The sequence below is a fragment of the Eschrichtius robustus genome, chromosome 9 (assembly GCF_028021215.1).
Source record: "Eschrichtius robustus isolate mEscRob2 chromosome 9, mEscRob2.pri, whole genome shotgun sequence".
Classification (NCBI taxonomy): Eukaryota; Metazoa; Chordata; class Mammalia; order Artiodactyla; family Eschrichtiidae; genus Eschrichtius; species Eschrichtius robustus.
This window is the reverse complement of record NC_090832.1, coordinates 72,572,125-72,705,290: the sequence shown is the minus strand read 5'-3', so window position 1 is coordinate 72,705,290 and position 133,166 is coordinate 72,572,125. Positions and strand designations below refer to the sequence as shown.

General features: G+C 38.0%; 1 protein-coding gene and 1 long non-coding RNA gene across 5 annotated transcripts; one reads left to right on the top strand and one right to left on the bottom strand.

Annotated features, from left to right (window-relative positions):
- Window positions 1-11,812: 11,812 nt before the first annotated feature.
- Window positions 11,813-104,126, bottom strand: CEP162 (centrosomal protein 162). Of its 4 annotated transcripts, none has more exons than XM_068551528.1 (27): window positions 104,090-104,126; window positions 102,926-103,041; window positions 92,249-92,360; window positions 89,708-89,854; window positions 89,189-89,372; window positions 87,131-87,198; window positions 81,812-81,927; window positions 80,153-80,183; window positions 77,459-77,575; window positions 69,261-69,452; window positions 68,579-68,660; window positions 64,002-64,284; window positions 62,370-62,631; window positions 55,013-55,146; window positions 54,518-54,745; window positions 53,827-53,967; window positions 51,532-51,644; window positions 49,511-49,616; window positions 44,553-44,679; window positions 43,177-43,340; window positions 41,996-42,100; window positions 40,626-40,838; window positions 38,845-39,494; window positions 35,596-35,737; window positions 33,591-33,689; window positions 28,547-28,681; window positions 11,813-13,370 (listed from the first exon to the last, which is right to left on the bottom strand). In XM_068551528.1, exons 2-27 carry the CDS (start codon window positions 102,980-102,982, stop codon window positions 13,161-13,163), a joined length of 4,218 nt encoding a protein of 1,405 aa, XP_068407629.1. In that variant the 5' UTR covers window positions 102,983-103,041; window positions 104,090-104,126; the 3' UTR covers window positions 11,813-13,160. The 4 variants fall into 4 exon arrangements, with proteins under 4 accessions (XP_068407629.1, XP_068407631.1, XP_068407630.1 ...); XM_068551530.1 differs by having other exon boundaries at window positions 69,261-69,368; XM_068551529.1 differs by having other exon boundaries at window positions 77,459-77,542.
- Window positions 103,853-113,790, top strand: LOC137769578 (uncharacterized). The gene is made up of 2 exons (XR_011075006.1): window positions 103,853-104,070; window positions 113,552-113,790. It is a non-coding gene; the product is annotated as an uncharacterized lncRNA (long non-coding RNA).
- Window positions 113,791-133,166: the final 19,376 nt, after the last annotated feature.

Genomic DNA, 133,166 nt, shown 5'->3' with positions numbered 1-133,166 from the left:
TGGGGAAAAATTCTCCATCTGTGGACCAGAAAACTAGAAACAAGTTATCTGTTCCTAAAATGCAATGGTGGGACAAGCATAGAATACCAGTTCTAGACATTCCTGTTCAAAAAGAGAGAAACTGGAAAGGAGAAAGGAGTCACCAGTTCCAAGCAATTTCAGAATTCAACTGGGCAAATTCCATTAGGTTGCAAGGCCCGTAAATAATCTTCTGTGGCCCATGGCTGCCCTCTGGGCCGGCAGCTCTACCCTTGAAACCTTCCTTTTTCTTGAAGGGTAGAATGTATTTGTAACTGAGTAGTTTATCAACCTGTTCCCTGAATGTAAAATTTGGGGGAGTCTGCCAGCCTTCTCTCCTCTTGTTCTCTCTCTGTCCCCAAGTTGGCAGTGTTTCTGCTGGTATAACATTCTCAAGAATATTGTGAGTCTCCTCAATATGTCACATGTGCTCATTCCATCAGACAAGAGGCATAAATTGCATCACAGAGTCATTCTTTCTTGAGGCAGGAGCATGACTTTTGGTAAACCAAGCCAGTCAGGGTAAGGCAGCTTCTACTTTGACCAAAGGGCAATTGTCTAGAGAAGGAGGCACTAGTGGGCCAGCATCCCCAGCAGCTGGGAATAACACACTGGATAGTAAAATCTGGGTGGGACACCACCAGCACCCTTATAAACAATAACAGGTGGCATTTATTGGGCACTAAGCCACCTCTGTGTTAAGTTAATTTTTTGTAAACTTACAGTGAGAACTCTCAACACAGAAGCTTAAAGGGTCCTTTTAAATAGGAGTTAAGTCAGGATACTTCTCTGCTCAAAATCCTGCAATGGCTTCTCATTTCACTCAGTGAAGAAGCTGGAGGAGTCCTTGCAATGACCTCAAAGCTTTCCTCCCCCCCACCCCCTCGGCTGATCTCATCTCCTGTCCCCCCCGCCACCCGGCTCACTCTGCTCCAGACACACTGGCCTCCCTGCTGTCCCGTGAAGACAGCAGACATGTACCCATAGGGCTGTTGCCCTGGCCAGTCTCTCTGTCTGGAACACTCTTGCCCTAGATATTCACATGGCTCCTCCCTCACTTATTTCAAGTCTTTCCTCAAATGCCTTTTGTTGTGGGTCATATTGTGTCTCCTCCACCCCCGCCCCCCAAATTCATATGCTGAAGTCCCAACCCCCAATACTTCAGAATGTGATCTTATTGGGAAATAGGATTGTTGCAGATGTAACTGGTTAAGATGAGGTCATTAGGGTGGGCCCTAATCCAATATGACTTGTATCCTTATGAAAAGGGGAAATGTGGGCACAGAGACATGCATAGAAGGGAGATGATGGGAAGATGTAGAGAGAAGATGGCCATCTACAAGCCAAGGAGAGAGACCTGGAACAGATTCTCCCTCCCAGCGTCGATTCCAGTCCTCAGAAGGAACCAACACTGCTGACACCTTGATTGCAGACTTGCAGCCTCCAGAACTGTGAGACAATAAATTTCTGTTGTTTAAAGCACTCAGTTTGTGGTTCTTTGTTACAGAAGCCCTAGCAGCAAATACCCCCTTCTCGATGTTCTTGATGAGGCCAACTCTGGCCATCTCATTGTAAATTGGGGACTGCATTTCCCTTATCTCTGCCCCAGCACCCCCATCTCCCGGACCATATTCTATTGCTCTTTCTCTACAGCGCTTATCACCTATCATACTATACAGTTCACATGACTATTATGTCTGTTGTTTATTTTCTGCTCCTCCTACTAGAATATAAATTCTGCAAGGACAGGGATCTTTATTTTGTTCACTGATAGGTCCCAAGCGGCTTGACCAGTGCCTGGGACACAGTCAGTAGTCAATAAAGATTGGCTTGATGGAGGGAGAGACTGTTTCTTATATTTACAGGTCAGAGAACTAAGGCTCTGGGAAATTCAGTATTTTGCTCGGGCACAGAACCAGTAAATGGCCGATCAAGCTGGGTGTCAAGTAAATAGTGAATGTGGGGAAGGCTTGAATGATTCCCTTTCTGTTGGTTAATATTTCTCTGGTATATCTTTTTTTTCTATCTCTAACTTTTGACCTCTCTCTGTTATTCTTTTAAACTTTCGATCTGTTTTAAGTTTTAATTTTGCTTTGTTTCAGATTAACAAATGAAATTTATGAATCTAAATTTTAATTTGTGAGTTTATTTCATCTAAATATACTGTGATTACCAATGATGTTTTATTTCTAGCATTTTATTTTGTGATTTCTATTTACTTTGCTTTTCTCCTTTCCTGCTTTATACCTTGCAGTTGTGGTTAAGAGCATGGGGTCTGGAGATAGCCTGTCTGGGCTTGGTTCCATCACTTGCTAACTGTGCAGTCTTCACTAGGATACCTAATCTCTTTGAGACTCACTTCCTTCATATATAAAAAGGGATACTATCCACCTCAAAGCTTGTGAGCCTTAAGTGATAAAATATATAAAGAACTTTTAGAATAGTGACTGGCCTATTCTGAAGGCTTCATTTTGGCTCCTTTATTTTTATTCTCTTTTTAAACAATTATTTTAGAGATTGCCCTTGAATTGTAATGAACTTACTAGATATTGCAAGTTAAAATGTTGTTTAACCCACCCTTTGAATTGTTTTATTATTAGTGTATTTTATTTTTTTTTTTAATTTAATTTTTATTTTATGTTGGAGTAGAGTTGATTTACAGTGTTGTGTTACTTTCAGGAATACAGCAAAGTGATTCAGTTATGCATATACATATATCCATTCTTTTTCAGATTCTTTCCCCATATAGGTTATTACAGAATATACAAACAGCTCATGCAGCTCAATATCAAAAAAACAAATGACCCAATCAAAAAATTGGCAGAAGACCTAAATAGACATTTCTCCAAAGAAGATATACAGATGGCCAAAAAGCACATGAAAAGATTCTCAACAACACTAATGATTAGGGAAATGCAAATCAAAGCTACAATGAGGTATCAGCTCACACCAGTCAGAATGGCCATCATCAAAAAGTCTACAAACAATAAATGCTGGAGAGGGTGTGGACAAAAAGGAACTCTCCTACACTGTTGGTGGGAATGTAAATTGGTGCAGCCACTATGGAGGTTCCTTAAAAAACTAAAAATAGAATTACCATATGATCCAGCAATCCAACTCCTGGACATATATCCAGAAAAAAACATAATTCGAAAATATACATGCACCCCAATGTTCACTGCAGCACTATTTACAATAGCCAAGACATGGAAGCAACCTAAATGTCCATCAACAGAGGAATGGGTAAAGAAGTTGTGGTACATATATACAATGGAATGCTACTCTGCCATAAAAAAGAATGAAATAATGCCTTCTGCAGCAACATAGATGGACCTAGAGATTATCGTACTAAGTGAAGTAAGTCAGACAGAGAATGACAAATATCATATGATATTGCTTATATGTTGAATCTAAAAAAAATGATAAAAAAGAACTTATTTACAAAACAGACTCACAGACTTAGAAAACAAACTTATGGTTACCAAAGGGGAAAGGTGGGGTGAGGGATAAATTAGGAGTTTGGGATTATCATATGCACACTACTAGATATATAATAGATAAGCCACAAGGACCTACTGTGTAGTACGGGGAACTCTACTCAATATTCTGCAATAACCATTGAATTTTATGTATATTTTATTTACATAAGTTGTTTCTTTTAAAAAATTGACTTTTTTTTCATGATGTCCTGATTTTTCATGTTTTCTGTGATTTATTTTATTTTTTTAATGACTCATTTATTTTATGCTCTCTTTTAGATTGTTTCAGAATTTTAGGCTCCGGAATACTAATCATTCTGGTTTTTGGGGTAAGCTACTTCTTCCTCATGGCCAATTATTTACTTCTATTTTTTGTCTTGTGTGTGTGTGTGTATGTGCCTGTATGCACGTGTACTGTAGTGTGAGCTCTCCAGCAAGCATTATTTTTTCCTATGATTGTCCCATACATTCTGCTTTATAAAAGTTTCCCTAGAGAACAATTTTGTATTGCTTATCCCTTAGGATAAGTAAGTAATTTGATCAATCTGGAATTGTTATGTTTTTTGCTTGGGAATTCCTGAATCATAAATAGAGTATACATTTGGATTCCATATCCACATGAAACATGGGCTTGGAGTTTAGATTTTTTTATGGGAGACTTTTTTTCCTAGAGATCCTGGAAACACCAGTTTCTTCATCCCTTTCCTGTGTGTGTGTGTGTGTGTGTGTGTGTAGTTCATTCTGTCTCCCTTTCAATGAAGGGGCAGCTCATCCAATAACTTTTATGAGGGAGGTTTCTATAAAGGAAGTCTCTACATCTGGTATGAACCTTTTTTTTCTAAATAGACATTATAGCCCTGTTCACTGCAGATTAAAACCCCTCCCCTCCAGAGTGTTGTGGCATCAGCTTACAGTCTTACCATTCTGGCTTTAAGTGTCCTCTTTATATGTCACCTGGGAACTACTCTCTCCTTCATAGTTAGCTCTGTATTATTTTTGTTGTTGTTGTATTTTATCCAGCGTTACTAAAAGTTTTACTTAAAAGAGATCCAAATCAGCTCAATTCACCATGTTTTCCAGAACTGAAAGCTTCAGTTCTAGAGTATCAGTTTGATTTTTCTTAAAAATAGATGCCAGTGTATTTCTCTGGTGAACATCTTTATACTGTCATCTATTTTCCCATAATTTCCTCTATTTTCTTTAATATATTAAAGGTAATTATTTTATAGTCTTTATTTTTAACTCTTTACATCATGTGTGGGTTTGCATCTATTGTCTAATGTTTCTTATTCTCATATTATCAATCATGTAGTCTTGACACTTTTCATGTCTAGAAATTTTTATTACTTGGCAGACATTGTGAGTGAAAAATCCATTGATGCTACATATGTTGTCTTCCATGAGAGAAATTCCCCTGCCCCTTCCTGTTAGGCAGACAGAATGAGGGGCTATCATCTCACTCCAGTCAGGCATTGTTGAGGTGGGTCAGGACTGAATTGCTTTTTCTTAAAATAGCTTTGGGGTATACTTGGCAAAATAATTTTTAACGCTTTTAAAGTATACAATTTAATACATTTGACATAAGTGTTTCTCCAAGAAACCATCACCACAATCAAGACAATGAACACACCCATCACCCACAAGTTTTCTCCTGCCCTTTTGTAATCCCTCCCTCCCCATCTCTTCCCCTGGAAACCATTGATCTGCTTTCTGTCACTGTATATTGGTTTGCATTTTTCAAGATACTTGTATGAATGGATTCATGCAGTATCTATTCTATTTTGTCTGACTTCCTTCATTCAGCATAATTATTTTGAGATTCATCCATGTTGTTGTGTGTATTAATAGTTTATTATTATTATTTTTTTGCTGAGTAGTGTTTAGTGCTGAGTTATTGCTGAGTAGTTCATTGTGAGTAGTGTTTAGATAAACCCTAATTTGTTCATCCATTTACTTGTTGATGGATATTTGGGTTATTTACAATCTTGGCTACTATAAATAAAACTGCAGTGACTATTTAGTTACAATTCTTTGTATGGACGTATGCTTTTATTTTCTAAAGCACCTAGAAGAGGAATGTCTGGGTCGTATGGTAGATAGGTGTTTACCTTTTTAAAGAAACTGCTTAACAGTTTTCTAAAATGAGTGTATTACTGTAAATTCCTCACAGTGTATATGAATTCTTATTGCTCTACTTCCTTGCCAACGCTATGTAAGGTCAGTCTTTTTAATTTTATTCATTCTAGTATGTGTGTAGTAGTATCTCATTGTGGTTTTCGATTGCATTTCACTAATGACTAATGGCATTAAGCATCTTTTCGTATGGATATCCAGATATCCATCTGGATATCTTTGTGAGGTGTGTTTTCAAATCTGGCTCATTGTCATATTGGGGAGTTTGCTTTATTATTGAGTTTTGAGAGTCCTTTATTCTGGATATAAATTCTTTATCAGATATACGATTTGCAAATAGTTTCTATCTATGGCTTGTCTTTTCATTTGCTTAACAATGTTTTTGAAGAGTTTTGAAGACCGTCTTCATTTTGATAAAGTTCAGTATATCAATTTCTCTTTTAAATGGATCATACTTTTGGTATTATAGCAAAGAAATATTTGCCAAACCCAAGTCATAAAGGTTTAATCCGATGCTTTTCTTTCCCTAGAAGTTTTACAGTTTTAGATTTTCTATTTAGATCTATAATCCATTTTGAGTTAGTTTTTGTGTATGCTGTGAGGTATGGAGCAAAGTTCATTTTTTTTTTTGCATATGGATATCTAATTCTTCAAGCACTATTTGTTGAAAAGATCCTTTCTCCACTGATTTGTCTTTGCACCGTTATTGAAAATCACTTGTCCGTATATGTGTTGGTTTAGTTCTGGACATTCTATTCTGTTCCATTATTTTATTTGCCAATTTTACACCAATACCATACTTCTTGATTACTGTAGCTTCAAAAAGTCTTAAAATCAGATAGTGTAAGTCCTCCAACTTCATTTTTCTTATTCAAAGTGGTTCTGGGTACTTGGGATCCTTTGCATTTTTATATGAATTTCAGAATCAGTTTTTAAATTCACTTCCTTACATCCTGTTCTACCAAAATTCCACCCATTTCTTTGGCCATCTCTTTTCCAAAAAAGGCTCTCCAGATCCCAGGTGAAAGGAATTTCTCTTTCTTCTGTGCTCCATTCACACTTCATAATACTTTTATTGCATTTATTCGTATTTGGCTAGATGTACTTTTCTGATCTTTCCTGCCATATAGCAAACCTTTCAAGATCGGGAATCTTGACTTTGTTCCCTTTGTCTGCTGAAAAAACTAGTTTTATACGTTGCAGGTGTGAGCCCTGCATTAACAGATGTCTGCAGAAGACATCTAGCTCATTTCCTGCATATTGTCAAGGTATCCAACAGATTTAGAATTGCTTATTCTATTGTTTATCTCCAAGATGGCTCTTTCTTTATCATTTCTGTTACTACTACTGCACTTTCAAAGAAAAATGGGATAATTATTTTTCAAATATCAAAACATAGTATAATTGACTTGTGGTGCTAACCACATGCAGCTGTGTCTCAACAATCTACTTATTGTTCACATACTCCCTCACTCATTGAACTTTTGCGAAAATGTCTATCCTTAAAGATATCAATGGTATCTTTGGCTGCCAGGGCAGCAGTACCTCAACTCAGACCTACTGTATTTCTAATGGTTCCCTCCAACCCTACTCTAGCCCTCCACCGGGGGAACTGCAGTTATGCCCTCTAAAAGCTTATTATTTCTCAGGAAGAGCTTCTGTATGAAGTATAATCATGTCCTTCTTATGGGGACATTCATCCCGGAGATCCGGCAGCAGGGGAAAATGTTTAGCCTGCTTTTTGTAGAGCCTAAACTGTTCCATATTTATTAGGAACAAGTACAATGAGGAAATTGTTTTATTAGCACCTAACAAATTAGCTGCATGACTGTATGATTGCGGAAATCAGCTTTCCCATCACGCTCAGGCCTTATGTTGATGTGACACTCACCTTGGGTAATGTTTTCTCCTGTGAGCAATGTAAGGTTCAAGACACTTAAGAATGGCTTTTTGTTTTCTTCCTTAGTCTTTCCACATTCGTTACATCTGGTGAGATCATATGACTCCTGTTTATATGCAGCCCAGCACTAATCGTTTTTAAAGGATCCCATGTTTAAAAGGCTAGCAGACAGTTAGTTGGAAGATAGAAATCCTCTTCAGAGTTTTGTCCTAAAGTAAAATCTTGGTTAGTGGCTAAAGAAAATTCACATTAAAATCTTAAATACAGTGATATAAAAATTTTTTAAAATGCTGAACTATTAGTTGATTCCATTAAACACTATAGCAGTTAAACCTGTTTCTGTGGCAGCCTTAAAATAATTCCCTCTTTATCAGAGTCCTTGAGAGGCCCCTGCAATCATTGTCAATATCATCATCGTCATCATTATGGAACTGATTCCTCTAGGAGATTCTAGGAAAATAAAGAGATGGGTAGGGGATGTATGTGTGTGATTGTGTGCATATATAATGAGAACAGTGATAAGACATTAGATGCAGGATACAATTTCCATTTAGAGAAGATTTGATCATGAAATCCTGATATGGATGTGAACAAAGGAAGTGGTGGGAGTGAGATGGCCAGTGGAAAGGAGGAGGAAGTGAGCAGAGGTGGGAGTATAGATGGCTCGGTTAGAAGATCAGCACATTGATGTGAATGAGGGGAGTGTGGTGGGCAAAATAATGCCCCTCCCTCCTCCACAAGGTGGCCAGCTGTGAAAATGTTCCTGTACATGGCAAAAGGGACTACAGATATTTTAGGACAAAAATCTAAGAGGATTTATACCTTCTAATAAATTGTCTATTAGCCTTTTAAACATGTGATTCTTTAAAAAAGATCAGTCCTCGGCTGCAAATAAACAGAAGTCATATAATCTCACCAGGTGTAACGAATGTGGAAAGACTAAGGGAGAAAAACAAAAAAGCCATTCTTAAGTGTCTCGACCCTTACATTGCTCACAAGAGGAAACATTACCCGAGGTGAGCGTCACATCAACATAATACCTGAGTGTGATGGGAAAAGGGGATCCTGAGAGGAGGCCATGGGAAGAGTAGCCTGGATTATCCAGGTGGGCCCAAGCTAATCACGTGGCTCCTTAAAAGAGAACACTTCCCAGCTGCTTTTAGAGTCAGAAGGGGATGTAGCCGCAGAAGAACGTTCAGAGAGATGCAAGCTTGCTGGCGGTTAAGACGAAGTGGAGGGCAAAAGCCAAGGGATGTGGGTGGGCTCTGGAAACTGGAAACGGCAAGGAAACGTCCTCTCCTAGAGCCTCCAGAAGGAACGCACCCTGCTTTTAGCCCGGTGAGAACTGTGTTGGACCTCTGACCTCCAGAACTGTAAGGTGATAAATCTGTGCTGGTTTAAGCCGTTAAATTTGTGGAAATGTGTTACAGTAGTACAAATAGTAGTAACATAGGGAGGATTTGTGTACGAGATTAGAAGTCTGATGGAGAGGGAGGCCGGGGTAAGGATTCGGACATTTACACCTAAAACACAACAGAGTGAAGTGGGAATGGGAAATGCTCAAGCAGAGCTGGCAGTGCTGTTTGGCAGACTATTTGGAGTGAGGAGAACACTGGAGCAGAGGAATCAATTAAACCTCTACCAGAAAAATAAGGAGTAAAATGGTGACAGGGCTTCAGTGGTGGTGGATATGGGAATGGAAAAGGACATTGATATAAGCATTATTCTGAAGAAATTGGCTACAGGTTTGATGACTCCATGTCGGGAATAGTTACTCAATGTATGGACTGAATGTTTGTGTCCCCTCAAAATTCATCTGTTGAAACCTATTCCCCAGTGTGATGGTATTAAGAGGCGGGGCCTCTGGGAGGTAATTAGGTTTAAATGCGGTCATGAGAGTAGAGCCTTCCCGAACGGGATTAGTGCCCTTATAAAGTCGCAAGAGATCTTGCTTCTCTCTTCTCTCTGCCATGTGAGAATACAATGAGGAAACAGCCAGGAAGCAAACCCTCACCCAGATACCTTGATCTCAGACTTCTCAGCTTCCAGAATTCGTTGTCTAAGCCACCCAATCTATGGTAATTTGTTACAGCATCCCAGATTGACGAAAATGGTCAGGAATGCCTTAGAGTTTGGAACTCACTGGAGAATGCTGCAGCTCAGGGGAGTGGGCAGCTGGTTTCCAACATGAAGACTTTTATGAGAACAGTGGGTAATTCTGGCAGGAATTAGGAATAGGGGCTGGCCTCAGGAGAAACGAAAGGTAGGGATCAGACCCAATGTTACCCTGCTGGTAGTGGTGGCGGTACCATGAGTATGAGAGTAGATGTGACCTCTGGGGATTGGAGGGAGCAGAGGGTTGTATGTAGATGGAGGTCAAAGCACGAGAGAAGGTGATAAATTTATTAAGCCCCTGCTCTGTATGAGGGACTAGGCTGCTATGAAGGCTCTGACCCCACGCCAGGGGAGTGAGCACCTGCCTGATCTCATTAGGGTTCCTTGCACGTGGCCTTGATAATGAGCAAAACAGGTAAGACATGGGCATGCAAATATCTTTGATCACTGACACTGCCTGGAGCTGGTGGGAGAAAAAACCAAGATGCTTCATTCCACTCAGGCTTCTCCGATGAGCAGGCTCAACTTAACCCTTTTGTCAACAGTCCTTCTCTAATGACTTCACTTTGGCCTGCCTCACAAATCCTTCCCCCAGGTACCTTCTAGACCCTTCTCCAAGGAGTTACACAGACCATGTACAATTCTATGATCTGTTCTCTGCATCAGGACTTTCTCATTGTAATATCAATAACCCTAAGGTGGGGACCATTGGCAGGCAACCAGGATGAGTTCAAGAGCAGGGCAAGCTTACTGAGACTAGCTCCACTGGGCCAGACTCCTGCCGTGTTCCTGCCTCTTCGCTTTTGTGCTCCAAGGATGCACACCTGGTACAATTATCGCACCCGCCCCTCCCCGCCCCGTTTTTTGTCCCCTTTTCCATAAAGTCTCGTCTCTTGTTACTGAATTTACTAACAACCCATTTTATTCTCCTAGTGGAACTTGGTGCCTCTCCCCCTTTCCTCTGAGATTAGTACTGCCCTTCAAACTGATTTCTTACAACAATCCTAGAGAGTAGGTGTTGGTGGGAAAAATTTTCCCCCATTTGCACTATTTAAGTAGTGGTGATGGAAGCTTTCAGCAAACCTGGAGAGAAAACTGGACTTACTTTGGTTTAGAGGGGAGAAAATAGGTTAACTTGGGCTAGGAACTAATCCCTTACCAAGCTAGACAGGTGCTGAGAAGGAATACATGTGCTTTTCATTAAAGACTCCTCGATAGAAACTGAAAAAGGCTATAATTAACAGGTTCAAATAGTAAAGTAGAATTATCCGTAACTGGGATTAGAAAACTTTCAAACTTCACTCTTCCAACCATTGCTAAGGGGCTCCTCAAAGTAGGCCATTGAATAGTTATGTAACTACAAAGTGTCCAATTCCAAGTAAGTTTACCTGTTATATAACATGCCTGCAGATGTTAGACCTACCCAATTAGAGCCCTTAGGAAGTATGAGTGGGAAAGAGGAATAGATGTTTCCATCTTCTTGGCATTTAGTCACAAATTTAGGATTTTTCTAATACGGAACGGGACCCTAATACTAAAGCCTGGATTTCTGAGGGTTGATGGGTAGATACTAGTTATGGAACGCTGTGGGCTCACAAGAGATCCAATCAGAAATCTCTCTGCACAAAAGCAGCGGTGACAGCAGTAACCAGGTATCTTGACCAGTTCCTGAAGGGAAGGCCTGTGGATGCAGGTGTCCTACGACATTGTGAGGGAGATGGAAGTGGCAGAAGAGGACTGATCATTCCTGGAGTTTGAATCTTCACAAAAGCCTTCCTTTTCAAGATGGCCTAAATGTGTCCACCTTCTGTGTTCTCATCCTAGACCCTCCGTGCAATAACTAAGGGATGGGGTATGATCCCCGAGGTTTCTAGTTGTAACTAATAGTTCTGCTAGTATGTATGGACCTTTACTCTGTAAGTAAAATTGAAGCTGTGCCATGTGCACAGCTTATTCTAAAACAGAATATGGAGTCCTCATCAAAATAGGATGTACTTTCTCTGTAAGTGATAATCTGTTTAATGTGTGTACTTCTTGTGTTTCAGAATCAGCTATGTTTGTGCTTAGAATGAATGGCCCATGGATAGTCAAAAAGACAAACGGGGGCGGGGTGTCGTTATAAATTAGCAGGTTTGCAGATAAAAAAATAGACAAAAGCACACTCAAATAATAACCAAAATAGTTTATATTATAACTTAAAATTCTTTCACATAAAAAAGAACAAACTATAATTAATGCTTTCTACCCTCTTAGGAAAAGGACATTAAAAATTCTGGACATTAATTGCATTCCTTTAATTTCCATGTTTCACATTTGCTACCTATAATTTCACTAAGATTTATTTCAACTGTCCTTTATAAAGCATTTCACTTTGTAATGATTATTTTAGAACTGCACTTGCTGGCATGTAGTTATTGAGCACTTGGAATGTGCTGGTCCAAACTGAGATGTGCTATAAATGGAAAACTTGCCAGATTTTGGGGACTTAGTATGAAAAAAAGAATGTAAGAACCCAATTTTTATATTGTTATTTTAGATATATTACATAAATTACCAAAATTAACTTCATTTGTTTCTTTTTATCTTTTTAAGTGTGGCTACTAGAAAATTTAAAATTACATGTGGCTCACACAATCCTTCTACTGGACAGCACTGGGCCAGAACATTTGAAAACAAAGTAGCTACAGCTTTAACTTACCAGTTATCTTGTATGCCCACTATCTGCTTTTGGAAATGAAATTGTAAAATAAAAGAATAATCTGGCTACCTTTATGCATGCTTTTAATTTTTTTCTAGTGAACATATATTTACTTTTTAAATGAAGTGAAAATGCTATATTCTGTTTATAACCTTAAAGTTACAAAAAAGGGACTGACATTTAAGACATGTAGCATGAAAGATTAAAACAGTGAATAAATCAAATTCCCCTATTACTTGTGAAATATATTCTGCACTTTTATATCAGGTGCAAAATGAGGCACCTAGAGGTAGGAGTGGAAATCTGGGAGAACACGAGAGTTCACTCCCTGTCTACTTGTACAGAAGTTACAACTCTCATCAAAGTGATCACGGAAGCGCCACTACTCTGGTGACTGTCCGAGCCTCTGTGCTCACATTCCTCCCTGTGTGTCTGTGGGAAAAAGGAGCTGTCCTTCTGGCCAGGAATTAAGAATACACACTTAGTCAATGATGGCAAAGTATTTGCAGCTTAGTTTTCTTTGCATATCTAGCGTGTAAGTGAGACCTTTTGCAATAAATCTCACTAGTTCTAATCACCTGACAAAAAGGGACTTGTCCATAAATTATTTAAAATGTGACTGGTTAATGATTTTCAGTAAAATACAGCATTAATGCTGCTCTTTTTTTTTCTAATTGGTAAAGGGTGATTTATTTTGAAATGTTGCTTTTGTGTCCTGGCAACATACTGTAACACTTTTTTCAAAAGCCTCCTGACAGAGATCCCATCCACCGTCCATCTTCAGGCCTTTCTGTGAGGTCACGTGACATGTGAGTTTCTAGTAATACTCTGGTGCGTTCACTTCTTCTGCCAAAGCAACTGGCATGACCACCCCCTGCCGGTGCAGCTCCCGGAGAACATCCAAAATCGAGTCTAACTCCGTGCGGAACTTGTCCAGCTCACGATTCTTCAGCTGTGCAAGTCTTTTCCATTTCTCAATTTCTTTGTTTTGCTCGGTTTCTACTACTTGGTGTGTCTGCTGTATTATCTGCAAATTAAAAAATGCCGCATTACTTTAGAGTTCATAGTGTGGGTGAAGAACCTCTAATAGCCTCAAAGAGCTCAAGTGGGACAATGCTGACGATGGTAAACCTGTGACCTATATATCAGAGGGGAGGGAGGCAGAGGGAGGGGAGAGTTACCTAACGGGCCCCGCTGGGTAAATAAACAGGCTTGCAAGTGAAGAGTAAGTGGGAATTTTAATATCTAATTCTGATAGGGAGTTATGGAGTTTAAAGTCTTTTTCTTTGAAGCCATGGTGGGGGGAGGGGGGAAAGGGTACCATTTAAAGCATCTAATACCTTGGAATGAATCCAAACATCCCCAAAATGCTGTTTCTGTTTTTTGTTAAGAATTTTTTTTTTAATTTAATTTAATTTTTGGCTGCATTGGGTCTTCGTTGCTGCACGCGGGCTTGGTCTAGTTGCGGCATGTGGGCTCAGTAGTTGTGGCTTGCGGGCTCGAGAGCACAAGCTCAGTAGTTGTGGCGCACGGGCTTAGTTGCTCCATGGCATGTGGGGTCTTCCTGGACCAGGGCTCGAACCCACGTCCCCTGAATTGGCAGGTGGATTCTTAACCACTGCACCACCAGGGAAGTCCCTATAATGCTGTTCCTAAGAGCAGTACTTGGGATGCAATCAAGACAGTTTTAATGCAACACATGTCATTAATGAACCATACATTGTAGCAGCAGGAATTATATAAGATAAAAGCACATACATCTATCATGTGCCAGGCTTGGCTTTAAGCATTTTACATATGTTAACATTTAATCTTGCCAACACACTAGGACATATCCTACATATTCACCCCCATTTAACAGCTAGGGAAAGAGAGGCACAAATAAACAAAAAATTAATCTGCCCTAGATTCACACAGAACCCGTTGCAGGCAGAGTCACAATTCACACCCAGGCAGGGTGGCCCCAGAGTCCCTGCTCTTAACTGCCACACTAGACTGCCTTGCTTATGTGGGTCAATTTTTTTCAACTGTGAAATGAGTGTACCTTGTCCAGTAACTTATAATACTGTTCTTATAATTTCAAAATACCTCATCATAAGGGAATCAGTCACAGGCACTTCAAACCACAGAAAGCTAGACATACAAAAACTAGTTAGGGCAACAAAGCCAATAATGTTGCCAAACGTTACACCCGCTGAACCTCTGCAGTAAAATTTTTATTTATAATTCTGCCTGGCTACAGAGTAACTTCGTAATTCTAAAATAAAAGAATTTCAGAAATACTGTATAAACACGTGCTTGAGTTAAGCGGAATACAAAATGCTGTATGAATTTTCAATTCTAAGTTTTAAACATTATATTTTGAAAATTTTGGATGTCTATTATGTACTGAAATTTGGCATTTAACCATAACTAACATAACATTGTATAAGTTTAAAGTATACAGTGTAGTGATGTGACACACGTAAAGACTGTGAAATGACTACCACAGTAAGTATAGTTAACATCTGTCACCTCACGTAAGTTTCAAAATCTTGTACTGGAAGTTTTAACCTTCTGACCACCTTCCCCCAATTCCCCCGCACCCTGCCTCTGGCAACTGCCAATCTGATCTTTGTTTCAGTGTGTTTGGGGTTGTTTAGAGTACACATGTAAGATTACATAGAATCTGTATTTCTCTGTCTGACTTAGCATAAAGGCCCTCAAGGTCCATCCATGTTGTTGCAAGTGGCAGGGTTTCTTTTTTTTTTTTTTTATGGCTGAATACCATTCCATTGTATGTATATATATCACATTTTCTTTACCCATTCACCCACTGATGGACACTTAACATTATTTCCATGTCTTGGCTGATGTAAATAATGCTTCAATGAGCACTGGCTGCACCAATTTACAGTCTCACCAACAGTGCACATGGGTTCCTTTTTCTCCACATCCTCATCAATACTTGTTACTTTTGTGTTTTTGATAATAGCCATTCTTTTTGATATAGCTCACTGTGGGTTTGACTTGAATTTCCCTAATGATTAGTGATATTGAACACCTTTTGATGTAGCTGTTGGCCATTTTTTAATATCTTCTTTGTAATAATGTCTATTCAGGTCCTTTACCCATTTTTAAATTTTTTTTTTTTTTTTTTTTTTTTTTTTTGCTCTTGAGTTGTGTGAGTCCCTTGAATATTTTGGATATTAGCTCCTTATCAGATGTGTGGTTTCCAAATATTTTCTCCCACTTCATAGGTTGCCTTTTCATCATGTTGATTATTTCTTTGGTTGTGCAGGTTTTCTTAGTTTGATGTAGTCCCATTTGTTTATTGTTTATTTCACTGCTTGTGTTTCAGGTGTCATATCCAAAAAGGATCTATGCCAAGACATGTCAGGGAATGTTCCCCCTATATTTTATTCTAGGAATTTTATGGTTTCTGGTCTTACATTTAAGTCTCTAATCCATTTAGAATTAATTTTTGTGTGTGGTGTAAGGTAAGGGTCTAGTTTCAGTCTTTTGCATGTGAATATCAAATTTTCCCACAACCATTTAAAGAAGAAACTGTCTTTTGTCCAAAGAGTATTCTTGGCTCCCTTATCAAATATGTACACATGGATTTATTTCCGGGTTCTTGATTTGATTCCATTGGTCTGTGTGTCTATTTTTAATGCCAGGACCATACTGTTTTGATTACTACAGCTATGTATTTGTATAATATAGTTTGAAATTAGGAAATGAGATGCTGCCAGCTTTGTTCTTCTTTCTTAGGATTGCTTTGGCTATTTGTGGTCTTTTGTGGTTCCATACAAATTTCAGATTGTTTTTTCTATTACTGTAAAAAATGCCATTGGAATCTTGACAGGGATTGTTGTGAATCTGTAGATGGCTTTGGACATTTTAACAGTATCAATTCTTCTAATCCATGAACGTTGAATACCTTTCTATTTGTGTCTTCTTCAATTTCTTTTATCAATGTCTTATAGTTATCAGTGTACAGATCTTTTATCTCCTTAGATAAATTTATTTCCAAGATTTTATTGTTTTTGATATTACTGTAAATAGAATTGTTTTATTTTTCGGATAATTTGTTGTTAGTATATAGAAACATTACTGATTTTTGTATACTGGTTTTGGTATCCTGCAGATTTACTGAATTTGTTGACCAGCGGTTTTTAGGCAGAGTCTTTAGGATTTTCTATATATAAAATAATGTCATTCACAGAGACAATTTTATTTCACCCTTTCCAATTCTGATGCCTTTATTTTTCTTGACTGATTCCTCTGGCTAAGGCTTCTAGTACTATGCTGAATAAAAGTGGTGAGAGTGAGCATTCTTTTCTTGTTCCTGATCTTAGCACAAAAGCTTCCAGCCTCTCACCACTGAGTATGATGTGAGCTGTGGTCTTGTTATCTATGGCCTTTATTATGTTGAGGTACATTCATTTTATACCTAATTTGTTAAGACTTTTTTTTTTTTTTATCATGAATGAGTGTTTAAATATTGTCATATGTTCTTTCTACACTGATTGAGATGATCATATGATTTTTATCTTTCATTCAGTTAATGTGGTGTATCACATTTATTGATTTGCATATGCTAAACCATCCTTACATCCCAGGAATGAATCTCACTTGATCATGGTGTATGATCCTTTTAATGTGCTGTTGAATTTGGCTTGCTAATTATTTTTTTAAAACAAGGAATATATGCCTTTTTGGAAATAATTATGTCCAGATACGGTCATCTTCTATACATTGACAGTGGTAATATTGGTAGTATAAGTATGCCTTGGTGTAGGTGGGTCATGAAGGCTTCCCCTCATATTCATTATAATAGAACTCAGCTGAGAGCAGCTTCCAAATAGAAAGGAAAAACACAGGTTTAAAAGGTCCCTTTCACAAGTGCTACAAGCATTAAATTTGTTCTGTAATTTCAATTCTGAAAAAAACCCACAAAACCAAAAAACATTACCCTGTAGCTTCTTACAAGCATCTGTACTGTTAATCTATGAAATAAGTCTCCACTAGAAGATGCAAAGGTTTCACTATATGTGCTGCTACAGCAGCCTTTTGACTTCACTGTTCCTTTTTTATTTTTTTAACTTTATTGGAGTATAGCTGATTTACAATGTTGTGTTAGTTTCAGGTGTACAGCAAAGTGATTCATTTATATATTTATATATTCTTTTTTTTTTTTCAGATTCTTTTCCCATATAGGTTATTACAGAATATTGAGTAGAGTTCCCTGTGCTATACAGTAGGTCCTTGTTGTTATCTATTTTATATATAGTAGTGTGTATATGTTAATCCCAAACTCCTAATTTATCCCTCCTCAACACATTTCCCCTTTGGTAACCATAAGTTTGTTTTTTGAAATCTGTGAGTCTGCTTCTGTTTTGTAAGTTCATTTGTATCATTTTTTTTAAAAAATTAGATTCCACATGAGTGATATATGATATTTGTCTTTGCGTGACTCATTTCACTTAGTCTGATAATCTCTAGGTCCATCCATGTTGCTACAAATGGTATTATTTTGTTCTTTTTTATGGCTAAGTAATATTCCACTACATATATATATGTACCATGACTTCTTTATCCATTCCACTGTCAATGGAGATTAAGGTTGCTTCCATGTCTTGGCTATTGTAAATAGTGCTGCTATGAACGCTGGGCTGCATGTATCTTTTCGAATTACAGTTTCCTCTGGATATATGCCCAGCAGTGGGATTGCTGGGTCATATGATAACTCTATTTTTAGTTTTTTAAGGAACCTCCATACTGTTCTCCAGAGTGATTGTACCAATTTACATTCCCACCAACAGTGTAGGAGGGTCCTGTCCCCTTTTCTTCACATCCTCTCCAGCATTTATTGTTCATAGACTTTTTGATGATGGCCTTTCTGACTGGTGTGAGGTGATACCTCATTGTAGTTTTGATTGGCATTTCTCATGTTGAGCATCTTTTCATGTGCTTTTTGGCCATCTGTATGTCTTCTTTGTCTATTTACATCTTCTGTCCATTTTTTTTTTATTGGGTTGTTGGTGTTTTTTTTGATAGAGCTGCATAACCTGTTTGTATATTTTGGAGATTAATCCCTTGCCGGTCACTTCGTTTGCAAATATTTTCTCCCATTCTGTGGGTTGTCTTTTTGTTTTGTTTATGGTTTCCTTGGCTGTGCAAAAGCTTTTAAGTTTAATTAGGTCCTTTTTTTTTACGTTTGTTTTTATTTCCATTATTCTAGGAGACAGATTCAAAAAGGCATTGCTGCAATTCATGTCACAGAGAGTTCTGCCTATGTTTTCCTCTAAGAGGTTTATAGTATCTGGTCTTACATTTAGGTCTTTAATTCATTTTGAGTTTACTTTTGTATATGGTGTTAGAGAATGTTCTAATTTCATTCTTTTGCATGTAGCTGTCCGGTTTTCCCAGCACCGCTTATTGAAGAAACTTTCTTTTCTCCATTGTATATTCTTGCCTCCATTGTCATAGATTAATTGACCACATGTGTGTGGGTTTATTTCTGGGCTTTCCATCCTGTTCCATTGATCTATGTCTGTTTTTGTGCCAATACCACATTGTTTTGATGACTGTAGCTTTGTTGTATAGTCGGAAGTCAGGGAGCATGATTCCTCTACTAGCTCTGTTCTTCTTTCTCAAGATTGTTTTGGCTATTTGAGGCCTTTTGTGTTTCCGTACAAATTTTAAAAGTTTTCTTTCTAGTTCTGTGAAAAACGCATTTTGATAATGCGTTTATTTGACAGGGATTGCAATGAATCTGTAGATTACCTTGGGTAGTACAGTTATTTTGACAGTATTGATTCTTCCAATCCAAGAACATGGTATATCTTTCCAGCTGGTTGTATCATCTTCAATTTCTTTCATCAGCATCTTATAGTTTTCAGAGTACAGGTCTTTTGTCTCCTTAGGTAGGTTTCTTCCTATGTATTTTATTCTTTTTGATGTGATGGTAAATTTGATTGTTTCCTTAATTTCTCTTTCTGATCTTTCATTGTTAGTGTATAGGAATGCAAGAGATTTCTGTGTATTAATTTTGTATCCTGCAACTTTACCAAATTCATTGATTAGTTCTAGTAGTTTTCTGGTAGCATCTTTAGGATTTTGTCTGTATAGTATCATGTCATCTGCAAACAGTGACAGTTTTACTTCTTCTTTTCCAATTTGTATTCCTTTTATTTCTTTTTCTTCTCTGATTGCCATGGCTAGGACTTCCAAAACTATTTGAATAACAGTGGTGAGAGTGGACATCCTCATCTTGTTCCTGATCTTAGAGGGAATGCTTTCAGATTTTCACTATTGAGAATGATATTAGCTGTGGCCTTCATTATGCTGAGGTAAGTTCCCTCTATGCCCATTTTCTGGAGAGTTCTTATCATAAATGGGTGCTGAATTTTGTCAAAACCTTTTTCTGCATCTATTGAGATAATCATATGGTTTTTATTCTTCACTTTGTTAATGTGGTGTATCACACTGATTGATTTGAGGATATTGAAGAATACCTGCATCCCTGGGATAAATCCCACTTGATCATGGTGTATGATCCTTTTAATGCATTGTGGGATTCAGTTTGCTAGTATTTTGTTGAGGATTTTTGCATCTATGTTCATCAGTGATATTGGACCTGTAATTTTCTTTTTTTGTGGTATCAGGGTGATGGTGGCCTCAAAGAATGAGCTTGGGAGTGTTCCTTCCTCTGTACGTTTTTGGAAGTTTCAGAAGGCTGGGTGTTAACTCTTCTCCAAATGTTTAATAGAATTCGCCTGTGAAGCCATCTGGTCCTGGACTTTTGTTTGTTGGAAGTTTTTTGTGTTTTTGGTTTTTTGCTATGGAAGAGTTCTGAAGAGAAAATTAAACCTTTAAGGTACAATAAAATGGATAATTTGGCCCATTAATATACCATTAATATTGACAGGAAGGAATCAGTATTCTAAAAATACACAGAACTCTTACAAATCAGAAAGAAAAAGACCCAAGAGAAAAATGTCGAAGGACACAAATCAGCAAGTTAGAGAAAAAAATGAACTGTCCACAAATGTGACAATTTTCTACTTCACTATTAATCAAAGAACTGCAAATTGAAATAGGACAATATTTTCATCTATCAGATTAACAAATTTTAAGGAAAGATAATACCACTTAATATAAGCAAAAGGATATGAGAAATAATCCTATACATTATATTGGTTTTTAAAGGACAAAATGGCATACACAGCAAACATCTTAAAAATGTATTGACTCTTTATCCCAGCAATTCAACTTCTAGGAATTGATCCTAAGGGGAAGGTCACACAACTGTGTAAAGATTTAAGTGAAAGTGTGTGATCAAAGCATGGTTTACAACTATAATTTTTTTTAATGAATGAGAATAATACATTCCAAAAAGAAATTAGATAAATTATGTACATCCATACAATGTGCAATCATTTAAAACCAAAGTCTAGTTTTTCTTTTCTTTTTTTAAAAAATTTTTATTTTGTATTGGAGTATAGTTGATTAACAATGTTGTGTTAGTTTCAGGTATACAGCAAAGTGATTCAGTTATACATATACATGAATCTATTCTTTTTCAAATTCTTTTCCCATTTAGGTTATTACAGAATATCGAGCAGAGTTCCCTGTGCTATACAGTTGGTCCTTGTTGGTTATCCATTTTAGACATAGCAGTGTGTACATGTCAATTCCAAACTCCCAATTTTTGAAAGTTTTTAAATCACTGTTTCAGTACTTGTGATTGGTCTGTTCATATTTTCTATTTTTTCTGGTTCAGTCTTGGAAGCTTGTGCCTTTCTAAGAATTTGTCCATTTCTTCTAGGTTGTCCATTTTATTGGCATACAGTTGTTTGCAGTAGTCTCTTATGATCCTTCGTATTTCTGTGGTATCCACTGTAACTTCTCCTTTTCATTTCTTATTTTATTGATTTTATTCATTTGAGCCCTCTCCCTTTTTTTCTTGATGAGTCTGGCTAAAGGTTTATCAATTTTGTTTACCTTTTCAAAGAACCAGCTTTTAGTTTCGTTGATCTTTTCTATTGTTCTCTTCATCTCTATTTCATTTATTTCTGTTCTGATCTTTACGATTTCTTTCCTTTGGGATTTGTTCTTCTCTAGTTGCTTTAGGGATAAGGTTAGGTTGTATATTTGACATTTTTCTTGTTTCCTGAGGTAAGACTGTATTGCTATAAACTTCCCTCTTAGAACTGCTTTTGTTGCATCCCATAGGTTTTGGATCATTGTGCTTTCGTTTTCATTTGTCTCTATTTTTTGGTTTTCTCTTTGACTTCTTCAGTGATCCACTGGTTGTTTAGTAACATATTGTTTAGCCTCCACATGTCTGTTGTTTTTCACAATTTTTCCCTGTAATTGATTTCTAATCTCATAGCATTGTGGTTGGAAAAGATGCTTGGTATGACTTCAGTTTTCTTAAATTTACCAAGGCTTGATTTATGACCCAAGATGTGATCTATCCTGGAGAATGTTCCACGTGCACTTGAGAAGAAAGTATATTCTGCTGCTTACTGATGGAATGTTAATAATGTAAATATCAATTAAGTCCTTCTGGTCTAATGTGTCATTTAAGGCCTGTGTTTCCGTATTGATAGTCTGTCTGGATGATTTGTCCATTGATGAAAAGTGAGGTGTTAAAGTCCCCCACTATTATTGTGTTATTGTCGATTTCCCTTTTTATGGTTGTTAGCCTTATATGTTGAGGTGCTCCTATGTTGGGTGCATATATATTTACAATTGTTATATCTTCTTCTTGGATTGATCCCTGGATCATTATGTAGTGTCCTTTTTGTCTCTGCTAAGTCTTTATTTTAAAGTCTATTCTGTCTCATATAAGTATTGCTACTTCAGCTTTCTTTTGATGTCCATGTGCATGGAATACTTTTTCCATCCCCTCACTTTCAGTCTGTATGAGTCCCTACATCTGAAGTGGGTCTTCTGTAGACAGCATATATATGGGTCTTGATTTTGTATCCATTCAGCCAGTCTATGTCTTTTGGTTGGAGCATTTAATCCATTTATATTTAAGGTAATTATTAATATGTATATTCTTATTACCATTTTGTTAATTGTTTTGGATTTGTTTTTGTAGGCCTTTTTTCTTCCCTTCCTCTTTTGTTCTCTTCTCTTGTGATTTGATGACTATCTTTAGTGTTGTCTTTGGATTGCTTTTCCTTTTTGTGTGTGTATCTACTGTAGACTTTTGGTTTGCAGTTACTATGAGGTTTTGATATAGCAGTCTACATATATACAAGACTGTGTTAAGTTGCTGGTCTCTTAATTGCAAATACATTTCTAATATCCTGAATTTGTACTCTCCTCTTCTCACAACTGCTGGTTCTGATATCATATTTGTGTGTGGATGATTTCCTACCTTTACTTATATTTGCCTTTACTGGTGAGCTTTCCCATTTGTAATTTTCTTGTTTCTGGTCGGGGCCTTTTCTTTTCTGCCTAGATAAGTTCCTTTAGTATTTGTTGTAAAGCTGGTTTGGTGGTGCTGAATTCTCTTAGCTTTTGCTTGTCTGTAAAGCTTTTGATTTCTCCGCTGACTCTAAATGAGAGCCCTACTGGGTAGAGTATTCTTGGTTGTAGGTTTCTCCCTTTCATCACTTTAAATATATGGTGCCACTCCCTTGTGGCCTGCAGAGTTTCTGCTGAAAAAATCAGCTGATAACCTTATGGGAGTTCCCCTGTATGTCATTTGTTGCTTTTCCCTTGTTGCTTTTAATACTTTTTCTTTGTCTTTAATTTTTGTCAGTTTGATTAATATGTGTCTTGGTGTGTTCCTCCTCGGGTTTATCCTGCACGGGACTCTACTGTACTTCCTGGACTTGAGTGTTTCCTTTCTCATGTTAGGGAAGTTTTTGGCTATAATCTCTTCGAATATTTTCTCAGGCCCTTTCTCTCTCTCCTCCTTCTGAGACCCCTATAATGCAAATGTTGGTGTGTTTAATGTTGTGCCAGAGGTCTCTGACACTATCCCCATTTCTTTTCATTCTTCTTTCTTTATTCTGTTCCACAGCAGTGATTTCCACCATCCTGTCTTCCAGCTCACTTATTTGTTCTTCTCCCTCATTTATTCTGCTATTGATTCCTACTAGTGTATTTTTCATTTCACTTATTGTACTGTTCATCTCTGTTTGTTCTTTAAATCTTCTAGCTCTTTGTTAAACATTTCTTGTATCTTCTCGGTCTGTGCCACCATTCTTTTTCTGAGATCTTGGATCATGTTTACTATCATTACTCTGAATTCTTTTTCAGGTAGATTGCCTATCTCCACTTCACTTAGTTGTTCTTGTGAGTTAACTTGTTCCTTTGTCTGGAACATATTTCTCTGTCATCTCATTTTGTGTAACTTTGTGTTTATGGTCTCCTTTCCGCAGGTTGCAGGATCGTAGTTCTTCTTGCTTTGGGTGTCTGCCCCTGGTGGGTGAGGCTGGTCCAGGGGCTTGTGCAGGCTTCCTGGTGGGAGGGACTGGTGACTGCCTACTTGTGGGTGGAGCTCAATCTTGTCCCTCTGGTGGGCAGGGCCACGTCAAGTTGTTCGTTTAGAGGTGGCTGTGAGCTCAGTATGGCTTTAGGCAGCCTGTCTGCTGATGGGTGGGGCTAAGCTCCTATCTGCTGTTTTTTTGGCCTGAGGTATTTCAGCACTGGAGCCTGCAGGCTGTTGGGTGTTGGCTAGGGCCAGGAATTGGTGCCAAAATGGCAACCCCCGGGATAGCTCATGCTGATCAGTGTTCCTGGGGCCTCTGCCACCAGTGTCCTTGCCCCCCAATGAGCCACAGCCAACCCCCGCCTCCCCAGGAGACCCTACAAGACCCGCAAGTAGGTCTAGCCCAGGATCCTATGGAGTTACTGCTTTGTGCTGGGAAAACTTGTGTGCACCCTCCAAGAGTGGAGTCTGTTTCCCCCAGTCCTGTGGAGCTCCTGCAGTCACGTCCCGCTGGCCTTCAAAGCCAAATGCTCTGGGGGTTCCTCCTCCCAATGCCAGACCCTCAGGCTTGGGAGACTGACGTGGGGCTCAGAACTCTCACTCCTGTGGGAGAACCTCTGTGATAATAATGATCTTCCAGTTTGTGGGTTATCCACTTGGTATGTATGGGATTTTATTATGTCATGAAAGTGCCCCTCCTACTGTCTCATTGTGGCTTCTTCTTTGTCTTTGAATGTAAAAACATCTTTATGATAAGTTCCAGTCTTTTTTGTTGATGGTTGTTCAGCAGTTAGTTACGATTTTGGTGTTTTCGTGAGAGGAAGTGAGCTCAAGTCCTTCTACTCTGCCATCTTCTCCAGAATTGAGGGGCTGTCTTTAGATTGGATGCTTGCTGCCTCTTTCCTCAGTGCATGCTGGCCATTATCCCCTTGATATGGGGTGCGCATGCACGGCCCCCCTTGTGTGCTTCTTGGACAGTGGGGGCAGCACTTGGTGCCTGCTCAGGGGTCTCCTGGGGCAGCTGCAGCCCATGCACTCCTGGGACAGTGGGTAGCACTTGGTGCCTGCTCAGGGGTCTCCTAGGGGTGGCTGCAGCCTGTGCACTCCCAGGACGGGGGGAAGTGCTTGGTGCCTGCTTGCAGGTCTCTTTTTTTTTTTTTTTTGAGAATTGTTGCATCTATATTCATCAGGGAAATTGGTCTATTGTTTTATTTTCTTGTAGTGTCCTTATCTGGCTTTGTTATCAGGGTAATGCTGGCCTGTAAAATAAGTTTGAGAGTATTCCTTCCTCTTCTACTTTTTGGAAGTTTGAGAAGGACTGACATTAATTCTTTAAAAATTTGATAGAATTTACCAGTGAAGCCATCTGTTCCCGGAATTTTCTTTGTTGGGAGAATTTTGACTACTGATTCAATCTCCTTACTAGCATGCTCTTTTCAGGATTTTCTATTTCTTAATGATTCAGTCTTGATAGACTGTATGTTTCTAGCAATTTATCAATTTCCTCTAAGTTGTTCAGTTTGTCGGCATTTAATTTTTATAGTAGTTTCCTATGATCTGTTGTACTTCTGTGGTATTATTTGTAATGTCCCCTCTTTCATTTATAATTTTGAGTTCTCTCCCTTTTTCTTTCCTCAGTCTAGCTAAAGGTTTGTCCATTTTGTTTATCTTTTAAAACAACCAACTCTTTGTTTTGTTAATCTTTTCTATTTGTTCTTTATTTCTGCTCTAATCTTTACTTCCTTCCTTCTTTTAACTTTGGGCTTAGTTTGTTCTTTTTCTAGTCCCTTGAGGTATAAAGTTGTTAGGTTTTAAAATTTGATACTTTTTTTCTTGAAACATGCATTTATCACTATAACCTTCCCTCTTAGAAATGCTTTTGCTGCACTGCATTAGTTCTGGTATGTTGTGTTTCACGTTTCATTTATCTCAAGATACTATTTTTTTTTCCTTTCAATTTCTTCTCTGGTCCATTGTTTATTTAGGAATGTGTTGTTTAGTTTCTATGTATATGTCACATTTCCAGTTTTCCTCCTGTTGATATTTAGTTTCACATCATTTAGGTCAGAAAAGTTACTTGCTATGATTTCAGTCTTCTTAAGTTTACCAAGACTTGTTTTGTGGCCTAACATGTGATCTATCCTAGAAAATGTTCTGTGTGCTTGATAAGAATGTATATTCTGCTGTTGTTGGAGGGGGGGAGGTATTGTATATATCTGTTAGATCCATTTTTTCTATAGTATCACTCAAACCCTGCTGTTTCCTTATTGATTTTCTGGATGAAATAGCCATTGTTGAGAGTGGGATATTAAAGTCCCCAACTATTACTGTATTGCTGTTTGTTTCTCCTTTTAGTTCTGTTAGTGTGTGTTTTATATATTTAGGTGCTCTGATGTAGGATGCATAAATATTTACATGTTATATCTTACTGATGGATTGAGCCCTCTATCATTATATAATTACCTTCACTGTCTCTTTTAGTGATTTTTAGCTTAAACTCTATTTTATCTGATATAACTACAGCTACTCCTGCTTTCTTTTGGTTACCATTTGCTTGAAATATCTTTTTCCGTCTCTTCATTCTCAGTCTACGTGTGTTTTTAAAGCTAAAGTGTGTCTCTTGTAGGTAGCATATTGTTTGGATCTTGTTTTTCATCCATTCAGCAATTCTACTGTTTTGAATGAAAAATTTAATCCATTTAAATTAAACAGAATTATTGATAGATAAGAATTTACTATTGTTATTTTGTTGTTTTCTGACTGTCTTGTAGATCCTTGCTTCTTACATTTCCAGTCTCCTTTTGTGAATTAATGATTTGTTGTGGTATGCTTTGACTCCTTTAGCATAATCTCTTGGATAACTATTACAGGATTTTTTCCTTTGTGATTAACGTGAGGCCTACATAAAATGTGATATATTTATAACATCCTATTTTAAGTTGATAAAAACTTCAATAGCATACTAAACTTGACACTTTTACTGCTTCCCACCTCAATTTTAGGTTACTGATGTTACAATTTACATATTTTAGTACTGTGTGTGCAATAACTAATGTAGTTATGGTTATTTTTAATACGTTTGTTTTTTCAACTTTTATACTAGAATTGTAAGAGAATTATTCACCACCATTACAATATTATAGAATCTGACTTTGACTATATATTTAGCATTACCAGTGAGTTTTTCAACTACATTCATATATTTTTATGATGTTAATTAGCATCTTTTTATTTCCACTTGATGAATTCCCTTTAGGAGTCTTGTAAGGCAGGTCTAGTGGTGATGAACTCCCTGAGCTTTTTTTTCAAGTTTTTTGACGCTTTTTAATTTGTTTCTGAAGGAGAGCTTTGCCAGCTATAGTATTCTTGATTGACAGTCTTTTCTTTCAGTATTTTGAATACATCAATCCATTGTCTCCTCACCTGCAAACTCTCCACTGAGAAATCTACATATCCTCTTATGGGGGTTCCCTTGTATGTGACACATTGCTTTTCTGTTGCTGTTTTAAAAATTCTCTTTGTCTTTGGCTTGTTTCTTGATGTAGGCATTTACTGCAATGATCTTCCCTCTCAGGACTGATTTGCTGCATCCTGTAAATTTTGGTCTGCTATGTTTCCATTTTCAATTGTCTCAAGGTATTTTTTAATTTATCCTTTGATTTCTTCTTTAACCTGTGGGTTGTTTAGCAGCATGTGATTTAACTCCACATATTTGTGAATTTTCTAGTTTTCTTCTTGTAACTGATTCTCAGTTTCATTCCACTGTGGTCAGGGAAGATGCTTGATGATATGATTTTAATCTCCTCTTAAAATTTATTAAGACTTGTTTTGTGGCCTAATATATGATCTATCCTGGAGAATTTTACACGTGTGCTTGAGAAGAGTGTGTGCTCGAAAATGTATTTTGTTCCTTTTGGATAGAATATACTATATATGTTAAGTCCATCTCGCCTAACATATTGTTTAAGTCTTAAGGGTGGAGCCCTAGTTAGATTGGATTAGTGTCCTCATAAGAAGAGACATCAGAGAGCTCTTTCCCTTTCTACTCCCCCTTCTCCACCCCACAGAGCAGACATGGAGAAAAAAGTTCATCTGCAAGTCAGAAAGAGCTCTCACCAGAAACTGAACCAGCTGGAAACCTTGATTGTAAACTTTTAGCCTCCAGATCTGTGAGAAGATTTCTGTTTTTTAATCCACTCAGTTTATGATATTTTGTTGTGGCAGTCCAAGCAGACTAATACACTGTTCAAGCAAAGCTAAATATCAAGACCAAGGCTAGTGCCTAAAAACACATCAAGCCCTTCTGCCCATTTTAATTTCTGTTAATTTATCTGTTTGTAGGTACATGTAGTAATCCCAATGTTACTGGTGCTAGGCAAATAATATTTTAAGTGATCGCATTTTAATATAAGCCTGTTTCTTACTAACATTTATTGAAATGACTTAAGTAATGGAACATGGTTCCCAAGAGCCCTGTTCCCAAGGTAAAATGCCTAACTTTCAGGCATTCATCAACAATAAAGAACAGAATACAAAAGTTGTTACTCTATTTCTATAGATATAAGGCAAACCAATCTTCAGGTATTTAAGAATTAAAGTCTTATTTCCTCTTAAAAGCTATACATTTATTTTTAATAAAATCAATATACAATGGGAATACTTTAAGAAGTAATTTTTTAGGGATGACAAAACGATAGCAAACAGGAGGTACTTAAATGTGAAGAACTGTACAAATATGTAAAAGTGATTTACTACTTCACCTGCTGAAGCTCCTGCTCTCTTTGCTCATGTCTCATTTCCATCTGTTTAATTTTCTTTTCTAAGACCATGAAATGTTTCATCTCTGGTGTATGGTTTTCTTTTGCTTCTCTCAATTCTTCTAAGAGTTTTGTAATCTAAAATTGATATGAAATAAATGGGAAATTATGATAACAAGGAAATAATTCATTTTTAACAGGCAGTCATAAGAAGTAAGAACAGTCACTGCATATTCTTTGTATAAAATTTCTCTAGATAGATAAGAGGCTTCTTGTTAACATCAAAGGTATCTGGAGTTGTTAAAATAATAGCTTTCATCCCCTAGGTCCAGAAAGTAAAGGCTCATCCTTGTTCTGAAGTGACCTCACATTCCAAAAGGTTCCAGATGATTGGACCACTTTCTCCCTCCCAGGTATGCCAGGCTGGTTGTAGTGCTGAAAATGAAGTTGGGCACTTTCTTTGATGTATTCAGCCTTGTTACAAAGTATTTGTTAATAGTGTGATTACTTTTGGGATTAAATAATACATTTAAAGCACCCAGTACACAGAAAGAGTTCAATAAATATGGATCCTTTTTTGTCAACTCCCTATAATTCTATTTGTAATTCTCTTCTGGTTCTTATCACTTTGTAACTTATAATAATTCATTCCACAGGTGAATGTATGCATATAAAACAGAGATAAGGCAGTACTGAACTCTTTCTGTGCCAGCTGTCTCTTAGGTACTGAGGATGCAGAGATGAGAGACACAGTCCCTGTCCTCATGGAGATGACAGTCTAGTGCAGTACCTCCTTTTTTGTATCATGACCCAGAGAAAATGGTAAAATTTTTATGGCACCAGGGAGTGAAATGGAGGTGACATGAGGGATCTTTATATTGGACTTCATGAAACAATTAACTGCATTTTATTTATACCATAAAATTATGATAACTTTGCCAACTGTTAACATCAAAAGGCAAAATAATTAACAAGCAAATGAAAATGGATAAAATTAACAATTCAATCATGCTTTACATGGAAACACCCAAGTACTTAATAACACTAATATAAAAAAAAAAAAGAACCCATATACTCTTCTGAAGTTAGTTTAAAAAATGTGAAAATACCATCAAATTAAATCAGAGGCAAATCCAAATATTTTAAGTGTGGGACATCCTTGATATCATCAGTGACCAAAGAAATAAGCAGGCCTTAATTAGGATGATTTGCAGAAAGGTTGGGGAGATGCCATACATACCATGCTGTGGTGATGGATGCTGGGCAACAAAATCTTGTATGTCAAAACAATGATTGATTGATTGCTAAAAATTGTAAAACAAAACAAAAAAAACCAAACAAAACCAAAACCCCCCCGAAACAAAACAAAAAATGATACTGAACTAAAAGTTGTCAGAGGCATTGTCATATATGTAATGATCAAATATCACTTCATCTTCTATAAACTTTTTAATAATTGAAAAATGACTTTGAGTTTGTTATTAGACAACCTTTCCAGCCATCATCATCTTGTGACCACAGGTAACCCATTCCAGGTCCACCGGCTGGGAAGTTCTGGTCTAGTGGAAGGCACACTTGAGAGAATGAGAATTCTAACATGATGTGCTGCCATGGAGAGATGCCCAAGAAGCAGTGAGGTGGTAAGTGAGGGAGTCCTGAACCTGAAGGAGACCTGCGCCGCAGGATTCTCAACCTGATGCAGCTGTGGCTGAACTGAGTCTTAAAAGACAAGCAGTAGTGAGTTACGGCAGTATCATGTGCTAGGCGCTAGGCTAAGTACTTAACAGATGTTGTCTCAGTTGATCTGATTTATCAAAAGTTACATTTGTTTATTGTCTGATTCCCCAAATAAAACGTAAGCTCCATGAGAGCAGGGATTTTTGTCTAACTTTGTTCTCCTCAGTATTCCTAGCACCTAGAGCCATGCACAGCAGAGAGTAGGTGTTTAACAATTATCCATGAATAAATCAACAGAGTCACCTTTCAAAGGTTAAACATTCATTTGTAAACTACATAAATTCAGAAATTTGGTTCTAGACAAAGAATAGAGATAACTTCCCTTCATTTGTACATACTTAAAAGCACTCTTAAGAGTATAAATTAAGGTTGAATCTTTACTTTTAAAAAATTCTTATATTTTAGTGAATTTCCATTGGAGGCAACTGGATCCACAAGCAAAGATGTATGATCAGAAATGCTTCCTGCTACTTGAATACTATAGAAAAATACTGGTAACAACCTGAATGTCCAATGATAGGGGATGGGTAGAAAAGTAACTGATGGGACTTCCCTGGTGGTGCAGTGGTTAAGAATCCACCTGCCAATGTAGGGGACACGGGTTTGAGCCCTGGTCTGGGAAGATCCCACATGCCGCGGAGCAACTAAGCCCACAAACCACACCTACTGAGCCTGCATGCCTAGAACCCGTGCTCCGCAACAAGAGAAGCCACCACAATGAGAAGCCCGTACACTGCAATGAAGAGTAGCCCCCCCCTCACTGGAACTAGAGAGAGCCTGCACGCAGCAACAAAGAAAGACCCAACACAGCCAAAAATAAATAAATAAATAGAAAAAAAAAAATAAGTAACTGAGAGCCTTGGACCTGGAGCCAGAGGCCCTGAGTCCTAATGCTTGCATTTCTATATTCTGCTTGGTGACCTCAGGTAAGTTATTTCATTTTTCTTAGCATCATTTTCTTCATCTATAAAATGGGAATAGTAGTACCTACTCTTTTGGGTTATTGTGAGAACCACATAGAACACTTCAGTGCCTAGTATATAGTAAACACTTAATAAACAGTAACTATTATTAATACTATTTTGATTCCTCTATTATAAAATGTAGGTTCAAGTAAACATTTAGAGTCATACAGTGATCATAAGCCACACTTGGCACTCTGGATACAGGCTAGGCAACAGCTTCACCTGGGTAGGGAACCAAACCAGGAATCCTGTCCAACTGTACTCAGCTAGTGGCATCCCTCTTCCTCCAACTTCAGAACTCAGGCAGTGGCCCTGCCCAAAAACAAACCCTGAAAGCAAGCCCAAGGATGTGACCAGCAGACACATCCAGAAACCCAAACTGAGCTGACTGGTGAAAAACTGTCTCTGCCATAGCAAACCTGCAAAGTCTGGAAGAGGATACCAATTACTCGAATGCACAGATAACCAATGCAGGAATCAAGGATCAAAAAAAATCAGGTTAAGTATGACACCATCAAAGAAAACTAAAAATCTCTAATAACTAACTTCAGCTATGTTGAAAAACTTGAAATCACTCAGTGTTCTTGCAGCTCTATAAAATTACTTTAAAAACAAGCAGTCAGGGACTTCCCTGGCGGCGCAGTGGCTGAGAATCCGCCTGCCAGTGCAGGGGACAAGGGTTCAATCCCTGGTCCAGGAAGATCCCACATGCCATGGAGCAACTACCCCCGTGCACCACAACTACTGAGCCTGTGCTCTAGAGCCCGCGAGCCACAACTACTGAGCCTGTGCTCTAGAGCCCGCGTGCCATAACTGCTGAAGCCCGTGTGCCTAGACCCTGTGCTCCGCAACAACAGAAGCCACCGCAATGAGACGCCTGAGCACCACAAGGAAGAGTAGCCCCTGCTTGCCACAACTAGAGAAAGCCCGCATGCAGCAAGGAAGACCTAATGCAGCCAAAAATAAAAATAAATAAATAAATTTAAAAAAAAAGCAGTCATAAGACAGAATTCACCAGTTTATTAGTATGCTTTCACCTGAGGCCATGGTGGAGTAAGCGACAGGGATTTCTTAAACAACCAGAAAAAAACAGACAACATACGAAACAACTATTTTCCAAAACTGGCTAATAGCACTGCAGGGCTGTAATTCATGAGAGAAAGAAAACAAACAAGATGAGCTCTATAACTGCCTAGTCTGTTGTCCAGAGGCGGTTTCGAAGCCAGTGGAAACAGTAGCCTGAACGATTCTTGGAGCTCATACAGGCTGGGAATGGTTTATATTCCCACTGGCCTGAGACAGAATGCCTCATAACACACAGGGCACCAGAGAGGGAATAAATTAGCCCTGGTAAAACAGCTATAATAAATATGGTTCATATCAAAAGGCAGACTGTCATTAGCTTTATTCAAGAGATGGAGTGCTTTACTTAGTTTTCCAGTAAATAGGCTTGAAAATCATGTGTTATAGCTTTTCTGTTTTCAAAATATTTAGCTATTCTCAAACTAAGAACACTGTAACTTGACCAAAATCGACCTTGCTCTTTATCTTGCAAACATGAACACATACTTCCTTTTACTGTTTCCCTAAAAATTTTACTTGAGGTCTATGAGGTTCTGTATGTTTACTGCTTATACAACAAAGTTTATGTACCTCTTAAACACTGAAAAGAATGCACAGTGCTGAACCTTATAGCCTTTCAACTCCTAGAACAAGATTTTTAAAACAGATAGTTGCATAATTGTGGAGTATTTTTACATTAATCTTTCCATAATGCAATTAGTTGTATGTTTTGCTTTTATCATGTGATTTAATAAGTCCTTGAATAACAAAAAAATGATGTATATGCTTCAAACAGAATACACAGCTTATCTGGTTTTTCATACTTCCTAGAATCAAAAGAATCTCAGAGTAATAAAAATGGTGAGTTTCTAGAAAGATCTATTTCCAATAATGGTTTTCTTCTTAGTGATCCAGCATCACTGTCATGATTTCTTTACCTATTTCTTAACCAAATTAAATAGTCTTAGTACTTAATGCAGAAATGGCCTTAACCATCCAATTTTACCTCCTAAAAACTCAAAACAGCCAAACCAAACTCGCCCCGTTTCCCTACTGCCCAGAAAATCTCAATGACAAATACAAACATATAAATAACTTAATCAACTAACATTTGAGCTTCATCTGGGGAAAGCTGGCTTTTATTAATATTTTCTTGATATGATAGATATTTCTGGGTTATCTCTATTTGTACATTTAAATTTAAAAAATTATACAGACATATGAATATGATTGAAATGGCTAAGAAAAGCTTATGTTAGCAGAATATTTTAGTTGTTTCTTACCTCTTTCTGTAGGATTTCTTCTCGAACGTGAGAAACTACAAGAGACTCTTGTTTACCCTGCAGCTCGATAACTTGATTTTGGAAATGTTTTATAAGTACCTAGGAAATTATGTTAGAAGTACTGAGTTAATAAAGTTTTTCCTTGAACATTATTTGAAAAATATAAGAAAGTGAGCTAATGACTTGTTTGCATCAAAAAATAAAAAGGATCCTAATATTTTATAATTGCCAAAATCTAACATAATTGCCACAGAAATAAAGTTCATTGAATGAATTAAACTCACTGAATAAATTCATCATTTTGTTTCTTTCAAAGTTTAATATATAACACCACACACATAAATTAATAACTATGTAACTACTTGGCTTCTTTATCTCTAGTACTTTTCTTTTGAAGATCTGAAAAATACCACTTAAAATCAACTTCTATAAAGTTTAAACATTTTGAAGAAAGTGGCCAACATTATCTTTATACTTTGTAATTAAGATAGCTTTTATTAAAGAGCTATTGACTAAAATAATAAAACCTAACATCTGTGAAAAGTCTCATTTTTAGACAAAGAACCTGAAGTACGTAAGTAAATACTTCCAAGAAGCTGCAAAAACAGAAAAATTCATGTTTCTTTTCTCTAATGATTTACTTTTACTGTTTCTACAATTGGACTATGCTGACTTCATTTAACTCCCAATTTAAAATATTACACTTAGAACTCTGGGAAAATAACATATTGATACTTATGGCACCATGGCCTAATGACCCTACTTTCCCCATCCCTCCCAGACCTCTCCTTATCATATAATCACTTGATATAATGTTTGCTGCCCACTGACACCCCACTCCTTTGAGGGGAAGAAAGCTAGAGAAGCTCTCTGCAAGGCTGTATAATGGTTACTTCTGAAAAGCTCTTTTAATCTTTTTCAGTGAAGTATTAAAACAGTCAAAGTTCTTTATTTCTGAGCTATCTGAAATTAAATTACAGACCTCATTACATCTCACCCTTAGATACACCAAATATTTCAACACGCATTTTCTCACAAAACCACAATAACATTTTTACACCTAAGAAAATTTGCAGTAATTTCATAATATCTCCTGTCTTGTCCATACTCAAACTTCCCCAACTGACGGACTTGTTTTTAATTAAAATCCTATTAAATAATTATGGGTGGGAGAGGTGATCATGAGATAATTATTTCTTGAAGCTTTTCCCCCTCAGTTTGGTATTAAAACCTACAGAAAGATGAAGAGCACAATGAACATTCATATATTCTTCAACTTGAATTACCCACTGCTAACATTTTGCCATATTTGCTTGCTCTTCTTTTTTTCTTGGATACACCATTTGAAAGTAAGTTGCAAATTCTATTTTAATGCTGTGTTTTCAACTTGCAAAAACCACAGAAGATGGGCCACACAGTAGATATTCATAAATATTCCAAGTTGACAAACATACTATCCAAGAAGGAAGACACACTTGAGGAAACGCAGATGAGCTGTCACCGTGCCCTGTCATAATTCTCAGAAGACTATGCTTCATAATGGCTATAGTTGTGTACATGTCTCTGTTCATTATTTTATCCCCAGCGCCTGAATGACCACAAAACATTATTTAATGAACAACAGGTAATGGGGAAAGAAGAGTGACTTGTCAGTTGGGGCTTGGGGTGGAAGGAGGTGGTTCAGCGTTCAGGTTTAAGTACTAAGGTCCCAATCACATTGGACGTATCCCTCAACCATCTATTACAACCTACTTGGAGATATATTTGAGAAATATGGGGACAAAATTGCAAAAACATTTACTTAAAAGGTATAACTGTAAAGTAGAATAGTTAAACACATATACGGTAAGAGTGTTGTCTTCTATTAAAAAAAAGAAAGTGACAATAATTTCCCATTCCTATCACCAACTTCAAGAAGTGAAGTTAAAATATTTCCAGATACTTTGTCAACAGTCTTGAAAAAAAAAAAATTGCATTACACTCAAAGTTTATTAAAGTCACCTACCTCTTGAGTTGCTATTTTACGATTTAGTTCGGCTACTTTGGAAGCAGAATTTTCGACTGCGTTTTGGCAAAGGAGTTTCTCTACTTCCCTCTCATGAGATGCTTTGAGGGATGTGATGTGTGCTGCAGTTTCTTCCTTGAACCTTTAGAGCAAATGAAAGAACACCACACATAAAAGTGGCTCTTCAACCTCTAATTCAGAGTCAGCACAAAAATAGTGTAAGAAGCCTGGAAATTAAAGAAGCAAAGGGAGAGAAGGCACCAATATCTACTGTACTGTGCTTGGTGCTTTATACATTACTGCCTATGAGTTCTTACAACCACTCCATGAGCTTGCTCTTATTTACTCAATTTTATAAAGGCAAACTTGAGTGTAGGAAAGAGTGATGTATCTAGGGTCCCAGATCAGTTAAGTTGCAGAGCTGGAGTTTGAGCCCAGCAGAGCGGGACACTCCCCAGCCTGGGGCACTTTCTGAGAGAAACAAAGGTTCTAAATGTTCTGTTTGGATTTAAGGCAAAGAGCTTGTCATTTTATCTTTTAAGATAAACTCAGATTTCTTGCCCCAATTATTTAGACTCTCCAATGCTTTGTTTCTAGGCAACACTCACCAGTTTTTGGTCCATGCATATGACTCCAGGGCTGGCTGCTGGTTGCAAGAATAAAATGATCTTTAGGGTAATTCTTAGGACATAGGGTAGTCTGAACCTGAGACTACTCGTTTGTCTCTATGACAAAATTTATGCATTCAGTGGCAGTTCAGTAAATGGTAAAGTTATACTGAAAAGCTGATACATTTCTTATAAACATTTCCCCTTACTGGAAAAATTATTTAAAAATGACAATTTTACTGAAAGCAGATATTTAGTAAATCACTGTTGATACTTATTAATATGGCAATTCCCAAACTACAAACATATCAGTTGCTTACTTGACTACGTTTCTTCATGGAAACAGTGTGATTAGGACCCTCGGAAAAGCATAAAAATCTAAAGCACCCACGATATAACTGAACTATAGTAAAAAGCAGCCTAAACCTGGGCCTAGGAAACATTACTTTTCACTTCTCAGGCCCAGAGCTGGCTGAAAAACAGATTAACAATACTAAAAAATTATAAATTATATATAGGAAAATTTATAGGAGAACCTGAATTTTAAATTATTTCTAGGAAAGAATATGATTCTTTCCAAATAGTTTCATTACTACTATCATATTCAGGACTAAAGAAACAAGGTTTCAATTTGGAAGCGGTATGACTGCCATGATGACTCAATTAGATGTGGCTGCCACTCACTCACTCAGCATTTGTTAGGTGCTTCCTATCCTCATTCTCCCGTAGAAGCCCTGCACTCTCCCAGGTCCTACCTCTTCCTTCACTCAGGCACTCATTACATATTCTGATGCTTCTAACTGTGGGTTCCTTAAGTCAGTCAAATGTACTGAAATCCTAATCTCTGAAGGGCACAACGTTACATATTCTCAATATATGTTATATAACTTCACAATTAAAATGTTGCTTCACAAACATTAAACTACACATGTTCTGCACACCCCAAACCTTATTTTAAACCTCATAATCAAACCAATTATTGCCTACAGGTTGCAAAAGAAGTATAATCATACATCAGTTCTCAAGGAGCTATAAGGTGGTGTATAATTAGTGCTTTCTCGGTACATAAGTTATACAGGAGTTGGAGATGGGAGCGAGAAATTTCTAAGAAGTTCTAGGTAATATTTTTCCTAGAAAATGAAACATGAGTGAGCAAAAGGCAGGAAAGAAATTTGGCAAGTAACACTACTCTGATGGCGCAGGATTAGAATGGTGATGGGACTTGAGATGCCAGGTAGAGAAATTCAGTCTTGATACTTCAGGAAGTTGGGAGTCACTGGAGAACACAGTGACTCAGATACAGGAGTACCTAAAGAATATTAACGGTTTTTAAGCAAGGTGACTGGGGGAGACAGAAACTGAAATTAGGGAGAGTGGGGTGGGAAAACTGTCTAGTAAACCAAGTAGACCACACTATAAAAAGGAAGAAAGCAAAATAAATACTTATAAGGAAGCACCCCATAGACTGTCAACCCAAGGAATAAAGGTGGTAAAGCTGGGCCTGGCAACTGAAAATATGGTCATAGACAGAGATGGGGAAGTTGGGAGGTGGAGCTAGTTTATGGGTAAAAAAAAGAGAGAAAATCTCCGATACTACTGATTCCAAGAGGAACAATCCAACACATTTTTAGATTTAACATCTGAGCTCAGGGAAGAGAACAAGCCTTGAAAAGTAAATCTAGGAGTCGTGGGGTTCATAGAAGCCATAGAGAACAGATGAGTTTAGCAAGGGAGGAAAAGCAGAGGACAGAAAGCCAAAACCTGAACTTTGGTAGAAAGTCAAATTTTTGAGGAGGGAGAAGGAAAAGGAGTCAGGAGTCTGTCAAAAGGAGCAGAAAAGGAGCTTTAGTCAGAGTGCCAAGTCATGGAGGTTAAGGAGGAAACCCTTTCAGAAAAGGCAGTGTAGTCAACAATGTCACAGAAAATGAGGATGGAGAAAACGCCACTGACTGAGAAAGGCTATTCTTGAGAGACCAGGTTCAAAAGAGTGTGAGGATTAGAGAGCCATGCTTAGAGGAAGTCAGGGGGAAATAAAAGGAGAGGCTACATGTGGAAAACTGGTACTGAAAGGCAGAGGACCAGAACTTGGTTTGATCGGGTGAAAAAGATCTGAGCATGTAAGGAGGCTCAGAGGAAAGAGACAGGAGATGGTACTCGGAGATTCTGAGAAGGAAACGGATGAGTATAGAAGTTCTTCAAGGCACGAACAGATGTAATCACAAGATTAATTTGAAGAGTTATTTTGGAAGAGGACCTTTTCCTCTTAGAATGTCAACTAGTTTTACTAAGAGCTGTTTTCTGATAGCTGTCTGCCTACAGCAACCATAAATGATGATATTCATTTGCAGGAAGGCCCAGTGGGTCAGCTTATTAACACCATTTGGATACGTGCAGAAAGGTAAGACTGCTCGGCCCAAGAACTGGGTTGACATGAAGATTCAAGTTCATTAGAATCTGAGCTTCCAATAGGCAGAAGATCCAACTCTGAAACACATCTGTGCTTAGCAATGTAGTACAGGTTCTTAAAATTTGGTAATGAATTTAGTTCAGGGTCAAACTAATTATCCAGGGGAAACACATCTATGATTTTAAAATTTTTATCTTTTTATGTCTCCATATACTGACAAAGTCACATTTTTACCTTTTCATGGAGTTTTCAAATTGGTTCACTGCTACTTCAGATTTCATCTTCAGCTCATTCCTCTCCACAGTTAATCTCTCCAGTTCATTTTTCAATCTGCTGTTTTCTTGTACAACCTCTGAAATATCGGAATCAGTAAAAGTATGTGGTTGGTAAAGCTTGCCCTCCAGGGTTCCAGAGGAGTTAGCATTTCTTTTACCCGGGTGCAGAACATCTTTCTTCACCCTTCTGGCAGTCATTTCCTCCCTAGCCTTAGAGTGCTGATTAGAGAGCATCTTTCTCCTCTCCTTCTGAAGCCTCTCCACAGTTTTTGAAAGGTCCTGTATCTCTCTCCCCTTTGCGGCTAGCTCCTCGTTGAGTCTGACCAGCTTAGCTTTAGAATGAGCCTGTTCCACCTGGAATTCTATAGACTGGAAATCTTTATCATCCTTTTCATTTTTCTTGAGCTCCAATTCAGCATTCTGATGTTTAAGAACATCTACTTCAGCTTCAAGATTTCTTACAGTGATTTGATGGGCTTCCTTAAGGTCATCCAGGTCCTTCTCTAGTGCTTTAACTCTGGAGGAGCTGTCATGTTGGCTCTGGGATGCCTCCTTCAACTTGCAGGCAAGCAGCTGCTCCTGCTCATCCAGTCTCTGCTCATACTGAATCTGTAGAAAAGAATCCACGTAACGACAAACCACTGCTAAACGTTTCATTAGTTACCGAAGCCCTGCACTCTCCCAGGTCCTGCCTTTTCCTTCATTCAGGGACTCCCCATACATTCTGATGCCTCCAAGCCCATGTTCCTTGAGTCAGTCAAATGTGTTGAAGTCCTGTCTTTGAAGGGCATACCATTATATATTCTCAATGTATGTTATGTAATTTCCTAATTATATGTTGCTTCATAACATTACAAGTTTTTGTACACCAAAACTTATTTTAACCTCACAAGCAAACCTATTATTGTGTACCCTTCTCTATGCAAACTGACACACTATACTCCCTGAGGATAAACAGGGAAAGCAGTTGGGGTTACTGATATCTGTAAGAAATAGCACATTTTCAACCTTCTAACATCAATTTAGAAATCTCATAGGCGTAATAAGTCAGCTTAGAATCTGCATACTGGAGCTTTATTATTATTAACAAAATAACCTAATAGTCTACTCTGTGGAGGGAGGCATGATAGAGCTTTGTTCATTCAATCACTGAACATATTTATTGTGCTACAACTGCATGCCAGGCACTGTGCCAGATCCTAGAGATAAACTCAGTTCCTGCCTTCAAACAGTTCACAGCCCGGTGAGGAGAGTGACATGGCAAATTTCAACGTCCTATGATAACTGCGATAATGGGCCTATGAACACGGCGCAGAGGGGCACCCGGGTGTGTCTGGAGGCCTGAGGGAAGGAGTGAAGATGGCACAGAGGGAGCACATTCAAGTTCAGCTTTGAGGGATGTGTGTACATTTGGGGATAAGTGGAAGCAGGGGTATTTTGGAAGTAGGAAGAGCACATGCGAAGGTAACTGAAATGCTTGGTGTGCACTGGGAATCAGAAATGAAAGGAGGAAGTGGCTGGAAGTGAGCAGGGGCAGGAGAGGGGGGTGGGATAGGGACTGGAAAAAGGAAAAAGTTAGGTACATTTAGAGAAATTAAAAGGGGTGGGGGGGGGGGTTGGAATTCATTCCTCTATTTGGTCTCTGCCCTCCAAAGACATACTCTTCGGTCTCATTCTAAGAAGCCCCCAGCCCCCATGGTACACCTCTGAGCCCCATCTCCATGGTTACCCGGCATTTACCTTCATTTTCTGAAACTGCTGTTCCATGGTCCGAAGGCTTTTCTTTGCTTCTTCATCTTTGCCCTCCAGATCAGCTTCTAGTTTTTTTATCCTTTTTTCCATAAACTCCACTGTATTTCTATCCACTGTATCACCAGCTGCTGAGGCAGCCAATATTAAAGCAGGCAAAGAATTGGGATATCGTCTCTTTAGAATTCCTTCCATTTCCTTAACCTATTAGAATATTTTTGTATGCATGTTAAGGTCACAAATATATTAAAATTAAGCAGCTTAATGTAAAAATTTAGATTATGCTCTATCAGTCTAGATTTCAAAGAGATGTTCATATCACATCTCAAGACTGAATCAAATGCACAGCGACCTAGACTATAGTTATTTCAGAATATTTCTCGCTCTTCAAACCAATTCAGTCCTGTTCCTTTCCTGGCCACTAAACCAAACTACCAAGTCATACCTTTTAATATAACAGGTCCTGTAAAGTAACAAAGTTAATTTTTTGCTTAGTTTTCCTTCTTCTCATAAAACTGGGATAATATTCAGCCCAGTGATGACCTCACAGTTTCAGGTTTGTGATGGAATAACAGCTGTAGTCTAAGGGTCATGACTTGACTACAGAATCATGTTCTCTATGAACAGGACTGGAAATTCTAATTTTGTTTTAATATTTAGTTATGAATACAAATACTACATTATAGAAGACTTTAAAAACATAAGGTGCAATTAATATTCCAGCCTACAAACTAACTATTTCAATGAAAAAAAAATCTTTATCCTAGTAAGTGTTACTATATGGGTTTTGAAAAAAGTCTTCCAGCCACAATGACCATGAAATGAGTATTTCTAAGCCTAAACAGTGAGCCAGAGCTCAAAATTATGGCCAGCTCTCTGGGAGGGGATGTTCGGTTTCCAGGGTGTTCTGCAGGACTTCCCTAGCGCTACTAACATGTTCCCAGCTGGAGGGTCTCCTTCCCTGCCCTCCTCTCTCACCTATCCTTCCTCAGGAGAAGGGATCCTAGCTCTACACCCCGAGTGGCAAAGTTCTGTTTCCTTCTTCCTGGATGTCAAATAGAGCTGGGATGCAAATAACCTTTCATCAATAGGTCTACCACCTAATGAGACACATTACTCTTAAAAATTCTTTATGCAGAAAGCCACAGAGTACATAAAATGATGTTGTTTACTGTGTTTTTATTGTTACTTTAAATACTGTATTCAAAGTTTAAAGTAGAGGCAGTTCTATATTAAAATGAATGAATAAAACCCAAAATTTCCAGGTTGACTACATCTTGTAGGAACTCCTGAAACAAAAGAGAAAACAAAAATGCTCTGTATATAAAATATCTTAATGAAAATTTACCCTGAACACGTACTTGTCGCTCTAGATCCTGAATTTTTTTGGCATCAGTTGCTTTTTCTTTTAAACGTATCTTCTGCTGGATGGATGGATTTCCAGATTCAGCTTTCAGTTTCTCAACCTATCAATAAGGAAAGACCATGTTAAGAAGCATATTTAAAACACAGCAGAGAAACACCAAGAGGGAAGCATAACAGCAGTTCATTAATTCACTTATTAGATCCCAGATGGGGCACTGTGCTGGAGATACAGAGAGCAATCAAGACAAGCCAGGTCCTTGCTTTCATGGTGCTTATGTCCTAATGGAAGGAGACAGTTGAAAAGCTAATAAACAAAATCATTAAGTAAATTAAATAACTTCAGAGAGTGACAAGTACTATGAAGAAAATAAAGTCAAGGAATGAGAAGAAAGAGTCAGAGGAAGCGAGACTGGTAGCTACATTAGATTAAGAGGTCAGGAAGATCTTTCTGGGGAGTAGAAATCAGAGCTGAGACTTGAACAAGGAGTGAGACCCAGGAAGAAGCTAGGTCAGAGCACACTCTAGGCCAAAGCAACAAGTGGAACGAGCTTGGCATGTTCAAGAACCAGAGGGAGGCCCGTGTGGTTGGGAGGAGAGTGACCGGGGAGCGCAGTACGGATGGGGCTGGAGAGACAGGCAGGGTTCAGACCACATGGGGACCTCACAGGCTGTGCTAAGGAGCTTGGATTTACAGTTGCCCCTTGGTAACCGTGGGGCACCGGTTCCCAGACCCCTGCAGATACTAAGATCCGGGCATGCCGAAGCCCCAGGGATGCTCAAGTCCCTTGTATAAAATGGTGTAGTATTTGCCTGTAACTCCCATATACTTTAAATCATCTCTAGATTACTTATAATACCTAAAGCAATGTAAATGCTATGAAAATAGCTGCCAGTGAACAGCAAATTCAAGTTCTGCTTTTTGAAACTGTTTTTCTTCCAAATATTTTCAATCCACAGTTGGTTGAATCTGCTGGATAGGGAACTTGTGGATACAGACGGCTGACTGTATTCTCAGGCTAATCTAAAATAGACTACACAAATAAACACAAACCAAAGTCAAACAGGCCATTTTAATGAACAGACTTTCGAGTATATTGATTTGATGACACAAAGCTATGAAGGAGTGTTGAAGATAATAGGGTTAATCTATAGAAATACATTCTGAAATGATCATTACCTCAAGTTTCAGCTTCTCAATTTCTTCATTTGCTTCTTTAAGTCGAACTGCATCTTTATCCAGAAGTTCCTGATTTTCGGCGTACCACTGTAATCTTTTTTGCAGGCGACTTATTTCTTGTTTATGTGTTTCTTCTAAAATTTTTATTTCATATAATTTTTCACCTATAAGATAAAGTAATACAATAACTCCATTGTAACTTTTCAAAATATGGAAATAAACTACATTGAAAGATTTTAAATGAAAACCAATGTCTCCCTAATGAAAGCATTAAGAAAAAAATAAGAGGCCAAAAACAACTGATGTATGCAAGCCTGTGTCTAGTTTAGTGTATTAGTAAAGGAGGATGAAGACTGTTCAGAGTCCAAATCCTCAAACTTGTAGCAAAGTTGGCATATAGAAATTTTTGATAAATCACTTGTTTTCCCACTGACTTTCATTATAGAAGTAAAGTCTTTTCTATGAAAATAAATGTTGGATTCAGGAGATAATAAAAATGAAGAATTCCTATAATTATATTATTATTATATTAAAAAGTAACAATGGCAAACATTAGAGAGTGCTTCCCATGTAAGATTTTATTTAATACAACAAACATATGATGGGAACTATTGTTGTTATTCTATTTTACAGATGAGGAAAGTAAATTTCTTACAAACAGTAAGTGGATTTTACTATACACATCTTACACTGAAGATCATAATATCACAGAGGAAAGATCCTTACTTTGGCAAACAAGGGGTTCTCTGACCAACCTTTCTAGCCCTGTGTTCTGCCATCCTAAGCCGCAATCCACAGGTGTATCCAAAAACACGCTCAGGAAACACTCTTGAGCGGCCCCCTCCATTCGTTTACTCCTGAATCTCTCCATCTGTCAGGACCCTCAAATGCCATTCCTCTCTGAAACCCTTATTAGCACCCTCATGTTTATTTCTAATTTTTTTAATATTAAACTTTATCTTACTCTCCTTCTGCATTCCCGGGTGGGGTATACCATACCCATCCTTGTGTTTCTACAAACATAGTTTCTACAAACATTTGTTCACTTGGTAAATACTTGAGAGCTTATGTTTCAGACCCAGGGATAAAAAGGGAGCCCATGCCCTGTAAAGTCACAGTTTAGCTGGGATGACTGTAAACAACTAAGCTTACAATGCCATGAATTCAAAACAATCCGTGACTTTCTTTGGTCTCGCAATTATTGCTGCTAAAACCAATCAAATGCACATACCTATTCACTAATTTTTTAAAGTTTCTAAAATTACAATACACTTCAAGGAATAGCATTTTAATTATACTATCCAATTGCTGTTACTTAACTCAAGATTAGAACAGTTAGGAGTATAAAGGTAAACCGTTTCAGCTCAGACTTTTACCTGTGGCATAAGCAATCTGGTCTTTGGCTTGGTCTCTCTCTTTCTTTACTTTTTCCAAGTCTACTTCAAGAGCCTGTTTGTCCTGCTTCAGTCTTTTGATGTCTTCCAATAAACTGTTTTTTTCTTTCTTGATATTCATAAAAATACAAAAGCAAATTACGTCCAACCACAATAAATTGTGGTATAGAGTCTCTTTCACCCACGTCATCATAAACACTGCTAATTATTTTTCTAAATTTTAGCTTGATCTTATCACCATTCCCCTCCAAACGATCACGAGCTCCCCAGAGCCTACTAGAATCAGTTCTAATCACCTAACTCAGCACAGCTTCCAAGCCCTTCCACTCTGCCGTTCTCACTTCTCCTGGCTTACTGCAATACCCTCCTAACCAGTCTGCCTCTTCCACTCTCAGCACCTACAGTCTTTTCTCCTCACAGTAGCCAGAGGAACTGTCTTCAAGAGTCAGTTAATGTCAGTCTTCTGTCTGAAGCTCTCTGGTGGCTCCCACCCTTCTTGGGGGAAGCCCAGAGTCCTTACCATGACCTTCAGTGTCACAGAACCCAGTCGTGCCCGCTCCTCTGACGTATCGCCTGCAAATTTCCCCCTCGCGCTCCACGCCAGCTGCAGAGCCCTTGTGGCTGTTCTTTGAACCCGCCCAGCACATTCCAACCCCACAGTGTTTTTGCACTTACTGTCTCCTCTGCCCTCACATAGCCAAGTGGTTTATTCCTTCACTTTATCAGGATTTCTGTTCAAACGAGGCCCCAGGAAGGCCTTCCCTGATCACTCTAAAACGGCAACCCTCATCCTGGCCCCCAGGTGTGCTGCTTTTTCTTCTTCTCACACACTCATCACCGCCTGACATAGACATTTACTTGAAAGCAGAACTTTACTTTGCTCATCCCTATATCACAAACGCAAAAAACTGCTTGGCACATTTAAAAAAAGTTAAATTCTCAATGTGCTCACAGGCCGTACTCTCAACTGCCCTCATTCCTCGCCTTGCCAAAGTCATGCTTATCCTTCAAAGCATAGTTCAAATGAGGCTATCCCTGATAATCCCTGCCCCAGCATTACCACAAACTTGCAGTGTACCTCTAGCATAGCATTTACTATTTTGTTTCATACGACACTTATTTGCGTACAAGCCTTTTCTCTTTATTAGGCTGAAAGCTCTTTGGGGACCAAGACTGATTTTACTACTTGTTTACTTTATGGCACCAAGCACATGGCAGGTACTCAATAACTGTATACTGAACGGAACTCATAACTGCTGAATAAACTCCTGGGGCACAGTTGGTATATTTTATTTTCAAAATAAAAATTCTTAGAAACTTTCTATCACACTACCTTAGAATCTAAAATCCAGTCTTATGAAGAAAATAAATCCATTCATAAGGGCTTGAATAATCGTGGTTCCAGCTGTATCATTTCATTGTTTCATCTTCTGTGTGATCTTCTGCGGATGTCTTTTCAGGAGAGCACTGAGTGTCTGCAAGAACCTACTGTGTGGACACTCAGAGGCCTCTGCCTGTCTCTCCGACCTTTTCTTCCATCACTCTTGTCCTTACCCACTTCCGCCTCAGGTGCCTCTGCTTCTGGAAGGTACCAAGCCCAATCCTGACTCAGGGCCTGTGCTTCCCCTTGGCTGGAAGGCTCGGTCTTCGCACGGTGAGCTGCTGCTTCTCCTCCACTCTTGATGCAGACACCACTTTCTCAGAGGGCACCTCCTTGCCCACACGGCTGACGGCTGCCTTACCCCTGCCCTGCCTACCGTTAGTCTCTATTCTTATTTTCCTCAAAGAACTTACCTCTATTTGTAACTATTTCTTGTTTACTTATTATCTGTCTTCCCTGGTAGAATATAGGTTCCTAGTGAGCAAGGCCCATGTCTGTCTTGTTTACCTACTGTTTTTCCAACTCCAGGGTGTCTGCCTGACTGACTGGCCGAACTGCAGTCAGCCTCAACCTCCTCTCCACCCTGGGAATCTAGAAGGACAGGGCTCAGGACCTTCGCTTTTAGTATGTGTCCATCCATAGTTTACAAAAAAACAATTCACATTTTAAGACTACACTAATTGGTATTAATTTTTAAGGTACAAATTAGACTATACATAAGTAGGTTTGATATGAGTATTATATTACAGATTTATCTCAGTATGAATTTTTTGATCTAAAACTATTTAAACTCAGAAAACCAAAGTGAATGAAAATTAACGCATGACATTCCATCTTTCAATATTTGCACAAATAAATACAACTCTAAATAATTTTTAACACTTTTTTTGATTTTTTTTTTGATTTTTTTTTTTTGGCTGCATTGGGTCTTCGTTGCTGCACGCAGGTTTTCTCTAGTTGCGGTGAGAAGAAGCTCCTCTTCATTGTGGTGCGCGGGCTTCTCACTGTGGTGGCTTCTCTTGTTGCGGAGCATGGGCTCTAGGTGCGCGGGCTTCAGTAGTTTTGGTGCACGGGCTTAGTTGCTCTGCGGCATGTGGGATTTTCCCGGACCAGGGATCAAACCCGTGTCCCCTGCAGTGGCAGGTGAATTTTTAACTGCTGAGCCACCAGGGAAGTACCTTTCTGATTTCTTTGAAGGTGTTCCCTGCCTTTGGTACTTTCACCATGATGGGTTTAGATGCAGATTTTAAATTATGTATCCTGAGCAAGACTCACTGTATTTCCTGAATTTGAGAATTCATCTCTTTTATAATTTCTAGACATTTCTTAGCCATTACTTTAAAAAAAATTTAATTACATACTAGAGTATCTCATATTTCTGATATTTTTCATTTCTCTATTTTTTTGTGTTTCACTCTAAGCTCCTTAGATCTATCTTCCAGTTTACCAATTTCTTCTTAGTTATGTATGAGCTATTTAATTTTTCTACTTATTCTGTTTATTTTTCTCTGAATTTGCCTAGTCTGTTTTGTTCTTTCCTCACACTGAATTTCTCACTTATTTTGTATATTAAATCATTTAAAGTCTATTTATTTCATAGTCTACTCAGTAATTTGATTGGAGTTCTAATCCTGCTGTTTATTAAATCATCCCATGCCTGCTCACGGTGGGTTGTTTCCCTGGGTTTTGTAATTCTGTAATTCTGAGCATACCATCAGCATGCTTCATTTTATCTGAAGGAATACCATGTGAGCTGGGTTAAGGATGGATACCCCTAAGAGTGTTTTGCATGTGTTTCTTATAGACACACTAAAGATGATCACTGACTCAGGACCCCCTTTTATGCTATTTTTTTTTTCCAGTTTGATTATGACCAACCCTTGAAAGTAGTGTCAATTCAAATACTAAAACACAAATGAAGGCAGTAGGGATGACATTTATACTGAACAACTAGTAAGACACTGAGCAGAGATTTTTTTTCCCCCTGTCTATATAGAAATCAAGTTAAGACAGATAAGCTTTCTTGATATTTCAGCCCCTTCTGAAGGTGGGTGGGCTTTTTCATAGACCACTGTTTTACTGAAGGATGTGGCCCTTTGAAGTCCTGGGGTCCTACCTCTACTTTGTTGTTAAAGCTCAAGGCTCGTGGTTACTGAACTGGCAGCCTAGGAGAAATGCTTACTGCTAGGTTTGTATCCCTGTTCATTTCTGACCCCTAGAGATTCCCCTTACTTTCTTGAGAGCTGGGTTATGCATTTACAAGATGTTTCTTACATTTTAGCCAGCATTTTCCAGTGATTTCAGTGGCAGTTTTAGCTTCCCGTTTGTCAGAAAAAAATGTGTTCAAAGTAGCACTTTTAAAAGGTCACTAATAACAGCCTTCAAATGAAGCTAATGCCGTGCTTGAAACCTTACCATGTTTTCCCAAGCCTTCATAAACTTCAGCAATGTTAATTGCTCTCCTAACTTGCTAGTTTTTGAGGCCCACTGATAAGTGCGGGTGTCCAATCACTTATTCCTTCTTTCTACTTATCTGTCTACCTATCTAATCATTCTATACATACATGCATCTTAAGAAAGTTCTCTAATGGATTCATATTTGAAGCTGTATTTTATATACAAGTCTGTTAAGCATCAATTATTGCACTAAGGCATGTTTAAAGTGCTATATAACCTAACTTTATATAATAAATTTCTAATTAAAACGTGATATGTAATTGGAATTTTTCTAATTTATGTAATCATTCGAATAGATTGGAAGGACTTTAGTTTAGTGCTATGGTTCTTAATGGGAGGGAGTAGGGAAAGTTGACTGCCCTCCCACAGGAGATGTCTGGAAACGTGGCAGTGGTTCTGAGTGTTGCAGCGACTGGTGGGTGCTATGAGCATAGTTCCTGGTGACAGGAGTGATAAAAATCATGCAATGCATAGAACTGTTCTGCTTAAGACAGAATTAATCTGCCCTAAATCCCCAAACTTCTCCTATTGATAAATACTGCTTTAGAAAATTCTAGGCCATATTCTTTATAACAATTCAATACAAATAAAGAAAAAAGTTATACAGTAGCTATTGCATTTCACCTCTGTGTTAGGCACATCAGACACACATATTTGCAGATATAGTCTCCGCCCCCTAGAAGTGCACAGTCCGCTTGGGTAGACAGAGGAAAAGCCAACTAACTTTTTAAGGTGAATGATTATCTTCAAATTATTTTCCTATTTTAGCCGTACATTTCCAACGAGGAATTTGAAGTTAGGTATACATGCCCTAAATAAGGTTATGCCTCCAACATGGCTCCACGTGATAAATGCCTGATGAGAGGTTGGATTATAAAGAGGATGCCATCTAAAACCAGCATCACATTGTCTCCTCTATAGTAAGGTCACACGTGTCCCAGTGCTAACCTTAGATATTTCCTAACTTTTAACTGGTATGAAATTTATAAGCAGATTTTATTTATTCATAAATTACAAAAGCAGATTTTTTTTTTTTACACATGTAGAGATTTTTATAACAATCTTTCCTATCGCTAATGGTTAAAATCCTTATGCAGCTTACCTGTGCCACCCTTAGTTCTGCTAACAGATCTGTAAAATTCTGGTTTCTGGTGGGCTCTGAATCTTCAACTACTTGAGACAGGAAACGACTTTTATGCACCTGTTCTCTGATTTATTTTGAAAATAAAAAATACATATATTTTTAAAAGGTACTCCTTTCAATACAAAATATTCAATTCTTAAAAATTAAAAACACTTTGCACGTTGAAACTATGTGAGGCATTGAAGAGAAAGTTTATTTAAACTAAAGATTACAATACTAAAATACTAAAAGAGAAGTATACTTCATGTGAAATTTTTATGTATAATCTAAAAGAACCGAAACCCTAAGAGTACTGGTTTGTTTGTAATATAAAAATATTTCCTGCCAATTCTCAGGAAAAAAAAATCAATCTCCCGGAAAGACTTGCTGCATTTCCCCTGTGGTGTTCTGTACTCCTTGTCACATCATTCTAGACTCCTTTCTGAGAAACACAAATTGCCAATCATACCCACGGAAACTAACAAACAAAAGCAAACACAGTCTACTACTGGTACCTTAGAATCAATTTTTCTGTTTTTTTCCAGAGATATTATACAAGTTTAGGAGTACACATATGATCATCTAACCCTACTTTCTAAAGAAACCATTTATTCCATTGTGAAAATTCATTTAGAGCTTCAGGTTTGGATCCTGGAATAGATCTTCTCTTTTAAAAGCCAGGCAACATTATCAGAAATGAAATTTTAAAATACTTTATTGAAGCATCTGGGAAGAAAGCAGATGTAAATGCCTTCATGCCTCAGAACTGTGCATGCAGATTATCAGCCTTGGCTTGGGGTCACACTTACCAGGAGAAAGGGGCATTTTTCCCCTCCTAATTTACACAGAAGTGCCCTCACTTGCCAACCTGTGTACTTTCCAGCTTTGTCTGCTACAAGATATGCTTTTTTCTATTTTGCACGAGAGATGAGTGTGAGCTAACAGCAGCCCTGCCTCATATGCCCTACGTTACCTTACAAAAAAAATGGAAGAAGTATGTAAATAAACAAAACATACATGACATTCATAGCCAAAGAAATTTCTTCTGATAGCGGTCCTATTTGAGGTTTTAGGTGTTTAGGTGAAATGATGCATAGCTGGCAGTCATTTCCCAAAAGAAGACAGTACCCTAGCTTGCCCACATTTGTTGGTTCAGCTCTTTCACTTAGTGTGTTAAAGACAGATGTATTAACAATCCCAAAGACCTTACAGTCTGAAGTATGACTGATTCTTAAGTGGATACTGGTGCTCCGTCAGCCTGCCACGGTGAGCGCTGGTTGTAATAACTCGCAGGTTCTCCTTCTCTGGAGAAATGCCCTTGCCAAATAGCAACCCCTGCCCCCCTGGCCCAGAGGATACCCCCACTCGCTTCCTGGGGCCCACCTCAGCCAGTGACTGGCTGCCTTCGGGGGTACAAAAGGCTGCCCCCCACTTGCCTCAAGTAGGGGCCAACTCTGCAATGCAATCTGTTCTCCTGAGCCTCCTGGCGAGAGCAGAATGAAGCCAGCCTCCAGTTGAGACCACATTCTTACTTACCTTCCCCCCTGCTACCCGCCCCCATCTCGCTTCTCTTGCTCCCCTTCTCCTGGGAGTTATCCTCCGGGAAATCACCTCCATGAGGATCCCCATCTCAGGCTCTACTTGTATGGAACCTGACCTAAGATAGTAAATAATACTGTATTTTCCTTTTACTATTATTACTAACAGCATTATTACTAAGATGTATTACCCAAGTATCTCAGGCTTAAAAGGAATATTCAATTTCCTGAAATTGATGTCAAACTCAAATACGAATATACTGAAAATACTGAAGTATGTACTAGTCATCTAACACCAACAGAAATTCCACTGAATATTAAATATGCAAAAGTTACAAAACTGTAAATCAGTGTACAATTTTTAAAAATTTCTAAGTATACTAAATGTTTTATTAATATAACAATAAAATCCTTAGAAATAGGCCATGTATATTTGATTTTAAGAATTTTAAAAGGACTTACTTTAAGGCAGCTAACTCGCTGAATAAACTCTGGTTTTCCTTGAACATTCGCTCCTCATTTTTCTTGTTTTGTTCTTGGAGATCTTTCACTTGATTATACAATTTTTCGTTTTCCTTTTTATAAACGGAAAATTATGTTTTAGTTAAAAATCAGTAGTACTTACATAAGTATATCTGCTTCTAAAAGATACATCCTTTAAACATTTTTAAAAGCTTTTAAATTTCTTCAGTTTTTGAGTAAGTAAAATCTTTTCCAAACTCTTTGATTCGTCTAAGAAAATCTGTTATTTGAAAACAATTCTTTCTAAAATGCTCAAAATGCTTACTTGAAAAAAAAGTTGCAAAAAAATTCCCAAAACCAAAGAGCCTGTCGGTATAATGTACTGCATTTCACAGGAGTAAATGGGGGAGAGACTGCAGGAATAACCACATCCTGACTTCATGCACCAGGGATGGAAAGGCCAGTGGGACTGTTTGCACCTTCTTTTTTTCTGTTTTTGCCCCGTCTTTCTGCCGTGAGGTAATTGGATGTACCCACGGTGGGTATCCATGTTTGTTTCTGGAACTTTCTGTGAGCAGGGAGTTAGAGACTGGGTGTTTGTGGAAGATCAGGACGGAGCAGAGCAGAGACTAGACCCAGTACAGCACCTGACTTGAGGTGAAGGGGGACTCAAACAGTGAGATCAGGGGGAGAAAGTACCCATCTGTGCTTAGATGCTCTGGCTTATTAACCTCTTTAAAAATCAAGAATCTGATGAAAACCACTGACCTTTGAGGATCTAATGAAAACTATGAACTGTCTCACCATGTCTGGCCTAGTGCCTGGCACACAGTCTGTGCTTGATTATCTGCAGAATTAATGAAACTCAGAAAAATACATATACACAGACACATAAATTTTGTATTATCTTTGTGAGAGTGGGTGGTTGGCATACTCATAGGTCTGTGAAATCCCCCTTAAAACCCATGTTCTATACAGCAAGCTCAGAATGGCAGGAAAGGGTTTTGGACAGTTCTCACTAACTGTATGGTGGGGTGTCCTGCAAAATTAGTACAACTTCATTTACAGCAAAAGCTGTAATCTCTGATGTGGTGATGCTTTCTCTGGATGTCCCTGGAATGAAAATGCTTGTTATCGGTAAGCTGGATGCTTAGGCTATTGTTGTCATAAAAGAAAAAGGTAATGAGACAGAAGAAGAAGGGGAGAGAAGTTAAGAAAAAGGAGTGATGGGAAAGAAACTAAGTCAAGTCTCATTCTGGGGATCACCAAACCTGCCCTGGCTGACTGTCAGGTCAACACCACCAACACTCCATCATCCCAGAGAACAAATGTATGGCTTCTATAGGACACACTCATTTTCTCCCATTTAATTCAATTGTTTTTCACTCTCAGGGCATTGGCAATTGATTTCAAATTTATATTTCTCATATATTTATATATATTTATATTTATATAAATTTATATATATAAATATATTTATATATTTTGATATAATATCAAAACTAGCCAATATTATCTACTGAAAAAATTATAGAAAATTAAAGAAAAAGAGGACAGTTTCTAAGGAAATACGGCTATTACAATTAGTAAAAGGCAACATGCAGTAACTGGTTACCGTGTGGAAGGCACGAATTGGTTGATCTGCACTGTCTTATTTTAATTTCACAACCACCTTATGAGACAGGTACTATTATCCTCATTCCCACTTCACAGATGAGAAAACTGGCTGAGAGGTGAAATGATCTGCCTAAGGCTGCACAGCAGGTAGTGAAGCAAAGTCTAAAACCAGATTTTTTGAATCCAGAACCCATGCCCTTAACCACTTTAATTCTGCCTATGAGACGTGTACAGACTAGTCAAATTATTACTTCCTCGCATTGCCAGAATTCCCATTACCTGTTAAATGGACACAGAAATATTTTTAAATGCCTTATTTTTATTTTTATTTTATTTATTTATTTATTTATGGCTGTGTTGGGTCTTCGTTTCTGTGCGAGGACTTTCTCTAGTTGTGGCAAGCGGGGGCCAGTCCTCATCGCGGTGCGCGGGCCTCTCACTATCGCGGCCTCTCTTGTCGCGGAGCACAGGCTCCAGACGCGCAGGCTCAGTAGTCGTGGCTCACGGGCCTAGTTGCTCCGCGGCGTGTGGGATCTTCCCAGACCAGGGCTCGAACACGTGTCCCCTGCATTGGCAGGCAGATTCTCAACCACTGCGCCACCAGGGAAGCCCCAAAATGCCTTATTTTTATAATCAAAGAATCTCAAGACAAACTCACTATGTGCTGAAGAGCCATACCTGTTGATATCCTTGAAGAAGCGTCTCTTGTTCTTCTATTTCTTTTTGGATTTGCTTCAATTTTTCTTCAGTGACAGGATCAGCTGTTTCTCCAAAATACAACCACCTTTGTTTTTTGTTTGATTCTTCAAAGCCACTTAACTTTGAGAACATGCAGGTATTGTTTTATTTGGAGAAGGAAATGATACAGTGGGAAGTGAGGAAGAATAACAGAAAATTCGAGGTACATAAACCTAAGACTGCCTTATAACCACAGTGGAATTATCGTAACACCAACTACAGTTAAACCACTTCAGTGTGCTTTGTGCTGATAGTTCTGATGATGGAAGTAACTCAGAAATGCTACATAGTGTCGCTTTCTGAATCTAGACCTTCCATAGCTTTCTTTCTGAAACTCTGTCTTCCATGAAGGTCACAGTGAACCAAGGGATTTGTTTTCAAAAAGGACTGCTAACAAGAAAACAATCAAAATGAGCCAATTTCAATTTCAATTCCCCCCCGCCCCCCGCCCCGGGGGTTCCATGTAGGCTCTTCTGTAAGGAGGCACTCTAAGGAACCATGCTCATGTTTTATACAGCAAATATATCAAGTGAAGCAGCCCCAGGGACAAGCAAATGACAATGCATTTAGCGGGGAGGACCAGTTCTTTTTTAATTAAATAAAAGGAGAAAAAGGACAATGTGTCTAGTACCTTGGCTTGTAGAATATAATTGTCTTGATTCAGTCTGAAGAGTTCCTTTTCCTGTTGTCTCTTTAGTTCCTCCATCTTATTTTCCAGCTCTCTCTCCTTTTCTGAGAATGTGACTTTAATTTGCTCAATTAGGGCTTGGGCACCCCTCCATTTTTCCTCTGCTTCCTGAACTCTTTTAAGCATAATCAATTCTGTCTCCTTGTTCCCACCATGGTATCCTGAAGAATCCTTTAAAGGAAAAGCATTACTTCACTATGTAGAGTTATAATATCAGATTTGAACACAGGTGGTTAGGGGAAAAAAACCCCACAAAGAATAAAAATGACACGGTTAACAACGTTCTACTGTATAAGAAGATCAATAAATTCTTGTGTGACAAGAATATCAGTCAACGTAAAAGAAATTACATATATTTCATTATTTATAATTTAGTTTCTATATATAATTATAGAACATAAAAACATCGAGAATATTATTTTGAAATTCAATACCTACATTCTGAACCTGAGCACAGGAATCAGCTTCTGTGGTACCTTCAGACTTCTTAGGAGTCGCCAGGCAACTTTCAGTTTGGGGTGCCGGTTTACCCAAAGCTGCAGGCCTGATGAGTCTTGTTCCAGAGAAGATTTCTAAAGATTGTAAACAATGGATAAAAGCACCACAAATACAAACCAAGTTGAGTGTGTATTCAGCAATTATGTAACAGTAAGTACTAATACAATGAGAACACGAAGACAAACGAGGATCACAAAGCAGGCTGATGCCTGCCACGCAGCTGTTTCACTGCACTCCCAACTCCTGCCCACAATCAACATTCTGCTCAATTTGACACAGAAGGCTAAGGACACAAGATTCACGTCAAATGGCAACTGGAGCTAAATAAACGTGAGGAGAATGTAGACTGGGATAATTTCAGGTTTTATTATTTTTCAATAATTATTCTGTCAAATGTTCACAGCAGTAACAAAAATATCTAAACCATGAATCAAAGAGCAGCTGATAACTTTATGAAGCATTTTACTTCAGATTAAGTGTGCTTTCAGAGCACATTTTTTATAAGTAATGTATATCAAGATATAGTATCACTGGAATAATATAGATTACATGGAAACTTTATAACAAGTAGTTTAAATATGATTAAAAAATGAAATGATAATACTGCTATAATACCCTGTTTATTAAATTAGAAAAAATGTGATTAATGTATATATATTCTGGTCAGATTTTCAGCTTTTAAAAGGTACCTCATAAATTCTCAAACAGTGGAAACAATTCTAAGGCCAGTAAGTTATTCAGTTAATAATAAAAATAAACATTTAAGGGAAATACCTAGAAGAGATCTTGAGGCCCATATTCAATTATTACAGATTCTGAACGTCACACTGAGTAAATATTTATTTGATTGCCTTAGATGTAAATGAAGCATTCGAAATCTGTCTTTTTAATATAATTTCTTCAGGATGCTAACTTTTCAAATGCAGAGTTTACTTTTTCATTAAAGTGAAATACATGGTCATTAAAAGATTTGGAAAATACAGCAAAGTCAAAAGAAGAAACACGTCCCCAATAGTACTTCAGCCCGAGATTTCCTTCTAATCTCTTCCGGGCACGCAGGATTTTCCTTATAGAGTAGTAATCATATTTAATTGGATTGTTTGATGTGGAAGGTTTTTCTAGAGAAGTTTCTTAATGGATTGTTTGATGTGGAAGGTTTTTCTAGAGGAATTTCTTAAAGTGTTCATAAAGGAACTGTCTGAATCACTGTGAAAGCAGGCATTAACCCTTCCAAGTCACAGGAGGTACATCAACATGGCCAACGAATGGCGTGTGATTCTGCTAGCACTGTGATTCTCCCTAGGACGTGGTGGCCAAGAGTGGCAGGCGGTTCTTGCTCAAGCTGCAGTCAGCCAGTGCTTTTATACCACAATTCTCCCTTCCTAGGTTCTTAATTTTGGTTTCTCTAAGTAATTATTTTCAATAATAGTACATGGACAGTATCTTTTCCCTTTATACCTGAAAGAAAATTTGCTTGGATATAAAATTCAAACGTGAAAAAACACTGCAGAATTTGGAACCCATGAACCCTTCCTGAAAAAACAATGGATTAAGAAAATTCAGTCAAATAAGAAACCAATCAAAATAATTCCAGAATGGAGAAGCGATGAATAAGGGACTGGTGAAAAGCACTCTGGCCCTTTCATAGCCAGAACCAAGACCCTCATTCAAAAGCTGAGGAGAATTACAGTCGCTGGAGAGAATAAAATAAATATATCCTGAACAAGTAAAAATAAATCCAACAAAAATGGGTAGCAGGCATGTGACTGGGGGTTTTACTACCTCATATTTCATAGAAGGGAAACCGATAATGTATAAAATGTAGGTAAAAACAACAACATGGTTTTGGCAACCTTTCAGAGGTTTTCACAGTCTATTTTCTTAAAGGGATCTTTTGAGATGTAATATTTCTTAGGATGAAGTTTCTTTCTCGTCTTACAGATTTAAGTAAAACTAAATCTAATACTTTAAAAAGAACTTATGAAGTGTGATCTATTCTTATAAAATGCTTTGTCTGTTTGTCCTGCCTGTCTCCTTCCTTCCAGCTCCCATCCCCGCTTCCTTCGATCTGGACAAGGACATACATACAAGCATGGAAAGAGGCTCACCCAGTGTGACCTCAGTTGTTTCTGGCTAATTATTGCTTTCTTTTTACTTCTCTGTGTTTTTTTAATTTAAATAATGAGCAACTATTCCTTTTGTGACAGCAAACGTATTAGTCTAAAGATAAAAATATAAGAGGCAATAGCCCAAGAAAATTAATTTAGAATAAAAAGGAAAACCACCACATGCAGACACCACTAGCTGCCAATCTCCTTTTCCTCCCTATTAACAGAAACCTAATTTTGCCCTGGGCAGCAGTGTGCCAGTTAAAAACACCCATCCCCCTGGACTCCATGCAACTGGGGAGAGGGGTGGGAAGGAAACACAGGATCAAAGTTCTGGCCAATAAGATGAAAGCAAAAGTTTCCTACATGGCACTTCCAAGAAAGTGACTACTTTTCTGATTAAGAAGCTGCTGAGTTAACAGGCAGGGACCTTTTACCTTTCACCTCTCCTCCTGACAGGCCTGGAGGTCATGTAGCCATCTTGTGACAAGGAAGACAAAAGTCACCGACTAAGGATTTTGCAGCAGGAAAGAAGGGTCCTTGCACAGTTGCACCAGCTATGAACTGACAAGCCCTGGTTTCTCGGTTACGTGAAAAAAAGAAGCCTTCTAACTGCATAAGCCCCAGTCATTGGGCTTCTTCTTCATCATACCCAATGTGGATCCCAAGCACAGTCTCTAGACTTTCTGGACACCCAACTCTGCCTCAGGGTCTGTTTCTTGGAGACCCAACCTGTGACAAGTAACCACCACCCCAAAGGAATTCCAGTTCTTTGGAAATGAAACTAAAGTCACTCTGGGCAATTTTCCAATAAAAAGACAGAGATTAAAAAATCATACTTAATGGATAGTCTAATGAGAAAAAGTAGCTCAGTATAAAAATAGACAGTCATAGTTTACCATTGTACTTTAATATGAATTTTACTGATGTATTTCCTTTTTATTTTGGTAGTCACAAGCACTATGAAATTGTGAAATAGGGAAAAATATCCATAAAAATATTACTTTCATCTATCAACCTCTATACCAACCCCCTCGTTTCCTTCCCACCCCATGACATTACTTGTCTTCACTCTCAGTAATTTCCATACACGCACAGGAGATCCTTTCAACCCCTGTATATACGTGCCTCTCCGCCCCAGCTGCTCTCTCCCACTGGCGCTCTAGATCTTTTTCTATCACCAGTAACGCATTTACTCTCCATCAATCCTTCCTCCCACCTGGATTCCCACAATCCTTGGGCCCCCCTGGGACTCACTTTGTGGTCCTGCCTGTGTCATGCTGTATCACCCCCCCGATGTTTTTTCTTCCTTCATGAATCAACTTACATTCCACATACGTTGGTCTCCCTTCTTGCTCCTCTCTCAGTTCACTGTACTCATTTGGCAAAAGCCACGCCTCTTGATAAACCCAACTATACAACTACCCAACACCTGCAATCGTGCAGTAGAATGTGGCTGTGCACACATATACAAATACACACGCACACACGCACACACACACACACACTCTCTGTCTGATCTCAACTTACACTCATGGTCACTAACTGCACGCCGATGCTTCCTGCTGCAGTCTAACCCTCCAGGATTGCCTTTTCACATCTTCCCTCCTCCAACACCCCTACCCCAACTTCACTGCCACCTGATCACATTGTACTTTACTTCTCAGAGAAAATGGAAGCAATCTCTCACCACTTCTCCCCACCCACCAGTCTGTACCCACATCTTCCCCCTTCCTATCTGCTTGCCCACAGGCGAACTGTCCATGGTCCTCTCTGAAGCCAACCCTTCCCATGTGCACTGGATCCCAAGCCAGCTCCTCTACTCAAGGACACTGCTCTAGCAATTCTCCCCTCCATCATGCATTTCTTCCTGTCCACTGCATCTTTCCAAAATGCATAAACAAACTATTATTCATTCATAACTATTATTTCTCCCATTAAAACAAAACAAAGCAAAATAAAAGGCTTCTCCGAACTCCACTTCCATGCCAGCTACTGCCCCATTTTTTTCTTCCTACCTTTTACACCCTCTCCTCCAGGGTGGTCTAGAACTCAAAGTATCCAACTCCACTCCTCCTAATCCCACTCAATTTGCCTTTCACAGCCACATATCCACGGAAACTGCTTGTCCAATACTGATGGCTTCCTTTTTGCTAAACCCAAAGGCCAGCTGTCAGTCCCCATCTTTCTTTATCCCTCAGCAGCAACTGATAGAGCAGATCAATTCTCCTTTATAAACTGTCTTCACTTGGCTTTCAGGATCCCACATACTCAGGTTTCCTCCAGCCTTACTCTGTCTTCTTTGCAGGTTACTCCTCTTCCTCCTGACCTCTTAAGGTTAGCATGCCCAGGGTTCAGGCCCTGGTTCTTTCTTCTCTAGATATGCTCTCTTGATAATCTTCATCAGTTTCAGAGAACATTATGCTTAGTGAAGTTAAGTCAGACAGAGAAAGACAAATACTATATATAACTTCTATGTGGAACCTAGAAAATAATACAAATGAATGTATATACAAAACAGAAAGACTCATAGACATAGAAAACAAACTTGTGGTTACCAAGGGGAGAGAGGGGTGGGAGGGACAAACTAGGAGTGTGGGATTAACAAACTACTACACATAAAATTGATAAGCAACAAGAATTATACCCAATATCCTGTAATCACCTATAATGGAATATAATCTGCAAAAAAAAAATTTCACTATGCTGTACACCTGAAACTAACACAATACTGTAAATCAACTATACTTCAATTAAAAAAACCCAAACAAACATGGCTTCAAAAATATTCATCTTTAACGTCTGAAACCTACAGTCCACACCACCCTCTTAACTCTAGACTTTTCTACCTAACTGCCTCCTTGTTTTCTCTACTTGTGTGTAGAACAAACATCTCAAAACTATCACCTCGATAACTGAACTCCTGGTCTTCTCTCCACCCCCAGATCTACTCCCCCTCAGCCTTCCCCATCCCAGCGAGAGAGTAACTTCATTCTCCCAGTTGCCATCATTCTTGACTCCTCTCTCACAACCCCAAACCGATCTTTTAGACTTTTGGTTCTGTCTTCTAAATATACCCTTACCCAACCGCTTCTCATCACCACCACTGCTGCCACACTGGTTCCAGCCCCATCACTTCTAGCCTGCATTCCTAACATCACCTTCTAACTGGGCTCTGAGCTTCTTCCTGTGTCCCCTACAGTGTGTGTATATGTTTGTACATATATGGTCTATAAGGTATCAGCCAAAGAAATCTGTCTAAAGGATAATTAGATGAATCACTCCCATGCTCAAAACTTTTCAGTGGCTCATGTTTTCACACTAAGAGTGAAAGCCTAAGTCTTTAAAATGCCCTAGAAAAGCCTACATGTGCCTCTCCCGGGACTCTCCGATCTCATCTCCTCCTACCCTCTCTGCCCACGCTGCCTACGCCGTACGGGCTTCCATGCTGTTCCCTGAACATGCCAGGCATCCCTCCCTACTTCAGGACTTTTGCACTATTTAGTCATTTCATTTTTCTGGAATATGCTTCCCCCAGCTATCCACACGGCCAATTCCTTTACCTCCTCCAAGTCTTTGTTCAAATGGCTCTCTCTCAATGAGGCCTACTCTTATCTTATTGAAAACTGTGACCTCCCCCACTGACGTTCTTGCTCTACCTTTAGTTTTCCTTAGCATATAACATCATTTACTGATTTATTATGCATATTGCTAAAAGTCTATCTCTCCTCATCAGATGAAAGTTCCACAAAATGAGGGAAGGGAGATACCTTTGCCTACTTTGTTTACCAATGTATCTCAAGGGCCTCTAATATTGCCTGGACCAAGGTCGGTGCTCAAAAAATATTTGTTATATGAATGGATCTGGATAAAGTAAACTTCAAAAATGTTGGTGGTTAGTTTATCTAAAATACATGTAATAGAGTAGATAATATTAAAAACAAAATTTCATTTTCTTGATCCTGAAAGTACAGAATGAATACTCCTAAAACATTAATGAGAAATTTTCACACTCCTCTTGATGATTCTAAGATTTGGGAAATGTTCCAAGTGTTTTTCCTTAACATTAAGCACTAGATCCAATGGGCAGTTAATTATTAACAATGAGTAGATGACAACATCACAAGCAGATGGCCCACAGAAACGAGAAAATAAGAGAACACAAGAGACTTCTTAGGAAAAGGGGTCAGAGGTCCGTAGGTTAAGAACAGGAGGAAAGGAAGCTTGCATTAAGCCAACAATCATATTCCTGTCTCTCCAGAATAGCCATCCCCCACTGCTGTACTCCAGCACTCTCATACAGATCAGCCCTAGCCTTTCCATCTTACACACACAGATCGCTGCAGCGAATACACACCAATACAGACAGAAGAAGAGAGTCTTTAACGCTGAAAGAATTTTAAATATAGTCAAAGTGGTCCTGGAATTGACAGTAGTAGGGAAAGGCACTTCCCTACTCTAAGCTAGAAGTGAATTTTCCAGTGAGGTTAGTTCTCCTCCGACAACTATCACCAGATAACAATGATGGAATTGGTAACCTATTCGATTTAATCACAAAGAAAAGGACAAAATGCTTCTGGCTCTACTGCTCTCCCTTCCCCACTGAAGTCTTAAGGCAACAGAAATGTTGGTTTGACTTGAGCATTTCTATTTCTTTTACTAGCTGCATGGGCTTCTAAGAGGAAAATTACCCTTTCCTTCTGCCAATATAGTGATAAGCGACTACATTAGGAAATAACTAACAGAGACACTGTGATGTATAAAAGTATGCATTCTTTGATCTATAAAACATCCTTACTCTCCAAGTCTATACTGAACTAATACCCAGATGGTTGACCCTTATTTGTACGTTGCCATTTGCATTCTGAATTCATAGCTCTTCTCTGGCAAACATTTTGGATATTACAAAGCCAACCAGATGAGGAGGGGTTTGACTCTCCTATTTTATATTCACTTCCCATACTTTCTGGGTCGTGTTCAGGAAAACCTAGAACTTACGACGAAAAACCTCCTGAACTCAATTGAATTGAATCTTTCAAAGATGGAATGCAGTACCTTATGAATAATTTTTTTCTATGAATAAGGAAAGTTCATGGAAGGAGGAAGGAAACAGGGAAAGTAGAGAACAAAGAAAATAAAATAATACACTATATGTACAGAATTCTATCATGAAAAGAGTATATGATTACCTTTTTTCCTAGCCTGATTTGAGGTAGGAATGGATCTCAAGCTTTTGCTCTTCATAACGTCCTTTGAAGTTTTCTTTTCAAGATTAGAAAATGTCTTGAAGGGTGAACTGGGTTTGCCATACCCTGAGCTCCTAACTGACGCATATAATCCACTCTGGGGTTTTCTTTTAAATAAAGGAGGTGCACTTCTGGCCTTCTTGTATGGTAGCTGTTTACAAATTTCAGCTCCTTCTTCTCCAGAACTGAGTTGAGATCTAAAAGTCTGCATACAAGTACAAGCTCTTTAGTACTTAAACTTCGACTACAGTTGCAAATAAGATTTAACAGATAGCAAAACCATACTGATTACTAAAGAACATAGTTCATAGAAGGCAAATCATTGTATTAAAGTTCTCTAATTCATCAGAATTTTAGTATTTGGAAGCACATCTTCAAAGTCAGGAGTAAGACAAAGCAAAATAATAAAACAAAATAAGCTTGCCAATCCCACTACTGGGCATATACCCAGAGAAAACCGTAGTTCAAAAAGACACATGCACCCCAATGTTCATTGCAGCACTATTTACAATAGCCAGGTCATGGAAGCAACCTAAATGCCCATCGACAGACGAATGGATAAAGAAGATGTGGTACATATATACAATGGAATATTACTCAGCCATAAAAAGGAATGAAATTGAGTCATTTGTTGAGACATGGATGGATCTAGAGACTGTTATACAGAGTGAAGTAAGTCAGAAAGAGAAAAACAAATATCGTATATTAACGCATGTATGTGGAACCTAGAAAAGTGGTACAGATGAACCAGTTTGCAGGGCAGAAGTTGAGACACAGATATAGAGAACGAATGTAGGGACACCAAGGGGGGAAAACCGTGGTGGGGTGGGGATGGTGGTGTGTTGAATTGGGCGATTGGGATTGACATGTCTACACTGATGTGTATAAAATTGATGACTGATTAAAAAAATAATAATAAGCTTGCCAGAAAGCAAGACATGTAATTACTAGAATCAACAAGGAGGAGAGCAGGGAAGAACATGTTTTGAAATGACAAAAGTCTTAGCTTCTTTTTTCTCCAGATTTCTCAAGGTAAAAATTTATTAGTACCCTGCCTTATTCTACTGATACAAGGAGATAGTTTATGGTAAACACATAACTCAGAACTGTAAAATAAAAATGGAATACTGTGGTCATGGAGCCTATATAATCAGAATAAATCAAGAACAGAGAAAAAAGGAACAATGAAATATAAGTTTCTTAAGAGCTGCTAATAGCATTTATAGGAAATGCCAATTTACCTACTTTTGCAGAACACAGACTACTAGAAAGACTGAAAAGCACTAGAATGATGAAAACACTTTATTTTCTTATGTTACTCAAAACTCTGGACTACGTTTACTAAAAAAATGAAAAATATAAAGAATGGCTTCGAAAAGAAAGCTAATGCTACGGTGCTATTTTTAAATTTGGGGACTACAGGGTGTTGTTATAGACTGCTCACAGATATCCAGGGTCTATGTGGAGGTTAGTATGTAACCAATCCCACTAGCTTAAGAAGTACATACTTATCAGTAGTATTTATATAACTTCATTTATCAATATGGCAAATCAATTTGAATTATAAAATCTTACCTTATTTATTTTGTCATTCTGAGGTAATAATGAAGGACCAACAGATATTTTTTTCTTCAAAATATCAAGGTACATCTTATCTATTTGTTCTTCCACAGTATTTACTCTTGGATGGTTAGTTTCTGTACCTTCATTTGTTGCCTTTTCTAAAACTACATTCTCTTCATTTCTGTCCAAAAATTGGTTCACAGTTCGTGGTTCTTGAGACATAACATTTGGGTTCATATTAAGGGGTAAAGGTCTAACAAATTCAGATCCTTTATTCTCAGCCAGTTTCTTATAGCTATAAAACAAAACAGGACACAGAGAATGAACCCTATGTAACTCCTCAAATATCAGTTTTATTAATATACACATACACGTGATACATATAAAATACATCTACATGATTAATATATGAGAGTATTAAATATATCTAATATTTGTAACTATTCAATAGGTCATTAATGTTAAATATATTATTTATAATTCTGGTTAACAGAGTATACTCAAATAGCATCACATAATTGTTTTAAATTTCAGGTGATAATTATAATGCAGTATAATATACAGGAATTCATGGTTGACTCTGAGACCTACTTCAAAGGAAAGCCAAACCAAACAAGACTGAGATTGCTTTTGTCTAAGAAAAATTAAAAAATGAATTTCTAAGTGTAATATATCTTTTTGTAATGTATCTTTTATCTATAGTATCTCATAAAGTCAACATGCATTTGAAGCAGGAAAAACATTTTACACATTTCTAGAAGAAACCAAACAAGTAACCATAATTTATGTCAATGAGGCATAAAATATAAATATTAAAATGCATAATTTCATCACAGTATAGGAAAATTTTTAAGTAAAACAAGAAAAATCACTAGGATTTTGAAATAAAATCATCTCTGTGGTTTAAAACACTTAAATGCAATGTCACATTTCAGACCATTAGATTTTCAAAATATGGAAACTGTCCCTTAAGGAAATGTTATAAATGTGGTTAAATATCAGCATATTACGGGAGCTCCCAAAATATGGATATTGTCATTTTCAAATTACTAAATCATGGTCAATTAGGTCATTTAATTTTGTAATTTATAAAATAAGATTAAAGGAAAGTTTAAGAGGCTACCATTTTCATATAAGATAGATTGGCTTCTTGATAATTGTTAGAAATAATAGAAGTAGCTGGAATCATCAGAAAATATAATAGTTCTTTCCTTCTTAATGGTAGCAGAACCTGGCTAGCTGCTCATCAAAACTGTTCCCTGTTCTTGCTGTGAACCAACTAAACTACATTTCCTCAACGCCTTCAATCTAGATGGGGCCATTCACTAGTTCTGGCCTTTAGAATGTGAGTGCTATGGTGACAAGAACCTAAAATATGAGTCAGTGGCTTAGTGGTTGGGTTTTGGGTGGCAAGGAAACTGACAGTAGAGGCTGCAGAAGTGACAACCCATGTTTTATAGTGACAAAACATTTGCTAAACTGTCACCTATAACAGTTTATAAGGCAGACCACATGGCTACTGAGTCTGGGGTACTAAGGAAATGGTAGGAGAGAACAGGCAGTTTTTAGGTGCTAGCTACTACTGGCTACTTTTGACGAGATATTATGAGAAAAAGATGAGCTCAAGATAGAATGGGCTGTTTTTTTAAGAAGAAATCAAAGGAAACAGAGTCTAGAAACTCAGGGCCTCTTATGTTCACTCTCTGTGTCTGAACTCAAATAATAAGATTCAGCACTGAAAAATGCTATGAAAAAAGCAAGACATCATGGGACTTCTTGGTTGAAAAGAGTGACTCAGTCCCTTGGCAAATATCACATTATAAGTGTCATCTTCAAACATAAGGTTATTGTTCCTAATAATATCCAGACAGCTGCAATTAAATTGAGAAAGAAAAAACAAAAGAACAAGGAAGCAAAGACATAAAGCAGATTTAAAACCTTTGTGTAGCAAAGAGTGTTAAGTGTAGTTACTGGCACATGGGACTGACTGGAACCAAATAGATCAGAAGCCTAATAAACTTTCTGAAGTAACTAATTACAAAGAAACCACAACCCTACTATTAAAAAAAAAAAAAAGACTAGAGACTTGTTTGGGAGCCTTAAAACCACCTGTAGGCAGAAAGTGGATGGAGAAACCAGTGCATCCTCCAAGACTGGCATAGCCTCCTCCCGTGAAACCCCCTTCAGTTGAAGCCAATGGTGATAAAATACAAGACAAATCCTTCAAGGATTGGAACCAGGAGCTGTATGGAACTATATATATATATATATATATATATATATATATATATATATACACACACACACACACACACCCCATATATATATATATATATGGTAGTTTCTCCTTAAGAACAGAATAATGGCCTAATTAAGGAAAATTCCCATCTTCAACGTAGAGGGTCTTTACAAGATCTTTCAGTGGATTTCAAAGTTGCATTACTGATGGCTGTATTTTCTTCATACTTTTCCTTTCTGAATGAGAAGGGTGTGGGTAATGAAGTATGTAACTTGTCTTTTTAATTCATTGATTAGTAGACAGTGAAGAGCTATATTCAAACCTGATAAAGAGAACTGTGCTTCACCTGGAAATCCTGGCCTTTCAGATGGACAGAGTCCAGAATGGGACTTTGAGCTGTTCGCTTTGGGGAGGGGCTGAGTAGGTCTTTGTATGAATAAGAGTAGAATGGATATTTGGCTATTAAAAGAGGAGATTCTTGTGGAGACTGGCTAGATGCCTACCAAATGCATTTACTTTTCTTTCTGGGCACACAAGCAAACCATATTTCCCAGCCCTCTTGGACTCTGTTAGCTAGATGTGCTGGTTCTTACCGATAGAATGTGGACTGAAGTGATGTAACATTTCTGTGCTGAGGCAGTTAAAAGGAGTTATGCTAAACCATCCTTTTCCTCTCCTTAGCGACTGTTTAGATGAGGCCACGAGAACCCTGAAACTGTGTGTTGATGACAGAAGCAGCCTGGGTCCCTAAGTGACTATGTGGAGCAGAGTCCCGCCTCAACTCTACTGAGACACATGGAATTACGATGCGAGCAAGAAATAAATTTTTGATGATGTTAAACTACTAAAATTTCGAGGATTTTTTTGTTATAGCAGCTAGAATTACTTATCCTAATTTACTAAAAAGTTTTTTGATATGTGTACTAAAGTTTATACTACTGACATTTCTATAATTATTGTTATGCCTTTAATGTAAGTACACTTTGCTCTCAGCTTTTAAACACAATGTGAAAATCCATATTTAGAACTCACATTACTAAAATGGTGCTACCAATGCCAACAAAGACACAGGATGTGTGAAAAATCTCTTCAGTAGCACTATCACAGCCCCAAACAGCAATGGTAAGTGAGCATAACTGCGCTTTAAAAATACTAACTAGCGCTGCAGACCAGTAGAAAAATACTAGACTTAGCATTGAAGTTGACGGGGTTTAGTGTAAGCTATGCTGCATCATCTTCTCTCAATTAGCACAAAGGGAGGAACAAGGCCAAGAAATCACTGCAAGTGGATTTACAGGATGAGGATGGGGTTCAAGGTGGGCTCAAAAACTTGTGTGTTGATAACACAAATGCACAAATGAATACATGCATGGATGACAGGCTTTTCACAGAAATATTTCACGGAAATCAAAGACCTGACAATCCAAGTGCATTCCTGGGTTATGGCCATATGATCTTGAACAATTTACTTAACCTCTTTAAGCTCAGTTTCTTATCTATGAAATGGGGATAATAATGGAAGAGACCTCATGGAGTTGCTTTAAGATTAAATAAAATCTAATACGTAAAGAACTCTGCTCAGTACCTGGCCCACAGTAAGCATGTGATTAAAATGCTAGCTGTTATCATCATCGTCGTCGTCGTCATCACTGGTTCCTGTGAGAGCTCCACCACTAAGACGGTTTACCTCAGTTTCATCGATAAAGATGCCTGACCTACTTATTCTGAGGATCTCATGAGATAACGGGTGTGACACTCTAAGTGCTGCACGAATGCAAAGTGCAGCTGTACGATGAGGCTACTGTGATATGCTTCTCTGTGCTGGTGAATGACAGCCAGGTCCCACAAGCTGTCATTAAAATGTACCAGAGCTGGAGCATTTTCATGAAGCCCATTTTTCCTGTGATCCAAGACCTCACCCTATAAGACGACAGCTGGTCTGTGACTAAGTGTAAAACTAACTGGCTTATAAAGATGTGAATGGATGACTCAGCACGGAATAAAATTCATGTTCCCTCTCAGCATTCAAACCAACTGTCCCTGAGCTATTTAGAGCTGAAGGGATTTTATTTTTCAGTGGAAATCTTTAAGACTACCTAGCTAATGGCAGCAACTTTTCAGTAGCATTTATTTATTTTTTAATTTTACCATGAGAAGAATTTTGATAAACTAATTGAGTAAGACTAATGTGAAAAAAAAAAACAGGAGCGACTCACAGGTAGACACATACCAGCTACACGTTAATCATTCATTAGGAATGGTTTTGTAGAACAAATGATTCTAAAAGTTCCCAGTGACAAAACAATAAACAAACAAACAACCTGTTCAATCCATTCCAAAAAAGTCATACCTGAGAGGTTGTAAATCAAAACCACTGACCCCAAAGCAATCTATTCTGATGGGCTTCATCAGCTCCTCTACTGTGGGCAGATCTGAGAGGGGAGAAAAGTTAAAACAGCAACCAAAAATCTTATGTAAATTGCTTAATTTAGTGTCTAATACCACCAAAATCACATTTTCTCTGACTGACGTAGTTAACAGAACGGCACATACAATAATCCCAGTTTCCCCCATATGCTTGTTTGTACCAAGAAAATCTTCTTTGATATTTATATTTGAAATATATATATTTACATATTTTATCTCTCTTTCTATATATACATACACACATCAAATATATGTGTATGGGTGTATTCACAAACACACACACACATACACATGCTAATTATATATTTAGTTGATCCCAAAATACTGTTCTCTATTTAAAAAATAACTTTAGTATATGTTCATGGAAAAGTGTAAAAAGGGTGAAAGTACTCAACTGATTTCTTAATTCGGTCAAGGCATATTAGAGGAGGAACTGAAATTTCATCCTATGTTCAGCTCTAACTTTATAGCTAAACCAGTGATTCCCAGATTTAAACAAACCCTTTAAATTCAGATACTGAGAAACAATCACTAGAGCAAATTGCATTTAAATTATACCACACTGGAAACTGTCCAGAGAGGGTCTCAAACAAAGAAGCTTTTACCAGATTCTGTAGTAGAGATGTTTTTAGAGGACGCTTCATTTTCTTGAGGATGATCTTTTGCTGAGTTCTTGGTATTTTCCACTGCATTACGCTCAGGTCTTTGTTCATCTGCATCTCCCAAAGAATGGGCAATATGACAATAAGCCTGATGTAGAGCGTCAATGTCACTATTGCTCTGTCCATAAGAAACACCTGTTGAATTAAATGTAATCTCTAGTATATTCACACAAATACCTAAGAAATATGGAACACTAACATTGTCCCTTAATCTATTAGGAATGGTGAACAAGCCTATAGGACAATACCGACATGATCAAAATAGAGTGAAATACAAACCTGGGTCATGCATGGCCACAGCCTACCAGCACGAATCACAGCAGGCTCAGGAACTCTTGTAGCGGGCTGAGATGTGTCCTGACGTGCTAACTGTAAAATCTGACTCTACTAGTTATCGTCTCTTCCTACTACCCTTAATCGACCTCTCTGCATTGGATAAAACTATTCCTAAATTTCTCAAATTGACACAATTTTTCAAGGATTCTGTCTCTCCTCTCTCTCTCTCTGCCTCATGGGGCCACCAAGTGTCTCGTACTCTGCATTTCTTCAACTGAAATTCAATCCTCTAACTTTGCAAACCAATATGTTCCAACAGCCTGCTAAAGCTGCTATAATAGAAAGTGATTTCCTAGTAGCCAAACCCAGCCTTTAATTTTCTTCAACTTTTAAAAATTTTCTTCACCCTGTGAGATGTGTGACCCTGCCATTTTCCTGGGGACTGTTTCCTCTGCATAGCACCTTCTTGTTCTTCCCACTGCTCTGATGGCTGCTTTTCCATCTTGTATGGTAAATGGCTCACCTCAGGGCTCCTCCATCTCTTTTTAAAACCTCTCTTTTTTTCTGGGGGGGGGGGTCGTGGTGGTGGAGTGGATAACTTCATCAAGACCCTTCACTTAATAACTGCCCATGTGCACGTGACTCCCAAATCTATGTCTTTTGTCTTTACCTCTTTTCTGAATATTAAACTTCCTAACAGACAAGGAGACAGTTCTGTAAGCAAATCATATCTAATACATCCTTGAGTGAATTAATTATATTCCCCAACAAAATCTGTTCTGCTACCGGTACCTGCTATTTTGGCTATGGTATGATCATTCACCCAGTCATCCAAAACAGGAGACGTCATGTCACTGTTCACTCTTCCTTCCCTATTAACCTCCTCCTCTTCCCACCAACTGATTAATAAACTCTAGAGGAAATTATTCAAAGGATCTAATGACAATAATGATCTAAGACTTTTATGAGTATTTTCTTACTAATTCTGTACTCTTCACTACTAACAGTGGAATTTTCAAAATTAGAGAAAAGAAAAAAGCGCAATAGAAGAGTGGAAAAAACAAAAAGAGAGAAATACGGTGACCAGTCTCCTTTTCTCTTGATACCCATGAACTAATCAGTTAATGCCTAAAAATATTTACAAGAGCTTATACAGCCTCCTCTTCCTCTATATAATGTGTAAGTTGCATAGTATAAAATTCTGAGGAACTATTTTCAACTCTAAACATAAGAGGGAGCCAGGTGCCACATATGATTGTATAAGAATGCCTCACAATGGGACATCTTTCTATCTACTGCTTCAGGTCACCACTGCTATTTGGAGCATGCCCAATAAAGGAATAGATTTGATTAAATACATTAAAAACAAAAAAGTGGAGGATACCGTGAGATCAGAATCACTAACAGTTTTAGTGGCAGGGATATTCAGTAGGACTTGAGGAAAAAGACCTTGCCTGCTAAGCTAAGCCTAATGGTCCCCAACCCCCGGGCCATGCCATGCGTGGCCTGTTAGGAACTGGGATGCACAGCAGGAGGTGAGCGGCAGGCAAGCGAGCCAAGTTTCATCTGTATTTACAGCCGCTCCCCATCGCTGGCATGACCGCCTGAGCTCCGCCTCCTGTCAGATCAGCGGCGGCATCAGCTGTCCACTACTGGACAGCACCCAAACAAGATTACGGAGTAGGCTGGAGGTAAGCAACACACTTCGGGTGTCACTGTCTACCATCACCCCCAGATGGGACCATCTAGTTGCAGGAAAACAAGCTCAGGGCTCCCACTGATTCTGCATTATGGTGAGGTGTATAATTATTTCATTATACACTATAATGTAATAATAATAGAAATAAAGTGCACAACAAATGTAATGTGTTTGAATCATCCCGAAACCATATTCCCCCCCCACCCCGCCCCAAGTCTATGGAAAAACTGTCTTCCATGAAACCGGTCCCTGGTGCCAAAAACGTTGGGGACCGCTGCCCTAAACCACCTGTCAGATTCAGAGTAGTATGACTGAGGGAGAGGATTAATTTTTATGAAGAAAGGGAAAAGGCGTAAGGTGTTTCGTCTCCTCTACAGAAATACCAGGATGCTTAAGTATCTTCAGAGTATGTATAAAAGAAATGATCCCAGTGGCAAATAGCACAGCGGCACTGAATGCTCATACCTAATTTAACCCATGTGAGGTGTCAGAAAGAAGAGGCTCTGGCTTAAAGCAACAGCTGAGCAAACATGCAGAAAAGCAAATAACCTAAAAGTTAGAAATTAGAAATGGAAGATCGAGTGGTATTATGGGCTGCTCAGAAAACAGAGCAAGGGAAAGGTAATTTTCTCCTAATTTGAGTCAGTAACCCAACTGATGTTAAAAATAATTCCAGGGTCATATATGTTAACTTTTTTCATGCATTTTATAGAGAAAAGGGCTGACTTCTCTGCATGTATTTTATATATCACCACAAGTCAAAAATACCCTATTTTTTTCCACTTTAGGAGGTTGAGAAGGGTCAAATCCTACTGGGCAGAGGCAAGGGTCCCGTTGTGGAGCAACAATGCCCTCCTGTGACTGCTCTGGTCATGCAGCCACAGCACAAAATGGTACCTGCCCTTGAGACAAATGAAAACAAGCAAAAGGCTAGATCTGGCCCTCATTTTACAGTTACCAACAATTTTAAGACAATAAAGCACAAGTTTCATGAATAGCATTATCAAAAAAGAGATAATCTTTGACAACATATTACCTAAACGGAGCCTGCTTAGTACTGGAAGACACCTGGTAAACAAAAAACAAGCCACTGATCTTTTCAGTTTTTAAACCAACTTCAGATGCTGATTTGAACATTTTCAAGTGTATTTTTTGAAATACTAGGTAAATTCAATACCTCACAGCCAAAAGGTATTTATACTCTATGCCTTCAGGTTCTTTATTATAATTTGTACTCTTAATAGAGTGTTGATATAAATAATAATGATGAGAACCACACAGTTGCTACTGCTTGTTGAACCTTAACAATATATTAGGCACTATATATTAACTCAGTTCATCATCTCAAGAGCTCATTTTAAAGAAGAGGAAACAGGCTTAGAGGCATTAATTGTCCAGTGTCACCCAGCTGGTAACTGGCAAGGCTGGGAATATGAATCCAAGGCCACAAGACAATAAGATTATACTTACACTCTTCTAGTAATTGACTTACCAAATTATTTCAGTCAAGAACATTTAAGAAATAAGACCAAGGAAATTTAGCTTTATATAACTGGCCCGGATAATATTAATAGAATTTTTGCTTCCAGCAATACCTTTTTTATTTCTGAGTTTTTCTTATAATCTACAGCAGCGGTTTTCATACTGAGTTTTACGAAACAGTTTTCAGAGAAAATCATGGGTTCCACAGACGTTTGACTGAAATTTCATTTTAAAACACAAAAACTGTAATAAAAATTAATCTGCACACTCAAATGTGCCATTTATGTAACTGTAATATTTTGAAGAGCATCAGAGTGATAACTCTTGCCTCTGGCTTTGTTTTCATGTGTATCTCAGAATAAAGTTTCTCTGGCCATCCTGTACATAAAAGAACCCTCTACTATGCATCACTGATTAGAAAAGCTGTAGCTCTACACTGGTCTTTTAAAAGAATCCATATCTGCCTACTGAAAGAAGTGCAAGTGGATTGACCATCACAGCACATATGTGACAAGTACTTAAATAAAAACAGCAGTAAGAATGAGGAACATGTGCTCAGCACATGCTTTCAGCATGGCAGAATATTCACTTGGGTAGTAACAAGTAAATGAGTAACATGTCTTGATGGAAAAATTCTGTTGTAATTTTTTTTTAGTTTTAAAATGGAAGTGGATGAAACAAGATAGTGGTGACTCTTGGAACGGCACTGACTAGAAATAAAAGATCTGAGTGGACTTTGTGGTTTTGATCATGTTTGGTTTTCTCATCTGCTTGCTGGTTACATGGATGTGTTCAGTATTTGAAAATTCATCAAGCTATGATGATAGGTGAATTATTCTACAAGTATATTATACTTCCATAGAAAAGTAGAAAAAAACATAAGAAATAAAATAAAAATAAAACGCAAACAGATGTTCAGAGTTGGCTAGTGATTTATCATTTCTATTGTTCTTTTTTTCCAAGTGTCTGGGTTGGTTTAGTTGATCATACTGGTCAACTGAGACTTGCAAAAAAGCAAGTTGAAAACTTCCCATTTGCACTTGTTTATCTGGTAAACCAAGAAAATGTTCATATTATACAACAAAAACAAAATATACAAACATATTGGAAGTCTGATGATATAAGAATGCAACAAATATCTAGAACTTTTAATTTTAAGAATTTCAAAAGACCATTACTACTCTCACTAACTTTATAAGTAAATGTCACATATGTAAACATTTATATTTATACTGATAAAATACATTTTTATCTATATAGAGGTACTACCTAAGATTCCATTTGGAGGTAAGAGTTCCACTGCTTTAAAAAAAGTTTGAAAAGGCACTATCTTAAAGGTCTTTACAACCTTTAGTCAAGTCTAGATGGTCCTAGACATTTCAGAATTTTAGGATGTGATCTAGCTTTTGCCTACACAGAGGAAACTATGGAAAAGCACAAGACCAAAGTCTCAATTCTCCGATGCATGGCAAATTTAATGGAATACTCTGGCGGGGGCGGGGGGGGGGGGGGCCAGAAAATGAGTCAATATTCATCTACAGTACTACACTTGTAACGACAGCATTCATTCATTTATTAACAAGTATATATCTTAAAACACACTTTACTCAGCCTACTAGCATTATGTGTCACAATTAGCAAGTTCAGATTACTTAAGTTGTTAAATACAGTAGAAAATATGAGACTGAAAATTTTATTGTTGATACAGTCCACCAAAACTGAATCAAGACTAAATAGATAATTTGATCAGACCAATCACTAGAACTGAAGTAAAATTTGTAATAAAAAAAAATGCCTGCAAACAAAAGTCCAGGACTGGATGCCTTCACTAGGGAATTCTACCAAACATACAAAAAAGAACTTATACTGATCCTTCTCAAGATCTTCTAAAAGACTGAAGAGGAGGAAACACTCCCATAGTCATTCTATGATGCCACCATCACTGATTCCAAAACCAGACAAAGACACTACCAAAAAAGAAAATTAGAGGCCAGTATCTTTCATGAATATAGATGCGAAAATCCTCAACAAAATATTAGCAAACCGAATCCAACAATACATAAAAAGGATCAGATACCATGATCAAGTTGGATTCACCCCAGGGTCACAAGGATGGTTCAACATATGCAAATCAAGCAATGTGATACACCACATCAACAAAAGAAAAGACAAATGATATGATCATCTCAATTGCTGCAGAAAAAGCATTTGATAAAATTCAACGTCCATTCAGGATAAAAACTATCACCAAAGCGGGTACAGAGAGAACATATCTCAACATAATAAAAGCTATTTATGACAAACCCACAGCCAACATAATACTCAACAGAGAAAAGCTGAAAGCCTTCCCATTGAAATCTGAACACGATAAGGATGCTCACTCTCACCTCTTCTATTCAACATAGTTTTGGAAGTCCTAGCCACATCAATCAGACAAGAAAAAGAAACAAAAGGGATCCAAATTGGAAGGAAAGAGGTAAAACTGTCATTACAGGCAGATGACATGATACTCTATATAGAAAACCCTAAAGACCCCACACCAAAACTATTAGAATTAATAAATGAATTCAGCAAGGTAGCAGGATACAAGATTAGTATACAGAAATCTGTTGCATTTCTTTACACTAACAATGAAATATCAGAAAGAGAAAAAGAAAAAACAATTCGTTTTAAAAATGCATTAAAAAAATACCTAGGAATAAATCTTACCAAGGAGGTGAAAGACTTATATGCTGAGAACTACAAAACATTGATGAAGGAAATTAAAGATGATTCAAAGAAATGGAAAGCTATCCCATGTTCTTGGACTGGAAGAAATAATACTGTTAAAATGACCATACTACTGAAAGCAATTTACACATTTAATGTGATCCCTATCAAATTACCCACAACATTTTCACAGAACTAGAACAAATAATCCTAAAATTTATATGGAAACACAACAGGCTCAGAGTTGCCAAAGCAAATCTGATGAAAAAAAACAAAATTGAAGGCATACCTTCCAGACTTCAGACAATACTACAAAGCTACAGTAATCAAAACAACATGGTATTGGCATAAAAACAGACATATGGCTCAGTGGAACAGAACAGAGAGCCCAGAAATAAATCCACACACCTATGTTCAATTAATCTTCAACAAAGGAGGCAAGAATATACAATGGAGAAAAAAACAGTCTCTTCAGCAAGTGGTATTGGGAAAGCTGGACAGCCTCATGTAAATCAATGAAGTTAGAACACACCCTCACACCATACACAAAAATAAACTCAAAATGGCTTAAAGACTTATAAATATAAGACATGACACCTTAAAACTCCTAGAAGAGAACATAGGCAAAACATTCTCTGATATAAATCACAGCAATGTTTTTTCTCAGGTCAGGCTCTCAAGGCAAAAGAAATAAAAGCAAAAATAAGCAAATGGGACCAAATCAAACTTATAAGCTTTTGTACACAAAGGAAACCATAAACAAAACTAAAAGCAACCCACAGAATGGGAGAAAATATTTGCAAATGATGCAACTGACAAGGGCTTAATTTCCACAATATACAAACAGCTCATACAGCTCAATATCAAAAAAACAAACAACACAATCAAAAATGGGCAGAAGACCTAAACAGACATTTCTCCGAAGAAGCCATACAGATGGCCAAAAGGCACATGAAAAGATGCACAATATTGCTAATTATTAGAGAAAGGCAAGTCAAAACTAAAATGAGGTATCACCTCACACCAGTAAGAATGGCCATCATCAAAAAACCTACAAATAATAAGTGCTGGAGAGGGTGTGGAGAAAAGGGAACCCTCCTACACTGTTGGTGGGAATGTAAGCTGGTCCAGCCACTGTGGAGAACAGCAGAGAGGTTGCTTAAAAAACTAAAAATAGAGTTACCATATGATCCAGCAATCCCATTCCTGGGCATATATGTGGAAAAGATGAAAACTCTAACTCAAAAAGACACATGCACCCCAATGTTCATAGCAGCACTACTTACAATAGTCAAAACATGGAAGCAACCTAAGTGTCCATCAACAGATGAATGGATAAAGAAGATGTATACACACACACACACAATGGAATACTACTCAGCCACAAAAAAGAATAAAATAACGTCATTTGCAGCAGTATAGATGAAATTAGAGATTATCATACTAAGTGAAATAAGTCACAAAGAGAAGACAAGTACCATATGATACCACTTATATGCAGAATCTAAAAAACTGATACAAATGAACTTATTAACAAAACAGAAACAGACTCACAGACATAGGAAACAAACTTTTGGTTACCAAATGGGAGAGGGGGGAGAGGGATAAATTAGGAGTTTGGGATTAACACATACACACTACTGTGTGTAAAACAGACAAACAACGAGGACCTTCTGTATAGCACAGGGAACTATATTCAGTATCTTGTAATAACCTATAATGGAAACGAATCTGAAAAAGTTATATATACACATACACACACACACACACATAATTGAATCACTGCTGTATTCAGTGAATAAAGCAGTGACACAACACAGCACTGTAAATCAACTATACTTCAATAAAAAATGTAAAATTTTATTGATATAACTATGACATATATTATTATATACCACATACATTTCCCTAGAAATGAAGTAAATTAGTCATAGAATATTACATATTTAGAGAACAGCTAGTTTGTCCCTCTTACCTGTTCCTGTCATTTCATTATCAGTCATATCTGGCAGTGCTTCTGGCTTAGTTGTCGCTCTCTCCTGGTCATCAAGGTTGACCTCTGCAACAGAGTCTAATGAATCAAGCAGCACTACTGGAATAACATAAAAAAATATTAGGAATATAGAGAAGCTTGTATGGCTCCATTAACAAAATATTTAAATCATATGCAATCTGTATAAAAACAAAGATAAATGTTTACATATAAAGAATATATAATCATAGATCTAAAACAAGCATGATTTTCTTCTTATATACAACAGAGTAGGCTTACATCAACACATATCTATGCTTATATACAAGTCTAATTTATGTTTCTATGTAAAAGGCAAAAGGCCTGCAAAAAATAACAAAAAAAATTATTTTTTCCTCCAATCTTATTGACGTATAATCGCCAATCAAAAATTGCATATATTTGAGATCTATGACTTGTTGATTTGATAAACATATACATTGTGAAATAATCATCAAAATCAAGATAATTAACATATCCATTTACCCTTTTTTGTGTATGTGGTGAGAACACCTAAGATCTCCCCTCAGCAAGTTTCAAGTAGTATACAACATTAACTATAGTCACATTGTCGTGCATTAGACCTCGCACATTGTTGTGCATTATTTACCTCGCATAACTGAAACTTTGTACCCCTTAACCAACATCTTCCTATATCCCCCAACCCCAGCCTCTGGTAACCAACATTCTACTCTGTTTCTAGGAGATTGACATTTTTAGATTCCACATATGTGAGAATATGAAGTATGTCTTTCTTCACGTGGCTTATATCACTTAATGTAAATGTCCTCCACATTCATCCACGTTGTTGCAAATAGCAGGATTTCCTTCTTTTTTAAAAGCAAAGTATTATGCATGTAAATACATATACATATTACATATACATGTGTAATATTATATATACTACATCTTCTTTATTCATTCGTCTGTTGGTGGACATTTAGGTTGTATCCATACCTTGGCTACTGTGAATAATGCTGCAATAAACATGGGAGTACAGATATCTCTTCCAGATATATATCCAGAAGTGGGATTCTGAATAATAAGGTAGTTCCACTTTTAATTTTTTTCAGGAACTTCTATAATGTTTTCCATAAAGGCTGTGCCAATTTACATCCCTACCAACAGGGCACTAGAGTTCCCTCTTCTCCACATCCTCGCCAAAACTTATTTTTTCCTCTTTCTGATAACAGTCATTCTAACAGGTGTGAGGTGATATCTCATTGTGGTTTTGATCTGCATTTCCCCGATGATTAGTGAACTTCAGTATCTTTTCATACACCTGTTTGCCCATTTATATATCTTCTTTTGAGAAATGTCTATCTGGGTCCTCTGCTCACTTTTAATTTTTTGTTGTTGTTGTTACTGAGTTGCATGAGTTTTTTGGATATTAACCCTTTACCAGATACATGGTTTACAAATATTCTGTCCCACTTTATAGGTTGCCTTTTCACTCTGTTGTTTCCCTTGCTATGCAGAAGCTTTTTTTAGTTTAACGTAATACCATTTATCTATTTTTGCTTTTGTTGTCTGTGCTTTTGGGGTCATATCCAAAAAATTATTGCCTAGTGCAACATCAAGAAGCTTTTTTCCTATGTTTTCTTCTCATAGTTTTGCAGTTTCTGGTCTTATATTTAAGTCTTTGATCCATTTTGAGTTGATTTTTGTATGTGGTGTGAGATAAGGATCCAATTTCATTCTTCTGCACGTGGATGCCTAGTTTTCTGAACACAATGTATTGAAGAGACTATCTTTCCTCATTGTATATTCTTGGCACCCTTGTTGAAGATCAGGTGACACAGATGCATGGATTTATTTCTGGGCTATTCTGTTTCATTGCTTTTGTTTTTGTTTCATTGGTTTTATGTGTCTGTTTTTATGCCAGTACCATACTGCTTTGGTTACTATAGCTTTGTAATACATTGTGAAATCAAGGAGTGTGATGCCTCCACGCTTTGCTCTTTCTCAAGTTTGCTTTGGCTATGTGAGGTCTTTTGTGGTTCCATACAAATTTTAGGATTGTTTTTTCTATTTCTGTGAAAAATATCATTGGAATTTGATAGGGATTTCACTGAATCTGTAGGTCACTTTGGGTACTATGAACGTTTTAACAGTATTAATTCTTCCAATCCATGAGCACAGAATATCTTTCCACTTATCTGTGTGTTCTTCAACTTCTTTCCTCAATGTTTTATAGTTTTAAGCATAATTTACCTCGTTGATAAAATTTATTCCTAAGTATTATATTCCTTTTGATGTCACTGTAAATAGAATTGCTTTTTTGTAGTTTTCCTGAGGAATATTTGTCTGGTTTTGGTATCAAGGTGATGCTGGCCTTACAGAATGAGTCTGGAAAAATTCCCTCTTCCTGTATTTTTTGTAACAGTTTAACAAGGACTGATATCAATACATCTTTGAATGTTTGGTACAATTTATCCATAAAGGCATGCTGGGCTTTTAAAAAATAAGTATTCTTAAGTACAACAGGAAGAATTTAAGGTAGGCATAAGGAACATATTATTGAGAAAATCTGTAAAGTTTAATTCATCAGAAAATATTTAAAAACAAAAATAGTAATTTATTCAGAATTATTTAGATATAATTCTGAACAGACCAATTTTTTGCCAATGAAAATTTATGAATATACATAATATTTACCATTAGCCAGCATGCCAGTTTTCTCTTCTTCCTAAATTAAAAAAAGAAAATAGTTACATGATTTGAAACTGAAGGTACACGAAATGACTGCAATGCAAAAGAATAACAAAATTTGAAAGCCAGTGCTTTACTCCACTATGAAAAGATCAAGAAACGTGCTTTCTAGATTTCTTTCATCACACTCATTCACTGACAATTCTATAAGACTAGAGAATGTAGCTGTGAGAGAACTTCTGGAAGTCTCTTCAGAACCTTGGTGATTACCAGCAATTAATTCAGGCCTTTATAAGCCTCGTTTAAAGTATCTCAATGCCACCTGTTCATCCACCTTGCTCAGAAATTCTCCTATTTTTCACACTCCAAGATAACGTGGCTAGTTCACGTAAGATTTCTGCTATTATAATATCACCATTTTCCCTATTGATCAAAATTAATGATCAAATATAAGTTGCACTCATCATTTCATCTACATTTTGAGACAAAATCTTCAAAAAAGGCAGGCCATCAAATGGCAAGATAGTTGAAATTTGTCAAAATTATAGGTTCCCTTAGAGTTAAGTTTTCTAATTGTGTCACCTATATTCTCCACTTGGATAGGCAGTGTATAGGATCCACCCATAAGAGCAGAGCTTTCATTCCTTCCTATTTTGACCCTTACTCAGACGGCTCTCTACTAGGCTTCCACACTTAGGTGGACACATTTTTATACAGGCTATACTTTCTTAATATACCAAACTATTGTGCCCTCTACTGACCTATTTATTTTTCCAGTAGGAATTACTGTAATACAAAGTATTGTAATTGCCATATTCCAAGTATGAATCCCATTAACTTTCTAGGCATAATTATCAGATCGCATTAACATTCATGTATCTCTAAGGTCATATTCTTTTCTCCCACAAACTGAGTGACATAATGATACCAAGGACAAAGTACTAGGTAAATTAAAAAATAAGACTATTTCTTAATACCCAGAAAGTGATCCCTGCTGTTATTTAGAGTCTATGGTTTCATATATGTTCAAAACATCTCGTCTTAACACACAGGTGCAAAAGAGACTATCCAGATGAAAACCAATATAACAAATAGTAATTGTCCTACTGGTTACTATTAGGTAGCTTCAAGGATAAGTTCAGTCTGGCAGGCAATATGGAGTAATACCCTTAGCCAGTCTTGGTAGCCAATTCTTGGTAAGAACTGAGAAACAAGAGAAGTAGAGTACAACAACACTTAATGTGAATGGAATAATTTAGTTTACAATCTTAGCCCAGTAAGTTTCAGACAGTAATGTCACTATTAGCATAAATACTGAGGCAGCTATGTATTGCACTTCACAAGGACAAGACCTACCAAAGAAAAGTATAGTTTAATATACCTGTTTAAAAATTAGATTTGAGATTTTAATGAAGTTTTCAATTTCTAAAGCTTAAGGAAACCTGCCAAAAGAAATCTTTCAGAAAATCATCAACTGCCATGTATTTCATTAAGATTTAAATTGACACCTGAGTTAAGAAAATGTCTGAGTATTAAGAGACCTATAACTTTCCAACAATGAGCTAGACTATAAAGAACTCTGTATTTTGAGCTCTTTATACAGCAACAGTCAGCTAAGGTGATGAAAGAAGTTTCCAAACTGTCAAACATATAACTGATACATACCTGTTTAGGTACATTTATTTTTTCTGATTTGGAATTTTCTTTGGAATTAGTCTCTTCTTTACGAGTCAAAGGTGCATCAATATCCTCCTCATCTTCAAAATCATCACTATAATTTTCTGGAGAAAATAGTTTTAAAAATACAAGGATCATACTGTCAAAAAAGTCAAATTCCACGAAAATATTACTGATTTCCAAAAGAAGTCTGCATATGAATAATTTATTTAAATGTTAACATAAAGATACCTTGAAGAACATACTTTTTTGGGCAAAGATTTAAAGAAAATTCAATTCGTAAGACTTGGGTTTTATTTTTGTACTTTCAAACAGTTATCAGTTTTACCTTTTTTAATATTTTGTGTAATTAACCAACTGAAAATTTCTAGAGCTGTTCAAGAAATTTTATATCTTTAAAACAAACTTCAATTACTTGATTTTTTAAAGACAAAAATCTCAAAATTGTTTACTTATAAAAGGGAGCACTTCTGTGAAATCTTGACACTCTTAAACAAAAGGTTGGATTTTGCTTATTTTTTTTAAGTTGATTTTTTTTGTCTTTATAGGTATCTCTTCTGTAACCCTTAAGCAGTACTTATGAAAGGTCTATCTCTGACCCCTCCCTCAGGTAAATACTAGCCTTATATGACCTCCACTGTTTCTTAATCCTGGGCACTTCTCAGCTAAAGTCCCACATTATATCTCAATGGCTTTGTAGCCGAAGGGAAAGGTGTGTCCATGTTAATATGATGCCATCAGGCTACTTATGGCAAAGGTGGGCAGGGACTATCTGGCCAGGATCTCTTCATCAATTTTTAATTCGTTGTTGACAGCCCTTAAATCAAAGGACTGACTGAGATTTGTGGGCTATAGAAGAGGAATGGCCTTTTCAGAGTGGAACTGATCATTCATAATCTTATTTGTATTTCAAAAGTCAGATCACATTCAGAGACAGGATGGCCTGATGGGAGAAAGACTGCACGAGGTACAAGACAGTCTGCTTCTGGAATGGCCGTCCTTCAGTCTTCTCTTAGAAGAGAGGGGACAACTTGAATGTGATTAATAATGGAAGTCTGAAAATAATTAAGTTAAATAGAGATGCTTTCAGTGAGATCTACTTACAGAAACATCTCCATGTTAGTTCATAAGGAATACAATGGTGGAACAGCATGGGTATTGTGACTTAGGTAGATAAGCTAGGTGAGTTGGTTAACTACATCAATATCTACATTCTGAGGACGAGAAGCACACCTTTCCTTCTCTTCTATATGAGAAAGAACACTGCCTGGGATTTTCTAAGTATCAGTAGACATAATTCAATTCACAAAACAGTTACTGAGAAATTACCTTGTATTAGACAAATTCTAGACGCTAGGACCAATATCAGATGATTAAGATCCTAATATTCTAGTGGGAATCACTGAATTTTAAGTACCTCAGTGATTAGTCTTTCTTAAGTAAAGATGATAAACAAGGAGAGAGGAGATAAGGGAGGGTATGACAATGAACTCAGACAACTACTTGGGATTTGGGAACTATCTGAAATCAATGGAGGGGGATGCAGCGTTTGTGTCACTGCAAAGAAGCAGTATAAGAAACAGTTCGGGTAGTGTGGCATAGTGCTTAGAGCATGACCAGGAGCCAGAAGACTTGGATTCAATTCCTGGTTCTACTGTTTTCAGCTGTAGAACCAAAAGCAGGTCACAAACCCTCTTTGCCTCATTTTTCCCATCTGTAAAGTAGGGATGATAATAGTATTTATTTCAGAGGGTTGCTGAGAAGATTAAGAGTTAAAGTGTTATCTAATATGTACTATATATTAGTGTTAGCCATTATGTTTAGCAGTAGTAATTATCTTTGTTAGTATTATTATAGCTTGTCTTGCACTTAAACTGAATTGAAAGTTAATAAAGACAAATATTACTTCTGATTAAGAAAAGTGCTAATCTAATGTGCATTTGTCAAAACTACATTTTGTTAGTTGCACTTACTAACTGAATAGTCTGTAGGCAAACACTATTGTCCAACATATAAAAGACCAACCTCCTCCTCAGGAATTTGTCATGATTAAACTAGGTTTGAAGCAAGAAGGAAATGCTACTGGTAGTCACAGAGAGACATGAGACAGACAGGACAAGAAATAACAGGAAGGAAAACAGCGTATCAGAGATTTCTGAAAGAAACACCAAGGGAAATTAAGTTTATTTAAAAATGAAAGAATAAAACCCAATTGAAAAGGTGGTTCTCATATGAAAAATATCAGAGACAATAATATCCAGCTCTTTCATACTGTTTGGAAAACAATGAGAATATTAATTTTTATTGTTCTGACCTTTTGACAGGAAGATGTTACACATGTTATATGTTTCTACTCTTATATTCCATACCCTTGTAACTTAGAAAATATTATTTGCATAAATAGAAAATAGGTAAACAATCCTCAATGTAACAGATCTAAAAGATACATTTTAGAGACATTTTTCATTCTCTGTTGGGAAATTTGGCTGCGAATTTTAATTTAAGTATGATGGAATCTAGAGGACTTTCTCCTCTACCATCTTGGATATCAAGGACTTTGTAAATAATAAGTAAAATGGACAAAATATATGAAACAATCGTTTTCAGACACTGGACAATCGACAGCGCAAAAATATGATTCCTAAGAAAGATAACAAGTGAGCTAAGCCCTACGTTCACTAGAAGGTATGTACATCCTGGAGCGCTGAGCAGGGAGGGGGAGATCAGGACGGTCTCACTGTGTTAAGGATACAGAGATAAGAGTACAGAAAAGACAAGGTGATTAGAAGCTGCAGGGCAGTGATAAAGAGAGAAGGTACTGATGTAGAAATAGAGCACTAGAAATCTACATGGAGTAGATTTCTGAATCTTTCCTGGAGGTCTTTCCTGAATACTGAGTCATGTATGTGCGGCTGGAGCAGAGAATAACTGGGAAGCTGCAGGCTAGACAGACAATTCCCAGAGTTCGCACAGGGTAAGGAGATTCTGAAGCTCTAACCAACTTAAGCGGAAAAAATCCTCGTTGTTCAGTAGGGGCATTCAGTGGAAATCTCAGGAGGGCTGTGCGTGAGTAGCAGGGTCAAACTCTGCTAGACTAAGTAAGGCTCCTCTTGACGTCTCCTAACAAAGCAGAAGAAAAGGCTTGAAAGGATCAAGCTATCTGCAAGAACAAAGCTCAATACTCCTTAAAAGAAGAAAACAAGATCCAGACACTCAACAATGTAAAAAATCTATAATATATTCAACACTCAGTTAAAAAATTACTAGAATTACAAGGAGGAAAAAGTGACCACAACTAGGAGAAGCAGCAGCCAACAGAAAGAGACCCAGAAATGAACGAATACTGGGATCAGCAGAATATGCTCAATGTTGGGGACTTGGAGACATACTAAAGAGATGAAAAAACAAATCCAAAAGAAACTTCTAGAGTAAAAGAAAAAAAGAATCATTCAATGAATTAACAAAACATTAAAGAAAAGGAGAAAAAAATCAGTGAACTTGAAGACACTGCAATAAAAACTGAAGCAGAGAGGAAAAAAAGGTTTAAAAAATGAAATAGTCTTAGTGACCTGTGGGACAAAATACAACTTTCGAACATACTTGTAATTAGGATCAGAAAGCAAGGGGTGGCAGAAATGATATTTGAATAATTAATGGCAAAAACATTTTTTGATTTTGATGGAAACTATAAATTCACAGATCAATTGATGCTGAACCAGCTCCAAACAGGATAAATACAAGAAAAGCACACCAAGATCATCCTCATCAAACTGCCGCAAAACTGGCCTAAAGAGAAAAATTTGAAAACAGAGGGAAAAGAAGACAACATATATACAAAATCACAATAACAGGAATTACCACTGACTGCTCATGAGAAATAATGTCAGAGGACAATAGAATGAAATCATTAAAGTGCTCAAAGAAATAAAAACTACCTATAATTTTATATCAAGCAAAAGTGTTCTTCAAAAACAAAGGCAAAATATACTTTCAGATAAACAAAACCTCAGAGAAATTATTCCTAGTAGACCTGCACTGCAAGAAAAGTTAAGGAGGTTTTTCATGCTGAACAAAAATAATACTAGATAGAAACTCAAAGTAATACTAGATAGCAACTATTTGAAAGTTGCTAAGAGAAGAGGTCTTAAAAGTTCTCATCACAAGAAAAAATAATTTTTTTGTAATTATGTAAGGTGACAGATGTTAACTAGACTTATTATGGTGCTCATTTCACAATGTATAGGTATTGAATCATTATGTTGTACACCTGAAATTAATATAATGTTATATATATCGATTATATCTTAATTTTAAAATAAACTTTTAAAATTCATTTCACAATAAAAAGTTAAAAAAAAAAAGAAACTCAAATCTATGCAAAGAAATACAAGTCATTGGGAATGGTAAATACATGGATAAATATAAATTTTTACATATGTATACTTTTTTTTACCTTCCTTAAAAATTTTTTTAAATGATAACAGATTGTTAAAACCAATAATAATAACGATAATAATAATAATACTGCTGCACTGTGGGGTTTTTAAGATATGCAGAAGAAAAATGTATGCCAAAAATAGCAAAAAGGTTGGGGGGAGTTTACTGTTAAGATTCATGTAATGTGGTATAATGTTATTTGAAAGTAGACTCTAATAAGATAAAGGTGCATATTGTGAATCACAGGGCAACTAAGAAAAAAATACAGCAAAGAAGTACAACTAACAAGCCAAAAGAAGGGTTAAGATGGAATGGTATAAATACTCAATCCAATAAAATGTAGCACAAAAGCAATAACCAAAAAAAGATGGGAAGATTAAAAAAACAAATGGTGAAACAGTAAATAACCATACCAATTAATATATTTTTGCAAAGGGTAGAAACTTCAATTAAAAGTCTGAGATTGTCAGATTGGATATAAAAGCAAAACTCAGCTATATGCTACCAAAAGAAAGCCATTTAAAATATAGAAACACAGACACATTAAAAGTCAAAAGATGGAAAAAGACACACTTCCCTCACCATGCTTTGGAGGTATTTGTCCCGACTGCACACATTCCCCTGGTCCTAGCACAAAAGTACTTTTTCTATCTTCCAAATGGGTCCACTACCCACTCCCAACAAACAAAGCAGTCCTGCACTTACAACAATTTCTTAGTAGCTGCAATTGTGCTGTAGGCAACTCACTCTACCTGTTCAAGCTCTTTCCAAGATAATATGATTTTCCTTTTGTTTTTCTCTTATCAATGTCTTTATTAAAAGCTATATTATCTTTTCAAATACTGTAAATTTTAAAACCAATGAAATTACCTGCCAGTTCTTCATGTTTTGATTCATCCTCATGTTTATCTTCAGTCAGTTCCACATTAGCTTGATTACTGGAAAAATATTTACTTAATTTACTATTACATGTTAATAATATATTACCATGCAATATTTTGTGTATATTTTTTAAAAACCTCTAACATTACATCCTTCTTCTCAAGTACTTTTGTTCTAGCAAAAGCTAAAAATTGGGAAGCTATGAGGGAAATGTTTTGAAAATAAAGGATCTAAGACTAATTGTAGCTGCCAAAGTAATACAAAGGGGAAAAAGTGCCATTTTCTTAATTTTATACACAAATATACACAATTTTATACATAAATATGTGCATTTACATGTCTCAGGGCCCAGCCAGCCTTTCTACGCTAAAGATTAGGAACTGACCACAAGCTGTAAGAATCAGTGAAGTCTATGTGGAGACCAGAAAAAAACTGCCAGAATCAGCATTTACATGCTAATAAGCAATTTCATCCTGAAATGGAAGCTGAAAGAGAGCCTTGAGCCAATAAATACTCAGCAAGGTGACAAGAGAGCTACTTTTAATTATATTGGCTATATTAGTTCATATACTGCCTTCCTTCAAACCAAAGAATCAGTTCTACCTTTTTCAGTCCCCCAACCATGTCTTTAGTGAGATTATTAGCAGATCCAAGAAACTATAAACTCTAATAACAGTAGCAGAAAATACCATTGCATACTCAATACACTACTGCACTCTGACTAGGTTGTTCTTGTGTAGAAATATCAGTAGTTAAGAATATCGTTAAGAACAAAGAAATGTTAAGAAATATTGCAAAGGGGCAAAAACTTGTGGCCAGCAAATCTGTGTATGTTTAAGCTGTGTCACTGTTAGGACAGGCAACCACCATGGGCCCTGAGGGTCCCTAGGTGTTCTTGCTGGGTATGCCAAGAACGCAAGGCACAGACCCTCCTTCCTAGGTCATTTCTCAGGGTTGTGTGCAGTGAGCAACTTTGAGAGACGAGGCAATGTTTCTGCCCCCAAAGCAGGCTTGTTTCCGCTTACTCTAAAGCAAAGATTCCCCAAGCTCAGTGACCCTCTCCTGTAAGGCAACCCATTGCACTGGCAAACAGCCATCATGGACGCCGTGAACCTTGTGGGTCATGGGAAACTAAGGCAAATAAACGTGACCCTCAGGTCCTGCTTTTGTGATGAGAAATAAAGTCCTGTTGTTTCTGACCCAGGAATCTTGTGTCTATTGCCAGCATTCATAAAACTGGCAGGCTGACTTGTTAGCCTGCAAGTAGGGTAAAAATCTCAGACCCTGCACAGTTCGTAAGGGTCACTGCTTTGTCCACTGTCTAAGAAAATAAGCATCTTGAGGAGACCAGGCACTCTAATGACCAGAGGCTATGAGTCTCCTGACCCTTAATTTAAATATAGTTTGGTGTTCTTAAAATCTTAAAATTGTAATCTGGCTTCCATTTATGATTTAAAAAATTAAATGGAAAACTGAAACTGAGGAAATTAAAGATACCAGGTTTCACAGAAGTCTTGAGAATGCCAAAGGTCTACGGCACTTACAAGGCACCCGCTCAGTCAACTAGTAGAATTTCCAGGATAAATGAGGTCTCCTAATAATCATTAGGGTCAACCATACACAAAGGTAGGACACAAACTCTCTTACTGACTCTCTTATTGACCTTATCTCTGGAAAATCACTTAACAAATTACCTTCCTAGTTAGGTCTATTTGGCAATGTGCTATTCATTTCAAAAGTACCTCATGCATGAAATTTCAGACCTCTAGAGGCTCTCAAATACACATCAACATTTTCCAGCCCATATATATATATATATACATATATATATATATACACACACACATATATACATAAATCATATTCTACACACACACACGTCACCCCTGACCGAAATAATGAAGAGAAAATAGAATTAAAAATAAGATTTAAATTTTGCCTGTTATATATGTTTACCCCTTCAATTCCATACATCTACCAGCCTTTCAAAAATACAGAAAGACACAAAAATCACTCAATGATTAGTTTATATTGTATTTACATTACCTATGTAAAGCTTTAAAATGTGTGGAGTCATTAGAATCCAATTCTTTATTTAATCTTGAGTAATCAATGGAAGATGTGAAGCCTTTCTCAAGCCTGGCAAAAAATTGCTCTTTTTCCTCTTGCTCTTCTAATGTGTCCAATCCCAATCCAAGAACGCTATGATTGAGCTCAGGAACTACTATCTCTAAATAGAAAGCACAAATATATTTCATTAACACACAGAATTTTGAAAAAATTAATTTCAATGATGCATTTATTGACATTACATAGTAAGACTTCAAAAAATTTGAAACATACTTCACTTACTCTCTTACTCAAATATAGCTTTATATTCATTATAATATGTAAGGCTATGAAGCTTCTCCAAAGGTATAATTCTAAACCTTCTAGGAAGATATTAAATCTGTCTACACGCTTCAGTAAAGGAGCCTCCAAGATAGTTATGAGTTAACTTTTCTAAAAATCCTGATTATAAGCATAGTAATTAACCTGTCAACGCACATCCATCACAATTCTTACCATTGGCCTCTAAGCTGTCAATACTTAAGATAGAGGTTCCACTGCTCTTAAGAAACTGAATCTTTTCAGCAGATTCCTCTTCTATTTCCATAATAGGCTGAGGAGTCTTCTTTGTTTTCAAATAGCTTACATTTGTTCCAAGTAGTCCTGGGATGGGATTTAATATAGTTGGATATTTATGTTAAGAGAATTGTTTTGACTACTATGCCAACACAGTAGTACTGTTATACTAGCTTAGACTAGTTATACTGTTATATTAGTTATACTAGTAGACAGTAGCTATGAAATAAATCTGGTCTATGAAATAAAATTCCATCAGACCAAAAATTCACAAAACAAAAATTACAATTCTATTTGATTGCAGCGCATCTTATTAAGTGGAATATTTCAAAAACTTGCATAATGAGACGAGATTTTTTAAAAATTATTTTGAATCACAAGTACTTAATACAGTATACCATGCCACTTGGGGAAGTAATCCCAGGGCAGGAGTCAATGGTCAGACCATGCTCGTCTTCATAGGCTGGGGGTAGGGTTTTGCTCTTCATTCTAAAAGCACTAGAAAACACTGGAGAAGTTATACAATATCAAAATGTCTTTACCCTAGCAGTATATATTTGTTGTAAAAAACTGATATATGGAAAAAAGTAACTATATAATACAAATAATAAGATTAGAAAAATACCACTTTTACTTAGAAGGAAGCCTTATTGAGAAGTTACAAATTGTGACTTCAATTTCCTACTTAGCATCCTATTGGAAAGGCTTTAGAATCAAATTATTTTATGGCTCTGCGTGAATAATGGTTTTAACTGATCTACTAATAACTTCCACACAGCTGGAGAAAATCAGGAGATATATCTATAGGCACTTCAAATGAAAACATACACGCCAAGGTCAGGGTGCCGTCGGGGCATCTGTCCAGGGTCTCAGCCCGGCTCTGAAGATGGACTCAGGGATGTGACCCACACTAACCAACCTCATGAGAGACTAATACAACTGAAACCAAGATCCAATTCAGTTATTTATAATGAAGAGTATAACCAGTAGGAGAATTAGACGGTTTCACTAACTAGGCAGAACATTTTGTCCTTATGGCAACTGAAAGAGAAAGCAAAATTGTAAGGTTGAAGTAGCTCAATGTTGATGTTTAATGGCGTCTATGTAAGACTGGGAATGCATTCCTCTCAAGAGGGGTGTTCAATTCTCCCTTAGAAACTTCTACACTCTTGATGACAGGAATCATATTTTGTCTTTGCATACTAGTGCCAAGTACTCAGAACATAACATGAACTCAATAAATGTTTGTGACTGAACCAGGGACCAGGTTATACCCTTGGGCAGAGAAATCTTCTTCTCCTGTGTTTAAATGGACACTGTCAAAGTCTCCTTCCTAAGTATCCTTTGCATCCTTTACTAATCAAATCCACTCTGATTGATACATTCTTTTCAAAAAAATTTAGTATCTTTAGTCAGGTTACATTCAAGTGTTGGTCTAGGACCTATTCTTTCCCTTTCGGGTGAGTTTGCATACTCCATCTCTGATTCATTACTTTCTAGAAAAAGATTTTAATGCTAAATAAGTCACAAATCATTGTCAATTATTTCAGTAGCACTTAATCATATAATATCCTTTTCAAGCATCAATAGGGGGAAAGATTCTAAAAAAGAATCCTTCACATGCAAACTTTAGCACTGTGCCTGGTTTATGGATTTATGAAAACACACTGAACTTTTCAATAAGGCAATTCCTTACTGTAAAGTGTTAAGAACAGAGAAGTGACTATCAAATTCACAGTAACATTTATTTATTAAACACATTTATTATTTACTGTTGAGGGTCAAGGAGCACAAGGAAAAAGAAGAGATATAGGAATCCTATCAGTTCATAAAATGGTGCTTAGTGATACACAAATAGTGTGAACATAGGTACTTAACAGAGGTAATCTGAGGATCTTTGCGAATACAGCAGTATCATATATAGTAGCTATATTGAAGAAAACACCCAGAGAGTAATTTTCTATTTGTAAAGATGTGAGTAGGAATAGTTCCAAAAAAGATATACACATGTGCTAGACAGGATCAATAATGAGTTATTTACCATTAAGGTAATAAAGTTATTTTTTTCTACTGTCATTAACAGAGAGCAATACCAAAATCTATAGATTTGTTAAAATCTTCCCAATGCAGTGACATTAATACATTGTCAGAATATTTTATTACATCACTTTAAATCACTTTACCATTAAACATGACAATATACAAATATACCTAATATTATTCACGATCTTAAATTGAGTAACGATAAATTATTTCAATGTAAAATAATCTGATAATGCAGAAACATAGATTCGCTATTATATAGGAAATATATCATAAAGTTAAGTAATATGAAAATCAAGTCAAACTTCAAAAATTTACACTATTAGTATTATTTTCCTTATATATTTATTAAAAGCATGGTGAGAAAATCCAGAATTAAAAGTCTTGACTGCCCCCCTGTGGTCAAATAATTTGAAATTAAAAATCAGCAATACTTACCACCATCTTCAAATTCATCTTCAGTTATCCACCATGGCATTGTATCATTCTTCTTCACTTCTTTAGGTTGTCTTGGTGTTTTATTTGAATTTTCAAAAGAATCATCTGAAAGCTAAATCAGATATAAGCTAGTGAATTTTAAATTCAAGAATCCTAGATTTATCACTGAAAATGTTTCTTCGTTCTCTGATATTTCAGTTATCACCTAAACATTCTCAGCAATTATGTATAAATTCATATATTTCTAGACTTATGGGGTCAAAATAACTTAAACATCAAGAATACATCTCTGAATATTGATTTCATACCCAGAATTAAACAAGCAGATGAACCAAGGAGAAAAACATCAACAATAACAACAAAGAAATAAAAAACTTGATCAAGAAACCTAATCAGGAAGGAATACAAGGATATAATCCTTTTTTAGACATTATCTCGGGTCTAAGAATAAATAATGATTGAGCAAAATCACCTAGCATCACTCTAGAAGAACACAAAATTCTAAGACCAGGAAGAACTGAGTGTGAGGTGTTTACCAGAGAAATTCGCATTTGTCACAATGATTAATAAACTTTAATAAACTTTTATTTGTCCTTTTCTACTCTTCAGGTTCAAAATCTTACTACAATCCTAAACCCCTACTCTAACCCCGATCTAGCACCCTTACTCTCAGCCAATAACTGGGGCTCTCTCTTCACAGAGAAAATAAAGACCCTAGGTCAAAAACCACCCTCCTTCTCCTTCCCCTCACTCCACCACTAAACTCACCTGTTAAGACACTGCTTTCCTCTCTCAGAAGAGCAATTCTTTCCTCCACCCCCAGGAGAACCCGCAGAGGGGCCACCTGCCGCCTCACCAAGTTCTCGCTTGCTGGATTATCCTAATGCATCTCTGCACCACACTCCCTCCTCAATCTCCTTGCCCTCCTTCCCTCAGGTTATAAACTTGCTCGTCACTGCATCCCCACAGCCTAGCACAGCACCTGGCATATTGTATAGTATAAGTAAGAATGGACACTCAAGTCTACCCTACTTAAAAAAACGAAAACAAACAAACAAAACAAAGCAAACAGGCAAAGTTCCTTACTCCTACCTCCCTTTCATTCTACCTATCACCTTTCCTTTATGTACATTCTAACTTCTCCAGGTCACTGTTAAACCCCTTAAAATCTGGTCCCCATCCAAAACAGCTCTCCTCAGTCACCACAGGCCTCCTACATGCCACAAATAAAGGATGACTGTCAGTCATCTCCCTGATCATACCATGGAGTTTGACATGGTGACCAACTCTCACTTCCTGAAAATCTCTCCCTTCGACCTCATAGCACCACCTCCTCCAGGTTATACTTCACCTCTGTGACCTTTCCTAACCAACTCTAATAGCTCTTGGTCCTTTTGCCCTTTTCTTTAACACGAGACTTCCCCAGGACTCTGCTCTTGGTCCTTTTTATCCTTATTCTACACACTTTTTCTGGAGAAGAAACCAACGTTTATTAATTACTTGCCTGCTCTATGTCAGGATCTATACTCAGGTTATTTCAGTCTTTAAATAATCCAGCAGAGATTTACTGATGGGGAAGTAAGCTCAGAGAAGTTAAGCAACTTGCCCAGGTTGCGACTATCAGTAAGTGATACAGAGCTGGGATTCAAACTTGGGTTTCTCTAACTAAGGCCTGTCCACTTTCAAATACTCTATATGGTCCCCCAACTAGGACATTGGTACCTGGGGCACTTCTTAAACTTCTGAGATGACTACACACACATTTCCACCTGCCAACCAAACAACTCTACCCCAATGACTTGTAAGAATGCCATTTTTAAATCTTCAAAAAGAACTCACTGTCTTCCTTGACCACCAGGCAGGATGAGGGGAGGAGAAAAGAAAGAGTATTCTTTACTCCATCTGAATTTTAGTTGCATCACCTTCCACACAGTCTTATACTTCACTGTCACCCTGAAATGTTCCATTTCTCTCTCCTTTCTATCTCTCGCTGTTTACCAAACTCTTGACAATCTGCCTCAGATTCAGTTTTTTCCTCCTAAACCCATGGCTACGTAAAAGTGTGAAAGAAGAACTATAGGTTTTTGGAGCCAGACAGATCTGAGTTCAAACTTTTAACTTCAAAATAAGCTAGTTCTGTTGCTTAGGGAAAATTACGCCTCTTTTCAGTTTATACATATATAAAACAAGCATGGCGACACTGACCTTGCAGGGCTGTGGCAAAGATCAGCAAAGAAACAGAGAATGCCCATCCTACTGTCTAATACACAGTAGGTATTCTCACTTCTGACAATCTTCCACACTGCTTTCTAGGCTACTATCATTAAAAACAAAACAAAACAAAACAGCTGGCCTCCCAGTTAACAACAGTGCTCGTGAGGATATGGAGAAACTGGAACCCTAATATTACTAATACACTTCTGGTGAGAGTAAAATGGCACAGCTGTTGAGGAAACAGTCTGGCAGTTCCTCCAAAGGTTAAACATAGAGCTACCATATGACCCAGCATTCCCACTCCTAGGTATACACACAAGAGAAGTGAAAACATACAACCACACAAAAACTTACATACAATTGTCATAGCAGCATTATTCATAATTGCTAAAAAGTGGAAAGAACTCAAATGTCCATCAGCTGATAAGTAGGTAAACAAAATGTGGCAAATCCATACGATGAAATATTATTCAGCTATACAAAAAGGAATGAGGTACTGATAGATATGACAATATAAATGAACCTTGAAATTGTTACGTTAAGTGGAACAAGCTGTAAGAAAGACCCATATGGAATCGGGTAGGAAGGGAAGAAAAGTGATCAGGTCAGGACCTGTTCCCCAGGGAAGGGACACAGAAAAGGAAGGGGATTAAAAGGCTTGGAAACCCACGCTGGGGAGTAGGTGGCTAGAACCACATATTGAGGGCCACAGCCCTGGGGTCTGCCACTGGGAAGATGAGTCCCCATAGCTGGTTATAAAACCAGTGGGACCGACAGTGGGGCTGTAAGAAGCCGAGATTCTGCTCGTGAAGAGTGTGCACATGTTTCCTTACTCCCGAAACAAGGTGGAGGAAGCAGAATGAAAGTGCACGGGACTCTGGCTGCTTTCCTATGACCACCCTGGCACAAGCCCTGGCCCAAGCCAAACCCCTACTCCAGCCCCTCTTGCTCCAGCACTACTCTCCTCTGGGGCAAAGATGACAATGTGACAATGCTGGGAGAGGAAAGAGTACATGCTTACAGGGAACAGAACCAGCTGGGACCCAACTCTCAGGGCTTCTGCTCCAGCACCTTGGGACTAGCTCCCACCCCTCATAGGGTGGTGTTGGCCACTGAGCGAGGAGAAGCCCTGGCTCACACCTGGCTCTGCCTTGATCCCCTTCAACTCCAGTCCCACCTCTTACCAAAGTGATGGCTGCCGGCACACCCTGGAGAAAGACACAACTCAGGCTCACGTCAGATCCAGCTCTCCCACCAAAGCCACCAGGCACATGCAGACTGCACAGGGACACTCCCACAAAGGGGCACCCCTTCAAGATGGGAATAGGTGACTGTTTCACTTAATTTCATAGAGACAGAGAAAGTTAAACAAAATGAGAAGCCAGAAGAATTTGTTTCAAACAAAAGAACAAGAAAAACAACTAATGAAACAGAGGTAAATAATTTACCAGGTAAGAAGTTCAAAGCATTAGTAATAAGAATGCTGAAAAAGGAATAGATGAACACAGTGAGAATTTTAACAAGAAACTAGAAAATATAAAAGAACCAGCCAGAACTGAAGAATACAACTGTAATGAAAAACACACTAGACCGAATTAACAGCAGACTAGGTGATACAGAAGAATGCATAAGTGATCTGGAAGACAGAATAACAGAAATCACCCAATCAGACATGAAAAAAAAAAACAAATTTAAAAAATGAAAACAATTTAAGGGAACACTGAGATACCATCAGGTGTACCAACATTCACATTATAGGTGTCCCAGATGGAGAAGTCAGAGAGAAAGGAGTTGAAAATTTATTTGATGAAATTATGGCTGAAAACTTCTTGAACCTGAATAAGTAATCAGATATCCAGGTACAGGAGGCACAGAGAGTCCCAAATAAAATGAACCCAAATAGACCCATACCAAGACATATCACAATTAAAGTGTTATTAAAATGTTAAAAGTTAAAGATAAAGAGATTATTCTAAAGGCAGCAAGAGAAAAACAAAGAGTCGCATACAAGTGAACTCCACCCCCCAAAAGCTATCAGCTGATTTTTCTGCAGAAACTTTGCAGGCCAGAAGGGAATGGCATGATATATTTAAGGTGCAAAAGGGAAAAACCTAAAACCTAGGATACTCTACCCAGCAAGATTATAATTTGGAATTAAAGGACAGATGAAAAACTTCTCAGACAAGCAAAGACTAGAAGAGTTCATCAATACTAAATTGACCCTAAAGGAAATGTTAAAGGGTCTTCTCTCAGTGGAAAAGAAAATGCTACAACAAGAAGTAGACATGTATAGGAAAATAAAAACCCCTCTAATAATGACAAATATATAGTAAAGGCTGTGGATCAACCACTTAAATAAGCTAGTACAAAGATTCAAAGACAAAAATTGTATAATCAGCTATAACTATAATAAAAAGGTAAGGGATAAACATGAAGATGTAAAATATGACACAAAAACACAAAATGTTGGGGAGGGGAGAAAAAAATGTAGAACTTTTAGAATGTGTTTGAACTTAAATGACTACCAGTTTAAAACAAGTAGATATAACCATAGATCAACATACATGAACCCCATGGTAACCAGAAATCAAAACCCAACAATGGACACACAAAAACTGGAGAGAAAGGAGCACAAGCATACCACTAAAGAAAATCATCAAACCACAAGGGAAGAAACAAAAAGAAGGAGAAAAGAACAGAGAATAAGTACAAAAACCAGAAAAAAGTAACAAAATGGCAGTAAGAACATACTTATCAATAATTACTTTAAACGTGAATAGACTAAATGCTCCAATCAAAAGACATAGGGTGGCTGATTGGACAAAAAAACAAGACCTGGCTTCCCTGGTGGTGCAGTGGTTGAGAATCTGCCTGCCAATGCAGGGGACACGGGTTCGATCCCTGGTCTGAGAAGATCCCACATGCCACGGAGCAACTAAGCCCGTGAGCCACAATTATTGAGCCTGCGCGTCTGGAGCCTGTGCTCTGCAACAAGAGAGGCCGCGATAGTGAGAGGCCCGTGCACTGCGATGAAGAGTGGCCCCCACTTGCCGCAACTAGAGAAAGCCCTCGCACAGAAACGAAGACCCAACACAGCCATAAATAAATAAATACATAAATAAATAAAATTAACAAAAAAAAAAAAACAAGACCCATCTATATGCTGCTTACAAGAGACTCACTTCAGAGATAAAGACACACGCAGACTGAAAGTGAGGGGTTAGAAGAAGTTATTTCATGCAAATGGAAACAAGACAGCTGGGGTAGCGATACTCATATCAGACAAACCAGACTTTAAAACAAAGTCTATAACAAAAGGCAAATAGGGCATTGTATAATGATACAGGGATCAATACAAAAGAGGATATAACATTCATTAAAATACATGTAACTAATATAGAAGCATCTAAATATATAAAGCAAATGTTAACAGCTATAAATGGAGAAATTGGCAATAATACAAAAGTAGTAGGGAATGTTAATATCCAATTTACATCAATGGACAGATCATCCAGACAGAAAATCAATAAGGAAACACTGGCCTTAAATGACAAATTAAACCAGATGGACTTAATAGATATCTACAGGATATTCCATCCAAAACCAGCAGAATACACATTATTTTCAAGTGCACACAGAACATTCTCCAGGGCAGACCACACTCTAGGCCACAAAGAAGTCTCAACAAATTTAAGAGGACAGAAATTATATCAAGCATTTTTTCCGATCACCATGGTATAAACTAGATATCAATTATAGGAAGAAAAATGGGAAAAACACAAACGTGGAGACTAAATGACATGCTACTAAAAAAACAATGGGTCAATGACGAAATCAAAGAGGAAATCAGAAAATACCTTAAGACAAATGAAAATAAAAACACAACTTTCTAAAATTATGGGATGTAGCAAAAGCAGTTCTAAGAGGAATGTTTACAGTGATACAGGCCTACTTTAAGAAACAAGAAAAATCTCAAATAAACAACATAACCTACCATCTAAAGGAATTAGAAAAAGAAGAACAAAGTCCAAAGTCAGCAGAAGAAAGGAAATAATAAATACCAGAGAGGAAATAAATAAAATAGAGACCAAAAAATAAATAAATAAAATAAATAAAAAAGATCAATGAAACCAAGAGCTGGTTTTTTGAAATAATAAAGTTTTTTTTTTTTTTTTTTTTGGTTGCATGGTGTCTTAGTTGTGGCAGGCAGGCTCCCCAGTTGTAGTCGCGGGCTCCTTAGTTGAAGCACACGGGCTCCTTAGCTGTGGCTCCAGAGCTCCTTAGTTTCAGCTCACCAGCTCCTTAGGTGCAGCTCATGGGCTCCTTAGTTGTGGCTCACCGGCTCCTTAGTCACGGCATGAAGGCTCCCTAGTTATGGCATGTGAATTCCTAGTTGCAGCATGCATGTGGTATCTAGTTCCCTGACCAGGGATCAAACCCGGGCCCTCTGCATTGGGAGCGTGGAGTCTTATCCACTGCTCCACCAGGGAAGTCCCCCCAAAAATTAAGAAAACTGATAAGCCTTTAGCCAGGGGCTCATCAAGAAAAAAGAGAGAGGACCCAAACAAACAAAATAAAAAAGAAAGAGGAGAACTAACAACCAATATCACAGATAACAAAATCATAAGAGAACACTACAAACAGTTACCTGTCAACAAATTGGACAACCTAAGAAATGGATTAATTTCTAAAAACATAAAATCTTCCAAAACTGAATCAGGAAGACACAGACAATCTGAACAGACCAATCACTAGTAGTATAATTGAATTAGTAATCAGAAACGTCCAGCAAACAAAAGTCCAGGATAGCTTCACAGGGGAATTCCACCAAACATACAAAAAGCTAATATCCTTCTCAACCTATTCCAAAAAACTGAAGAGAGGACACTCCCAAATTCATTCTACAAGGTCACCATTACCCTGATATTAAAAACAGACAAAGACACTACAAAAAAAGAAAACTGCAGGCTGATACCTCTGATGAATATAGATGCAGAAATCCTCAACAAAGTATTAGCAAACTGAATTCAACAATATATAAAAAGAATCATACACCATGATCAAGTAGGACTTACTCTAGGGATGCAAGGATGTTTCAATATTTGCAAGTCAATCAATATGATACACCACATTAACAAGTCACATGATCATCTCAATAAATACAGAGAAAGCATTTGACAAAATTCAATATCCATTCATGACAAAAACTCTCATCAAAGTTGGTATCTAAACTCATATCGCAACGTAATAAAGGTCATTTATGACAAACCCACAGCTAACATCATATTCATTGGTGAAAAACTGAAAGCTCTTCCTCTAAAATCAGGAACAAGATAAGGATGCCCACTCTCACCACTTCTATTTAATAAAGTATTGGAAGTCCTAGCCAGAGCAATCAGACATGAAAAGAAATAAAAAGCTTCCAAATTGAAAGGGAAGATGTAAAGCTGTCAGTATTTGCAGATGGCATGATACTACATATAGAAAACCCTAAAGTCTTCACCAAAAAACTCTCAGAATTAATAAATGGATTCAGTAGCTTTGTAGGATACAAGATAAATATACAGAAATCTGTTGCTTTTCTATACCCTAATAATGAACTATCAGAAAGAGTAAGAAAACCATCCTTTTTAAAATCATATCCAGGGCTTCCCTGGTGGCGCAGTGGTTGAGAATCTGCCTGCTAATGCAGAGGACACGGGTTCGAGCCCTGGTCTGGGAGGATCCCACATGCCGCGAAGCAACTGGGCCCGTGAGCCACAATTGCTGAGCCTGTGCGTCTGGAGCCTGTGCTCCGCAACGAGAGGCCGCGATAGTGAGAGGCCCGCGCACCGCGATGAAGAGTGGCCACCACTTGCCACAACTAGAAGAAAGCCCTCGCACAGAAATGAAGACCCAACAGAGCCAAAAATAAATAAATAAATAAATTTTAAAATTAAAAAAAAAATCATATCCAAAAGAATAAAAAACACAGGAATAAACTTAATCAAGGAGGTGAAAAACTCATAGTCTGAAAACTATAAAACACTGATGAAGGAAACTGAGGATGATACAATGAAATGGCAAGATAGCTCGTGTTCATGGATTGGAAGAATTGATATTGTTAAAATGTCCATGCTACCCAAAGCAAGCTACAGATTTAATGCAATACCTATCAAAACATGTATGACATTTTTCACAGAACTAGAACAAATAATCCTAAAATTTATACGGAACAACTAAAGACCCTGAAAAGCCAAAGCAATGTTGACAAAAAAGAACAAAGCTAAAGGTATTAAGCTCCCTGACTTCAGACTATACCAGGAAGCTCCAGTAATCACAACAGTGTGGTACTGGCACAAAAACCGACACATCCATCAACAGAACAGAACAGAGAGCCCAGAAATAAACCCATGCACTTATGGTCAATTAATCTACAACAAAGAAGGCAAGAATTTACACTGGAAAAAAGACAGTCTCTTACTGAAGTAAGTGGTGCTGGGAAAACTGGATAGCTACATGTAAAAGAATGAAATTAGAACATTTTCGCACACCATATATCAATACAAAAATAAACTCAAAATGGAGTAAAGACCTAAGTATAAAACCTGAAACCATAAAACTCCTAGAAGAAACCATAGGCAGAACACTCTGACATAAATTGTAGCAATATTTTTTTGGATCTGTCTCCTAAGGCAAAGGAAACAAAAGCAAAAATAAACATATGGGACCTAATCAAACTTAAAAGCTTTTGCACAGTAAAGGAAACCATTGATAAAATGAAAAGAACCTATAGTACGGGAGAAAACAATTGCATATCATATGACCAATAAGGGGTTAATATCCAAACATCTCATATAACTCAATATCAAAAAACAAAAAAACAAAAAAAACAAAAAGCCAACCTGATTAAAAAATGGGCACAAGATATATACATGGCCAACAGGCACACGAAAAGATGCTCAACATCGCTAATCATCAGGGAAATGCAAATCAAAACCCCAAATAGGTATCACCTCACACCTGTCAGAATGGCTACAAATAGCAAATGCTGGTGAGGATGTAGAGAAAAGGGAACCCTTGTACACCATTAATGGGAATGTAAAGTGGTACAGCCACTATGGAAACAGTATGGAGGTTCCTCAAAAAACTAAAAACAGAACTACTACATGATCCAGTGATTCCACTCCTAGGTATATATCCTAAGAAGACAAAAACACTAATTCGAAAAGATAAATGCATCCCAATGTTCATAGCAGCATTATTTACACTATCAAAGATATGGAAGTGTTCATCAACAGATGAATGGATAAAGAAGGTGTGGTATATAGATATATGATGGAATGTTACTCAACCATAAAAAGAATGAAATTTTGTCATTTGAAACAACACGGATGGACCTGGAGGGTACTATGCTTAGTGAAATAAGTCAGAGAAGAATAAATACTGTATGTTATCACTTACATGTGGAATCTAAAAAAATAAAACAAATGAATATAACAAAGCAGAAAACAGACTCTCAGATACAGACAACAAACTAGTGGGTACCAGTGGGAAGAAAGAAAGCAGGAGGGGCAAAATAGGGGTAGGGGTAGGGATTAAAATGCACAAACTACTATGAATAAAATAAATAAGCTACAAGTATATATCATGCAGCACAGGGAGTACAGCCAGTATTTTATAATAACTTTAAATGGAGTATAATCTACAAAAATTGAATCACTGTTTGAACTAATATAATATTGTACATGAACTATACTTCAATTAAAAAAAAATACAGCTGTCATGTCAAAGACCATTCATTCTTATGGGAGGCAGAAAAGAGAGCTAAACAAGTGAAATAATGAATGGTTCTAAGAGCTACATGGAGAATTAAGTACATGGTATAAGAAGGAACTTGGTAGTTACTTTTTTACTGGATCAACAGAAAAAACCTCTCTTAGGTAGTGATTTTAAAAAGAGATCTTCACCAGCCAGGTAAAGGATAGAGAAACAGACAGCATTATTGGCAGAGGGAACAGTACAAAGCTCCTAATGTGAAATGAGCTTGGCGTGTCTGGAGGAGAAAAAAGGCATGAATGGAAAAGGGGGAAGAGCAGTGTATAGTCAGTGAGGTGGGCATGAGCAAAATCATCCAGGGTTTTGTAAGCCACAGAAAGGAGTCTGGATTTTACTCTATATGTGATGGGAGGCCAATAGAGTGTTTTCCATTGGGAGTAACAGAGTCTGATTTATGTGACAAACCACGCTGGCAGCAGTGTGGTGAAGGAACGCTTGGACAGTACGTGGGAACTGTTGCAGTAGCCTAGTGAGATGATGGTGTCCTGGCTTAGGAAAGTTGCAGTGAAAAGGGAGAGAACTAGAGGGATGATAGATATATTTTGGAAACAGGTGACAGAGCTTGATGATAGGCTGCTTGCATCCTAGAAGAATGAGTTTCTTGTGGGACAATTTACAATATAGCTTTTAAAAATATAAACTTACCTCTTTCATGAACTGTTCAAACTCTTCATCCAGCTCTTCTTTGGAATAGTGGGCCATTATCAATAATTTTCCCTTCCCAAAGTAAACATTCCGAAGTATTTACAACACTGGAAACACTAAATGGCAAGAGACAATAAACATCCTTTAAGGAAATCCAAATCACATCATAAAAATCGTCAGACTTGAACTTCAGACATTTCTCTTGATTTAGCATATACACACAATTACTGACCAGTAAATTGGACAAGAGATTTCTAATTCATTAATAAAACTGACTTGGAAAAGCAGCTTTCACAGTTTGACTTAGAGTTGAGAATTACATTTTCATTCTTAACATCCAGTTGTTAAAAAGTGGCCTCAAGAATATTTCCTAAATCTATGCATATTAGCGTGTGTGTGTGTTATTTAACATTCCTTAAACAAACCAGGGCTTCTCAAGGAAACTTTTAAAAAGTAAAAACTGGCAAATCCGAAAGACTGTTTCCCTTTTGCAAAGCGCAGGACAGAGTTTGTGCCATCTTATCATTCAGCTAGTTATTTATCAATCCATATCAAAAAGTTTTGAAAAATAGACTGTTTCCTGATATGCGGGCGTTTCCAGATACAAATTTCTGGATTAATACCGTAAGACTCAGAATCTACCTAAAACAAAGTTAATGGAGCAAATTAGAACAAATTATGTTTCTCTTGGATGGAGGGAAGGTCAACAAAAACTACGCAATGGTGACTTGCAATGCTCAACTCTCCCCAGTCTCCCTAAAGAATCCAACTTCGGATCTGCGCCAGCTTCTGTACCATAACTCCATGAGGCAGCTCCGACCTCAGCTTCCTTTTGTGGCGGCGGGAGGTGTGGAGATCTGGACAATACTTTGCTCAGCCTGCGCGGTAACACCTCCTCCCCCTCATTTGCATTTCTGTTCAGTTCAGTGTGTGGGCGGTTAAGGTCTTGGCCCCAAACTGTGGGTCAAATGCGGGTCCCACTCAGAGGGTCCCAGGCCCCAGGAAGGGTGAGTTCCGGAGTCGGCGGGAAGACAAAAACGCGCCCGCAGCGGAGCCGGGGTGGAGGAAGGGAGTGACCCGAAACTAAAACCCTGAGCAGCGGGTCTGAGCACAGCCTGGGCCCTGCTGAACCGAGTGGGAAGCAAGTATGCACGCCTCACCTACCTTTGCTTCTGAATTCCCCGCTTTCCCGGACGGTCTGGTGGGGGGGGGGGGGGGGGGGGGGGGCCAGCAGTTGCCGGGGTAACTGACTTCAGCTGCCAGGCTCTGGAGTCACATGACCGGAGCTGGTCACGTGGCGCGCGGGAGCAGAGGGGCAGCGGTGAGTGTCTCTTCGGCTCTACGAGCGCAGGGTGGAGTGGTCGTGGCTCAGCAGGACGATCTGGCGGGTTGGAGCCGCCGCCGCTGCTGCACCAGTGGAGAAACCGTGGCCTTCTCTGGGCTCCTTGGGGCGGTGGATGGACGACAGGGTCGCGAGCGCCGTAACGGGCGTGGTGGGTGTGGCAGGTGCGCCCGTGGCTTCCTGGGAAATGTAGTGTAGCTCCCCTGCTCCTTGTCTTTCCGCATTTCTCTTCCCTCCTCACCTCTCCCTAACATTTGCCTCCCGTGTCGTTTCAGCTTTCTGGTTTACAAGCGGAAGCCTTGAAAAAGTTTAACTTATTGGGTGATTCCCTTCACGTGCAAAGCCCTGCGTGGGCGTTGTGCGAGAACCTGTAACCTTTGCTGAAGAACTCTGTTGCCAGGATAGGGACTCTGTTCCACCATCTAGTGGACAAGAAATTGAAAGCACACAGACACACCCCAAGTCCTACCCATATCAGAACATCGCTATGGTTCCCCATTACCCCTCCTTTCCCCCCATTCTATAGCGGCATCTTACAATTACTTTCTTGGATTTTTATTTTATTTTTGCTATTCCTTCCTCTAAAAAAATAAGAACACAACGCACGTTGGAGTTTCAGAGGACAGCATTTAGGATACAAAAAGTAAAAGCGACAGCAGTTGAAAGCGTTGCTGCTGGCAGACATAGTTAAGGACCTCAACATGTCCGGCCTGAACTTTTCTTTCAGCAAGTGTTTATTGCGATACAAATGTGTGCATGCCAGAACTGTGCCCTATGATAAAGATTCGAATAATAATAGAGATTTTAAAAAGCTACTATTTACTGAGCACTTTAGTTGTTAGGAGCTGTGCATGCATTACTTCACTTAATCTTTACAATCTACAAGACAATTCAATTAAGTTTATACTTTTGTTTCTAATATTTGCTGCGTGGGCGAAGACAGTCATAATCCCTGCCCTAACAGAGTCTTTGGTCTAGTGGAGCAGATAAGTGATCGGACAATTGCAATTCTGTATGACCACTGCTATTGTAGAAGAAGTAAGGTGTGGTTGGAAGACATTAGAAGCCACCTCAACCTCTGAGAAGATGGAGAAAGCTTCTTTCTCACTGAAAATGGCCTGTCTTTATCAACCCTTGCTGACTTCTACTCATCCTTTAGGTGGTTTAGGTTTCAATTTAGCCCTCATTTCCTCTAGGAAGCTTTCTCCACCCATCCCTACTAGGAAGCGTTTTGCAAATTCGGCCTCCTTCCCACTAATTCACACATTCGTAGTAGCCTCAGATCTTCTTGGCCTCGTTTTTTCTTCTCGCCACAGCTACTGGGACCACTGCCACTCAGGCTGTCACTAGCTACACACAGGTGTAGCTCGTCCGTGGGCCTGCCTGGAGCTTGCAGTGCGGACTGCTTGCTTTCTGATACCTGGGACTTCTCTGATCCTTGTGGGTAACCATTGAGCACTCAACATTTGCAACTTAGAAGTGGGGGACTTAATCTCTACAGGCCCAAGCTTGATCAGTGGGGGCTGGAGCTGATGAACAAACGATTCCCCTTATTGACCCTGGACAGTGTTCATACTCATTTCATAAGACTAATCAGAATGTCCTCTGTGATCCAGAACCAGTTGTTCACAACAGAGACCAACTTGATAGCACATTCTTGTATTGGCTTTCCATCCTTCTCTACATCATTCTCCTTGTTCATGGCTACTGCTACTTGGCAACCCATTCCTGAGTAAATTACTCTCATGCAGAGCTCTGTCTCATGTTCTGCTTTCAGGCAAACACTAGGAAAGATAGATAGATCAGGATTAGCCCTGGAAAATGGACCATTAGGATGGGATTTAGGAACTGAGTAACTCAACAGTCAGATGGCAATGAAGATCCCACTACTAATGGGAAATGGGGTGGTGATAACCATTGGAACACAGCTCTACGATTATCATATGAGGTTCATTGGGCATAGGTACAGGTGGAAAATGAAGGGTTGACTCATATACTTTCTGTTATACTTGAATGGTATGGTGGCAGTGGTAATTATAAGGATGACTGGATTTTTATTGATTTCTTTGAATTCTTTGAAATAAGGAAAACGACTGGCTCAGGTCAGCCAAAATCGATTCAAGGCACATGGTAAATGCCAAGGGCCTCTATCAGCATTTGAGGAGATCATCATTTTCTGCTGCATAGGTGCAAAGGAGAATGAAGACACAGCCTCTTTGGGTGTCCTGAGTTAGGGCCCTGGTTGAAAACAGTTAAATCCTGAAACCAGGAATATAGACATTTGGGTAAATGATTCTGGGAATCTTGAATTCTCAGATTTCCCTGAACTCTCCACACTGGCAGAAGCAGTCCCATTCCCTTTGCTAAAAGAGAGCATCCTCCTATTGCCTGAAGAGCCTGCAAAGACTTAGAGACCCTCATATCAGGAAGGCAACTCACAAGACGACACTTGTCCTCTTCAGGATCCAGCCCTGCCACCACTCACCATCTCCATGCCAGTGAGGTCAGGCCAGGTCAGGTCTCAGACATCTTCTGAGCACAGAAATATAATCCTTGCTCTGGGAGGAAATGGTTTACAGAAAGTGCAGGTCCCACGTTATATATACTAAAAGGAACTGGGGGAACACATGTAGGAGTGAATCTTGAGAGCGTTGAACTGGTAGGGAGAATAAAATAAGGCTGCATAAGGATTTATTGACATGGGAACACTCACTCATGCCTTGAGGTTCAACATTCTAGTGAGAACACCTGGCGTTGGTCCTCGTCTGCTGCTGGGATGTTTCCTTGAAGCCTGAATGTGATAATGGCCAATAGGAAAATGAGGTAGACATGCTGAAATTGCTTTGGCAGAGTATTAAGGAAGATGTCAGAAGGCTCACAGAGATGGGAATGTTAGAGTAGATACCTGTGATATCTAGAACCTAGCATCTGACTTTGCTCCCCAGGAGGATTCATAGGACATTCCCTTCAGTAAGACAAGAAGGAATTCACTGGTGAGGAAGAGGCCAGCATCTGTGAAAAAACTTGATGTCTGTCCTCCACAGGTGAGAGTTATTAACAGGAGTTGCTGTTGTGGAACTAGTCTCCCCAGTATCAGTGCGGTTATGAGATTTCTCAATGACAGAGCCCATGTAGCAATACAAAACTATCAAAGGCAAGATGGTTGTAATTACTGAAATGGGCAGAAGTCTGTAGTAGCAATCAGGTTGCCTTGACCTGCAGGAATTTGTGCCAATAGCTAATAAGTCATGGTGTTTTGAGGGATGAGATAAATGGACAGCTGATTGGGTGATTACTTGATTGTGTGTGTGTGTGTGTGTGTGTGTGTGTGTATAACAAAGAAAAGTGATCTAGTGAGTGGAATACTAACATCAGCTATCACAATGGAAAATCCAGATCCTTCATCCAATTTCTGGATTTATTTAATTTCAACAGACCCAGATACCAAGTGTTCAAAGGGAGGGTGAGTGCCCTTGAGGAAGGACTCTGTAATGCCATAAGAATAGTTACAAACATTCTCCCTATCTTTCCACAAAGGGCCTTATGGCCGTTCACCAGGGCCACCAGAGGACAAAGTAAAAGAGTTCCACAGAACTTAACTACCACCTCTTTGGGCTCCTCATTCCTGGATCATCAAGCAAAAGAGAATTAATATGTTAGTATATTTGCAAGACTAACCTACACTTATTAACACGAAGAGCCTGGGTCACTGCCCTATAATGGAAGCAGGGAGGAATATCCGTCGGCTTGATTGATGCATCTCCCGGTGATAATGGTGAATCAGCATTTACAGCAACTATGCCCTGATGAAGGCAAAGCAAATCAACCTAGAGGAAGAAGGTCTGGATCTCCCTACCAGGCAAACAACCTTAGATCAGCTGAGATGCTGGCCACGGGTGAGAGAAATTTAGAATCGCTAGGGGAGAAGAGAGCTGATGACTATAAACAACGCTTTGGGACCAGCTGGGGCAGCAGGGATGGTAGCTAGTTCCCAAACCCTCTTGCAGAAGTTGTGACTGGCTAGCACCTTGCAGTAACAGATAGGAGTTAATGGAGAGAAAATGTGGATCTGAGTAGTGCAAAGGTTCTAGTGCATCAGTGACCACTTTGTGCATCACTTAAAATTCTCTTGGCCCTGCATTCAACTGAAGTCAGTTTCTACAACCAGTTCTCATAGACTTTGACCAGCTTTCTGCAGGTGCAACTGGGGAGTGCCTCACCTCTGGCCAAGGTATGAGCCTCCGCTTCCTTCCCTGGACATTTTCTGGCAAGAAGTGCAGGTGTGGAATGCCCACTGAACTGCCACACATATGCAACCTACACGTGGGTATGTGGTAGTCAAAGTCCAAGGGCCACTAAATCCATGGGGGATGGAAGCCCATTGAAAAATCCTTGTCCTTTTCTTCTCTTTTTTTTTTTTTTTTGGGTGTGCCACTCAGCTTGCAGTATTAGTTCGCGATCAGGGATCGAACCTGGGCCCCCTGCAGTGGAAGTGCAGAGTCCTAACCACTAGACCTCCAGGGAATTCTCCCTTCTCCTGTTTATTTCATGGATTTCATTGCGGCCTCTTAAAAGGCCTGTGGAATCCGGCATAGGTTGGCCATAATCATTTTGATAATGCATCCTTATTCCAGCTCTTCCTTTTTTCCTCTTTTTATTCCCCTGTTCATTGTTCCTGCCCTCTGGGGTCATATTCCCAGATAAATTACCTGTGTGGAAGCTTTTTCGGGAGGAGCTCAGGTCTAGACAGTAATCTTATTAATGAAGTTGAAGTAATAAATAAGTCCAAATAATTCAGGTCTTAATATGCAATTATGCTGCCTTATTCATAAATACAGAGATTTAGGAAGAGTGATGGTTTTGTAAATTAAAATAATTGTTTCAATTTTATCCAAACTTTATTCCATTCCATTTGAGAGCTAGTAGTCACAGTAGTAAGTTTTTATATCATTAAAATGTTCTTTCTATGCACACATACATTCAGAGATTTATAGACTGAATAAAAGGGCTTTCTTATGCTTTGAAGTGGTAGGAAATTGTCTAACACTCTTTCTGTATTGTTGAATAATTGATACTATTACATTCTCAAAGTAAATAAATATGAAAAGAAGGGAAAGGATCTTCACTAAAAGGTAAATGGAATTTGTGGCATTATTTCTGTTGGTATTTGTAATGTCAGTTTACATTTTCACCATCAGAGGTCATGAAAGAACAATGTTGAACAGAAAATTTAAGCTTTGTTGAAAAAAACTTAAGTTTGAAATCTGACCTGTAACATTCTTAGGAGGCTTTTTACAAAGGAAAAACCACAATCTACTTAATGTCATTTGTGAAGGAAGAAAAATATTTTTTAACAATAAAATTATCCACTAGGTTACAAAAACATGAGGCTCTATTTGCCTTTGGTGGTCTCAATTTTTAGTTTAAGAATAAAATTTTAAATGCAAAATGTTGGTGACTACTTGTCTTGGGAATATATAATTTTTAATTTCACCTGGGTTTGTGGGGTCTATAATTGACAAAAGGTATTCCATTTATTAAAAAAAGAAACGAAATAAAATTAAAACTTAGAAGTGTTAAGGAATACATTTCTTAGTGCACATAGCATCTACTTCATAAAGCATAGTAAAGTGTGTCTCATAAACTTTTCACCTGAGAAACTGACATTGAAAAATGTATCAAATATCTTAGTGATAATAAATTTTATTTTAAATATCTACTATCGATATGTGTTTTGTCTGTCATAGGTAGTACATGTTGATTTAACACGTTTCTTTTTGTTTGTTTGTTTTTAACATCTTTATTGGAGTTTAACTGCTTTACAATGGTGTGTTAGCTTCTGCTTTATAACAAAGTGAATCAGTTATACATATACATATGTCCCCATATCTCTTCCCTCTTGCGTCTCCCTTCCTCCCACGCTCCCTATCCCACCCCTCTAGGTGGTCACAAAGCACCGAGCTGATCTCCCTGTGCTATGCGGCTGCTTCCCACCAGCTATCTATTTTACGTTTGGTAGTGTATATATGTCCATGCCACTCTCTCACTTTGTCCCAGCTTACCCTTCCCCCTCCCCATATCCTCAAGTCCATTCTCTAGTAGGTCTGCATCTTTATTCCCATCTTTCCCCCAGGTTCTTCATGACCATTTTTTTTTGTTGTTTTTTAGATTCCATATATATGTGTTAGCATACAGTATTTGTTTTTCTCTTTCTGACTTACTTCACTCTGTATGACAGACTCTATATCCTGAGAAAACCATAATTCAGTAAGAGTCATGTTCCACCAGCCATGTTGATTGCAGCTCTATTTACAATAACCAGGACATGGAAGCAACCTAAGTGTCCATCAACAGATAAATGGATAAAGAAGATGTGGCACATATATACAGTGGAATATTACTCAGCCATAAAAAGAAACGAAATTGAGTTATTTGTAGTGAGGTGGATGGATCTTTTTTTTTTTTTTTTTTTGGTGGCACTGAACAGCCTGTGGGATCTTAGTTCCCTGACCAGGGATTGAACCTGTGCCCGTTGCATTGGAAGCATGGAGTCTTAACCACTGGACCACCAGGAAAGTCCCTAAAACCTTTCTTGCTCTATTAGAAATGCAAAAAACCAATAAGTTAAAATAATTTTCATTGGCATTATAAAACACACAAGTCATCAGTTGTCATTGCCCTTTTTGGGGAGTAATAATAATGAAAAACCTCCTTGTAAAATGATTTTTTTTTTTTTTTTTTTTTTTGGCTGTGTTGGGTCTTCGTCTCTGTGCAAGGGCTTTCTCTACTTGTGGCAAGCGGGGGCCACTCTTCATCGCGGTGCGCGGGCCTCTCACTATCGTGGCCTCTCTTGTTGCGGAGCACAGGCTCCAGACACGCAGGTTCAGTAGTTGTGGCTCACAGGCCTAGTTGCTCCGCGGCATGTGGGATCTTCCCAGACCAGGGCTCGAACCCGTGTCCCCTGCATTGGCAGGCAGATTCTCAACACTGCACCACCAGAGAAGCCCCAAAATGATTGTTAATATTTTTGCATTGGCATAGTTTTATATGTTTTCAAAAATTCTGTGGCACATGAAATAAGTGAATCACAAAAAGACAAATACTGTGTGAATCCATTTCTATGAAATATCTAGTAGACAAGTTCATATAGACAGAATGTAAAATGGTGGGTCTGTGGATTATTTAATGGGTATGGGATTTCAGTTTTTCAAGATTTGAAAAGAGTTCTGAAGGTTGTACAACAATATTCATGTACTTACTACTGAACTGTACACTTCAAATGGTTAAGATGGTAAATTTCATGTGTATTTTACCACTATTAAAAAAATGGGGACTAAAAAATACTGTGGCACATGAGTTGACATTGGACAATCAAAATCCTGGTTGAGAAAAATTGTATTTGACTTACACAAGAAATTTAGATTAAAACATGACACCATCCATCCCAAATTCCTCATTCATCCAACAAATACAACAATAGAATCTACACCATAGCGTTGTGAAGAATAAATGAGTTAAAATATATAAAGATTTTCATCAGTGATTGTACGTCATAATGCTCAATGCACGTTAGCTGTCGTGTTGTTTTGCATGAAGCATGTCATACGGTGTATGCGGTCAACGATGATTTGATACCTATTATTATCACCATTATTATTAATTCCATTTTTCCAATCTAGTGTATAAAAAGACATTTTTCATTTGTCTCTTGGAGCCCCAGAGGCATCAGAACTATCAAAAAGCCTTAAAAGTAATAAAACCACAAGTCTGTGACTAACAGAGGAATTCATTTTTGCGAATTATTTGTTTAAACAACCAAAGCTTTGTCTTCACTAATGTCCATACAATTGTTCCTCCCCTCATTTTTGTCCTCTTTTTTGAGTCAGTTCTCTCTTACTGGGTTTAATCTCTGATCTTCTAGTGGCTCTCAAATTCTGGAAGCCTCCATACTGCTTATATCTGAAATCGTCTTTATATACGATGACCATCTGTGTGTGGTGGCCGGGGGAGGCCGATTAGAATCTGGAGCTTCAGAAATCTTCACCACAGATTTTATTATTTTAATTCATGCTCCTTTCTTGATAATAATAATTATTTTAAAGTCATTTTTTGGGTTTAAAAAAAAATTTTGTTTTTAGATTTTTTTTGATGCTCACACTTGCTTGATTCATTATTAAATTTAGCATCCATCAATTTTAACATGAAAATAGATTCTGCTACTTGTGTGAATACTGATGTGTTCTGTTAGTTGAGAAATATTATACTATGTTTTTTGTTTGTTTGGGTTATATAATCAATCTTAAGAGGAAAAATATAACAATATTTGATATGAAATGGGGGAAATTTTTGATTTTTCTTCTTGAAGTCCTTCTTTGAAGAACTCCTTTGTCCAGAAAGCCAAAGCACACGTACCACTTTCTGGTCACCATATAAATCTCACAAGGTTTCTGTAAAAGAAAAAATATATATAAAGAGACTGTTTCTACAATTCCACCAAACCTTTCACCAATGCTTCTAACAAGTTCCAAAATGAATTTCATATCCATCCCCTCCCTTGTTTGCTCTCTGCAGGAGCTTTTATGAGCAATGAACTGGTTCTCATGGTGAAAGCCAAAGGAAGACAAATCCTGAATAATCCACCATCTGCATTGTTCCACATTCCATAATCAACGATATTGAGAGTAGCATTAGTTCTATAACACCACCACCTTATTAAAGGAATCCATTTAACTTTGGGAAAACTGCATAAGGAGGAAAAGAACATCCAATTTAGCTTTATTTCATGCTCACACCCAAGCCTTTAGTGACCTTCTGATACTTCAAGTTGGAAACAATAGTTCTTCTTTGCTTATATTTCTAGTAGAAAAGTTATTTATGTTTTAAAATATTTATTTACTTACTTACTTATTGAATACTTGTTCTTTCTCTTTCTCCTACCAGATCATAAAGTCATTGAGGGTGGCTGTTGTGTTATGAATTTTTGTATCATACCAATGTTTTGCACAAGTAGGTGTAGAATAGCTAGTTGTTGAAACTATTGGCTTTATTGTCTCTTGGTTCCATTCTATTGTCTAATGGTTTAAGTTGTAACTAAAAACTTTTCTAAAATGACTGTCATATGTATGGAGGTAATGCTGTCCCCCCGCCCTTCTAGCCCACTCTTGTGTATTAGATAGAGAGATTGTCCTTTAGCCTGAGCATGGGCAAGCACATTATTTCTAGGTAGGAGTAATTACAATTACACTATAAATGTAGTGATCCATTATTACTTTCTCTAATTTCAGAGACAGCAATGAAAACCAAATGTCCAGGCACAATGAGAGATGTGGGAACTGCAAAATCTCTTCTATCAGCTCAGCAGTTGCTCAGAGTCATCCCACATGTTCTGTACCCTCCCAGGGTCTAGTAAATGGATGAATAAGTTGCTTCTCTTAATCTGGATAAATATCGCATCAATGGAAAAATTCTTTCATTTTGTGTCTTAATTCTGAGAGACTTGGAATAAATGAAAAATCTGGACTAATTGCTTACTGCTCCATAAGAGTGTTCCTCAGAGTCCTAAGAGTGAGGATGACCATTGGTGATGACCTTTGGAATAAGGTACCCGGTCCCAATGTCTTTGAAAAGTCTGAATAAGCTTTGCTATTTTTTACCACATTTTTCTCATAAGTTAATGTAAAAAGTTAAAGTAACTTCAGCAGTTTTATTTCCTTCCTCTTATAAAAATACACTAAGTCCCCTACATACAAACAAGTTCTGTTCCAAGAGCACATTCATAAGTCCAATTTGTTCGTAAGTCCTACAAAGTTAGCCTAGGTACCCAACTAACACAATCGGCTATATAGTACTGTACTGTAATAGGTTTATAATACTTTTCACACAAATAATACATAAAAAACAAACAAACACAAAATACAGAAAACATTTTAAATCTTACAGTACAGTACCTTCAAAAGTACAGTAGTACAGTACAACAGCTGGCATACAGGGGCATGTTCACATCTTTGAAAGTTCGCAACTTGAAGTTTCGTATGTAGGGGACTTACTGTAAACACATTTAGGCTGTTCACCTACTCTGAGAAGCTATTTTCTAGTACGTCGGTAAAGATGCAGCATTTATGCTCCCCTTCCTTTTTCTCCACTGTGAAGAGGGGTGTTAATGCTTTATTTTTCTTAAAAAAAAAAAAAAAGAGTAAAACTCATGGGATGATGACCATTTCAAGGTTGTTTCTGATTTCTTGATACTATTTTAAAAGGAGACACATTTGAGTTCATTTTAGTTGAAATTGACACTGCAAGAAATAAAGAAGAAATAAAGTCACATATTCACAAAAACATACTTTTTGTGTAAATCTAAGAAGAGGTCCTAGGCTGACTAGGGTGGAAGGCCTCTCATGAGAGTCCCAGATATGATTTTAACTGTGGAGGTAGACCCTGTATAGACCTTGAAAATGTCACCATCACAAATACACTTTGTTTGAAACCAAACATCCGGCAACATGGCAGACAAATGGCCAAGACATCTACCATCAAGGAGGATGAAACTGGACGGTCTGAGGACTCCCAGCCCTACGCAGCACAGCCAAAGCCTGGTGAATCACAGGGGTAGAGAGGCAGGGCTGGCAGGGTGAGCAGGAAATGGAGTGAAAACCAATTACAGGCAGGCTACTGAGAAGGTAGCATCTGACATTAGAAGAGAAGTATATGTTTTTGGCTCAGATCAACAGTCATTTAAAGTCTGGGTAACAACCAGAATATACTACTAAGCTGAATTTGTTTTACATTTTCAGTTCTGGCAACTCTTCAAGAACAAAAGACTATTTTCTTTTCCATTTCTTTATAAATTTTGAAAAGTTCTCTAATCTTTAAAGACTGAAATCAGAGGATAGGATAGTATTTCAAATATCAAATTTAGAACTTATAATTTGAATTTTGTTAAATACATATACATATGACCTCATAGAAAAAAATGCATAGGCCATTCATGAAAGTTGTCTGGGCTGGGGGACATATTTGATTAATTTTCTAGGTATTTTATTATATTTTTCTAATTATCTGTATTGGAAGTATAGTCTTTTTTTTTTAAGTTTGAAAAAAGAGGGAAAGTACAAAGTAAAATATGAAACATGCAAGTATGCATTACTCTTGTTTATATTTTGTGAATGTTTTGATTGAGATTTTTTGGTAAGGAAAATTATCAGATAAAATTAAAGTTCCTGTTTAATTTATATTTAAAAATACATTTTTCATTAAAAAAACAATCAAGGCTTTAATCTTCTGAGAAGTTACTGTAAACATGGTTGCATTTCCCATGTTTATGCCTCTTCCATGGGCAGTTCCTAATGTGAGAGTTTTATATTTTAAAAAATCCACAGAAGACCGAAGAATCAGTTAACTTTTAAGGGTATTTATAGTTTAAATGAAAATAAAGTAAGTTATTGTATGTTTGTAATAAAGATTTCATGTTGTGCAAGGGGTCCAAATTAATAATGCTCTAATAGCAAAATAAATAAATATTAAACTAGGACTGGTGGATATGAGGGTTGAAACTTGTAACAAACTTCCTCCTACCATTGTTGTTTATCTAGGTCACGGTGAATCTAAGCATTTCCTCTTAAAGCTGGAGACTCACGTATTATTTGATTTCTTGGCATTCTGGACCAAAGACGGAGCCCCAGGGTAAAGAAGAGAATGCAGTTTAGAGACAGAGGTAGGGAAAGGACAAACAATACATGTTAATAGTTTCATAAGAATACTGCTCACACCTACATTGGCCCAACATATTATGACAGAACCCAAGCAAGATCATTTGGAATAAAAAGGCTCTCAAAAACCAAGGTCAAGAAATTCTATCAAAATAAATTTCAGAGGACTGCTGGAGTGCCAAATCTTCCCAAGCACACTGATGAAAGCCGTAAGCTGTGAAATGAAAAAAATAAGTTTACAGATGTGTAAAAACAGTATCTCACCCAGTCTCACGACAAGAGAATAATTACATTTCCCCCGAATTTATGTATACTTATTCCTCACACAATTTTCCCATTTCAGCTATGGTATCATTTCTTTTTCCAGTTAGCTATTTAGGTTAATTTCCTTTTGGCAAAGGAAAATGGTGCATGTTGGTGGAATAATCACCATGGTTTTTGACGACTATCTCTAAAATGCCTGAAGAACAATAGTTCCCTGTTCCTCCAAGAGACATTCAGCTGATAAATGACATTCAGCTTGTTGAAGAAACATGTTACTTTCAGGCTAGCATCTAAGTGGATACCAAGTAGAATATCTCATTCCTAAAAAAATGTACATTATTCAAAAATGCTTTCTGTTACCTTTCAGATAATATTAATAGTATAAAGAATATGTTATCTTCTAGTTATGTTATTGATCAAAAAATTTAATACTTAGTATGAAGTTTATTGCCTTTAGAAATTTAATAGCTATACTATATGCTGAAATTTATCAAATTTTATATTGTTATACTGACATACTGTGCAACATTGAAGAGTTAAAAGAGGGCTTCCCTGGTGGCACAGTGGTTTAGAATCCACCTGCCAATGTTGGGGACACGGGTTCAAGCCCTGGTCCGGGAAGATCCCACATGCTGCGGAGCAACTAAGCCCGTGCGCCACAACTACTGAGCCTGTGCTCTAGAGCCCGTGAGCCACAACTACTGAGCCCTCGCGCCTAGAGCCTGTGCTCCGCAGCAAGAGAAGCCACCGCAATGAGAAGCCCGTGCACCACAATGAAGAGTAGCCCCCGCTCGCCGCAACTAGAGAAAGCCTGCGCACAGCAATGAAGACCCAGCACAGCCAAAAAAAAAAAAAAAAAGACCCAATGCCTTCTTTAAAAAAAACAAAAAAAGTTAAAAGAATTTTATCTCATTTGCAATCTGAAATCTAGGTAGAGAAAATGGTTTCTTTACAGTCTTTATAACACAGGGAAGACAATATAAATTTTAGTGTATGAGTCCTACCCAACAGGATTTGATTACTTTTGAAATTACTTTACCCTTCACCTATGAAATAATGGAAAACTTTTCACAGTTTCTATACTACCCAGATTATAACTAGTTTAGGCAATAAAACAACTGCACATAAGTTTTGGTACAGCTGTAACCTTTGTATTATGCCAAAGACCACACCGTAATGAATGTTAGAGCTGAGAACCGAGTTGAGAAGTGCTGATTATGAGGCTGATGGGCAATGTTCATGCCAGGAGTGCCTTCCAGCTTGCAATTGTCTTGTAAAATTCTGGGAACTGTCAGTTTCTGGGCAAGGGGAAGATGGTGCCTCTACTATTGGCAGTCAAGGCCAGTGTCTCCTAGGGATCACCCATAGACTCCAAAACATTCTCCTTAGGGGAGCCACAACAATTAACAAACTTTACTGAGAACATATCTTGTCCCAGGCACAATGCCTGGCTCTGAAGGCACAGACATCAAGACATAGTCCCTGCCATGAGGAACTCACTGTTGAGATGGGACATTGAATTGTGAAATGACATAATAATGACAACACCTTGTGAGAAGTGCTCCAATTAAGTGTGATGACCACAAACAAAAGAAGCGCCAGCTCTGCCTGAAGACACCAGCCAGTGCTTCACAGAGGAGGTGACATTAGACCAGGGGTAGATAGGTGCTCCCTTATTAGAAAACAGGGAATCATCTTTTCAATATTGAGAACAGCATTTTTTAAAAAATTTTTTTTAACACCTTTATTGGAGTATAATTGCTTTACAATGGTGTGTTAGTTTCTGCTTTATAACAAAGTGAATCAGTTATACATATACATATGTTCCCATATCTCTTCCCTCTTGCATCTCCCTCCCTCCCACCTCCCTATCCCACCCCTCTAGGTGGTCACAAAGCACAGAGCTGATCTCCCTGTGCTATGCGGTTGCTTCCCACTAGCTATCTATTTTATGTTGGTAGTGTATATATGTCCATGCCACTCTCTCACTTTGTCACATCTTACCCTTCCCCCTCCCCATATCCTCAACACTTTTAAAGAGGCAAAGGGAACAGGTCTCCTTTGGAGAAGGTTGCACAGCCCAACTAGCTGAAGCATGGATTGTACTTCTGTCGATTTTTTTGTTGTCTAGCATCTGATTCCACTTTTTATGGCCAGCCTCTCCCTATGACACTGAAAAATCTGCCTCTTGTTTTTGCAGCCTTTCCCACTTCCGCCCTTCTTGGCAAGGAATGGATAGCTAACTTAGGCGCTGCCAGTAGGATGGAGCAAGAGAAGCAGAAACACAAATTGCGTGGAGAATCCTTCTGGTGTTAACAGCATCACTGGGGTTCCAGTTTCCAGCGGCAGTGGCTGTGGGGCAGTGCCACGCCCAGTGTCTAGAGAGAGCTGCAGTGGAGGTTCAAAGCCCAGGACTACTGTTCTGTGGTGGCAGTAGTGGCAGTCTCTCCTCTCTTGGTTGTCTAGTTTGCTTTGGGCTGTGGTTTTTCTGCTTTCCCTCCCTTTCTTTCTGCCTTTTCTGAGTCTGGTTCTTCAACCCTTCCAAAATTTTTGTGAGCTCCTCAGTATATCCTGTAATAAATTCCTTTCCTGTTTTATCGGCCATAATTCTTGCAACTAAATGACCCTGTTTAGGTCAATAGCACTCATGTTTGAGTTAGGAAGGTTAGGGTAGAGTGTGAAGGGTCTCATATGTCATGCCAAATATTTTTTTTCACATTGAAGACTTTAAAATAGGGAATGTTATGATCATATTTGTATTTTAAAAAGATAGTTCTGTTGTCCATGTCGAGATTGGTAGGAAGGATGGAGACAAGGAGTCCAGGTAGAAGACTATTGTGATGGTCAGGTGAGCGATAATAAGGGCTTTAAAAGAAAGGGGCAGTGAGGAAGACAGAGGGAAAGAGGATTTGAGAGATTTTCCAGAAGCTAAATGTATTGGTTTCCTGACTTGTGGAGTCAGGTGGAGGGAGAAGTTGATGATGGCTTTGAGGCTTCTAGCTTGGATGAATGGATGGGTACATAGGTGCTGGGGCCATTGACTAGGTAAGCTAAAGAGGGTTGGATATATGTTGAATTATGGAATGTAAGGTGCAGTTGGAGATATCCAGTAGGCAGTCACATATGTAGAACTGAATTTGAGCAGAGAAGTAAGGGATGGAATGATATGGATGACTTTTAGGTGTTCAGAGTAGATGAAGCACCTTTGAGAGTTATAGGTAAGTAAATAGCTGGGTCAAGAAAATATCCTTGGGAATATCAACAGCAACCACTCTCTCTTGCAACCATTTCCTGTCATTTTGTTGTATAACTTGCGGAAGGGAAATCAAACTCAATTTTAATTGGAAAAAAGAGAGGTACTATGGTTTAGATTTGTAATTTACATGTTTAAAGCAGCAGAATATTTTTCAAATGACATATTGCGTGGAATCCCAGTTTATAAAACATTAGAAAATAGAGAGGCTCTGGCTGAAATAGGCATAGAGGCCAGAAGTCCCACCTGTTTGGTCTCCTCCTCAATTCCCAAGATGGGCCTTGAGGCCCCTCCTGAGAATCCCAAGGCTCCAGGTGTAATGGACATCTGTATGTCGACATATGTGGGTCTGTAACCATAGATCCACAGCCTCTCTCCAAAGTGTCCCCCAGTTCCTTTCTTGTGCTCCCCAGTGGGTTTACCTTGTTTCTCTTTTGCCTCCCCGGCTCCTGTTGCCTCTGGTAGCTGCTGGCAGTGCCATGTGGGGAGCTGTACCTGCCACTGCTACCAGGAAATCACCAATGTCCACACCAGGGGCACTGTCTCAGGGCACTCTCCAAGTTCCTTAAGCTGGGCCCCAGAACAGTGTGGGGTGTCCAACAGGGGGCCGTAAGGGTCTTCCCTCTCATGCTCTGACATACCTTTCTCCACAACCCAAAGCACATTTGAACAGTTCCATCTGCTTACAGCTATTGCCTTTTTAAAAAATCCAGTCTGCTGGTCCAGATGGGAACAGATAACCATCCCATCCCATCCATCTATAACTTCTTTTACTGTCTCTCACCCTCATAAAAAAAAAGAAACAAAAGCAAATAAATGAAGTCAAACAGATATGTTTGTAAAGGTGTGTGCTTGTGTGTGTATGCATATGTATGAATGTGTGTGCGGAGAGTGGGATGGTATCTAAACCATCAGTATCCAGTCAAAAATGCCCGGCTACACATGGAACACTGCTAACAAACCACTAGACTGTTTTGGAAAGAGCAATGGCTTTGTCAGTAGAACGAGGCCTACTTATTTAAGCTATTTAGAGCTGTGTGGCTTGGGCTTTAAGTTACTTCACCTCCTTAAGAATTCTTTTTTCTATCAGTAAGATGGGAATAACAGTAATACTTATTTCTCAGGGCTGTTAAAATACAAGATAGTGTTGGTAATATACTTGGCTCTGCTAGGCGCTTGGCAAATAATTAAGAGAAATAGGTCTGAACTATTTTCCTAGACATTTAACATGGGCGTACTTATCAAATGCCCTTTGAAGTGGGATTCCACTTTGTTCTCTTTGACTTTTTCATTCAAAACCGACTTCTCCTATATGTGTGCACATATGTATTACAGAAGAGATATGTGCTTATACACAGATGAGAGAGACATTGAGTATGTGAAGTCATTTAACGTATATGGGGAACTATGTCTTTTCTTTATTATGGAGATATGTATTTTTTAAAACTTTGTATGTACAAGATCCCATTTCAAAATGACTTGAACTGCATAGATATTGTCAAGATATTCCCAACTTATAATCTGTGAGCGAGGGTAGACCTATGGAAATATTGTGCAAAAGTGTTGGTGCCTTTTGCCTCCAAACGCCTAGCAGGGTTGGAACAAACTGTGATGATTTAAAAGCATTTTCCAGCAAAACAAGCTTTGGGGATGAAAATAAGCACTAGGGCTACTGGACAAGGCAAAATAATGCAGATATTGACCGTTTTCAGTTTTGTAAAGTAGTATTTTGTCCGTTGCTTGTGGCCTTTTTGTACCATATTCTCTTCTCTTTGTCCCTTTATATCAGACACAAAGTTCCTGAAAGAGATTTCCTGCTCCTTGCGAATCCACTCATCCTTTCTTCCTCTTAAACAAAACTTTGCATGGAATAGCTAGTAAAAGAAGCCTTCCGTTTTGCAGATAATGGCTTAAATTTTCTACTTCTTTATTTGCAAAGTTTTAGATTGGAAAATAATTTTAAGAGTGAGAGGGAAAAGAAAACGTTATCATCAAAGCTAACAAAAAGTTTTGTGTTTCTTATACTGTATTCCCCATTTAAAATCTATCATCCCAAAAGAGACCAATTCGACCCAGGCTGTTCACACATTCATTCCTTCATTTATTTATTCAACAAATATTTTGTGAGCACCAGTGACTGATAAGCTCTGGAGAAGAGCTGTGAATAGGGTAGCGATGTTCTCGCCCTGAGCAGAGCTTAAATATAGTCAGAAGTAGAAAAAGTTTTGCAAAAACCACACAGAGAACCCAGAATCTCCGCCGACCTTTTTTTTTTTTTAATTTTTTTAATTAATTAATTAATTTATTTATTTATGGCTGTGTTGGGTCTTCGTTTCTGTGTGAGGGCTTTCTCTAGTTGCGGCAAGCGGGGACCACTCTTCATCGCGGTGCGCGGGCCTCTCACTATCGTGGCCTCTCCCGTTGCGGAGCACAGGCTCCAGACGCGCAGGCTCAGCAATTGTGGCTCACGGGCTTAGTCGCTCCGCGGCATGTGGGATCTTCCCAGACCAGGGCTCGAACCCGTGTGCCCTGCATTGGCAGGCAGATTCTCAACCACTGCGCCACCAGGGAAGCCCCTCCGCCGACCATTTTTGTGATCCAGTATGGAAAACTCAAAAGACACTGGGAATGATCCTGTTCCCATATGCCGCTGGTCCTACTCATCACTCCCCTACGACCCATTTAAGTCAGTTTTATTATTCTGACTTATCAATTGGGACTTAGCTCAGCTATATGAAACAATTTGGCAAATCTGATGATTGAACTCATTTATATTTATATGTTATTATATATTATACTTAAGATGGATTATTTATTAAAATTTCCATGTCGTATGTAAATGCTTTCTGATAACAATGTCACTTTTCAGTGTTATCTTGGAGAGTCTAACTTTTTTTATTGCTTAGCTTTGTCAGGCGAGATTATCACTGTGAACACGACAAAGAAAGCAGTTTGAACAAAGTTCTTAATTCACCACTGTTCGTTTGCTTTTAGTTCAGTTTGAAACCGTTAACCTTTACAAAAAGACAACTAGGAATATGGCTAAATATTTATTTTCATAATCTCTAGTTTCACATATTTTTGTAAGTTCAAAACTGAAATCCTATATCTCCTCTTACGCCCTAGCAGAGTTAATGGTACAAACTCCTTTTTTGAACTTTTTCCCCTGACTTAGTCTCTTAATGCTTTATGGCTCTGAAAAATAACACATGAAAAGGCAAAGCCAGATATATTTTATCTTTCACGTATGACAGATGTTCCCTCACCCGTGTTTCATGGGCATAATCCGTCTTTCAAAAACACAGAGGTGGATGTTTCTGCCAGCAAAGCCTCCTGAAAAGAGGACTGCTTGTCTTGATTAGCAAATCCTTCATAATGAGCCTTAGGGCCACACACTATTCAGGTTTCTGGATGAGATTCGACAAGGAGTGGTAAAAGAATCAGCATGAGACTACAGTGTAGAAGGTGGCTGGAAGTGGACTAATGGTGACAGTGGCCACTCAGATAGAACACTTTCCATTGGTGCTACTTTAAATTTACTCCACTAGCTGTTGTTTTGTTTTTGTTTTTTTTTCAATATTAGATACAGAAAGGTGAAGGCTAATCATGACTTAAGGGCAATTTCGTTTTTACACAGAAGCAGAGGTGTTCACATGAATAGTGTTAATGGACAAATAAGAAAAATATAAGTCTATTGAATATGAGCATCCAAAAAACCAGAGGCTGTAGCTACCAAACTGGTATCAGATACCAGTTTGCTTTAATCATCCCAGACGGACAGAGATACGCTCTCTTCTGGTTGAGCCGGATCCTATCTCCTTATAATGCTGGCAGATAGAGCAGCTTTGCCTTTCAGATTTTTCACCCAGTTATTTTTAGTTCTTCTGAAGCCTGGGAAATAAGAAATATAACCTCCTTGAAAAATCCAAGCGAGCCAACCATAGCAGGGCCTCTGAATCTGATTAGATAAAACAACAAAGAGGTTCTGTTGGGGCAGAGGCAGGAAGAGCCAAGGTGGGTGGCAATCTCTGCTTAACTCAGGGGAAATGTAGCCTCAAAGAATTCAAAAGTGGGTGAAAAAAATAACATAAGCAATAGACAACTTTCCCACATCTCAGGTCACTCTCTAAATACAGCTAGAAAAATTTTCCCTGCACTGAACTTTTTTTTTTTTAATTTTTGAAGTATAACAAACAGTATGTGAATGTATGTTTATCCTAAGCACCACACTGAGAGAGCGAGATTCCCTCTCTGGACATGAGAGATTCACTCTCAACATTATAACCAGTTTTCATCCCTCTTATTAGCTTAGAAGGTAAATCAGGACCAAATTTAAGCTATAAAAGTGGATATTTGTTTTAAATTTCCTAATATGATATTGGAGGAATTGAATGCAGTCTTTTCCCTCCATTACGGAAATGGAAGAGAATCACGGGAGTCAGGGTGGGTGGAAATTCTCCGCCTAGGTGGAGTTGAGAAATGAAGTCTGTTTCAGTTCTGCCACTGGATTCCTGGGTTTGCCAGATTTTGGCCTGGTGAATAGGAGACAGCCTCTAACCAGGGAGGCGGGGGTGGTTGATGTGTTGACAGTTGTCATCAAGAGCTTTGACAGGGCTACTTGGATAAGCGACACTATACATCCCCGTTCCCAGTATCACCACTTTGTAAAAGAAAACAAATAAAAGGGGGCCTGGTACGGAAACACAAGAGGGTGGATGGACATCTGGCACCTTCTGGGCTTGGGATGTCACTGAAGTGCCCTGGATTTTAATCTCTCCGTTCAAGATCGTCTTACGTGTCACATTTAGTTAATAACATGAAAATCACTCCAAATTCTTAACCCATTTTCTCCCATATTGCTGATGCCCACGGTTAAGAAGAAGCTAAAATGAGTCAAATTCTAATAAGGCATTTAATGTCTTAGCTTTGAGTAAAGTCAGCTCTGCTACACTTCCTTCCTTTTTTCTCTCTGAATTCTCAACTTCTCACTTCGTGGATCAATACCCTGATTCTTCTTTAACACATTATGAGCAGCTAAGAGGCACCGTGGCAGAGGTAGGAGAGGGTTTTAGTGGAGGAACTGGAGCAAGCTTGGGCCAGGGAATCCTGAGGTCCGTTCAGAGGGCAGGAAGGCATTCATAGAAAAGAATGAGGAGGGAATTCTCTGGTGATCCGTTGGTTAGGACTCTGTGATCTCACTGCCAAGGGCCCGGGTTCCATCCCTGGTTGGGGAGCTAAGATCCCACAAGCCGCAAGGCGCGGCCAAAAAAAAGAAAAAGAGGATGAGGAAACAGGATGGTGGGCTCAGCCGACATCCCAGCAGGGACGTGACTCCACCAGATTCCACCTGTTAGCCAGGCCTCTTCGAGCTGCTCACTGTGGACGTGCAGGTTCCATGACAGCTGTGGATGCTGGGGGACATCCAGAAGTCAATGAACAATTATTTCACCCTCACTCCTTCAAACCTGACAGCGTCACTGATGGGCCCAAAGTGTAGGGGTAAAGAAACACCTGGCTTTCTGGCCACCATGGCATCCGGCACCTCGGCTGAGATCAACCAGGTGTGAGCCTGTCTGGCAGTTCTGTCTCTTTCCTGTGCCTCCCTGTGCGATGTTGTGTGGGAACAGGGCCTGGAACTTGCTTCTCTGCAGCACTGTGGCTCTGTTAGTTTAGGGATCCTCGGAGACAGAATTGGAAATCTGATGGCCCCTCTCTGGGCAGCCACCTACACCTTTCTGCTTTTCGGATTGCAGATACCCCTAGACAAAGGCATGGGGAGACTTCTGGTATTAAAATATTACACAAGAGTTTATATCACTCTTTTATTTTTACCCAAAGAACATGCCTTGGCAAAGTGTTTCTGTCTGTCCTGTGAAATAATTCACACCTCACTTGTACTTTTTTCCATTAGGTCAGATTGTGTGGTCACCTCTACAGAAGTGTTCTGGCTGTGGTTGACAACTTCTTTGTTTGGCGTTTCACGTATTGTTGTAAGACAGACTTTTTGCACGAAAACGTCCTGAATTCCTCATCCAAAAATATACATTCAAAACAGAAGTCACAGAACCGATGGTCTAATTTTAAACTTTAAATGCACTTTGTCGTTAAGACTTCGTACGAAAATGCTAAAATTAATTATGCCGTTATCAATCAGCTTAAAGTATAGTAGACAAGACATAATTCTCTTGTCATTGGTTGCCCCCATCTTCAAAATAAAATACATTCTTCTTAGGGAGAATTTTTCAGTTTACAAAGTGTTTTCCCACATGTTATCTTTTGAATCCTTGAAGAAGTGTGGGCTAGATGGTTTACCAGTTCCTCCCAGCTTGAAACTTCTATTCGTCTGGGGCTCTATTTTATTAAAGGATGCAGACTGGAAGGTAGTTTCTACCAACAAAAACAATATAACAAACCGACCCCAGGCAGCGAAGCGGCGTGCGAATGTTCTTCGTAAAGTCCTGCATCTTGAGATAGCACTTTTTCGAGTCACCATGTGGTACTCAGTCTTCTTGTTTAAAGGGTCAGAGACTCATCACCTGGGGGGTCCCAAAGGGAGGGACAGTCTGTCAGTGTCCGGGGAGCGTGGGCAGCTGAGCATCTGAAGTCAGGCAGCCACCCACCTAGTGCCAAATCCGTCCCCATGGAATCGGCCGTGCGGGCTCTGAACAAGAGCACAAAGACGATGACGCCCGTCCACTCGTTTATTCCCTTTCTTTCAGCATCCTTTTCACTAATCACCTCTGAACTGCATCAGTACAAGAAATAAACACTGGCAGAGACAAGCCTCCGACAGAGCGCACAAAGGCTCTCTCCAAAGCGTGACTTGAAAATAATACCCAGATTAACCTAAAAACCAGGCTGTACCCTTTGTTGTTGCCTGCTTTGGGAAAGTGGTCGTTTCCTTAATGTGATAAGAAACTGAAACATTTTCAAAGACATAAGAATTGGGTGACGTGTTTGTCAGGATCCATAGCGTCTTGACCGGCACTTGAGGGAATATTTCCATGGCGAGAAATTCTCTTAAGCTTCTTGTTCTTATTGAAAAAATAATTGAACCAGTGTTGTGGAATGTCCCCGTTTCGGAGGTGGTATAAGGCGTGTATATGGGGGTTTATTCGCCAAGGAAAGACTCTTGTAATCTAAAAGCACTGACTGTAATTCTAGTAGAATGCACACAGAATTTAAAACCAAATTTCTTCCTTGAAAATTCATAGAGGAAGATGGAGATCTTTTCAAGTTCAGGATTATTCCTTAACTATCGCGTGTGTTACTAATTCTATATTCTGTGGAGCTATGTGAGGCGTTCTCTTAAGAACTGGAGCAAAGGCACCGTGGCTGACTCATCTTCGGGTTTGGATTACATGTGTGGGGTTGTGTTTTGGATGGAGCTTTCTGGAATAGCAACACTCCATCAGAAACACAGTGGCACACCTGTACTCCAAATGGCTGAATAAGGCAAAACATATGACATCAAAACGCTGGGAATCATATTAAAAAGAAAAAAAAAAAAAAAGAACACAGGCTGTAGCAAAGATAAAGACAGCACCAAGGCACTGATAGTCATGGAGAGTAGAAAGAGTTTTAAGTATGTTGCTCATGAAATGATTTATCTATCATTTAATCTCTGCTCATAAGCCATGTTTGTTCTGCCTGATGTCGACATGAACACCACAGTCAGAGCGTGTGAAAATTGCTCATTTGGACGTTTATCCTAAAAAATAAATTCTCATCACATGTTGCACAACTAGAAAGGACTGCTCCTTATATTAACAAAGGCTTTGGAATACCACGAAGAAAGTAACAAAATGGCTTCTCCTGGAATTTTGAATGGTAGCTGATGGTGTAGAATAGATTTCACTATTTTTAAGTGGGGATGTAATAAATTAATGTTTAATATTAAAAGGGGGGATTTATATCATCTTTCATATAAAACTTTCACAAATTACCTTTCCATTCTAATGAATTCTTACTCAGACCTCTTAGAGGAAAGCGTTAATAGTGTCACTCTGGTTGAACTTTTAATTTTACATAGATTTTTTTTATGGATATGATTTTTAAACAAATGTAATAAATTTTTCTGTTTGCATAATGACCTCTGCTTACTTAATTGACTGCAAGAAATTGTTCTTGCAGGTAAAGTACAAGCAGGCAGGTGTGAAAGTGAACTTCTTCTAGATAAAAGCTTTTTTCTATCTCTCAAAAGATTGACTTTTAATAACTGAGTTTGAACTTTCATTCACTAAAACTTGTATTATAGTTTTATAGTTCTTGTAGTTATCTACACAGATTTCTATTCTTTTTCCTTGCTACTTAGATAACAAGAGCATGTTGCCCATTGGTTAATATTCCTGTATTATAGTTCTTTTCAAAGAATGCTTCTATATTGAGATTGCAATGGACTTCGATTTTAATTAGCTGCCTTCTCCCCGTGCATTACATGCTCCATGCATTACACCAGTGAGACAGTTTCTTATCAATTCCAGGGCTGCTCCGTGCTGGCATTACCATCAGAATTTGCCAGTCCGGCTTTCTGGTAACCCTGTGTCCATTGACAGGTTCTATGCAGAATTACAAGTTTTGGCATTAAACCATTGACTTTTTCCTCTGGAAATATCACAAGAGAAATAATTATTAAAAACAGTAACTACTTTTCATCTTGGCCACTCAAGAAATGCACTCAGAGCATCTAAATTGGAAGTTTGGTGCCACCATGGTCTTTATTGAGAAACATGTGGCTGACAATTGGGAAGCCGGGAAATATCGTGTGGATTAAAGGAAATAAATTAAGAGCTGAGTTATATAAATCTTGAGGGCTCGTTGCACCTGGAATCATTTTCATGGCCATGCACACAACTGTGCTTTCTCCTCTTTAAAGTATCCTCGCTGCAGAATAAAAATTGCTGTTTTGAGTAAAATACTATACAAATCTTTCATTTGGCCACTAGGAAAAGATTCTTTTTTGAAAATATTTTATTTTTCGTGTTGAGATTTTTAAGAAGGACCAGAGTATTTTGGGTAGAGATTACTAAATTCTTCCATCACATACCTTTTATCTTGGACCAACATTCTCTCCTTGTGCACTATTCTTTAGCTTTCACTGAATCTGTTTTATTCAGCCTATGCTTTATATCCTTAGAAAATTTGGGGAACAGACACAAGCTGAGTTTGGTACAGACAATCTGGATATGGTATATGAAGTTTTAGGACATTTTAAACGAGATGCTTTTGAGGACACTAAACATATTGAATTTGTAGGATCACAGAAATAAACATTACAGTTTCCTTTCATACTATGTTTAGGAGGAAATAAAATGATAATAATATTGCCATTTTTTGAGTTCCTACTTTACCACAGCATTCTGCTAAATATTATAGGGGCATTATTCAATAATATGAACATTTATAGGGCTTCCCTGGTGGCGCAGTGGTTGACAGTCTGCCTGCCAATGCAGGGGACACGGGTTCGAGCCCTGGTCTGGGAAGATCCCACATGCTGTGGAGCAACTAGGCCCGTGAACCACACCTGCTGAGCCTGCGCGTCTGGAGCCTGTGCTCCGCAACAAGAGAGGCCGCGACAGTGAGAGGCCTGCGCACCGCGATGAAGAGTGGCCCCCGCTCGCCGCAGCTGGAGAAAGCCCTCGCACAGAAACGAAGACCCAACACAGCCAAAAATAAATAATAATAAATTAACTAATTTTAAAAAAAGGGGATAAGTTTTTAAAAAAAATATGAACATTTATTAAGTGTTTAATACATGTCAAACTCTGGCTGAAGCCCTTTAAATATATTAAGTCACTGAATCCTTACCAGGAACCCTATTAGGTAAGTGTTTTGTTATTTCCACTTTGCTGATGAGGAAGCTGAAGCTGACAATGTAGAGCTTTAAAACTCTTAACCACTTTGCTACTCTATTTTCTTAATCTTTGTAATATTCTGCAAGATAGGTGTAATTATCCCTTTTACATATGAGGATATACAGCCCAGAGATTGTCACTTGCTCCAAATCATATAGCTAAAACGCGGGAGACCCAGAATTCAACCTGGGCCTGAATGATGCCAAAGCTTGTGTTTCCCCATCACAAGAGGTACACTTTTTCTAGAAGGCTAAGTCAATGGCTTTAGAGAGTTTGTTCTGCAAGTGTGGAACTGGGAAGGCTCTGGGACCGTAACCACAAGGCAGTGTGGCAAGGGCATGGCAATCTGCCCAGAGCTGTCGTCCATACACATGGTTCCAATTGGCCTTCGTACCCAGGCTGCAGGATCAGTGCTGAGAGTGAATTGGGAATTTCAGAGTGGTTTGCTTCCCAGAGTGGACATGTGCCTTCAGACAGGCTCTTTGTGGAAATCCCGCTGGGACTTCCACATAGCATACATATTTGTAATGCCTTCCCCTGCCTCAGGCTACAAGGGTGCTTTGTAGTTAGAATCTAGTTCATTTTAGTATCCCATCTGGTCTTTGGTGGAGTACATTGGAAAAAGTGAACTATAGATTAACCTCCAAGCCAGAAAATATTTTCATGGTTCCCATTTCCATAGGGTCACAAGGGTATATGAGAATAGAATGCTTGGCAGGAAGTAAAAATCCATACTCTCAGAAATATTCTATTTAGTTCTAACTGTATCTCTTCGGACCTAAATACTTATAAGAGGCCACAAGTAGGGGCCAGTGCAGAAAACATCACCCTGTTCCTATGGCAATGGATTAAAGAGAGAAGGCAGTGTATTTCAGGCTCCTCATGTTCAAGTCATATACAAATAAAATTTCAATAATTGCCTATATAGATGTATATTTTTATATTATGGGGCTTCCTATCAATTTGGGGGATTAAAATGATCAAATATAATAAAATACACATTAGAGCTACTGTTCACATTGTTTTGTGAGTACATTGTCAATATGGCTCCTGCTCCTTTACATTATTTTCCAGATTCATGGACATCATAAGGTGTGTGCTCTCAACTGTCTTTCTTAGGAGGAAACAGCTCAGGTACTGGGTGTCTAGCCTTTCCTCTTTTACAAGGTAGAGATTAATGTAGTTTTATCTACAAATTGAATCCAACAAACACAAATAAGTTAAGTGAATCTGGATCCATTGTAGTAGAGACCATGACCCCACTGTGGCCAGATTCTGAAATTTCTTAGAGCAGAAAATTCTTAACCTTGGGCCTTTAGGACATAGATAGACTTCAGTAGATCCATAAGCCCCAGAAACTGAATGCAAAATTTTGTGTCTGTTAATTGTGGGAGCAAGGGACCATGACATTCATCAGAGTCTGTAAAGGCCCTATGACCCACAAAAAGGATGACTGAAAGATACATGGAAATTCCACCAACACTGCCTTCTGTCTCTCGCTCAGCGACAAATATGATGAAAACAACAACACTACAATGAAAATACACATATACACACTTCCTTTTGTTTTACTGTTTCCTCATGGATAAGGTTATTCTTTTTGCATGTAGTGTGCTGTGTATCAGTATGAAGATGTCCACTTCTTTTTGATATGCAAAAATTCTGTAATACATAAAATAAGTATGCTGTATGCATAGAACCCTTCAGCTGTTTCTCAACTGGAAATGAAACATTCAATGACATTTCTAGAAAAAATATTTCAGATGATTCACACATCATTCATAAATAGCTACTGGAGGTCACAAAATGAAATCAAACTCTGGGAGTGATTTTTCTTTTCTTTTTTTTCATTTTTTTTAAATTGAAGTATAGTTGATTTACAATGTTGTATTAATTTCTGCTGTACAGCAAAGTGATTCGGTTATACATACATATACATTCTTTTTTTTATATCCTTTTCCATTATGGTTCATCATAGGATATTGAATATAGTTCCCTGTGTTATGGAGTAGGACCTTGTTGTTTATTTATTCTATATATAAAAGCTTACATCTGCTAACCCAACCTCCCACTCCATCCTTCCTCCAACACCCTCCCCCTTGGCAACCACCAGTCTGTTCTCTACGTCTGTGATTCTGTTTCATAGATATGTTCATTTGTGTCATATTTTAGATTCCACATGTAAGTGATATCATATGGTATTTGTCTTTCTCTTTCTGACTCACTTAACTTAGTATGATAATCTCTAGTTGCATCCATATTGCTGCAAATGGCATTATTTCATTCTTTTTCTGGCTGAGTAGTATTCCATTGTATATATGTACCACATCTTCTTTATCCATTCTTCTGTCAATGGACATTTAGGTTGCTTCCATGTCTTGGCTATTGTGAATAGTGCTTCTATGAACATCAGGGTGCATGTATCTTTTTGAATTATGGTTTTGTCTGGATATATGCCCAGGATTGGGATTGCTGGATCATATGGTAATTCTATTTTTTTGTTTTCTGAGGAACCTCCACAATGTTTTCCACAGTGGCTGCACCAACTTACATTGGGAGTGATTTTTCATATGGGAATAAGAAAATGCTATTTGTACTCTTTAGGACAGAGAGAAAAAATATACCAAAACAGAATTAAAGATTAATTTGTAAGAAATTTCCTCTCCCCCCAATATTATAGAAAAAACCCTCAAAAACCATAATGCAGATAGTCTGCACCTCATATGCATTAAAGATGAATTCCCACTCCAGAAGCAGCAACCCTGGAGCCTGAATTCTCTTTTCTCTCTGTGACAACCAGCTGACATTTCCTTCTCGTGCTGTCCCTTCCCTCCTTCCCTGCTGCTTGAGACCACTAACACCTAGGATACTCGACCCAGCAAGACTGTCATTTATCAATAGAATCTAAGGAGAGAGAAAGAACGTCTCAGAGAAGCAAAAATAAAGAGTTCATCGATACTAAACCTACCCTAAAAGAAATGGTAAAGGGTCTTCTCTAAGTGGAAAAGAAGTTATCTTCATTTTATAAGGGAGAATCCTGAGGATCTAATTGAAAAAAAATAGAAAAAAATATTTTTATAGATAACCAACAAGGACCTACTGTAAAGCACAGGGAACCCTACTCAATATTCTGTGATAACCTACATGACAAAAGAATCTAAAAAAGAAATGAATATATGTATATGTATAATTGAATCCGTTCGCTGTACACCTGAAATAACACAATATTGTAAATCAACTGTAGGCCAATAAAATTAAAATATAAAAGTAAAAAAAATTAAAAATTAAATTTTTTTTTTCTTTAAGCCCATGTGTTGCAGTTTGGAACAGTAGGCAACTAGAATGAGAAGGGCCCTGGTCTAGGTCAGGCCCAGTGGCATCCAAGGAGGTCTCTGGTCAGTTTTTACAGCCCAGGGGCTAATTCTTAACATTAGGCTAAAGCTAAAACATTTGACGTTAAAATTAAGTATAAGTAACTTTATTCCAGGAAACTCAGTAACCACGGTCACAAAAGACTGATATGTAAAAACAAAAATTCTACTTTATTAATTTCTGATGAGAAATAGAGCTGTTCAGTAGATCAGCCACTTCTGATCACTGATCATTACATTCTTTCCCAATAGATAAACCTTTATGGAAAGCAAAGTTATGATTAGAAATTTGCTTAGTAAGTGTGAAAACGAAGGAGAGTGTTAACTGAGTGATTTCAATAGCTGTGTCATCAACTTACAATAGCTAATAATAACAATAATAATAATAGTCACCAGTATTGAGCTTTTACTACATAGGAGACATTGTGCTAATTTACGTGGATTTACATTTG

Excerpts from the sequence above, each read along its gene's own strand:
- CEP162 (XM_068551528.1), bottom strand. The coding sequence starts at position 102,982 with ATGGCCCACTATTCCAAAGAAGAGCTGGATGAAGAGTTTGAACAGTTC. Across the intron at positions 89,373-89,707 it reads TGACAGCTTAGAGGCCAATG|AGATAGTAGTTCCTGAGCTC; the intron begins GTAAGAATTGTG and ends CTTTCTATTTAG. Across the intron at positions 87,199-89,188 it reads CATTTTAAAGCTTTACATAG|TAATCAAGCTAATGTGGAAC; the intron begins GTAATGTAAATA and ends ATATTTTTCCAG.